At 37.5% G+C, this 124,335-nt stretch overlaps 12 protein-coding genes across 22 annotated transcripts; 8 read left to right on the top strand and 4 right to left on the bottom strand.

Annotated features, from left to right (window-relative positions):
• Window positions 1-6,434: 6,434 nt before the first annotated feature.
• On the top strand, window positions 6,435-22,954 carry rev1 (REV1 DNA directed polymerase). Of its 5 annotated transcripts, none has more exons than XM_047815189.1 (22): window positions 6,435-6,456; window positions 10,122-10,188; window positions 11,209-11,341; window positions 12,210-12,378; window positions 15,914-16,165; window positions 16,262-16,881; window positions 17,604-17,711; window positions 17,835-17,951; window positions 18,229-18,355; window positions 18,466-18,594; window positions 18,704-18,858; window positions 18,979-19,098; window positions 19,182-19,402; window positions 19,565-19,737; window positions 19,872-20,104; window positions 20,205-20,380; window positions 20,479-20,688; window positions 20,789-20,879; window positions 20,961-21,169; window positions 21,262-21,412; window positions 21,547-21,649; window positions 21,784-22,954. In XM_047815189.1, the coding sequence occupies exons 2-22, from the start codon at window positions 10,132-10,134 to the stop codon at window positions 21,893-21,895; spliced, it is 3,666 nt and encodes a 1,221-aa protein (XP_047671145.1). In that variant the 5' UTR covers window positions 6,435-6,456; window positions 10,122-10,131; the 3' UTR covers window positions 21,896-22,954. The 5 variants fall into 5 exon arrangements, with proteins under 5 accessions (XP_047671145.1, XP_027020499.1, XP_047671146.1 ...); XM_027164698.2 differs by lacking the exon at window positions 6,435-6,456 and adding an exon at window positions 7,865-8,160; XM_047815188.1 differs by lacking the exons at window positions 6,435-6,456; window positions 10,122-10,188 and adding an exon at window positions 10,258-11,056 and having other exon boundaries at window positions 20,964-21,169.
• A 931-nt stretch (window positions 22,955-23,885) lies between these two features.
• txndc9 (thioredoxin domain containing 9) lies at window positions 23,886-27,602 on the top strand. Its single transcript, XM_027164630.2, has 5 exons — window positions 23,886-24,005; window positions 25,924-26,127; window positions 26,388-26,506; window positions 26,608-26,862; window positions 26,960-27,602. Exons 1-5 carry the CDS (start codon window positions 23,949-23,951, stop codon window positions 27,078-27,080), a joined length of 756 nt encoding a protein of 251 aa, XP_027020431.1. The 5' UTR covers window positions 23,886-23,948; the 3' UTR covers window positions 27,081-27,602.
• An 87-nt stretch (window positions 27,603-27,689) lies between these two features.
• On the bottom strand, window positions 27,690-30,401 carry mrpl30 (mitochondrial ribosomal protein L30). The gene is made up of 5 exons (XM_027164632.2): window positions 30,120-30,401; window positions 29,955-30,032; window positions 28,889-29,035; window positions 28,502-28,575; window positions 27,690-28,014 (listed from the first exon to the last, which is right to left on the bottom strand). Exons 1-5 carry the CDS (start codon window positions 30,165-30,167, stop codon window positions 27,885-27,887), a joined length of 477 nt encoding a protein of 158 aa, XP_027020433.1. The 5' UTR covers window positions 30,168-30,401; the 3' UTR covers window positions 27,690-27,884.
• Window positions 30,402-30,588: 187 nt separating this feature from the next.
• Window positions 30,589-33,661, top strand: mitd1 (MIT, microtubule interacting and transport, domain containing 1). The gene is made up of 7 exons (XM_027164631.2): window positions 30,589-31,110; window positions 31,897-31,998; window positions 32,149-32,285; window positions 32,407-32,493; window positions 32,586-32,698; window positions 32,850-32,910; window positions 33,033-33,661. Exons 1-7 carry the CDS (start codon window positions 30,966-30,968, stop codon window positions 33,126-33,128), a joined length of 741 nt encoding a protein of 246 aa, XP_027020432.2. The 5' UTR covers window positions 30,589-30,965; the 3' UTR covers window positions 33,129-33,661.
• Window positions 33,662-34,454: 793 nt separating this feature from the next.
• On the top strand, window positions 34,455-44,494 carry cracdla (cracd like a). The gene is made up of 9 exons (XM_027164230.2): window positions 34,455-34,560; window positions 38,069-38,195; window positions 38,335-38,470; window positions 38,556-38,678; window positions 39,406-39,612; window positions 39,747-41,163; window positions 42,233-43,149; window positions 43,239-43,326; window positions 43,427-44,494. The coding sequence occupies exons 2-9, from the start codon at window positions 38,104-38,106 to the stop codon at window positions 43,606-43,608; spliced, it is 3,162 nt and encodes a 1,053-aa protein (XP_027020031.1). The 5' UTR covers window positions 34,455-34,560; window positions 38,069-38,103; the 3' UTR covers window positions 43,609-44,494.
• A 239-nt stretch (window positions 44,495-44,733) lies between these two features.
• Window positions 44,734-70,386, top strand: mgat4a (alpha-1,3-mannosyl-glycoprotein 4-beta-N-acetylglucosaminyltransferase A). The gene is made up of 16 exons (XM_027164766.2): window positions 44,734-44,891; window positions 45,405-45,688; window positions 52,994-53,161; window positions 54,378-54,518; window positions 58,311-58,444; window positions 58,941-58,987; window positions 61,032-61,145; window positions 61,918-61,993; window positions 63,058-63,172; window positions 63,277-63,407; window positions 63,970-64,077; window positions 64,434-64,627; window positions 66,926-67,004; window positions 67,408-67,468; window positions 67,573-67,685; window positions 67,915-70,386. Exons 2-16 carry the CDS (start codon window positions 45,595-45,597, stop codon window positions 67,939-67,941), a joined length of 1,602 nt encoding a protein of 533 aa, XP_027020567.1. The 5' UTR covers window positions 44,734-44,891; window positions 45,405-45,594; the 3' UTR covers window positions 67,942-70,386.
• Window positions 70,387-71,903: 1,517 nt separating this feature from the next.
• LOC113654619 (cytochrome c oxidase assembly factor 5) lies at window positions 71,904-73,195 on the top strand. The gene is made up of 3 exons (XM_027164870.2): window positions 71,904-72,182; window positions 72,628-72,711; window positions 72,888-73,195. Exons 1-3 carry the CDS (start codon window positions 72,081-72,083, stop codon window positions 72,927-72,929), a joined length of 228 nt encoding a protein of 75 aa, XP_027020671.1. The 5' UTR covers window positions 71,904-72,080; the 3' UTR covers window positions 72,930-73,195.
• A 201-nt stretch (window positions 73,196-73,396) lies between these two features.
• Window positions 73,397-76,850, bottom strand: si:dkey-4e7.3 (uncharacterized protein LOC402865 homolog). 2 transcript variants are annotated; one of them, XM_027164867.2, is made up of 6 exons: window positions 76,748-76,850; window positions 75,796-75,983; window positions 75,336-75,515; window positions 75,090-75,201; window positions 74,809-74,945; window positions 73,397-73,919 (listed from the first exon to the last, which is right to left on the bottom strand). In XM_027164867.2, the coding sequence occupies exons 2-6, from the start codon at window positions 75,973-75,975 to the stop codon at window positions 73,575-73,577; spliced, it is 954 nt and encodes a 317-aa protein (XP_027020668.1). In that variant the 5' UTR covers window positions 75,976-75,983; window positions 76,748-76,850; the 3' UTR covers window positions 73,397-73,574. The 2 variants fall into 2 exon arrangements, with proteins under 2 accessions (XP_027020668.1, XP_027020669.1); XM_027164868.2 differs by lacking the exon at window positions 76,748-76,850 and adding an exon at window positions 76,391-76,732.
• A 1,276-nt stretch (window positions 76,851-78,126) lies between these two features.
• Window positions 78,127-97,129, bottom strand: inpp4aa (inositol polyphosphate-4-phosphatase type I Aa). Of its 5 annotated transcripts, none has more exons than XM_027164820.2 (25): window positions 96,989-97,129; window positions 94,233-94,360; window positions 91,003-91,259; window positions 90,810-90,854; window positions 89,750-89,868; window positions 89,522-89,638; window positions 89,332-89,411; window positions 89,073-89,181; window positions 88,749-88,839; window positions 88,097-88,244; window positions 87,863-87,993; window positions 87,537-87,641; window positions 87,045-87,153; window positions 86,575-86,592; window positions 85,766-85,952; window positions 83,707-83,925; window positions 83,274-83,583; window positions 82,415-82,447; window positions 82,147-82,319; window positions 81,195-81,318; window positions 80,480-80,747; window positions 80,279-80,376; window positions 80,086-80,198; window positions 79,771-79,925; window positions 78,127-79,603 (listed from the first exon to the last, which is right to left on the bottom strand). In XM_027164820.2, exons 3-25 carry the CDS (start codon window positions 91,100-91,102, stop codon window positions 79,471-79,473), a joined length of 2,985 nt encoding a protein of 994 aa, XP_027020621.1. In that variant the 5' UTR covers window positions 91,103-91,259; window positions 94,233-94,360; window positions 96,989-97,129; the 3' UTR covers window positions 78,127-79,470. The 5 variants fall into 5 exon arrangements, with proteins under 5 accessions (XP_027020621.1, XP_047671252.1, XP_027020622.1 ...); XM_047815296.1 differs by lacking the exon at window positions 96,989-97,129 and adding an exon at window positions 96,454-96,471; XM_027164821.2 differs by lacking the exon at window positions 94,233-94,360.
• Window positions 97,130-97,995: 866 nt separating this feature from the next.
• On the top strand, window positions 97,996-103,274 carry slc9a2 (solute carrier family 9 member 2). Its single transcript, XM_027164814.2, has 7 exons — window positions 97,996-98,530; window positions 99,210-99,673; window positions 100,656-100,906; window positions 101,030-101,247; window positions 102,032-102,231; window positions 102,498-102,587; window positions 102,764-103,274. Exons 1-7 carry the CDS (start codon window positions 98,272-98,274, stop codon window positions 102,842-102,844), a joined length of 1,563 nt encoding a protein of 520 aa, XP_027020615.1. The 5' UTR covers window positions 97,996-98,271; the 3' UTR covers window positions 102,845-103,274.
• Window positions 103,275-104,376: 1,102 nt separating this feature from the next.
• On the bottom strand, window positions 104,377-112,603 carry mfsd9 (major facilitator superfamily domain containing 9). Its single transcript, XM_027164815.2, has 7 exons — window positions 112,449-112,603; window positions 110,433-110,520; window positions 109,413-109,456; window positions 108,286-108,415; window positions 107,441-107,650; window positions 106,445-107,219; window positions 104,377-104,786 (listed from the first exon to the last, which is right to left on the bottom strand). The coding sequence occupies exons 1-7, from the start codon at window positions 112,530-112,532 to the stop codon at window positions 104,582-104,584; spliced, it is 1,536 nt and encodes a 511-aa protein (XP_027020616.1). The 5' UTR covers window positions 112,533-112,603; the 3' UTR covers window positions 104,377-104,581.
• A 3,667-nt stretch (window positions 112,604-116,270) lies between these two features.
• tmem182a (transmembrane protein 182a) lies at window positions 116,271-120,558 on the top strand. Of its 2 annotated transcripts, none has more exons than XM_027164788.2 (5): window positions 116,271-116,593; window positions 117,568-117,694; window positions 118,605-118,703; window positions 118,867-119,004; window positions 119,183-120,552. In XM_027164788.2, the coding sequence occupies exons 1-5, from the start codon at window positions 116,459-116,461 to the stop codon at window positions 119,404-119,406; spliced, it is 723 nt and encodes a 240-aa protein (XP_027020589.1). In that variant the 5' UTR covers window positions 116,271-116,458; the 3' UTR covers window positions 119,407-120,552. The 2 variants fall into 2 exon arrangements, with proteins under 2 accessions (XP_027020589.1, XP_047670488.1); XM_047814532.1 differs by lacking the exon at window positions 116,271-116,593 and adding an exon at window positions 116,954-117,102 and having other exon boundaries at window positions 119,183-120,558.
• Window positions 120,559-124,335: the final 3,777 nt, after the last annotated feature.

Genomic DNA, 124,335 nt, shown 5'->3' with positions numbered 1-124,335 from the left:
CATCCCATCAGAAGATTCTGTTATTGGCTCCACATCAGTCAAGTATTGACATATATCCGAGTGGTTTTTACTTCTAAATTTCTTCCACCTTAGACTGCTAAGTGTATTGGATGTTCTACTTGCATGGAGGCACCCATCAGGTCAACAGGTACATTGAAACCATCCCAGCTGATGTTCCAATCTGATCCAGAAAAAGAGATGATCACACCTGATCATCTATTTAAATCTAAGATGCACTGATTAAATAGGTAGAATCAGATATATTTCCTGCTTGATGGGATGAAACAAATAGCTTCCAGCTGCTAAGTGGGTTTGTCCAGTAGACTTTGCTTTTTGCAGAGTAGGCAGGCTTTGTATGCAATTGTCAGCTTGTGTTATATGGTGATGTAGCACTCCTATTCAAACCTGTATGATAAGAGTGTTCTGGGTTCACTAACTAGATCCAAAACAACTTAACTTAAGGCCCTTGCGCGTCACAAATCACAGTCTCCAATATAAATTTAAACAAAGGAAATTAGCAGTGTAACCACAATAGTATTTAGTAAATAAAGTAATGACAAACTAAAGAAAAAAACAATAATTACAATAATTCTATACCAAACTACTTTGAATACATGAACCTCATTAATACCTACATGAAAGAAGTTTGTGTTCATGAACAAGTTAGGAAACAAAGAGAAAAAAAAGTAGTAGGCCTGGACGATACTTGTGAGCTTTGTGGCGATAAACTACTTCGCCCCTTCTCCAATAATGACCAATAAAAAAACATTTCTAGTGAATTGTTGGCCTTCTGGAAAGTATGTTCATTTACTGTATACAGTATGTACTCAATACTTGGTAGGGGCTCCTTTTGCTTCTACTGCCTCAATTTGCATTGGCATGGAGGCGATCAATCTGTGGCACTGCTGAGGTCTTATGGAAGCCCAGGTTTCTTTGACAGTGGCCATCAGCTCTTGTTTCTCATTTTCCTCTTGACAATACTGAGTTCAGGTTCAACTTTTGGTGCTTTTTGTCAGGACTTTGGCCACGTGCTTTTGTTTATGTTTTCTGTCACGTGTCTGCCCCACCCTTGTCTCTTCCTCCCTGACTCTGCACACCTGTTCCTCATGTGTTAATTGTTGTCAGTATTTAGTTGAGGAATCTTCTGTTGTCGTTGTCCTAGTCGTGTCTGCTGTTGTTTTTTTCCTGTTCTGTGTTTTTTAGTTAATAAACCCTGTTTATTTTAGCTATCCTGCATTTGGGTCTGTTTTATCCCCGTATCCCTGACACTTTTGGCAATGTGGGCAGGTGCCAAATACTGCTGGAAAATAAAATCGGCATCTTTAAAAAGAAGGAAGCATAAAGTGCTCTAAAATTTCTTGGTAAATGGGTGCAGTGACTTTGGTTTATAAAAAACACAGTGGACCAACATTAGCAGAAGACAAAACACCCCAAATCATCACAGACTGTGGAAACTTAAAGGTAGGGTCTCCGAAGTTTGAAAGACAATGTTGACATTTGAAATTTGAAATCACCAAAACAAACACGCCCCTAACCCAAATGGGTCCGGCCCCGGTTTTGATAGCTCAGCCAATACACACATACGTAACCCAGGCAACTAATGGAAAGAACTGTGTCTATCATAGCTGAAGGGAAGAACAATACGATTGCAGATAAACAAACAAGCAAAAATGACACACAAGCATAATCATGCAAAGGACGGCATATATTAGTTCTGTGAAACAAAGCAAAAAAAAAGGTTACTCACTTATTGAGAAGGAAAAAAGCAACCTCTGTGACTTAAGTAAAGTTGGCTGCATATTCACAGATTCAAGTTTCCCAAGTCAATAACTCCTGAGCAAAACGCTGTTACTAGCAAAACACAGTTGTAGCTGCCTCTCTACATTACTACAATAGAAAAGAGGTGTTATTTGTGTAGTAACAGTGTTTAGCTCAGGAGTTATTGACTCGGGAATTTCGAATCTGTGAATATGCGGCCAACTTCCCGCTCCTTCAGTTCTCTCCAGCACTGGAAAGCTGATCCTATATTAACACGGGTCCTTATTCTTGCCTTTCTTCGCTTTCTTTCTTTCTTTGTTTTTATCCTCCATGTCAATGTTAAAACCACTTTCTGCTATTGTCATACATGCGCACTGAACACTCTCTGCCCATATTGACAAGACCCAGCCCTTTCTGCTCATTGGCTACATGTTTGTTTTGATTTTTGTTTTGTTTGTCATCCCGACTCAGTTTTCTGAAGCATTTCTCAAACATCGGAGACCCTACCTTTAATACTGGACTGTAAGCAACTTGAGCTATGAGCTTCTCCACCCCTCAAGGACTCTAGGACTTTGATTTCCAAATGAAATACAAAACTTGCTTTCATCTGAAAAGAGGTCTTTGGACCACTGGGCAACAGTCCAGTTCTTTTTCTCCATAACCCAGCTAAGATGCCTCTGAGGTGGTTGTCTGTGTTCCAGGAGTGGTTTAACAAGAGGAAAACGACACCTGTAGCCAAATTCCTTGACACGTCTGTGTGTGGTGGCTCTTGATGCGTTGACCCCAGCCTCAGTCCATTCCTTGTGAAGTTCATCCAAATTCTTGAATCGATTTTGCTTGACAAGCCTCTCAAGGCTGTGGTTCTCTCGGTTGGTTGTCTTTTTCTTCCAGACTTTTCCCTTCTACTCGGTTTTCTGTTAACATGCTTGGATACAGCTTCTTTAGCAATTAATTTTTGTGGTTCCTCCTTGTGAAGGGTGTCAATTGTTGTCTTCTGGACAACTGTCAGATCAGCAGTCTTCCACATGATTGTGTATAATAGTGAACCAAATTGAGAGACCATTTTGATGGCTCAGGAAACCTTTGCAGGTGTTTTGAGTTGATTAGCTGATTGGCATGTCTCCATATTAAAAATTTTTTAATTGGTGGGTTTTTGTTAAATGTGAGACAAAATCATCACAATTAAAAGTACCAAAGACTTAAACTACTTCAGTCTGTGTGTACTGAATTTATATAATACATGAGTTTCACTATTTGAGTTGAATTACTGAGATGCACCTGTATGTCCAAATCCCTCTTCCCTTGTCTTCAATTACACCTCCTCCTGTGACAAAGACCCACCCCTATCCAATCACACATATCAAAATGAACCGGCCAGGCCTGAACCAATGGGCTAAAGACGTCAGTTAATCTCTATATAAGGATAGGGTGAAACTTACATGACCATAACAATACATAAATTCTTCAGTGTAAAATATATATATATATATATATATATATATATATATATATATATATATATATATATATAAACAATGTTGTCCTATAACCCATAACATCCAAGGGCTACATTGAGATTAGACAACTCTCTGGATGGCAGGGTACAATATGGGTTAAAACTTTCCAAATGGTAGAATTAGAAGTGGATTGTGGAGGGTAATTGCTCAGTATTTAGTCTCCAAACAGGGACCTCAACAAGGACTTATCATGCTGATGGAGGTGAACCTGATGGAACATTTGCTTAATGTCTCCACATTGTGACACCTGACTAATTAAACTTACTCAAATCAATTAAGGCAAAAGCTTGCCTTCAACCTTTCAACATTGTTTTGAGTACAGACACCTTTAATTACCTAAAATTAACTTGACTTTCTTACTAAAATCCAGTAAGTGCTTTATCCTAGATGCAGCTAATCTTAGCCAATCTAACAACTGCTGCACCACCATTCCACAAAAATAAAACAGAATCCAGCCAAAAACAGAACGCTCCATTTCGGTCAGCCAAGAACAGAAAGGTGAGGCTGCGGTGGGTACAGGCTTAAATAAAACTGAACAGCCGAAGATTGGTGATTCTGGTTCATCTTGTTTTTGCTGAGGTACATTGGTGGTAGGGTGAACAGATCGGAGACAATATATGAATCCATGGATTCTCATGTCAATAGTCCAGGCTGATATGGAGATGATGGATGGAGGTTATCATGCAGGGAAAGTTTTCTTGGCTCACTTTGGACCCATTAATGCCAATCAATCAATTGAATGTGACATTATTTAAACCATACTGGTTTCATGAACATGACAAAAGGAAAAAATATTTTTCTTTATTGTTATCAACATCGTATATTAAAACTGAAGACACTGAGATAATGACAGAACAAAATATAGAGTTATGTACTTAACAAAAAAAAAAAAAAGTTTATTTTTTTTCAATTCTTAAAAGTAGCCAACTTTTCACAGTCAGACTCATCAGGTCATCACCTGGAATGGTTTTCCAACAATCTTGAAGGAGATCCCTTATTGGCTGCTTTTCCTCCACTCTCTAGGCCAACTCCTCAAACCCTCTCAATTAGATTTAGATTGGGTGATTGTGGAGTCCAGGTCTTCTGATGCAGCACTCCATCACTCTCATTCTTGGACAAATACACACTTGGACAATTGTTGGTACCCTTTGGTCAATGAAAGAAAAACTCACAACGGTCACAGAAAAACCTTTAAATCTGACAAAAGTAATAAAACAAACAAAAAAAAAATTCTATGAATGTTAACCAATGAAAGTCAGACATTGCTTTTCAACCATGCTTCAACGGAATTATTTAAAAAAATTAACTCATGGAACAGGCCTAGACAAATGATGGTACCCATAACTTAATATTTTGTTACACAACCTTTTGAGTCAATCACTGCAATCAGACGATTCCTGTAACTGTCAAGGAGACTTCTGCACCTCTCAGCAGGTATTTTGGCCCACTCCTCATGAGCAAACTGCTCCAGTTGTTTCCGGATTGAAAGGTGTCTTCTCCAGACGGCATGTTTCAGCTCCTTCCAAAAGATGTTCAATAGGGTTGAGGTCAGGGCTCATAGAAGGCCACTTTAGAATAGTCCGATGTTTTCTTCTTAGCCATTCTTGGGTGTTTTTAGCTGTGTGTTTTGGGTCATTGTCCTGTTGCAAGACTCATGACATGCGACTGAGACCAATCTTTCTGACACTGGCCAGCACATTTCTCTCTAGAATCCTTTGATAGTCTTCAGATTTCATTGCACCCTGCACAGATTCAAGACACCCTGTGCCAGATGCAGCAAAGCAGCCCCAGAACATAACAGTAGTTACGTATTTGGCATATTCCATTCTAGCTTTTTTATGATTTGTGTCCTCCTTGGTCGTCTCCCATGTAGTCCACTTTCGCTCAAACAATGACCGATGGTGCGATCAGACATGTTCCTTGAGCATGAAGTTCACCTTGGATCTCTTTAGACGTCTTTCTGGGCTCTTTTGTTACCATTTGGATTATCCGTCTCTTTGATTTTTCATCAATTTTCCTCCTGCGACCACATCCAGGGAGGTTGGCTACAGTCCCATGGATCTTAAATTTCTGAATAATATGTGCAACTGTAGTCACAGGAACATCTAGCTGCTTGGAGATGGTCTTATAGCCTTTTCCTTTATCATGCTTGTCTATAATTTTCTTTCTAATCTCCTGATACCGCTTTCCTTCGCTTCCTCTGGTCCATGTTGAGTGTGGTACACAACATGTCACCAGACAACATAGTGACTACCTGGAGCCCTACTATATAGGCCCACTGACTAATTACAAGATTGTAGACACCTTTGATGCTAATTAGTTGGCAAACGGCGCTGCCAGTATAGCCAGGTTATGGTCACGGTTGGTACGACGTTGCTGTTGGGTACAGGCTGTGCTTCACACAGCTTGTGTGTGCTCTAGATCGCCTGCATATATTTGCAGTTCACCATAAAGCTGTGAGTAACTGAACCCGTGTGTTTTAGTGATCTACTTCTGGGTATGTACTGTATATCTAGTCCTTTGAGCATTATTGGGGTGGTTATTTGACTGATTTTATTAACTTTTGTCCATTTTTAGTGCATCTGCACGTGGGCACTTCGTTATTGTGGACTGCAGGGCAAGTGCTCCTTAGACAGCGTTAAGACTGCACTGTTCGTTCTGCTGCTATTTTTACGACTGTGACAGTTTGTATATGATTTTTATTACTTTTTTGGCTTTGTTTGTTTGTTTTTCACGCTCATGCTGGTGGTTTAGGTGAAGGGTGGCTAGTCCGAGCCGTCACATTTTTGTTCTTTTGTTAACTTTTTTTAAAATTTGAAGCCTGCTGTCTTCACTTGTATTTTGTTTTATTTCCTCTTTCTGGTTTTGTTCTCCTCTTTAACCTCTTGCTGCTCCATGGCATGTCGAGGTTCATGTCTGACCCCTGTGGCCAGTAAATTGTCCATTGTTCCCCTTCATGGTTTGAACTTATTCGAATGCGAGTTGCACTAATTGTGTTTTGTTACTTTCTCTTTTTTTTTCTTGTTTATTTCAGGAGCTGAAGGCCCCAGTGAGGGAAGCTAGCTGTCTTGGCCTGGTGGTGGTGGTGGTGGTGTTTTTGCCATTGATATCTGCATCTCCCTCACTTAGAGTGGTGTAAGTGTGTCTTAGCATACTCACTGTTCAGCTAGCTGCCCTACTGGTAAGCCTCAGCCAGAAAGTTTCTTGTTTTTCTTTACTACTTTGTTTGGTCAACAGTTTTCTACATTTTAACTAATTATTGTGAAATAAAAATATTTTTGTATTTATATCCACGTCTCTTGTGTTCAGTGGTAACGAACCTGTGTGCTATATTTTGGGTATAAATTTCCTGCTCTTAGTGTCAATTCTTGCCCTCCACCGCCCCACAATACATGGTTGAAAAGCAATGTTTGACTTTCATCGGTTAACATTCATAGTTTTTATTTATTGCTTTTGTCAGATTAAAGTTTTCTGTGACCATTTGAGTTTTTTCTTTCGTTGACCAAAGGGTACCAACAATTGTCCGTGTGTAGCTCTTACATAACCCAGAGTTGTGTTTGGGGTCATTGTCCTGCTGGGGAAAAAATGATGGCCTCAGTAAGTGTAAACCAGATTTGATGGCATGTCGCTGCAAAATGCTTTGGTATCCATGCTGGTTAAGTGTCGCCATCAAAGCACACCATCACACCTCCTTATGTTTCACAGTGGAAACCATACATTTACAAACCCTCTATACGTCTTACAAAGAGACAGCGGTTAGAACCGAACATTACTCATTAGACCAAAGAATAGTTTTCAACTGATCTAATGTCCATTTTCTGTGTTTCTTAGCCCAAGCAACTCTCTTCCTGTTGTTTTTGAGAAGTAACTTTTTTTTTTTTGTCGCAATTTGACCATGAGGCCCAGTCTCTGAACAATGAATGTTGAGATATATCTACCACTTGAACTTCGTGAAGCATTTATGCGGAATAATCTGTCGTGCTGTAAAAAGTTCTGAGCCTGGTAATTCTAGTAACCTGTCCTCCGCAGCAGCAGTAACTCTTGGTCTACCTTTCCTGCGACGGTCCTTGTGAGAGCCAGTTTCATTGTAGTGTCTGGTGGTTTTGGCAACTGCACCCGGGGATACAAGTTCTTGAGATTTTTCAGACCTTAATTTCTGAAATAAATTATTAACCTTTCAATTTACCCAACTAAGTGTTTCATGCTATAACATGCATTTGTACAGTATTAGCAAATGGACTCTACACATCCTTCCTTTGCATAAAACTGATTTAGAAGTCAAGAAATGTCACAAATTCACCCTTGATCTACGTGTGAATAAAAAACTATTGCAGGTGCCTATAATAAAAATAACACTGTGTCTGAACTTTTGATTTGTATAGTATGTATGGAAAAAAATAGGATTGGCAAACTCTAAAAATTAATTTTGGCACAAAATAGTAATTACGTGGGGGTGTTTTTAGTAACTTCTACTGTTCATACACTAGGGATTTCGAATACTGAAAAAAAAAAATAAACAGCTTGCCACTACGCATGCGCAGTTCAAAGCAACCAAAGGGAGGTACAGACGCATGCGTGAAAATGGTGCGCATGCGTCGTGTGCAGCGGGTAAGAGACGCAGCCCGGGTGGTGACAGACGCGGGGAAAGAGCTAACAGTGAGCCGCGGACGGGCGACTGGCAATGGAGGCAGGGGAAGGGACAGATAGAGGGATCATTTTGGAGCCACGAGAGCATGTCGGTGATGCAGAAAGACGCCGTTTGTACGACTGTTCCTTTAGTGATCTTTTAACTCACGTAGATTAAGTGGACGTCGCCGCTGCTGCTGCTGTTTTTTGGAAACACCGTCGGTTTGGACACATTAACATTAGTAAAAAAAAATTATAGGTGAGCAGTCATTTTGTCTTACAAAGCTTCCAGAGCGAAGATTAAAAAACAGCTAGCCTACTGTAGAGCGCACATAAATACACTTTCTTGTGTGTCAATGTTTATTTAGATTGGAACCATTTAGAACTGGGGTTTTTGTTCTCTTTGTATGTCTGTAAGTCGTGTTTACTGCAGTGCTGATTGGAGCTTAGTTTGGTCATGGCACAGTGTTCTGACCAAACTAACCTAACCCGACTAATCTGTGCTGTTTGCTTGCTTTATTATTTCAACTTCTTGCTGCTTTATTATCCAGGAAACGTACACAAAAACATGCCCAGACTCATGTCATGTCACACTCATATCAGGAGGTAAACTCTGGTGGTTTATTATTTATGTGTCCAGCTTGGGTTTAGTAGTAAAGTAAGTGCTCCTAAATCATGGGGCCAGGTGGCATTTTGTTTATGAGAGCGAACTAGAATGACCTCAGTGACCCAGAAAGTATGTGACAGTGCTGAGAAGTGTAAGTGTGTGTGTGTGTGTGTGTGTGTGTGTGTGTGTGTGTGTGTGTGTGTGTGTGTGAGAGAGAGAGCTGCAGAGGAGTGCTGTATCAACACACTGATTTATTATGGTGATCTTATTGTCCACAAGTATATGTATAGAGAGCCTGGGGTTATTTAGCAGTTATTAAACTCTGTCTCAGGTCGTGCTAGTTCAACTTTCACTTGTTTACACTTCATCAAATGCATTAAACGTGGAACACTAGGAGGTCTGAGTTATGATCGTGCATTTTTCAACACAGTCTAGAATCTTCATGGCGTAGTCCACGCTTTGTCGTTTGTTCGAGATGATTATTCAAGAAACTGTAATTCGCAATAATGCCAAGCACTAGATTTTGTTTTTTCGGTTTTTATAATTCTGTGTACTCTTTTCCCGGTTAAGCGTTTCGCTCTGTATCAGCCTTTTTTCACTGAAATGCTCTTGAGGAATACACGGTAATAACAATGGGACTGGAGCAGGTTGAAAGAAAGATGAAAGAGTCAGGGGTTTCGTTGCAATTCACGTTCACCTTGTGGACGACTTGGAGCTCGCAAAATTACAAATTGCTCTTAAGGTTGAGTGAGTCTGATCTTTGCCTTCTGAAAGCCTTATTCGGTTGATTAGCAATGCAAATTGGTCGGTGAGAAACTCTTGACAGATAGCCATCTTTGACCAGCACTTTGTACATTGTTTCCACCTGCCTGAGTGCTTTATCTTCTGCAGAAAGCACAATGAGTGTGTTGGTGGGAGAGAGCAGATTGATGGAGAGGCAGACTCTTTGTCAGGGTGGGATGTACTATCTTACTGAAAAGAGGGGTTGTGTTTCCTAAGTGATACTCACGAGAGGTGTAATGTCTCTTCTTTGTGTGCAACATAGTCACTGAGGTTTTCTGCTGAGAATCAGGTTGTTTGTGCACAGGATTTTTTTTTTTCTGTGTGTCCGGGACAATGTTTTTAGTAAAGTATATGGACTAATGGAATGAGAGTGATTTTCCTTCTAGCATAACCTCATCCCGTGTCTGTGTTAATAAGCTTCAGGGATCAATGTGTTAAACCCCCTTACAAACAGATGGAACAATCTTAATGTAGAGGTATTTATAAGAGAACAAACTGAAAGAATGAGATGCTGCTCATTCACAAGGATCTTTGTTTTAGTATTAGGAAGCACAAATTATAATATTTTAATGGTGCGCAGTAATTCGTTATTCCTGTCTTTTAGAGAAAGTTGGAACAACTGACATGTCATAATTGAGTGTGCATGCTGTTAATGCTGTTCTGGCTTAGCAGTGACTTGTACAAGGTAGCATGTTATAATAATGGTAAAGGCTGTGTTGTGAAAAAAGGTGTGCGCACAGGTACACACACACAAGCCATGTTTGGATTCTTAGAGTTAATGCTGATGCAAGATCACTTCCTAACACTCTGTCCTTCATTTTTCCTGTCAGGTCCCTCAGTATGAGTCGAGATGGATGGAGGAAGAAAGCCAGTGAAGATGATGGTTGGGGAGGAATGGTAAGAGGGTATTGTAGATTGAAAGGACGTGTTGCTTATTGTGGATTGATTGCAAGTTGATCGGCATGTTTAAACCTCACTGCAAGAAACAATTAATGTTTATAAAAATGACTTTCATATAAGATGCTCAAATCAGATTTTTGGCACGTTCAATGAAACGTTCTGCAGACTGCACAGCAAAACAGCACAATGACTTTTCCAATCTCACCCAATTCAATTTACTTCTCTATGTGGTTTTAAGTCGGTAATACATATCCATGCACCGGATTTGATCTCATGGATTAAAATCAGCATGAAGGCAGGTTGCGTACCTGTGCCTAGAGCAATAACCAGATTTTTCTTTCTTTCTTTGCACTCATTATTTTGTCACTGTTTTCTGTGTCGAATACATTCAGAATCATTACCTTTTTAAAATCTAATGCAAAGCTCCATATTGGTGCAAAAACAAATGATCGGCATTTAAATAGTTAAAAAATATTGTGTTCTAAAATACACTTAAAAAGACTAATAATAGAAAGCGGGTATCGTGTATATTAACCATGTATTTACTGAAAATGCATTTTTAAGTTCATTTTGAGACTGCAGTGTCCTTAGGTGCTCCGTGTCCTCAAATGATGGCTTCGTTAAACATTCACATGAATTGGCAGATATTTGGCATGGTGCTGCAGGCAGAGGTTGCCTCTGTATGTTGGGCTTTTCCCTCTTTTGTCTGTTTATTGCTTCAGACTCAACTCCCGAATCCCTGAGTTCTTACCGTTGCCATGGCAACATGGAGCCGCCGTGCCAGCGGGCTCGTGCCTCCAAGCTCGTTGAATGTGTGAGGCGTAATCAGACGCTCGTCAGCCAGACACTGCCCAGTTTGTTCATTGTATGCATTTCTGTCTGATTCTGCCAGATCACATGAATGTTTCTCGCTTTATCCAAGAAACAGTCTTGGTTAATGTGTGCTAGCAAGTGCTTTTATTGTAGCTGATACTGTTTAGTGAATGAATGTGTGTGTGTTTGGGCGTGCACGTGCAGGGGGGCTACATGGCTGCTAAGGTCAGTAAGCTGGAGGAGCAGTTTATGAGGGATGCTCCAAGGGAAAAGCAAAAACTGGGGACCTCATCCAGCATCTTCAACGGAGTGGCTATCCATGTTAATGGCTACACAGGTCAGAAAAAACACTGCTCACTTTTTGGATTCCTGTAAAGATGACTGGAACATAAAGCATAAGAGGGATATTATTTTTTATAAGAAGAATTGTGCTTTTTATTTTGTCAAATATTTTCAAAATAATACTCCTGCATTGAGAACATTGTTCAACATCTCTTGCCAACATGGAACATAGTCTTCTCAAGTATTGCTTGATGGTACGGGAGAATACAGAGGGAGAAATCTGAGAACAGTCCTCAGTACACAATCTTTCCAGGGCCCTGTCATCTTTTGTGGACATTCTTCCGTAACTAATCCCACAAAAACCTGGTTACAGTCAAGGTTCCAGTAGCATGTAGGAAATTTCTGTCACTTATGTTTGTGGTTAGGTTTTTAAATAAAACATTACCTGGCTACACTGTTAACTAGTACAATTAGCTAATAGTTTCCAAAGCACTAAAGCATGTTTTTCTTTTGAAAAAAAAAAACAGTTAATCAGTTTGGGTGAGTCTACCAAATTGGCATCTTGATTTGGCAATTTAATTCCACTTCTAAAAATGCTCCATATCTGTATCTGTAAATTACAAGAGATTATTTTGTGCAAAGCCGTCTAAGTTATCTTGCATGCTTTTGATTTAGATAGTCAAGGATGTCCGGATATGTCCTGTAGAGACTATGGCAAGTTCTAAAAGAAACCTGAAACAAGCTAGAAGCCAATTTCATTAAAATCCTGTATGACATTGTATCAGAGAATTTATGTTGTTGTAAATTCAAAGACGAATCATGATTTGATTTACTATTAACGATTTATTGCTTAAAATAGTTACTCCTATAAGACTTTGCATATTCCTGTTTGAAATATGAATTTGGATTTCTTTGTTGTGCAGATCCCAGTGCAGATGAGTTGCGCAGACTAATGATGTTACATGGAGGACAGTTTCATGTGTATTACTCTCATACCAAAACTACACACATCATTGCCACCAACCTGCCTAATTTCAAAATACAGGAACTGAGAGGGGAGAAAGTAGTACGGCCAGAATGGATCACTGACAGGTGTGTGTCTGTGTGTGTCTCTGTGTCTCTGTGTCTGTCTGTGTGTGTGTCTGTCTCTGTCTGTCTGTGTCTCTGTCTGTCTGTGTCTCTGTCTGTCTGTGTCTCTGTCTGTCTGTGTCTCTGTCTGTCTGTGTGTATGTCTGTCTGTCTGTGTGTCTGTGTCTGTCTGTCTGTCTGTCTGTCTGTCTGTCTGTCTGTCTGTCTTTGTGTGTATAGGAGTGTTTATACAGTAGTGGGACAAAATAATGTGAACACAGGTGAAAGTTGTGAAAGGTGAAAGATCTCTTTATTTATAAGGAATAGATTCCTAAAACTCCTGAATATATTGTAGTTGCTTTAGAGAGGTTGGATCAAATCAAGAAGCTTTTATTGTCATTTGAACAATATATAGCTGAGGCAGTACATAGTGAAAAGAGAGAATGTTTCTCCAGGACCATGGTGCTATATAGAACAGCACAGAGCTAAGGACTTAAACCAAGTTGTCCTAGACTCATAAAGCATATTGTATATTGGACATATCTACACTTATGTAATAGCAGCAGTTTGGTGAGGTATTGAAATATAGTGTGCAAAACAGCAATTGACTGAATGTGCGGTATAGCACGTGCAAGATAGAAAAAACTGTGTGCAAAACTGCATGTAAAAAGTTTGATATGCGTGGTGCTGTAAACTTGTATGTGTATTGGAAGAGTGTGTATTTATTGCACACAGTTGAGTGTGTGTGGTTGGTACAGTTCAGTTCAGTTGTTGAGGAGTCTGATGCCCTATGGAAAAAACTGTTTCACAGTCTGGTTGTAAGAGCCTGAATGTTTATGTACATTTTTCCAGATAGCAGGAGGGTGAAGAGTGTGTGTTAAGGGTGTGTGGTGTCATCCACAATGCTGTTGGTTTTGCAGATGCAGCATGTGGTTTAAGTGGTTGTGATAGAGGGAAGAGAGACTCAATAATCTTCTCAGCTTTCCTCACTATCTGCTGCAGGGTCTTGCGATCGAGGTGGTGTAGTTCCCAAACCAGACAGTGATGTAACTGCTCAGGATGTTATCGATGGTTCCTCTGTAACATGTGGTAAGGACGGGTGAGGGAAGATGTGCTTTCCTCAGCCTTTATAGGACGTAGAGACGCTGCTGGGCTTTCTTGGTGATGGAGCGGGTTAAGTTCTCTGCCAGAAGAACATGAAGGAATTTGGTGCTCTTGACCCTCTCTATGGAGGACCCATCAATAGTCAGGGGAGAGTGGTCGCTCTGTGGTCTTCTGAAGTCAACAACCATCTCTATTGTTTTATCAATGTTCAGAGATCGTTTTCAGGTTCTTGGCTGTACACTAGGTAGTTAGTTGTTGCACCATCTCTCTGTATGCTGACTCGTCGTTCTTGCTGATGAGATCCACCACAGTTTTGTCATCTGTGATCTTGATGATGTGATTCAATCTACACAGTCATGAGTCAGCAGTGGGCTGAACACAGTCCTGAGGGTCTTCAATGCTCAATATGGTAGTGCTGGAGATGCCACTGTTCCCGATCCGGACTGATTGAGGTCTCTCATTCAGGAAGTCCAGGATCCAGTTGCAGAAGGGAGGTGTTTAGGCTCAGCAGGCTCAACTTCTCAATCAGGTGCAGAGGGATGATTGTGTTGCATGCTGAACTGAAGTCTATAAACAGAATACACTGTAGATTTCTTTGGCACAGGGACAATGGTGTTTGTCTTGAGACACCGGAACAATGGTTCTGGTCAGGGAAATGGTGAAGATGTCAGTGAAGACATCCGCTAGCTGTTCTGCACATTCTTTGAGCACTCTGTCAGGAATGTTGTCTGGTCCAGCATTTTTACATGGGTTATCTCCACTTAGAGTTCTCCTCACATTGGCTTGGTTATTAGGGGAGGGATGGTCTTTCTTGCCGCTATATCGTTCTGCACCTCAAACCGAGCATAAGTCATTCAGCACATCTGCGTAGGAGGCGTCACTGTCACAGAGAGCTGAAGTTGTTTTGTAGTTTGCAAAACCCTGAATGCCCTGCCACATGCCAGGTGTCTCTGCTGCATCTCTGATGGCTCAGGACAGTTTGGCCCTTGCTGTTCTTAAGGCCATCCTATCCCCTGCTCTGAAGGAGAAGTCTCTAGACTTCAGGAGCAAATTCATCTTAGCAGTCATCCATGGCATCAATGCACTTGCCAATGAAGCTGGTCACTGATACCGTGTACTCCTCCAATGCATGATTGAAATCTCTGATGATGATAAATTCCGCTTTGGAAGTCTCCTATTTCGACAATATCTTGAACTAACCGCTGCTGAGCACAACTTGTTTTATACTTACAACCTATACAGTATATAGCAATGGAAAATAAATAAATTATAGTTATTTTTTAAACTTTTCTTTTTGCACAATATTAACTCCTACTACAATGGGTTACACATGGGTTCACATTATTTTGTCACACCACCCTGTGTGTGTGTGTGTATAAATACACAGTCATATGCAAAAGTTTAGGAACCCGTGACAATTTATGTAATTTTCATTTATAAATATATGGGTGTTTGGATCAGCAATTTCATTTTGATCTATAAAATAACTGAAGGACACAGTAATATTTCAGTAGTTAAACGAGGTTTATTGGAGTAACAGAAAATGCGCAATATGCATCAAAACAAAATTAGACCGGTGCATATTTTTGGGCACCCCAACAGGAAAAATCACATCAATATTTTACATGGCCTGGGACTTCTTGCCTTAACAAGAACTGTGCCTGTGGTCTTCCATTTCCTCACTATGTTCCTCACAGTGGACACTGACAGCTTATATCTCTGCAATAACTTTTTGTAGCCTTCCCCTAAACCAAAATGTTGAACAATCTTTGTTTTCAGGTCATTTGAGAGTTGTTTTCAGGCCTCCATGTTGCCACTCTTCAAAGGAAAGACAAAGAGAACAACAACTTGCAATTGGCCGCCTTAAATACCTTTTCTCATGATCGGATGCACCTGTCTATGGAGATCAAGGCTTAATGAGCCACCAAACCAATTGTGTGTTCCAGTTAATCAGTGCTAAGTAGTTACAGGTATCCAAAGCAACAAAATGGCAAGGGTGCCCAAATTTATGCACCTGTCTAATATGATGCATATTGCACATTTTTGTTAATCCAATAAACCTCATTTCACTGCTGAAATATTACTGTGTCCTTCAGTTATTTGTTAGATCAAAATGAAATTGCTAATCCAAACACCCAAATATTTATAAATTGAAATTGTCAGGGTTAACTTCATACGAATGTGTGTATGTCAAATCAAATTTTATTTTATTTGTCACATACACATACAGGGTACGATATGCAGTGTGTGTGTAAGTGTGTGTGTAATACACATGTATTATGTATGTATGTTTAAAACCTTCCGGCTTTCACAGCTACACACAGATATATATATATATATATATATAATGTTTTTTTTTTATTTGCATTGAAAATGTATGAACATTCTTTGTGTTTAAACCCTGCTGTTTAGTTTGTCCGTGTTCAAGCATTTTATTCAACTGCTTCCCTTGTAGCATAAAGGCAGGGCGGCAACTCTCATATCTGCAATATCAGCTATATGCAAAGCAGAAAGGCCTAAACTTTACTAGTGTGTGTCCTCGGAAAGTACAGGAGCAATCTGGGTTGGGTCAAGGGCCATCCCAGTTCAATTTCAACCTACCACAACCAAGTGACCTCCATAATTTCACAAACCCAGCTTTCACAGTTCCTCAAACAGTGCCATCAAAACCTTCTGAGAAAACCGTTCAGCAGATGGTAAACAGACTGTAAGTAAAAGCTTCGTATGTGCATTTATTGAGAATGTGTTGTCATGTCTTATTCTTCATATTTCATCCCTTCCTGGCCTTTTTATTTTGCTACAGGAATGGCTCCCCTATAAGTGTCTCTAAGGAGGAAGGCCCCAAACTTAATGGGGTTCACGATCGGCACACATGTAAAGTATCAAAGGGCCATCTGCAAAAAAATGGTTATTTTTATCCTCTGAATGGTGCCTTAAAAAAAGACAATGTTTCTTGTTCAAAATCTATACACCAAGAAGCAGATTTCAGGTGCCCTCAACCAAAAGGCTGTTCTTCTTCTAGTGGTCTTGCATCCGATTTTACAGCATCCATAGCCAGCACCTCATTACTAGCCAGCCCATCAAGGGCTAGTCATCATGAGCTGCCCTCAGCAACAGTTGCAGCTCTTCAAGAAGAGCAAATAGATTCAGATTGGTCGCTTGGCCAGAGTAGCCGAGTCAGACTGAACGGGAGTCATCATAACACATCTAACATCACCCTAACAGCCAAACAGTCAGCACAGGGCACGGAGACTGGGATTATCTCAGAGTTCTTCTCTCACTCACGGTTGCATCATATATCTACATGGCGGAATGAGTTCTCAGAGTATGTGAATACACTTCAGAGCAGGCGACGGGCTGCTGGGGGTGTCGTGTTTTCTGGAAAAGAAAAGCTAAAGAAGCTTAGAACCGACCACTGTGCAGGTAATGTCATTAATTGTTCTTAGACATATTGTTTATCATTGAGTGGTACCTGTGTGTCAGGGTTCTTTTGCAGTGCCTGTCTTATGCCTATTATCCTTTTTGCTTTATCAACCTATCCTTGGTTTGTTATGGTGTCACGGTTTCACAATTATTCATGGCAAATGACTGAACTATTTAAGAATACTGGTTCAACAGCATTTCTCTCAACCTATTCTAACTCCAGTGGTTCACATGCTTTTTGTGTCCAGCTGCAGCTCAAACGTAGGTTGGATGTGACAGCCCCCCCCCCCCTTGTCTGGGCTGCCCCAAAGTCATGCAACACAACCACAACAACAGAAAATACTTTACATTGATACCTCTGCTGGCAAATCTAGCTTCTTTTCCGATTGATTATGTAAGGGCTGTCAAATGCACAGAACAACATGGCATTGCTGGCCTACACCAGACAATGAACAAAATTAATCATATCATACCAAATCTATCATCGCAGATTCTGTGGTTTTGTCAAATTAAGAATTAAAATCGTAGTGTGTGGAAATTTGAGGTTAAGACCCCTAATTCTCAGTGCCTTTATGTTCTTGTGCATGTGTTATTATGATTCTTTGCTGTACTCTTGTAGTCTCTTGTTTGCTGTTGTGTGATGTTTGCACTGTAAGTAGAAGGCACAGTCTGGTGTATATTTGGCCTGTCTGAGTAAATTATTTCATTTTTTTCCCCCCTAGGTACTTCTTTTATGCCTGCTCCTCAGGTATATAAGTCCTGTATTCTGCATGTCGACATGGACTGCTTCTTTGCGTCAGTGGGGATTAGACATCGACCTGAACTTGGAGGTGATGACCACATACCAAGGAGCAGAGCATATTATACTGCACATGAAATAATCATGTGGTGAAATTGCTGATCATACCGTTCCTTTTTTGGATTCAGTGCATATTTCATGTCTCTTACTCCAGGGAAACCAGTGGCTGTGACGAGTAATCGTGGGCGAGGGCTTGTTCCTCAGCGCCCTGGTGCCAACCCACAACTGGAGTTCCAGTACTATCAGAAGAAGCGAAACCAGCACCGAGCAGGTAATTTGCATATTTGTACAAGTACGTTTCGAGAAATCTACTTTGCATTTGCCTGTGAATGTATTCTCTCATATATATATCTTTAGAACAACCTTAATATCGGCTGTTAGCTGATTCAGCTTGTTTGACTGAAAGGAGCCTGTTAGTTGCTCTAAAATAAAGGGAGGAGGCTGGTACTCGGTAGTAAAGAGGAGATGGGGATTAATGTTGAAATGATATGAATGCTTTTTCCGTTTGTAGGATATGCTCATGTTTGTTTTGCTGATTAATCTCTTAGGAACAACAGGTGATGACATTGAGCTGACCCCTTCTCCAGAGACTGAGGAAACTGTCTGTAATGGAGTAGAGCATGACAAGGCTACTCTCTCTATGGCAGAAATTGCTTCCTGTAGCTATGAGGCCAGGTAATCTAATACACTAATTTGTGTGTTAACTGGCTTTATAAGGATCACAACTAAACAATTTACTCTGTTTATTATTGAATGTACATAAAGAAGGATGTGTGTGATTGCAGGCAAGCTGGTGTGAGGAATGGCATGTTTTTTGGTCAGGCTAAACAGCTGTGTCCTGAGCTGCAGTCTGTTCCCTATGATTTCCATGCATACAAAGAGGTGGCACTGGCAATGTATGAAACTCTGGCCAGGTATACTGTGTGACCTAGCTCCTGTTAATCTCTGGCATGCTGACAATAGTTCAACAGTTCTTCATAATAAATGCTCATTCTTTTTTTTTTTTTTCTTTTTTTTTTGTAGTTATACATTTAATATTGAGGCTCTAAGTTGCGATGAGGCCTTAGTGGATGCCACATCCCTCCTGGCAGAGCTGGGCATCACGCCAGATGAGCTGGCCACTGCCATCCGCTCAGATGTGAGGGAGAAGACTGGCTGTTGTGCCTCCATTGGCATGAGTGAGCAAGTTGTTTTTAACTATTGAGAATGAAAACACTTGTTTCTGATTTGCCTTATTTTTTAAAACCCTATTAATAATAGTAATAATAATTAAAACGATGCTGCATGTCTCTTATCAGGCTCCAACATCCTCTTGGCTAGGATGGCAACCCGAAAGGCAAAACCAAATGGCCAATATTTTCTCAGATCGGAGGAAGTGGATGACTTTATCAGAGATCAGCCTGTCACTAGCCTGCCTGGTAAATGCACTGTGGACATGGAAAGTCTCTTTGCACACATTATGTCAATTTATTATTCACAATCATTTAATGTTTGTGTGTAGGGGTGGGACGCTCTATGAGCAGTAAGCTAGCCTCCCTTGGTGTCAATACTTGTGGGGACCTGCAGCAGTTGTCCATAGTGCGCCTGCAAAAGGAGTTTGGCCCACGGACAGGACAGACTCTCTTCCGCTTCTGCAGAGGGCTGGATGACCGGCTTGTACGCAATGAAAAAGAAAGGAAGTCTGTATCTGCCGAGATGAACTACAACATTCGCTTTACAACCGTGAGATCACACAAGTCAATCTAACTTCAAAATTTGTTTGTATCATTTTTGCTTGCTGTGTCATGTTTTCTATCCAGGGCTTTATTTTTATACATCTCAGTCCCCATAATGTAGACAACTTTGTACATATAGTAATTCTGCTCTTTATGTTGATCCATTTAGGTAGAGGAGGCAGAAACATTTCTGACTAACCTGTCCATGGAGGTTCAGAAGAGATTGCAGGGGGCAGGACTTAGAGGTCGCAGAGTTACCATGAAAGTTATGATGCGCAAAGCAGGTGCTCCTGTGGAGCCTGCCAAGTATGGAGGCCATGGCATCTGTGACAACCTGGCAAGGTTGCCAAAATCATCTTATTTGATAAATATATTTAGATATATAGAGATATATATATATTTTCTATGCAGTTTTTTCCCTGTAGTTCATTTGGTTTAGGGTGTTGTCTGAGAGTATTACTGCTTTGTTTGCGCAGGTCTGTGTTGCTACCTCATCCCACGGACTGCGGGCAGCTCATAGCAGCTGAGGTCATTAAGCTCTTTCGTGCCATGAAGCTTGCTGTTATAGACATGAGAGGAGTGGGACTGCAGATGCACCTGCTGGAGAGCTCTCACTCAGACGCTGGCCCATCTCGATTCCGCACTATCAGAGAATTGCTCACAAGTAGACGGCCCACGTTCAACCATAGCAAAGATGTTCAAAAAACAGGTCTGGTGTTGTGTGCATGCTTAAGATTTATGCCTTTTTAAAGTTCTTTAAAGCCTGAACTTAAATACTAAATACTTTTTTCTTTCTTATTTTTTTCCAGATGATTTGTCTAGAATGTCTTCCAATCAAAAGGAGATTTTCTCTCCTACCACAAACTGCTGTACTTTTTCAGATTCTATGCCTGGGACAAGTAAAGGGGGACCTTCTGTTGCACACTCACCCAGCCACTCTCGAGCAGACCTCAACCTCAGCATAGAAGTGCCGTCTCCCTCTCAGGTTTGAATGTCCTTTTCTGCTTGTAGATCGTTATGTTAATGGAGCGCTACACATCCAATTTCATAAGAACTCCCGATACTCTGTTTTGCTTTCTTCAGGTGGATCAGTCTGTGCTGGATGCTTTACCTCCAGAGTTGCGAGAACAGGTAGAGCAAGCATGGAACCACAAGCAGGTACCAGATACCTCATTTCACCCAGTCACATCACAGCAATCCTTTACAGAAGCACCCTCTGTGCTGCTTGTCCCTGACCAGCCTGGGCAAACAGTCAGCACAGGCATCATCCTGGAACTTCCTGACTTCTCTCAGGTATCTTTTAGCTGACTTGTTTTTTATCTTTAAATCAGATGCACGTTGTGGGTAGTTTTATGTGTGCTACATTTTTATACCTGACCTTTTGCTTTAACAGGTCGATCCAGACGTTTTTGCAGCACTACCCAAGGAATTACAGGAGGAGCTATACTCTGCTTACAGGCGCAGACAAAATACTCAGGCTCAAGGTATTTTGTGCGTTAGTAAAGAGGGTTGAATATTATACGAGTTTACATGACCTCCTACTCATTACTCAATAATTCTGTTAGTAGTGGAACAAAGGAACCCGCTCCTTTACCTGAAGCAGTCTGCAGTTAACAAGACGAAGCGCCGCTATAAGAGGAAAAATGCCAGTCCTGCCAAGAAAGGCACAAGTCCGTTGAAGAGACTTATCCCTGGAAACAGTCCTGCAAAATCCAGTCCCTCCAAAACCATCCCACTCTTGCTAAAAGGCAAAGAAGCCCTCGCTGGCTTCAAGGTAGAATTACACTTGAATTACACATTTATGCATAGAATTTATAACAGGTTTCCAATAGTTTTTGTTGTATCAATCTGAATTTCTGTTATTAGATGGAAAATGGACCACCTTCATCTACTCTGAGCCACCAGGTGCCTGAAGAGCTACCCAAATGCACGACTCGCCCTGTCCCCACCTTAGCCGGAGCTTTTGAACTCAGCGATGTTAGAGCCCTAATGCGAGAGTGGGTTACTACCATTTCAGGTAAAGCAATGGTTTATGCATCCCCATTTTCCTGGCTGTTGATCAGACCAATTGTTGTTTAACCGTCTGAATTGAGTAGCTAACATAAAAGATAACAGATAGATTTGGATAACACAGATGGTTTAACCCTGTAGAGCCTATGGAGGAAGACATTCTGCAGGTGGTGAAGTATTGTACAGAGCTAATAGAAGACAAAGACCTGGAGAAACTTGACCTGGTCATCAAATACATGAAGAGGTAAAACAGTTGTTTTCTCTGGCTTTTCATAAACCACTGCTTTTGTTTTTCCCTGTCTCTGAGTTTGAGCTTGCAATTGTAATTAACCTTTGGATCTCCTTTTTTCTTTTTACTTTTTATTTGCTCTTTGTCAGGTTAATGCAGCAGTCGGTGGAGTCTGTATGGAGTATGGCCTTTGACTTTATACTGGACAATGTGCAGGTGGTGGTACAACAGACCTATGGCAGCACCCTGAAAATCACATAGAAGCATTTGTGAGGTATGCTCTTGCTTCTGACACTGTGACAGCTCGAACCTGCCCTCTCACCAGGAGATTATAGAGGCAATATTCAACACTGGTGGCTGCTTCCATGTATCTCCCAGTTGCTTTTGAATGAGCGCACTTTCTTTGGATCAAGCCTTTCTCCAAGGACACAAAGAAGTTTAAACAACTACATTTTCAACAGCAATTTGTATTGTTAAGGCAACAGATTATTTTTGTAGCAACAAGAGACACGGTTGTAAGACGAGTTTATCAGCAGCAGTTTGAGACTTATGTTTGAGTACAGGATGACACCATCTGTTAGCCTGGTTGTAACATGAAACTCTTTAAAAACTATCCTGATGTCAACATGCCACTTCAGAGGAACTCTCTTTGTTTTTTTGCCCTTTGTTGCTCTGATCTATTTCACGAGTGCTATACCAACACCAGAATTATATGGCAAACATGGTAGCATGGTATGGGGCGATTGAGGATTTTTCCTCTAAAACAGGTCAAGCCTAAGGTTTGACACAAAAAAAAAAAAAACTAGCATTTTGTAACTCTCAAGTGCCAGATTTTGTAAGAATATTATGTAGATAACTACATGTATGTAGATGACAATATTTCTAAATATTCTTTTATTTGTATGTGTGTATATAATGTTTACAGCATTTTGTCATGTGTAAGAGAAAAATGAGAAATGAAGAATAATATAATTGTAATTAATCATTTGCCAAAGTCCTTTTTCAGATTTTCAGACCATTTCATCATGTGTGTATGATCATTTTGGGTGGCCCGTAGAGGTTTTCATCAACTCCAGAACACTTCGTAATTAAGCAGTTTTGAAAATAATTGTAATCTTCTCATAGTGCACCTGTTGTATTTTCATATTTTATTCTGCCACAAGTATACATAAGGGAAGGCCTGGAAATCTATTTGGTCAGCAAAATCTGTCTCAAATTACTGACCTGTGCCTGAAGACCTGAAGCTGTGAGACCATTTGTATGTTGTTGTTTTTTTTTTTTTAAATTTGTTAATAAACTTGGATATCTGCTCTTCATGCACATTTCTTTCTTATTTATGGTTATTTAATACTTTTTGGACCATAAGTCTGTAAATATGTCATCCCATGGATGTGTACATTTTTATCATGGACCAGTAGTGATAGAATTACTCTAATGCAAAAGAATGACTATTGTATCTACAGTTGTTCAAAACTTTATTCAGTTGGAATGGTTTGCTCTTTTGCATCAGGGGTTTTCAAACTTTTGAGAAAGGGTAACTAATTGTAAAATACATGCCTTCAGCATACGTTTATTTTATGCACATACATCTACTCACACTCAAAGCTTATTTAAATGTGTAAATTAATCTGTTTATTTATATATTACAGCTTTCTATTTAAGAAATTTATTATTTATAGAGCTAATTGTTTTTGGGTTGTTATTATTATTATTTTTTTTGCTTAAAGTGACTAGTTAAACCAGCTAAGAACTATAAGATCTTCATGGTAAATATGACTTCCACAGCTGCTTTAATAAAACAAAAGCTGCCTACGTTCAAAACCATTCTTTTACAGATTCAGAATCCTATCTAAGAAGCATGTTTTTATTGAGTAACCGGATGTCGGTGTGGCTGATCCCAAACGTTCAGCAGAAGACGACACCTTAAAAACACTAGTGAAATGCAGAGCTGGTATTTTTGCCAGATGTAACAGCACCGAAAAGTTACTGCTGCTGTTAGAAACCTTGTTTTGTTTACAAAGCTAGTGCTTGTAAAAACCTGTCATGGCAAAACCATGTGGGTTGTGTGGCATCCTAGTGGTTAAGGTGTTAGGCTACTAATCAGAAGGTTGTGAGTTTGAATCCCAGGTCCATCAAGCTGAGCAAGGCCCTTAACCCTCAATTACTCAGTTATATAAAACACGAGATAATGTAAATGGCTCTGGATGAGAGCGTCTGCTTAATGCTTGAAATGTAAATGTAAACCAATACATGACACGCCTTGTGACGTGTGAAGCCCCCCCCCCCTTCAAGTAAATATCTCGCGCGGTGCATTATGGGATTTGTCAAACTCACTGCGTCACTGCCGCCTTCACCCAAACCCCGCGCGCCGGTAAGTTAGCTAACCGACTCGTTAATAAGGATTTATTTTTCTTCGGTGTGCTTTAATACTCTGAGAGAACATACCTTCCTGTATTATACACCGACTATGCTAAAATGAACATAAAAATGTTTCACCAGCGTTTATTTTCTGTGTAAACCGTTTAGCAAGCTAGCTTGGCATCACTGCTTTGGTTCTAATTTGCCGGTTCATAGATAATTTTAACTCAAGTTGAGTTCAGGAAAAAATAATATCATCTTTAATGAAGATCGTTAGACGTTGGTTTCGACTTAACACTTAGGATAGTTTACGTTTTTCTTTGACCTAGCCTCTGTTCGTTATAAGGCGTTATAAGGTTAGCCGCTGCGCATACAAAGCCGTAGTACCTCCCTGTGATGTATCCCACCTGCTAATTTGTCCACTGAATGAGTTTAGCTGTCGACAGATTAATGTTCCTTCATAATGAATCAGATTAGGTCAGTTTGACGCACTGTAACCATAGCAACAGCTGCGCAGGTAGCGGGCTAATGTGCTAGCACAACACAACGGAGCTAGAATTAGCATTAGCATTAAAAGAACTGAATATAGATGGTTGGTTTCTATGGATACGACCTGTAATACTCATAAGTGCAATATTTATAAAGCTAAAAAACAGAGGAGCAACTGTTTAGAAACAGATATGTTGCTAAACAGATTTTTTGCATATATGTATGTGTGTGTGTGTGTGTATGTATATATGTATATGTATATATACAATGTATATGTAAGTTTTTGTACACTGATTTTTTATTTTTAAGTAACAGCATAGAATAAAATACATATTTTGTCTAACAAAAAGCCTCAAAAATAGCCACCTTTTGCAGATGTGACTGTCGAACAAATTCTAGGAATTCTATCAAGGATTTTATCAAGGAGTCTAAATATTGTTCTGAAAGTTCACTCTAGAACTCTCTGAGTGTCCACAGATGATCAGCATTGATTTGGTTGTCTGGCCTTAACCTTTCTGTCAAGTTTGTCCCACACTAATTCAAAAGAGTTAAGGTTGAGTGACTGTGGAGGCCGTGTCATGTCATCAATTTCAGCTTTCCTTGTTCTTTTTTTCTACAAGTAGTTTCAGATCATTGTCCTGTTGTATGAAAGATTGTCTAATTGTCTTTTCTCAGAATACTATGCTAACCCTCTTTGTTGAGAATTTCGGTCACCACCCCATACTATAACACTTCCATGCCTCCATGCTTGACATTTGGTACTTCACAGTCAGGTATCATCTTCTCACCAGTTCTGCGACGTACGTAAATGCTTCATTTAGATCCAAAAATATCAAACTTTGATTCATCAGACCACAAGACATTTCTCCAGTCAGCAACAATCCAATTTTTATGTTCCTTTGCCCAAAGAAGCCTTTTGACCTTGTTCTGCGCTCTCAGTAGGGGTTTCTTGGCAGCTAAACACCCCACCAAGCCAGCTTCCAGAATTCTCCTCTGCACTGTCATTGTTGACATTGGCATAGCTTTAGTTGCATTAAGCTGTGCTGTGATTTCTTGTGCACTTAGCTTTCTGTTACATTGGCTGGAGACTCTTATAAACCTGAACAAGTTCTTTCAGTTCTTGTCTGGTCAGCATTCTTCCCTGTTTGTGCATGCCTCTTAATTTTGTATGCTACAGTAATCGCTGCTATGAGTTTCTGGGCAATTTATTGTGCAGGAAATGCCTTCATTCATCATGACATCTGTTCATTTAATTTGTGATCTGCCTACATGTGAAACATCAGGGGCAGGATGGCGCCTGGCTTTGGAAATTCACATACATTCGTGACATAAAACACATTAACGAATTTGAAAAGATAGCAAATACGTCTGACACCCAACCAAATACTCAGAATTCATACGTTCCTGTCTTGTGTAACTTTTTAATACATCTTCTCTATCAGTCATTAGATAAAGGAGAAATGGCAAATCAGTCAATGGATATTGTAGCAAAGGCCCTGGAGCAGCAAATGCTGCAATCAGCACGGATCGTCGAGGAGCAGCTAGACGCTGAGCTGGAAAAGCTAGAACGTATGGATGAGGATGAACTCGAGATTCTTAAGGAAAGGAGGTTGGAGGCTCTTAAGAAAGCCCAGAAAGAGAAGCAGGTGGGCATTCTGAGATGCATTTATGTCCATATGAAAGGCCATTTAAATTATTTTATAAAAATTTTGAAAGGTTATTTTAACATGTATGTGTCTAACACAGCTTTTAAATTGTATGGCATCAGTCTATATAAAAAGGATCCTTTTTTAAATTTAGTGCATGTTTTTTTATAATGTATATTTAATTTATAATGGTTTTGCTAAATAAAGATGACTAGTCAGCAATAAAGATATGTTAACAATAGTTTTTTTATACTCCTTAGGAATGGATCTCTAAAGGCCATGGTGAATATAGAGAGATCCCAAGTGAGAGAGATTTCTTTGCTGAAGTTAAAGAAAGCAAGAATGTGGTTTGCCATTTCTACAGGGATTCCACTTTCAGGTACATTTACAATCGATAGGTCAGATTTGTTTTGGCATTGTCTCTTAAAATAATGCTTTCTAAGACAGAGAACTCAATCTCTTGTGTGTGTCTTGTTTAAGATGTAAAATCATGGACAAACACTTGGGTATCATGGCGAAGAAGCATTTAGAGACAAAGTTCATCAAACTAAATGCAGAGAAGGCTCCCTTCTTAACAGAAAGGCTTAGGATTAAAGTTATTCCTACACTAGCACTGGTGAAAGACGGGAAGACTAAGGACTATATAGTAGGCTTCACTGATCTAGGCAACACAGATGAGTTCTCAACCGAAATGCTGGAGTGGAGACTGGGCTGTTCAGATATCATCACCTATAGGTAGGCAAAACATGTTCTAAATGCATTTGGATAATTCATCTGATGTATTGGTAGATATTGTGGCAGAAGTCTCAGAACCTTTATTTCTTTACTTTAGTGGAAATCGCTTTGAGCCTCCTACACTTGCTCAGAAACCAGGGACAAAGTTCACCAAGCTGGAGAAAAAGACGATCAGAGGGAAAGGAAATGACACGGACTCTGGATCTGATGATGATTAGAAACCGTTTATCAGGCCTTCATACAGTCTTTGTAACTAACTCACTAACTAACTTTGTTTTTCTCTTCTTTGTATATTTCTTTTCCATTTTTCATGTTAAACCATGATACATGTGTTCTGAAAAAAATGCATTCTGGACAGAATGATAAAAAAAAGACTAGTACAGATCAGAAACAATCAGCACAGATTTATGAATTTGTAAAGCAGATGTTTCTGGTGTTGTGGCAGTAGCAATGCTCTGCTTATTTCAAAGTGACTTTATATAAACAAAAATTGGGTATTAAGAATAAAATACATGAGTTCATATTTATGATTAATCCCATTTGGATCCTAGGTTGGTGTAGTTAATTTATTACTTTTATGGGAAGAAAATCACGTTTTAAGTTCAGCTTCAAGAACATCACACGTGCCAAGGATGCTACCATCATTATCATTTGATTCAAGTGAACAGAAACTTAACCTTTGATTTATTTATTTTTTTATAGCACAAATGAACACTCATTAAAAGACTCACTTCACCAGTGTCGGTGTATAACTTGTTTTACTTTCCTGTCAGTATGAGTGCGGATTAACTCGTAAACACACTTTCAATAAATTCAGTGAGACATTCTCTTTAAAAACTATTTAATACAGATGCTTGTCTCAGAAGTGTTAAGTATATTCGCTCCCAAACCTGCTTACATGGTATAACCCATTATATTCATTAAACCTTCACAATTACAGATCTAAAGACAATATTTTCAAAGAAAAGCATAGAATTACAGTTTTATTAATGTTTAATAAACAGCAAAGACAGAGGAGTCTATTACGCCACAGTTTTCTGTGCTGCAGACGTCGGAAGTTGTTTTATTACCAGCTCTCCTTTACTGTTCAGATATGAACCTCCCATTTCTTCTTCTGAAGGTAGTCCATTCGGAAGTTTTAAGGGTTGGATCCTACATAAAGTAAAAAATAAACTCAGTACTCAGCAATCAGTAACAAGTCTCTATCCACCTGGAGACCTGAAGCATCTTTTGAGTTCTTTGGAAGCGATTCATTTCTCATACATAATGGCTTTGTTTTAATGGTTTATGTGCTCAGTCCTATACCAAAAACTGCTGAGCCGACAAATTATTTCTTAAGTAGTTCTGGAGCAGAATCTTTGTTGAAGCACAAAAAAAAAAATTATTTTAGTGCATTTTGCCAACCAGTCAGTGCAACCTGGCAAATAACACAAGATCCAGCATTTTTCTATTTCACACTAGGAGAAGTGAAGGGAAAATACTACATTTTTTATATTTTTATATACTACAATTTATTTTTTGTATGGTGATGTAGATGCTGTATGTAACAATGATTAGACATTATAGACAGATTATTGCATTAAACCCTTCAATTCTAAACTGAAAAATGCTTTAAAAAGTGTAAGCAAGGAGAACTCACCTAACCAGGTGCTTAATGATTTTCAGTTGGTTATTCACTGAGGGCATGTTCTTGTGTACTCTGGGTTCATGAGACTGCCAAAAAGAAAAACAATAAGTGAGTGGGTCATTAAGTCTTTCTTACCTTTGAAGTCACCCCTGTGATAATACAAATCCATATAAATATAATCCTGGGAAAGGGTTATCTTTCTATTCTAATCTGTTTCCTGGAATGAAAACCACATGAAAGTTACTAGTGCTTTGTTTATCTCGTGTTTTATGTGGTAATCGAAACGGAAGCTTGATTGCAGAAAAATAAAACACTGTGCAAACACCATGTTTGAACAAATGATAAAACTATCCAGCATCAACTGCATGTGTTTTTGTAGTAGTACTAAATATTGCTCACCTTCAATAGCCCCAAACTCTTCACCACCTTTTTTTCCCAGTAAGGACGTCCCTTTGTACTCTTGACTCGCGTCACTACGTGAAGTTTATGTGGCTGCTCTGGATCACCACCGTACATTTCATGTTCCTTAGAACACTCTTCAAACACCTAGACATTGCAGAGGGACATTTAGTATACTGAGAGTACAACAAAAGAATTAACACTTGTGTGGCAGCAGCATAATGCATAAAATCATGCAGATGCAGCTCAAGAGCTTCAGTTATTGTTCAGATCAAACCATCAGGATGAAAAGAAAGTGTGTGATTTCTGTGACTTTTATTTCCCCATAAATCATAAGCACAGGCTTAGAGAAACCAAACAGCTGGAAAAACTGGAAAGTGAAGGACTGAAAGACTGGAAAAAGACCAGGTGATTTTTCCCCCTTCATATTCAGCTTTACATTTTAAGTGATTCAGTGCCCGTGATAGAGTCAGATTGTTTTTGGCTGACAGGAGTGGAACCTGCTGTTGTCACCCATCCACCTCAAAGTTTGATGTTTTCGGGATGCTGAGACGCTTTTTCCTTCAAGATCCTCCACACATGTTTTATTATTATTTTTTTATTTATTTCACAGACATCACAAAGGTGGTTGATGTGAACATTATCTGAAGCTTCTGGTGCATATCTTCATGATTTTATATGCTGCACCGCTGCCACATGATTGTGTGACTATATAACTGCATGAATGAATAAATAGGTCTGCAGGTGTTCCTATGTGCTCTGAGTGTACATTTTCCCTAATACAAATGAGATGATCAGAATCAGGTTAATTGGCCAAATGTGTTGACACACACAAGGAAGGTTTGTGACTCTCAAAAGTACAGACATAAATAACACTATAGTATACATTTAGCATGGACTAGACAAGACAAAACAGACTATACAAGACAATATAAACAGTAGGAGTATATAAATACACATTTATATACATTATATATAAAAAATCATTGCACTTAACCCCCATTTTTGTTTCCTTCCAAACCTAATGACATTATGTGCACAAATAAATCATTTTGAATTGATGTACCTGTGGAGGAATACGAGACCTTGTAAATTTGCTCCTACAAACCATGTACACTGGCCTTGATGTAGCTTCTATCTGATTCTGCAACAGCAAGTTGACACAAATCATTTATTACACTGAGTACATGATAAGAATTCATCTGAAAAATAAACTTAAAGCCATTTATACCTTTGCCAAAGCAGAGACAGACATGAGGATTCGACCCAATCCTGCCATTTCTTCTGTTTAGATGATAACAAGCATCACATGTGTACCAAGGTTATTGTTGTGCTAACATGTGCTAGGCTAACACGAAACCGTTCCCTCCACTTAAACGTGTCGTTAGAGCTTTAACGTCACTCTAATCTGCGACCGAACATTAATAATGCTCAGAATTAACACATAAAGGGACTTAATACAGTTTTCAAGTGCACTATTGACCCAAATCAGCTAATAAGACCGGAAACGGAAGTCGGTCCCTTCACATAAAATGTATCGGAAGTACGAGTTGAGTATTTAAGTCCCTATGTTTACAACTTAAATCTCTTTATTTATACTCTTTAACTATAGATATAGATATAGATATAGATATAGATATAGAATTGATCTAAATTAAATTTGAAGGTAGATACACACAATTATTTTACATCACTGCAAACCCCTAATCAGACAGTAGAAAAATAGATATTGAGAATTTTAAAGTAAATCACAAAGGATTAACACAGCAGTCATTATATATTTTAAGATATACAGGTTTAGTGCATAAATAAAAGGATATATTGATGAAATCTTCAGCCCTGTAGTGACCCAGTAGGTGGCAGTAATGCACAATATAGTTTGGCTGTCAATTCAATGAAGAAGCAAAACAAACATCAGGAAGTGCTTCATTCACTCTTGATTTTAAATACATGAAGCTCCTCTAAAAATGTATAACGTGACCTGATAAGTTATTGTTATTTACCTGGTTATTAGGAGAAAAGGTTTTAACCTGGGAAACTTACATTTACTGACAAGACCTGAGTAAGATAAACAGCCATGTCACAGAACTGGCTTCCTGGGATGGAAACATCAGCTGTGTCTGTACTTAAGAGAGCTGTAGAGCTTGATCACAGTTCACGCTTTCAGGAATCTCTTGTGTGCTACCAGGAAGGCATTCAGCTACTTATAGACGTGCTGAAAGGTAAATAAAACCCCTTTTAAAACCAAAAACCTTGTCGAAAGTTTGGTGACATTGTTTTTTTTATAGGATTCAATTCAATCCAAGTTTATTTCTATAGCACTTTTTTTTTTCACAAGTGACATCGTCTCAAAGTAGCTTTACAGAACATAAACATAGAACAAAAGGTTATTATAAAGAATAATATAAAGATTAATATCATACAAAATTCAAGATATTAGATAGATTTGAATGTGCTTATATTTATCACCAATAAATATGTATTTATTTGGGTGTATTTATCACCAATGAGTAAGTCTGAGGTGACGCAGGTGACTGTGGGGAGGAAAAAACTCCCTTGAATGGTGAAGGAAGAAACCTTGAGAGGAACCAAAGGACTCAAAAGGGAACCTCATCCTCATATGGGTGACACTGGGGGTGTGATTATAAATATACAGTCTGATAAATGTTGTATTTATGTGTATGTGTTTATTTCATTTAAAATGTAATAAATAAAATAGAAAGCCAATTTTATTACAGTTGTTTTTTGCTGCTGTATTTCTTATATTGGCTCTTGATTGATCTAGCCTGATCTTTACAACAAAAATAAACAAACAATGAAGTTTCCCAAGAAACTTTAGAAAGTTAATGAAAATGTTTATGTTGTTTGGGTGGAATGAATTTCTGTTATCTTTAAGTAGCGATGCAAGAGTATGTTAAGTGAAGAAAACTATGTTCATCTGATGGGTTTTTCTGGAATATGTCAGTTATTTGAGACTCAAGTTTTTGTCCTAATCTGTCTTTTTCCAGCGATAAAAGATGAATCCAAAAAAGTTCACTACAGAGAAAAAATCAAGGGTTACATGGATCGAGCTGAGCAGATAAAAGTGCACCTAAACAAAGTAAAAGAAGGTAAAATACAGATGTATGCAGTGTCACATTGTAAATCACTGTATTTCAGACCAGTACATGGAACTCATCTTCATTTAGCATCACTTCTGAAATCATTGTTTTCTAGCCCCTTCTCACACTGTCTTTGTATATTCTTTTCTATATTATCAGAAGGGAAATACCATGAGCAAATTAAAATCACTGACAGCGCCACAGGTTTCAGCTATGAGACCCTTTTCAAGCCATACATTAGAGAAGGACTCACTGAAGTCTGGGTTGAGGACCCTTATATCCGTCACGTGCACCAGGTAACAATGGAAAAAAGTCTATAGTCTACTTTAATGAACCTTTGTTGGAAAACTTTTTTTATTTATTTGTGTTTTTTTTTTCTCCAAAAAATCGAATCATATCATGGTCTGTCTTTTTCAGCTATATAACTTCCTGCGTTTCTGTGAAATGCTGCTAAAAGCCAAGTGTAACGTAAAGAAGATTAATCTCCTGACCTCACAAGATGAAGTGAGTTTTGCCTGGTTGGTTTATCTTTATGGGATACAGAATATTGTGATTGTGCTTTAAATCCAATGTTAAATCCAATGTTATTTATGTAGGATGGCTCCTCCCAGCAACAGAGTGCACTAGCAGAAATCTGCCAGTCTTTGCAGAGTCAAGATGTTTGTCTGGACATTAAATATTCCTCCACTATTCATGACAGGGAGATCAGGTAATGCAGATCATATGTTATACTGTAATATAAAATAGAAAAAAACATTTTAAATATAGTTGAATCGATAAATAAGTATATAGATAAACCAGGATCAGTGAAATATTCTCATTTTTGTAAAGTATAAACAAACAGTGGTTTATTTGCTTAGATTCGATAATGGTTGGATTATCAAGATTGGCAGAGGACTTGATTATTTCAAGAAACCTAAGGTGAGACTTTTGTATGAAATCACAACTCTTATTAGATACGATTTTTTCTTTTAACAAATTGTAGTAGAAGGTTATATAATTCACAGCTAGATGCTACTGTATTTTCTATGTTTTATTTACAGGGCCGTTTCTTCATTGGCTACTGTGATTATGACTTGAGAGAATGTCATGAGACCACAGTGGACGTTTTCCATACAAAGCACACCAAGAAGACATGACAAAAATATTTGTATTTGTGTATTTACTTTATCCTACTATACACTGCTTGGACTAGTGGGTTTTTTTCTGGTTTACTGTTTTTAACTCTGTTAAGGGTTTACTGTTTATAAATGAATCTCAGAGCTGTGCACTAAGTGCCTAATATATTAACATGCATGTTGCTGATTGTGCTATGCAAATAAGAAATATCCTTATCTCTATTTTAAACAGTGTTACTGCTAGTGTACTAGTGTAAAGGCCACATTGATTATCGTGAGAAGGGGACGTATGTGGTCTTGCTGCAGTCTGGTGTAAAGACGGCCTTAAAAAGAGCTCAGAATGATGTCTGCTGATCTGTAAATAATAAATAACCAGACTGGTATACAAACTGGTTATAGCCTAGAACTATCTTTTTAGAACCTATCTATTTATGTTAATCATCAAGATGTCTGAAAGCACATGTTGATTGTCTATGTTTGTATGAATTTAAAGTGGACATTTTTTATGAGGTTTGTTGCAATTTGATTCCATTTGTAATAAAATACTAAATCAGTGTGCAGTGTTTAATTCGTAAAACATAATACACCAGAACACCAACACAGAGAGGACAGGGAGAAAAAAGGTCATTGTAGCCAACAGCAGGAGAAGAATGAGGGTGCAGACAACATAGTGGCTTAGTGGGTAGCATGTTTTCTTCACATCTCCACCCTACATGCAGAAAACTTAAAAGTTCTCCTGGTGCATTGTGGGGTTTTTTCCTGCTTACTCTGATTTCCACCCCTAGTACAAAGACATAACTAGTAGGCTGATTGGCATTTCTAAATAGTCCTTAGTGTTTGAATGTGTGCGAATGTAATCAGAGGATATCTTGCACCTTGTGCCCAGTGTCGACTGGGATAGGTTCTGTTCTCCCTGTGATCCTGTGAAGGATAAACATTAGAGAAAATGATGTTGCTGTGGTACGAGTGATGGTGTATGCAAAGTACGCACTCGGAACATTAGGGGTTATAAATGTACAGTGTCTCCTTTAAACTTACATGTTTTTTTTTTGCTTAGAGAGTCATGAAATAAACTTTCTTCCAGGTGTCATGATTTGATTAAAATTGTAGTTTTATTAAAATAAAAAATCTGATCAGTTTAAATAAATGAAACACAAGCACTCACTGAAAATCTGCTACATGAACCTGCTTTAAAGAGCCTGGGATTAGTGTAACATTATAAAATTGTGCGCCCCCCTGCACTATCGCCATCTAGTGGTTATTATGGTAAACAACATTTCATTCCGAAGTGCGTGTTGTGGGCGGGGTCACATAGCAGTGGCTCGCTCTGATTGGCTACCTCTCAGAAACAGCTGGCAAGGCGCAAATCCACAGATACAGCTGTGGTGAAGCTCTTTGAAGCACAGAGCCAGACTACAGACTTTGGATAGTAGTTCGGTTGAAGTGGTCGTACGTGAGTAGCCTTAACATTTAAATCTATTTAGCAATTTAGTATATCGACAAATGTGCTCGTTTTCAATGTACCAATGTGTGTAGTACAATCTGGGTTAATATAACTGATGAAATTCAGAGCCACCAGGGTTTCTATGTAACTTCTTTCTATAGACTAAAAGTCATTTTTATTTACAATTTGTAAAACCTACAATTTCCATGTCTGTGAAATAGAGCTTGGTGTATGTCTTTAAAATCATGAGTGTCTCAGTCATTTCACTATTCTGTCATAACTCGTCATTATTCTCTTGTAATAGAAAATGTTTTAGTGAAATAACCCTGGAAGAGGATTAAAATCTGTGTATAATCGCCCTTAATCTCTGCAAGTCCTCATCATCTCAGATTTTCTAATATAGTGGTTCTCTAAATGATCTATCATCCAAGGGCACTGAAGAGCCCAAGTGCTGCAGGCATTTAGAAAAGAGGAAAACAAACAAACAAACAAACAAACAAACAAAACCCCCACAAGACATCGGAGTGTCTGGATCTGAATCTATTACTACTGAACATAACTGCTAAGTTTTTGTTCTCAATATGAGAACTATGATATCTTTTATAAAATAAAAAAGTGGATGTTCTGCTTTTTGTATTCAGTGACATAAAGGCGGCGAGATTGTCAGACTGAGTGAGTCTGAACTCCCAGAAGGTTAGCCTACTTAAAGAGAAGTGTGTCATTTTAATGAAGAATATGGTGCCTTATTAACTGGACCGTCGGTATGAGATGTAATAAAATGGCAGCTTTTAATGTAGGGTGGCTGAAAGTCACCCAGATGTCATGCTGACTTTATGTCCATAGGAGGAGGAATCGAGGAGGATTTGCAGACTCCCGATCTGTGGCACAGATTTGTGGTCTGTATCTGGGGCAAAGCCGCTCTGTGCTTTGTGCTGTGCCCGATATGAAATGTTCCATCCAGAGGACAGAGATGAATGTCTTTTCTTTTTTTTTTGGAGAGGGTTAGCACATGCTTATGCTTTGGTGGATTATCTATTGGCTTGCTTTGTATATATGTATTTTACAATGAGGAACATGAGCTCTTGGAACAGGTTGCATGTCCAAAAAGCTGTGTGTAATATGTAGTAATTGCTCACTAGTAGTATGCTTGACACGGGTATACACTGAAATCCTCTGTCATCTTTATTTGTATTATACTTTTTTATTGTTCAGTTTATAACTGCACATATTAGTAATCTAAGGTTTAATAAAGAAATGTTTACATAATTACTTTTTAAAATTGTGTATTGAAATTAACCAAGTACATATTGTTATCCATTACAATGTAGTCATTATTTCAAACTAAATATTCATAATTATTATTTTAAATAAAGTTACACGATTACTGTACTAAATTTATTAAGATATAAACTTTATTTAGAATATAAAATATAAACTTATATTTAGAGATTCTTCGGCAAAAAGAGAAAAATTATTCGAGATTCTTTGACAAAATCAAAATAATCACAACCACATGAAAAATTAGACAGTTATATCCATAGAAATTGAAACTAAATTAAAAACTTACAGCACATAATCTTTCAATCTTCAGCGGAATGAACCTCTGTTGGTCGGTATATAAATTACACAAAACGTTTGAATGTGGATGCAATTTCTTTTCTCTCATAATATTATTTTTGAAACTGTCCTTACATTCAGGTATCAGTTGTCAGTAAAATATCTATTGAGATAAAAACCTGAGTCTTTGTGGAACAACAGAAATAATAATTCCCAACATCCCTGTTTTTGTCGATTAAGAAATGCCTTTTCTTGCACCAAAATAAAGCAGTTCTCATCTAGGTATGTGTTTTTGCTTTTAGACATGCTGCAAAAAAAAGAAGACCAAGGCTCTGTATGTTTAAATTCAGTTTCAGTTTAAAAAAACTCGCTTTACAACAAAATCACTGATTGCAGCTTTAAGTAAGTTTGATTATGTTGGGAAATTTAGACAAGCCTACTCTTACATGTTGAAGTTCATCATATATGGCTTTATGTAGACATCTAATGCCTGATTCATGAACTTTTTTATTTTTATTTTTTTTTACATGCATTCATATCATGCAAGCTATAGAATTATTTAAATTTACATGCAGCTCTTCAAGGAGTATGTAGTCAGTCCAGTCTTCACAACAGATGCACAGTGCACATAAATACACAAGCACAAATGTCCAGGTACACAAATATATGGTCACATTGCAGTGTGTTGCTTCTGGAGTGCTGACCCACTTTATGTTATCTGAGCTAGGAGATTTGTCAGGTCAATTATCAAACAACCATGTAGAACATGTTGAACATTTAGTTAAGTTGTACGAAGATCTGGCTTCCAGGGTCACCAAAATCTGTCAGCAAACAAAGCTGAAATGAAGTTGAGTGTTCAAACACAAACGTGCAACCAACCAACCAAAAACGTTATGAATGCCATACCATTAACAACCATGTGTACACATAATTCCTACAGACATACAGTCTAAAGTATAAATGACTTGAGCTGCAATTCACCTTGGAAATCTACTTAATTGTCCTTCTGGAGCTTACTAGTGCATCATGAGTAGAGAAAAGTGTGCAAATGCAGAATTGACTTATGAACTCAATTTAGTCAGAACATTTTCTTAGATTGAAATAAGAGAGAAAATGAATTGTCTATTTTTTTAGTATGACATTGTTTTATCAGGGAGCTTCCATTTGAGTGAGTAGTATTTAACATAGCTGCAGGAAGACATATAAGTTTATAAATCTCTTATCCTACATAACATGTCTACATGTCTTTGTATCACACCCTGTCTTACATATCTCTCTAATTTTGTCCTTTCTTAATTTTGATAGCTATGAAGAAAATGATATGTAGGCCACATGGGATCAGGAGGGAAGGAACAATGAAAATTTAAGAGGACAGTATGTCCCCAGAATGTTTCTTCATTATTTTAGTGTTAAATCTATTTAAACCTAATATGTTTGTATTTTATATCAAATGTAGGGTCTCTAGCATAAGCTAGTATCTGACATGTATTCTCAAGTTTATTAACTCAATATTTTATAGATTAACAGAACTGGAGATCATTATTTCAGTAATTTTAGTACAATAATGTTCCACATACCGCTAAAAGTAGTTAAATCATATAGCAGGTACTAGCCACATACAAAAGCTAAATTAAAAATGGCCTACTTAAACATCTAATACTTTCTAATTATGTGTAATTATAATCAAGACAATTTTCTAATGCTAAACTCATCATTTAAACTGAATTCTAACCAACACCGTGCAAGAGAATTAATAGGACTCTGTGGAACACAGTTTTTTCTTGTTCAGGAATTAACCATCATGCATGTATGCTGAGATGTTATTAGATTTAAATGCTATAATATCACAAATGTGTCTTGAATTCTAGCTTTATAGAATATTTTATATATTACATATCACAAAATGTTTCCCCATAGTGAAGTGTACATCTTGTTTAACTGATGGCTTTCTCTGCATCAAGGAAGAAGATACCAAAGTTAACTTTGTTTGGAAAAATGAAGAAAAAGGAAAATGTAGGCATGATGAAGCAGAGTAAATCAGCTAGTGACATTGCGCAAGGAATTCTGGACCGAAAGGATGATTTTCGGTGAGAAATTTTAATTAATGTTTTGTTTTAGTAATTAAAGAAATGTAGTGGATGTATAGTGGACGTTGTTGTGATTTCTGTAAATAAATTAAGAATCTGTCTTTGACATTCTAATAAAATCTGTAAATCCTTCTCTCAGCTGTATCCAGAGCAGGCTGCGAACCAGGTCATTGTCACATGACAGTATCTTTCTATCTGAACAGCATCAATCAGAGCCTGAGCCACCATGGGTTCTTACCCAGGAGAATGTCCATGGAAAAATCCAAGCACTGCAAGTGAGTGTGTTACAGTTACACAGTGAGATTTACAGTCCGAATTATAAGCACTTACACTATCTGCTCTTTGGTGTGTTTTGGTTAGATAAAACTACTGATGCAAAAGATGCATCTAGGCCCACCACCTCAGGTGCTGCCTACTAAACAAACTGAAAACCATGAACACGCCAGTGAAGTCCTGACCTTGTCCCAAATACTGCCACCCAAGGTACCCAACTTTATGCACAGCCTGCCCAAATACCCATAACTAATGCATTCTCTAACAACATATTTATTATAACTTTTCTCTAACTTATTGCTAACATGTCTCAAGTAATTCTTAAAAACTCAAGATAATGTCCTGTATTATGTTTTGCAATACTGCGACCTTTGCTTTGCTGTGACCATCTTTTATGCTTTTACACTGATTTTTTTGTTTCTGAAACTTTTCTGTTTTCTCAGGAACCACAGATGTTTAAATTTAGCCATATGTTAAGTGGAACTGGGACTATTATTTTTGGCTCAGCATTCACGTTACTCTTTTTATCTTAAACGATATGGACATGTTCCTCAAATAATTGGCACAAACTTATAGCTTAAAAAAAGCTCAAATTTCATCAAGACTGAGCTTATTATAAACTGGGGTGTAGCCATGGACAGTTAGAGCAGTTAGAGGTTCAGGCTTGAACTGTTGTTTGTACCCGATACATACAGTATGAAATGAATCTACAACTCCTTTAATCATAAAAGAAAAAATAAATAAACAGCTATTTCTTGATTATGTTATAGTCATCCATCAGATATATTTTTCAGTTTTCCCCAAGTTTTTGCATTTACCAAATAAGCTGGTGGAAGGTAGGTTTATCAGACTCTGTCTCACAGCAGTAGCTGAAAAAAAAAGATTTTATCATATATACTTGATAGGTTTTTATTTATCATTCTTAATTTATTCTCAGCTGAAGTCATCATCACAGGGAATTTTTCCCCAACCAATCAGCCTCACAAAGCCACCATTTTATTCCTCTGCACCCTCACCTGGGGTAGATTTCAGTGCCCTTCCCCAGTCTATCCCCTGCCTGGATAACTCTGCTGCTCGTCATCGGATGTCCATTAAGCCTCGGAATCAGAGGGCCAGCACTAAGAGCAGAAGAATGCCCACCTCAGTGAGTCTGACTCACGCAATCTAATAACTTTGATTTGAATTAAATTACAACATTTATGTAGTAACATTTAGTCATTTAGAGTGCTAATCAATGCTACTTGCCTAAACGCCTCTTATACCCTTCTCCCCGGACAGGATGAAAGCAGACCTCGCTCAGAGAGTATGATCATCCTGGAAAGACCTCTCACTGAACATGAAGAAGACAACAGGATAGCTGTCACCAAGGAAATGACCCGTGTTCGCTCCTACAACTCGCAAATAATTAGGCCAGGGAAAGGTCTTATCGTACCTGCAACTGAAAGCTCATGTCCTGCTTCACCATTAAAATTACTGGTGGGAGCTGATGATGATTCTCTCCAATGTGCTATAAGTCAATGTAATTTAAAGAAAGAGTCTGCTGCGAGCAAAACCACAGATGTAGGCACTAAGCAGATACTGAATTTGGTAGAAGGAATGGTTGTTAAACATTCTAGCTCAGCTAGGCCCACCAGTCATAAAGGAAGTGGAGACCTTAAGGCGAGTCTGTATAGCTCCAAACCTAACTGCTTTGAAAGCAGTGTGGTGTCTACTGCAAGTCATGTATATGCTCCATGTCCCATTTCGTTAGACACTGAGCAGCCTCCGCTGAAAACTGACAAGGAATTGAATTCGGTGACGACTCATTTTAAGGGAAATGCATTGGACAGGAACAGAGTCCAATTTACAATGCAGGAAAGTTATTTTAAAGACCAGCCACTGAAATCCCTTTCACTGCACAAAAATACATCAAATTTATACAAAAAAACTGAGGTAACAAATATACAGCAAATCTCCTTAATGCCATTTTCCAGTGAGGAAGGCTGCCTACAGGATTCCACAACCCAACAACGGTCTCTAAGATTTTCTGTCACCTCAGATGAAAGTCATGAGAGGCAGAGAACTAGAAGCTTTACTGGACAAATGGAGCAAGCAGGAGGAAAGCAAGAACTTGTGTTCCCACTCATAAAACCTTCATCAAACAACAAAACACAGGATGCAGACATAAATGCACAAGTAAAGCCAACAGGGAATGATCCATCACAGGCAAAAGCTTCCAGCACTCCAGTAGTTTCAACCAAACCTAGAGATCTGACAATAACTCTGTGGTCTGTTGGTCAAGAAAGAAAGGACAGTCCAGCAAATAAAACCCGAGACATGGCAGTGGAGACTCACGACAGAGTTGAAGAGGTAAATAAGACAAATAAAGATCTGAAAATGAACAAGGACAGTAAGGAGCAGAAAGAGGAAAGGAAAGCTTCTGAAGTGAAGCTACACACCACATCTCCATCAGAGGTCACAGACAAACAGCACAATACTGAGGTCAGGTATATGCCTTGGTTGCCAGAATCGACTATTGCTATAGCTGTAGACCAGAATGACAGCAAGGTAGGGCCTGTAAAAGAAACAGCCCTCAGAAGTCCTCCACTCTATAACACTGAGCTCTTTATCTCTGCTGAGTCTCCAGAATTCTTCAGTAAACGACCTCAGAGTGCCAGAGGAGACCAAGACAGACCTGGACTTAATAGATTTACTGGTAAGTCTCTTTGTTTCATAAACCGCTTTCAGACATATCTAAAGTTGAAAAATCCCTCAGCTGGAAGCAGTGACTAAAGAGGTCAAACAAAATACTGTAAAACATGGAAAGCTATGACGCCAAGATTATATTTTCCTTTCCTAGTAACACCAGAAAGTGATATATGCTGCTCTCTATGGCTTTTTCACACTTGTACACATTTTTCTCTATGGAGCTGAGTTTGTCTGCAGTGAGAGATTATTTTGAACATGAGTGTGATCTATTGAACTGTTTTAAGTTTCAGATCAACAAGGTAAAAGTATTCATGCTCTATGTATGAAAGAGAATTTATTTTGAATATAGAGTCTTTACAGTACTCAAATACAAGTATATACAAACTTAAAACTCATTTATATTAAGAAGCCATTGAAAACAGCTATTTTGACTAAAAGTAAATGCACCCTGGGTTGCCAGACCACTGCACTTATTCACTCATTAGACCATTTAAAGTAGTCCTCCTATCAACAGGTTTGCGCGAGGAAATGCAAAACTAAACAGACTTGATCTCAGGATAAAGCCAGGGACAGCTGTGAGTTGGCACAACTGTATCACAGATTAAGAAACAATTATTTTAATAAGTCACTAAATAATCACTAATATAAACTATAAATGAATAAAATTTTTTTGTAAAAGCAGCATGCACCGCAGACTTGAGTATTCAGGCCAAATGTGAAAATGTCCCTAATGTAAGCCATGGTTCATTCAATCAGTGGTCAGATTTGTGTCCTTCAGTTCACATTAAATGTCCTCACTTTATTGTTTACAGTACCTATATTAGTTCTTAATCGACTATACAAACACTGCAGATAGCAGAGAATTTTATTTGAAGTGAACTTCCTGTACTTTACTGTTTGAGAACAATAAATCACATGGCCTCAGTCTTTACAAAGAATCCCGGGTTTCCATAAAAAAAACCTATAAGTTCAGCTACATTCCTATAGTTAATCATTTTAATTATGTTTTATTGTCATATTCATTGTTGTAGAAAATGCCATTGAGCAAATAAAATCTACTATATATTCTTTTACAGATTTGCAGGCATCAGCTTATTTGCCAGATTCATCTTTTAACATCACTATGAGTACACCAACATGTGTTCGCGAGAAGGGCTCTCTACTAACAGGTGCAAAAGAAGCTTCCACTGAGCTATCCTGGATGACTATGGCGCGAGAAAAGACCCGAAGCCTTCAGCAACTATTTACATGCACACTGAATGACCTTGCTGGCCTGCAGACAGCCCCACGGCCAGCTGCATCTCCAATGACCCAGATATCTTCACAGCCCAGTGCAGGAACTATAAGGCCCAAACATCAAGTGCCTGCACAGCCCATTGTCATTCCACCAGAGACCCAACTACCACTTGTGCATGCCTTCGTAAGAGCAGCACATCCAGCCCAATCTCCACCTCTGAAAACTTCCATCAGCCTGGCACAGCCATCCATTGATCAGTCAGGAGGAGTAGAATTCTCCTTAAAGCAAACTCTTTCAACGACAAATCAAATTCCACTAACTTATCTCAGTGGCAGACAAGGACAAATGTCTACCAACTCAGCTAAAAAAATAGTGCAATCAACAGGAATGTATATGCCATCTACCCAAACAATGCAAGAAGCACAACAGCAATTATCAGAGTCAATACATCATGCCCATCCAATCCAGCAAACTCAGGCACAAAGTGTGACAAAACCTCAAGCATCACAATCTTTTCGTCTATCACTGAGCCCAAAGCTGACACCCCATCAGCCTGCTAATCAGTCACCATCACCACTTTCACAGTACAGGCCTCTTGTGGAAAACATATCTTCTTTGCCTTTTGGGAAAGTGGACTGGACTTCTGTGTCCGAGGGAAAAAGCCGAACAGAGAGCCAGGCTCAGTATGCAGGAGGCCTTGGGAGAAAAGCTTTACTTATAGAGCAACAGCACCACCAAAAACCTGATGCAGTCAAGGTGAGACTCTTGGATTTTTGACTTATTCACAGTGGATCACAATTTAAATCAAAGTTTATGTTCTTTTTTATCTTCTGCATTATTGATAGGTAGTAGACCAGAAATCTACGCCAGTCTCCCAAACTTATCAGTCTTTGGATGAATTGCTAACCATTTCCAGTCATAAGAAGTTCACAGGTAATGGTCTGATGCATAGGTGTGTGTGTGTATGCATGAAAATGAATATGACATTAATTCTGTTTCTATCTAAATATACCTGACTTTATACCTACCTCAGAATTAGCAGTTTCCCCTCGTCCTATGAGGCTAGACCGAGAGGTCAGATGGCAGAAGAAAACAGAACCACCACCATCACCTCCTTCATCATGTCTTCAGCCAAACAGTGATAGAAGACAGCCTTTCTGGATGGAGCTGGCAAAGAGGAAATCTATGGCATGGAGTGATAAGACTATGGACTGAATTAGATATGAGCACATAATAAATTTGAAAATATTGAGAAGGACTAAGAAGAAAGAGTATCTGATTTATCAAGTTTGTGATAAATCACCATAAAACACACATTTACACTTTTCCCCTATATCTTTATTTATGTTGTTCTCAGGATTATCACAGTGTTATAATATTTTTATTAAAGTCTTATAATATAATATATAAAATACATTTTTATCTATTTATGACATCATTTTTGCTTGAATAAATTGTGACCAATTTAAATTATAAGTTAATATATTGAATTACAGAATTAAGTCCCTCTTAGAAGAGGTAAAACGATGATAAGTTTGTCGTTGAAACTTTAAGGAATATGAATAAAATATTACAGGTGTACTAGACAATTATGTACAATTAAACTTAATTTTGATAAGGATTTTGCAATGAACTTGTTTTATTGGTTTGAGGGAAACAATTTGACTTATGTATCATAATGATTATTTCTCAGTATACTGGATTTCTAAAAACTTCAGTAAATAAGTTTGAATAACTATTTGGATTTTAATATGAATGGAGACCAGTGTTTTTCCACAATTTACTGAAATTCAGCACAATTATTTAAGAATGCAATATTTAAACAAAAGTGTTATAAATTGGAATCTGGTAAAGGGCTCATCATTGTTGATTTTTTTTTTATATATATTTTTTAACACAAAGTCCCATGACCAAGTCATTATATTTACTATTGAGTTCTTATAGTTATTAGCATATCTGACTGGTAAATTTTTAGGATGGATTTAAAAACTCTCAACTCTTCAATGAGGCCTTTAAACAATGTTAATTTGGATTTAATGTCGCCTGACGGTGTAAAAGACTGAAATAAAAACCTATAACCCATTTTTAAAGCGTTCATTCGAGTCTGCCCTCTAGCGCCTAACACACACACACACACACACACACACACACACACACACACACACACACACACACACACACACACACACACACACACACACACACACACACACACACACACACACACACACACACACACACACACACACACACACACACACACACACACACACACACACACACACACACACACACACACACACACACACAGTGGGCGGGGTTAAAGGCGGTTGCCGGTGGGCGGGGCTATGGTGAAGGTTGATTGAGAGCTCACCGTTAGTACATGTACTCTGATTTTACACACCAGCAAGAAAATACGTTTTCAGAAGAACCCGAATAACCTCTGGAAATTTGCTACAACCGAACGAGAGTATATGAACCCTCCGCTGGATATAAGTGTAAGTATAAAAACTTGTGTTTTACGGATATGTGAGCCAACACGCCTGTTGTGTCTGACACATTTTGGCTTTTTCCGACAGGTAGCTAGTGACACAGGAGGGCTGAGTTAACGAGTGCACCCTCTATTCATTCTACAGGATTTATATAAAGGCACTTTTTAGATTATAAAACGGCACATAATGTATCTCTGTATCAGTATACAGCCCGGTGTTAGCTTTAGCCAACTGCCCTTATTATTGTTTGTAACACAAGTGATATATTCGAACGTCCCACAGCTGGCTAAGTAGAGATGCGGCTAGCTCTGTTAGCTAACATTAGCTCATTGGCTAAACAGCGCCGCTATCTGTCTGTCTGTCTGCTGCTAGAACCGGTAAATTAACTTGGTCGCTTTTCTTTATTCAGTTTTTAAAGCTGAATTTCTGATCCACTGTAATGATCGCTAGGTTTGTCAGTAATGACCGGATGATATATCGACTTTGAGGTCACGATTTTATGTTTCTTTTTTGTTGCAGAAGTTAAGGAGGAAGCTGCCGTCTCGACTCATGTCCTGTTTATTGTAGTAGATTAGCTTCGACTTTACGCAATCGTGGTGATCATGGCTCGGTTCGGTCGAGGCGGGTTTTTGAGACGCTGAAGCTCGGGAAGGCGCTGGAGGAGGAGGCGAGAGGAGCCACGGCCGCCGCGGACAGCCGCTGAAATGAGATGAGGCTCAGAAATGGAACTGTTGCCACTGCCCTCATCTTTTTCACCTCTTTCCTCAGTCTTTCATGGTACACCGCCTGGCAGAACGGAAAGGGTGAGTGATAAAGCAGTTTAACTACAAAATATTATCGCGTGCATGTACAATGTTAAAGGAAAACTGCGCCCTAAAGCGCAATGATATAATTTACATAGAAATATTTCCAGCTTGTTATGGATCAGGTGTCTGCCTCAGGTGTTTGTTTACATTTCCAGCACTTAGCAGACGCCTTTATCCAGAGCGACTTATATATTTATAATATAAGGGCTTTGCTCAGGGGGCCAACAGTGGCAGCTTGGTAGACACGGGAATCAAACTCACAACCTTCCTATTGATAGTCCAGCACCTTAAACAGTAGGCTAACACATCCCCACATCCAGTCCTAAGTCAGGCTTTGCGGGCTGATTGACATTTCTAAATTGTCTTTCACCCCTCCGTGGTGTCGCCTCGCCTCGTGTCGTGTCCCCCTGATAGATTTCAGGCTCTCTGCAAAGGTTAAGAGACAAAGGATAAGGGGTGTCTGATTTACTTTGTTCCTACTTTATTAGTTGGTGCTATATTCATGTAATTCCTCAAAGAAGTAAGTGGCAATGCACTTCTGTTTGATGAACTATGGCTTGTTTTCTCACTGCTGATTTCACAGTAACCTGAATCAGAATCTGATAGGTCTTTATTGCCAAGTATGTTTTCACATACGAGGAATTTGTTCTAGTACAGTAGCTCCACAGTGTAAACAGAATGGCAATGATGATAAATGAACACGTATATAATAGGCAGTTGTGCAAAACGTGTAAATTGAAATGTAAATGTGCAAATTGAAATATAAATAAGTAATGTTCTATTAATAACAAAGATCAAGAATGTAATGCAGCTACATGATGCAGAAGGGTTGAGTTATGACAGACAAACGTTTAGCGATCTTTGATGAGTGCTATGGCTTTAATTGCTGTATTAGAATGAAAATTAAAAAGTGTACAGACGAGGAGGTGAGAGAGAGAGACAGACATACAGGAGGACTAAAGTGTTGCTGCACTAGTTCCCTAAGATACTGCAGAAATTTGATCTACCTCCAACTACCATTATCAGCAGGTAATAAAACAGCATTGTGGGTAAGATTGAAAGCTATTAATCGGAGTGAACATGGACAACATTTAGAAAAAGACGTTTAGGCAGAAAAAGCCAGCTCAGATTTTAATTACAAAATATATAATGGACACCACTGAATACTGAATATAATATATGGTAGTTATTAAGATTAATCACAAATTCGATTAAGGTGTATTTGTCCTTTAATTATAGTGCCGTGTTTCTTAAGCAACTGTCTCAATGATCTCTGACTTCTGGGCTGTTGTTTGTTGGAAAGTCTGTGATTTGTAAGATGACACTTGCTATTCTAGTTGGAGATCAATCAGCAGTGTGAACTTTCTGACACTTTATTGATCAGCTTTAGCTTCTCTATAAATTAAATGTATTTTCTCTATGGCTTCCTGTTGAAATTCTTCATCTTGGTGTAATTGAGCTTATGCAGGCTTTTTATTTTGTCTGGGTATTTTTGCTCTTTTAAATAATAAAATCCATGCTGTGCCCAGGTAGTTGCTTTCAAAGTGAAGGGAGCAGGTCTGAATTTGTCCTGTCTTCAGATGTACTAGTGGGCTACTTTCCCACATGCACATAGTACTCTTGCTAGCATTCACCTTTACAGTACATTACTGCCCACCCTACATTCAAGTTTAGGATGTGCTGTTTGAATCCTACACTAGATTTACTAGTTAGATTGTATGTAGTGCTTAACTATTGATTACATACGAAGTATAATCTTGTATATAAAATATTACTTCGTGAAATCTATAAAGAGAGAATTATTTAAACAGAACCACCATCCAAGTTCAAGTTGCTAATATTTGGTAGTTTTCCTCCCATTTAATATGTATTGTATAATTTTGAAGAGTACGAGCTGTGTGTATAGTATATTCAGTATTCACAGGAGCAGTGTAACATCCTCTATACATGACTGGAGGTGGTCTGTCACTTCTGCACCATGAGGATTTCAGTATAATGTAGAATTCTTGGTTGTAACAAAGACATTATCAGATGAAACCGTTTTACTAAGTGTATGCCATAAAACCGTCCTTACCAGTTCTTGTGATTGTAACAGATGTGCTTCCTGCTGAAATTCTCTGAGGTTTCCTGGAACAGCTTGGGCCACTTGTTCAGATCATATATTCGTACCAAAGCATGTCAGAGGTTTTAAGGTCAGGTGACTGGGACAGCAGTTCCAAAGCAGATAGTTCTGCTTGCACTCCAGATATATTTGGAAGAGTGTTCAGGACACTAAAAACCTAGAAAGTCATAAAGGGCACAATGTTCTTAAATCTTAGCAGGCAGTGTAATTAAAATTACGATTGCAGTTTTTTTTCTGCTATTTGCCCTTATCTAGAGTGACTTACAGATGTTCTTTGAAGGCTCAATAAGTTTACCCTGATACTATTTCACTGGTTCAGAAAACTCTGTTAGGGAGGTAATATATATGTACCCAAAAGTCTTCATACGTAAGGGAAATGAACACTTGAGCAAAATGTAGCTTTATTTATAAAACTTCATCTACTTGGTTGCCATTTTATTGTAAACGCATACAGAGGTGTCTTTCTTAACATTGTCTCTGAGTGTGTTTCCTGTTAGGCTGTTGCAGCCTTGGGGGAGTTTCCTTTCTAGCCATGAGAACAACTTCGATAGGTTCTTTTTTGACAAAGGCGTTCTTAAAGGCTGAAAACTTTTTGAGAGGTATTTTGCTGAACAGTGTTATTTACCTCCAATGAACGACACCATGTCAACATATCTCTCTCCTATATATTCTACCCACACACGTGTATATTGAGAGTACTTTTATGAAGATTTGGGTCTTTTGAGGTTGTTTGAAGACAACCATTTACTCACTATTTGGACATGTAGGTGCAGTTTATACAACTTCAAATTCATGGGAGCAAGCTTCAGTGTTTTAAATCGGATATGGGCAGCTACAAGCAGACAGTAAATGGAGCTGCTGTAGTTAAACCTAGGAAGTTTGAAAACAAGTCAAGTAGCATTTTGCAGTAGTCCTGTCTTGAAATGTGAACGGACTGAAAGCACCTGAGTGGATAGAAATATGAACTAGAAAGATCCTAACATCATAATTTGTTCGGTGTACATAGCACTTGTTAACACTGTAAACAAATAGCCTTGCCATGTGTGGCATGGGACACTGAGGAAATGGGTATTTATGTGGTACCTCACTAGCAAGCAAGTATCTCTACAGTAGCAAGGTAAACATAAGTAGGGAAATGGAGTTGCTAACTTTAGGAGCCTTTATAAATTTCGACTGAAGTACTAGGTGCATTAAGTGTTTGTTTAGTTTGGTTATAGCATGTACAACATCAGAGCATTTTTCTGTTGTTAGCTTTCTACCTCATTTGCAGCCAAATGCCCTTAGTCTAGCATTAGGACTTGGTATCAAAGCTACTTCTCTCTCTAGCCAGTACAACTTAGTTTGAGTGCCGAGCGATGCTACAAAAATAGGGTTTAGCATATCATCTGGAGATCACACTGCTTTGCTTTTTTTTTTTGAAAATTGGAGTGTAAAAGTTTGAAGGAAAATTGGAGTGTATAAGTTTGGAGAAAAATTAAAGAGTGTTAAAGCGATGATGTAATGTGCTCAGTGTGAGTTGTGTTGAGTTTCCTAAGATTACTGTGAATAGGTAGAATCAGAAGAAAGGATGGATAGGGGATAGTTTTCCCCAGACATTCTTGTAAGTTTTAATAACTTAATAATCTTATTATTATTATTATTATTATTATTATTATTATTATTATTATTATTATTAGGGGTCAAGCCACGAAAGGGCGTAGACACCTATTGTTATCGTTAGTTTTCTTATTATTATTATTTTTCTTCTTCCTCTTCTGCCATTGAAGTCAGTGGCAGCCCATAGAACCGTACGTAGAAAAGTTATGTAATTTGGCACACATGTAGAGGCCAGTCTTACTATAGCAACTTTGGTGTGTCTAGGTCAAACTCTCTAGCTCCACCAACAGTCTAAATGTATTATGTTCATCGTGAGGCTGTATCTTCAATATAGCTGCAAGTATTGGGTGCTAATATCCGAATCAGAATCAGCACCACAGTGACACAGACACGCACACAGACACGCACACAGACACGCACACAGACACGCACACAGACACGCACACAGACACGCACACAGACACGCACACAACACACACTTACGAATGCAATGCCATATCGCTACGAAACTTGGTATGGTTCATCAGCAACATATTCTGACTGCATCTGATCGGCTTGACCCCGGTATCGCTGCTTGCAGCTATATTTATTATTATTATTATCATTAAGCTTTAATAGCCAAAATTTACTTCTTCCTACTTCAACACGCATGCAGGATATTTGTGTAGGTGAATTTTCTAGTTGATATTCGGGAAGTACTTTTAGATGAACATGATATGATGTGTTTTATGTGTGATGCTTCATGCCTACAGTATACACACTCACTCACATCCTGTTTTCTGTGATTGAGGCATACAATAGAACAGCAAGTCACAAATCACGTTTGTGATGAGTCATGAATCCGAACACCACTTCTGCATCTGAGCATTTGCTAAATATTAACCTTCTCATAAAGTAAACTGTTAAACAACTCTAAAAGTTTTGGACTGTTGTTTATGACTAATATTATTAAAGGTTAATAATCTCAATAATTTTTCCTTTTCTCCTTTTAAATGGAAAGCTTTTAACCCATGCTGATTGCCATGAACATCAAAGAAGCTCAGTAAAAAAATAGAGATTTTTTTATAATTGGTTCAAGCACCTGTTGAAACCTTCGATGCAGCTTGAAGCCTATATTTAATTACTCCAGCATCCCGTAACAGCCTTCTGAGTTCTGGAATAAGCATTATTAAGGTGAACGGAGCGTCCTTGCAGAGGCGTCTTTGGTGGATACATTTGCTGTATGAAATCAGTTTCTGTGCTGTTACCTGATCCCACTCTCATGTTCTTATAACTAACAGTATATAAGAACCCCTGCTTCCTCTGTGGATGGATTTCTTCTGCACTTAGCATTCCTCTGGGTGACTAGTGCACACAATGGGCCTAAAATAGCAGGCTGATGAAAGGCACCATTATCTTACCAATAGAAAACAGATAAGAAGCATGCCTTTGGACAGCAGGGAAGTAAGGGGCAGTGTATAGCCTACGGTGAGTTTAACTTAGTTCACTGGTCTTATATGGTCACTGGATTACACCGGGACATGAGACCCAATGCATTTCAGTCTTGCTTGAGATTATTTGTAAGAAGAAAACGTACAGTACCATAATGCTTAACGGTCAAGGGATGCAAGCAGAGCCATACAATACATAACCAATACAAATGTGTTAATTTCACTCCTCTGGCTCCTAGTCTACTTATCGTCTAAGTCCCTCTTGTTGTGCTGCTTTGCGCATACAGATAGTTCTCTCCCGTCTTACATTATCTGCCCAATTCAGCTAGGTTTAGAGAGGAGGAGCAGTAGCAGAAGGATGTAGAAAGGGTTTTTACATGTTGTTTCTTGTAAGATCACAGGAGGGATAGACTTGTCTGTTTCATGGGTTGCTCATTAAGTTATAACCTTGTTAAACAAGGATCTTCTCTTTGTTGAATGGTTTACACCAATGGCTTAATTTCCTTTCTCCCCCTGTGCTCTTGTTCCAGAAAAAAGAGGCTCTTTATCTTTCCAAAATGCTTTAATTGAGCGAGATTGCTCACAGCAGCACTCCGTGCCACTCTCAAATTCTTCCTCCATATTAGGCCTGAGAACTGGACTATCATCAGGGAGGCTTTGTTTGTCTCATCTCTGCTCCTGACGCTCACTCTAAGCACTTTATTTAGTATCAACTTCCACTTCAATTATTATGGATATTATTATAACTATCTTTCTTACTAAATGTGTCAGATTAGACATTTCACGATTGTTCAGACTGACAGCGATCTTAAATATTGAACTATAAATATCTGCTTTTTACAACAGTTCTGCGAAATGAGAGTTTTTAAGAACAGCACAAATCTAAGGTGGATTATTTTACAGTAACAAAGTTATAGTTACAGTTTGTTTGTGTCTGTTTATTTGTTTAATTTTCAGTGTTGCGAATATACTGTATGAAAGTGAACAGTCACTGAACATTATTAGTTCTATAGAAGATATCCTTCTGATCCTTGTTTCGTTATCTCGATCGTCATGGCAAAAGGAAGCGTATGTAAATCTTGCTTATTGTGATGATGATGAGTATTGATCAGTTTTGACTTTTGTAACCAAATAGTTTATTAATGCAAACTCTGGACACTGTCAGCTGTCTGCTTGGTGTATGGACCTAACCTGGGATATTCCCCAGGTCCCTGGAACATCACAGGCAGTAATGGAGAAGCTGAGATTAATAACGATTATGAAGATGAACAGAAACTAGCTGTTTGTATAGGCTACAGGCTATTTAGATATTAAAAACATCTTTTTTAAAACACACACACTGGCATAATGGTCAGGGTAAGAGGTGCTGGCTTTGCTGCTGGCCATGACATGTTTCTTCAGGTTTTATAACTGTCAGTAGAGTAGAGAGAATTCATAGCATTTGTCCCTGATGGGAAATGTGTGTCCTCCTTCATGCATGACTGGCTTTACATCCTACACTGTCCTTGTAAGGTTGCAAAACAAACAAAAAAAGGCTGCAAGATCAGACATATTTTCATGTGTGTTCTTACAAAGTATTTGGGAATAACCCTATAATATGTCCCTATTTCTGGTATTTAAAGACAAACTGCTTTCAGTGATGAGTTTGTGTGTGCATTCATATATAATAGGTAAGGAGACAGAGAGAATCAAAACACCCCCTTCTCTTGTGGTTAGAGGTATAAGGACCTCTAGGGAGCGAGCAGCTGTTGTAAACACTCAATTTCTTTTCCATCATTTACCATTAACAAGTAGTCTGCCTTGGGCCTGCAGTAATCTGCTTTGTCTTCACCGTGTACTGTGTATGACTTGAAATGTATAATGCCATATTCATAACCAATCACCACATTTCCAGGCATGTCCTCTCTTTTGTGTCAGTGGACTTGATATAAACTTCCCTTTATACAGGAGACAGCTGTGCCTCTTCAATGTCAAACCTAAATTCAGAATTGGTTTGGGGTGGAGTGAGACAGAGGCATTCTGTTAATGCTGCCTATTGTAAAAGCATCGTTATCAATGTATTTATCAAATTCGATGTGCTGCCGGTGTCTTTTCTGCATCAGACACTTACTGCAGGAAAATGTAATTTTATTCTCTCTCATTCTTGCTGTGTAGAGAAGTTGGTAGCATATCAACGGGAGTTTCATGCTCTGCGTGAGCGTCTGCGTGCAGCTGAGCACCGAACCCTGCAGCGCTCCTCCGAGCTGAACACCGTCCTGGAACAGTTCCGGCGTGCCATTGCAGAGACCAATGGCAGCAAAGATGCCCTCACCAACTTCTCAGGTAAATGTGTACATTCATATTTAGTCATTTTGCAGAGCACTACCTAATGTGTTTCCAAACTGTTTACCTCTAGTAGAAGGCAAGTATTCATAACTTAAAAGACAAGGCTCCATTGGAAAACCTTAGGTCACAGCAGTACTGTATAAGAAGAATATTTAAATGTATAAAAAACATTTTAATAAATTAAGAAAATAGTAGGTTTATAAACATAATGTGAGTGTATTTGCATAACCACGAGACACCTGACCATCATACTCCTATGTTCTTCTTGAACATATTATTCCAAAACCATAGGAATTAAAAGCAATTCCCCTGTTGCTGTTCTACTGACCTCCACTTTTCTGGGACGACTTGTCACTAGATTTTGGAGCGTGACTGTGAAGATTTGCGTTCATTCAGCTTCAAGAGCCTTAGTGAGGTCAATTAATGATGTCTTATGAAGAGGTCTGGTCTGCAATTGGTGTTTCAGTTCATCCTACAGGGGTTCAGTGGAATTGAGGTCAGGGCCATTTGTGCAGGACCATGTCTTGAGACAATTGTTTGATTCTAACTTTGTGGCAACAGTTTGGGGATGAACCACATTTATGTGTAATGGTCCGGTGAGATCTTTTGACCATAAAACCTACAGTGTATATATACACAGGGACTCAAATCAGAGTTGTACATGGTCCAGGCTGATCACAGAAGAAACTAATGTACATGTTGCTCGATTTTTAGACTTTTATGAAGCCTCATTCTAGTACTAAGAAAAATGAAAAACAAAATGTTTGTAGACTCTCGGGTTAATTCACTGCATATTTTATTCCACACAGTATCCTTTATAGCCACCTGGGCACAGTCAATATGACTGATTTACACTAATGTGAATATAAAGCAATAAGACCTTCTTGCTTCCTCTCAGAGTAAATGAGATGGGGCTAGCATTTACATTTAAGTATTGTTTCAGGAGGATGTCTTAATTTTCTTAAATGGGTGATGTTTCTATAAACGTATATGTACTGTATAACCGATAATGAAACTGATGGAGAAAAGACTGCAATACTCAGTTTGCTGTTGATGTTTGGGGGGGGGAGCAACAATTAAAGCCTGGTCAGGGACTTGGTATCAGTTGGTGTTACTTTTGATTTTAAAGAAAAGTTTTTGTTTCTTCTCATGAATGTGGCTGTTCTTCAATTTAAATATAGATTTTCATAGAATTCTTTTTCCACCCATTCAGATGAGACCCAGAAACTACTGAAAGACCTGGCACAAAGGAAACCCCTTCAAGTGCCAAATATCTTCCACCACTTGCCTCACCTGCTAAACAATGAGGGTGGTCTTCACCCTGCAGTGCAAGTGGGCCAGGGGCGCACAGGAGGTAAGCACTCCATTACCATAATATTGCACTTAATATATATAATAATATATGGCTACACAATAATGACCAAAACATTAATCAAGATTATTTAACTCACTTTTCAAATCCTATTTCTTGGCAGATTTTATTAGGCAGTTTAAGGACAAAACTAATTTTACTTAAAGGAGGGGTGCACGATGTTTGAAAATGCTTCAGAAAACTGAGTCTGCCAACAAACAAAACAAACGTGTAGCCAGTTAGCAGAAAGGGTTATAAAAGTGGTTAGACATTGTTTTTACACTGTAGCTTTACTTAGCGTTCAGCCAGTGACATATGTTAATTATTTGAAGAGGCCAGGAATCATGAATTAGGATAATGCACCTCATTATGCAGCCCTAATTGGACCAAGCAAGGGTTCAATATTTACATTTTCAAGACAATGACAACAATAGAATCATTCATTCCTTTGCAAATCTCTCGTATATATATTCTGCACAATTGAGTATTGAATGTTCTTACTCAGTTTGCACAAGGCCAAAGAAGCTGTTGTTGACAAAGTGTTTCTGGACAGAAATCTGAATACTGTTTTACTTTGATATTATTTTTAACAGTTCCTCTGTTTTCTTTCACAATATTAAGTGTTGAAAACATGGTTGCATAACTGTAGGTACACACAGGCCAGCAGTGGGGAATTCTTTTTCAAGGATCATGTTTCAAATATTTAGAACCACTGATTGGAGTATGTGGTGGGATTTTTTTTCCCCCCTGACCACCATGTTGACCTTTGGGGCACAACGGGAACACTGCATTAGTGAGTATTAGGCACTGCTCTGTTACCACATGGTACAACATGATCCCAATAAAAATGAATGACGATAGTGTTTGCTTCAACTGGTGAGCATGATGTTGTTTCACATTTTCATGATGGTAAATATACCATGTTTTTCTGTTAGTACTACAGTAAAATGGTATTCTGTTTCTAGCTCTTGACATATCTGTCTATGCTTTAGGCACAGCATCTTGTGAATGCTTCCAAGAGTCTTCATGTTGTCTTCAGGATTTCAAGCACTCTTTAATCCACCTGCAGCTATCTAAACTTTACTTTGGTTTGGTTTAGCTCTCTACAACTGTGATTAGCCCTAACAGCACACTATTGTTTTGCTGTAGCATGTGATAAGGCTGTGTTGATGTTTCCCTGCCCAAACCCAGTCATTCCAGTATTTGAATAGCAGAGGAGTTGTCAGTATATAGCTAGTGCAAGTTACTTTGTTCTGGTTAGGGCAATGCTGTCTATTTCACCCTCTCTCTCACCTGCCAGGTCAACACTTACAAGCCAGACTGTGAAATCGCTTAAAGAGACTGAACCACATTAGCGTTTCCCTCAGCCCATAATCAGGGTTTATATCCTAATTATAGCACCATTTAATAATCATTTTGGCTTTCTTAGTCTTACCAAGCATTCCTCCTGTTGTGAAGTAATCTGTAATGCCATGCCATAACATGCCTTGCCAGGTTGCTATAACAAATTAGAATCTGAACATGAGGTATAGTGAATCTAATATATTATATATTACACTGACTGAATACATTCACTGGGCTGTTTAATTGAAACGCCTGCTCAATTATGCGCTTACTCAATTGACCAATCAGGTGGCAGCAGCGTAATGCATACAACCTTCCCTTTTTTTCCAGTCTTCACCAACAATCATCTCACAGTCATTGAGATAACATTTTCCCTATCATGATATTTAATGTGAACATTAACTGCAACTATTGACCTGTATCGAACATTATTTTATCCATTGTACCGCTGACAAATGATTGGCTGATTGAGTAATTGCTAAACCATACCCTAAAATGCACGGAATACATAAATATTAACGTGATTTATGTTTAAATGACATTACTGACAATGCTTCATGGTATCAGAGAACCTTCTAAAAGACAATAAGTATGTAAGTCACATGACCATGACCAGGTCTCTGGAGAAATCAAGGGGAAAATCTATTTCCAGAAAAATCAGATAATTGAACTGTGCGTTCTTGTCACTGTTCCTGGTTGTTTAGTTGCTCTTGATTCTTTTGCTGTTTTTTTGTAATTGGGTTAATTGTTCTCACAACTGCCTTGCTGTAATATAAAGTATTTTATGTAGGCTGTGATCATCACAAGAGAAGTCTTAAAACTGGCTTGAACTGAAGTTAATGTGGTTTTCTAACTAAGACTGGTTTTCTCTCCTGTATGAGAACGGTTAAGGAAATAGATTTTCGAAAGCAATTCCACACTAATGAGCTCTTATTTCCTTCATTCTCTTGAGAAAATAAAGAACTTGATGAAAATCTCTGCTTTCTTAAATGCATATGGTTTCTCCTCGGCGTACCATCGTGTACTGTCTTTGTTCTCACCCACAGCCAGTGTTTACTTCCCACCTTCCTCATTGCTGTACTAGATCCTAGCTGTGGAGGAGCTAAATTTAGTTATGTAAATTAGGACATCACTTGTCCACCCCCAGGAACACCTTTTCCCCGGGTGGAGGACGAGTGAGAGAGTGGCATGGAGAATCGCTGTTCTCAGCAAGGCAGTCACTAATGCTTCCAGAGACCACATGCACATCAGCAGCTTATTCCCCAAACAAAAATTTTCTATCACTGTGCTGATGATATGGCACCTGCTCCTTCTTCTAACTTGCATACACGTTCTGATCCTTTCATCTTCGACCTACTTACGTTTTCTCTGTCTGGTGTCTTCCTCTGCAGTAGAAAATGATCTGAAATGAGGGCATATTTTTGTTTACCTGTGTTCATGCTGAGGAAGTGTGATGATATTTCTGTCAGCCTTTCACTCTTCAGGCGTGCGCGCACACACACATACACACACCACACACACACACACACGGGCACAGCGATTCTGTACAAGTTCACAATATACTGGATGTCTTTTTTTTGTCTGGAAGTTTTCAATGACAATATATTTTAGATCATAGAAATGATTGACCGTTTGGAAAGGCCTATGACACTAAGTGGAAAAGGACAAAGTGCTGTGTTTATCCTCACATGGAGGTGTGTGTGATTCAGCTAGGTCACAAGTCCAAGGCTCTGAAAGGCTGTAGGAGAAATTAACCTTTTTATGTTGAGTGCTTCATGTGATTAGTTCCATGTATTCCACCACAATTCTGTCTTGGGTTTTCTCAGCCCAAGAGCTAACACAAGCATTTCTCAGTGGTTCTTCTGTTCACATCTTCTTTCCTCTCTTCCATCAGAGAACTAATGTATAATAGAGTTAGTGTAACACATTTGCCTCAGGGGCTTGTCTCCCTAATAACACTCTCTTGTTTATTAGTCTGGAGTAGGAAAGAAACAGTGAAGTTAAAGGGTACATCCTCCATCAGCTTGTACTGTGTGCTGCCAGTTTATTTGAGAAAAGCACATTAGGGGGTGGATCATGGGTATGAGTGTGTAGGCAGTATGTGATGAATGTACAGGAAGGGAGTATAATAAATAAAATGTGGATTAGACAACTGGCAGTGGGCTGTAGAGAGAGCACAAACCATAATGTTAAAAATATTTATAGACATGCAGGTTATTTTTTTTGTGGACGTGCATCTATCACTTGATTTTAAAAACTGTATCAAGCTCGTACCTCAGTTGTGTTTACACTCTTTATCTTCATATTTAATATCCATTTCTTTTGCCCCATTTGTTACAAATTAGACTAACTGGTAACTCCTGATTGAATGTCATTTCATTTATGGTGTTCAAATTTATAGGGGTTAATTTTTTTTCTGAAGAGAACTTGTTCACATCTTATGTTCTGCAGTTTCTGTGGTAATGGGGATCCCTACCGTCAAGCGGCAGGTGAAGTCGTACTTGGCGGAGACTTTACATTCACTCATTGACAAACTCACGCCTGAAGAGAAGCTTGACTGTGTGATCATAGTCTTCATAGGGGAGGTGAGTGTGCATTTCAGAAAATATCAAAGAGAATAAAAAGTGTGTGCTTTTTAAGATTTCCCTGTGCTGGAAAGGTGCAAAGTAAGTTTGTATTTAAGTTACTTAACAGTAGTCCATAGTTTCACCTTAATTAAAAAAAAAAGGCATCCTTTTTAAAAAAAAAATAAAAAATCTATTTTGTTTTCAAATTAACACAGTGTTTATTAATGGAGCGAAATCATAAAAACGTTTATTGTTTTATTATTTTTTTTAATTGCCTGAGATAATCTGAAGTAGATCTTGGTATCCGTCATCGTGCTTTCTCAAGCACAATCACAGTATAATAAAAATTAATCCTGCTTTGGAATTTTGTTTTGTAGATGGCAAGAATATGGCCATTGTTTATTGTTCATTAATGACGTCTGTTAGTAATAACCTTTTATATTTTTATATTTATACTACTCTCTTTATAGAGAGTTAAAAGTAAATACAATTTGTTATTTTTTCCCTTCTTTAGACGGACATGAATCATGTGCATCATGTTGTCTCAGGCCTTGAGAAAGAGTAAGTGATAATATTAGTTCTCATTGATGTACTTCCTGGCTGCTTAAAAAACAATGATCCTGCTGTATTATTCAATGTTTCCTACATCCACAAATGAGGGTCAGGGTGTACAGTAGGTCCTATTGCAAAGCTACCGAGACTCTGTAAGCCATATTTTGCATATCCATTTTAATGCTTGAAATTTAAAAACAGATTGTTGGATTTTGGCTTTGATTATATATGTTCCATCCATACTAACTTTAGCTGGTATTAGGGCTGGGCGATAAAACGATAACGATATATGTATCGCGATAGACACATGATCGATAGTGATAAAAAATGTGCTCGATAAGACGTTCGATATTTTTTATTCTTCGTCGGAAGAAAACAGAAGTTGCGAAGCAAGTTTGGTTGCATTAACAAAAGCGCGCACTCTCTGGTAACCTAGCAACTTGGGGAGTAACACTAATCATGTAACAATATCATGTTTTGTTGCGCGATATCATTGTTCGCGTGCTGGTGCTGGATTCCTCTTCAGTAATCGGCGACTGATAAGCAGACAATGAGCCGCAGCGAGCGAGGAAATTGTAAATAAAAAAGGAAAAGTCAGCGCGCCAGTATGGCAGTTTGGTTATTATAACTAGGGCTGAAAACGATTCCACGAGTAACTCGAAATTCCTCTGCTCGAGGCCTCTTTTAATTCATTTTAAAGCTCACGTCACGTTCTTGTGCAATTATTTCGTGTGTGCGCGCCCGCGCGCGCGTGTGTGTGTGACAACGCGCTTATGTAATAGCGAAAGGAGAAGTGAGGAGTTAGCGGTCTTTTGATTTGAGGGCGCGTGCAGGATGCAAAATGGAAGGGCGCGATAACAATGTCAATGAACAAAGAGAAGAAACAAACAGGAGAAAACGACAGAACATGTCCAAGTTTTGGGACACTATCAGAGCGTCTGTTTTCAGCAGCAGGAAACATTCAAAGCGCAGGGCAAGCCTCAATTCTGAGCATGTTGATACCTTTTTTCGTTGCAATCACATGCTTCTTTAAAGACTTTAAAGCCCACACGTTGAGAGACTTTTATATTCTGATTAATATATATATTTGCTTAAAGCACTCTGTGTGAAACCATGCATGGCCTCTAGGTCCAAGTTCCTGTCCATGATTTTTGCCTCTTAAATATGGTACCACAAAGCATTCCAAATTAGACAGTAAATGTTTATTATGGCGGAGCTGTAGATTTTAAATCTTTTAGTTCTGAAAGTTAAGTTGCATGACTTAAAGGCAGTATTTTTGTATTATTATTATTATTTATTTTAATGTATGCTATGTTTGTTTTTGCATCTCAGAAAAGGGTTCATTTAAAGCCCAGAATGTTTGGCACTTAAATGTACTTAATTCTTTTCAGTCAACTTTGTCATTGTTCACAGTACAAGTACAAATAGAGAAACAATGGGTATCCAAATGTTTATTTTGGATAGAAAATATTGTTGTATGCATTGCATACTATGCATTTAAAAAACAAAAGTTCATTTTTCTAAAAAGGAAACCAATTAGTTGCTCATTTTAAGAGACCCCTCTTATTTTCTCTTGTATATTTAATATTGCTCTTTAATTAAGCAAAAACACATTTTATCAGATTACTCGATTAATTGATGACATTTTTTCAGAGGAAGGCTAAGTTAAAATAAAAAAGTTTAAATGTAATATATTTTTCTCCTGGTCCTTATTTTGAAGGGGTCATAAAGAAGTTCAATAATTATCGATATCAGCCGATATGAAACACTGGTATCGTGATTCAGTTTTCGGCCATATCGCCCAGCCCTAGCGGGTATGCCTAAACAATGTCTGACTACTAAGCAGCTTCAGAGTGCTTGATTGCCTTTTATTCAAGCAATAGGAACATTTTAAATGCTCATAATTTTTATAGTTCATATAGTTTTGTGCATACAGTATTTATATTTCATGTAGTTTGTGTTTGTGTGTTTGTGTGTTTGTGTGTGTGTGTGTGTGTGTATATATATATATATATATATATATATATATATAATACATTTATTTTTTAATCAGATTTTCTACAGAGCTAAATTCAGGGCTGTTGGAGGTCATCTCCCCTCCTGCCAGTTACTATCCAGACCTCAACAACCTCAAAGAGACATTTGGGGACTCCAAAGAGAGAGTGAAGTGAGTGCCCCACACTTTCACCATCACCATTTTCTGTACTTCTCCTACCAGTTATCATAATTTCCATAATTACATCGTTGGCTCAGGAGTTGTTATTGTGGTTGCTGTTATTGTTCTTGCTCTTTTCTGTGTGTACAAGGGGAATGTTCATATAGCCGTGTTAAATAGGGGCTCAAAAAAGACTAAGTAAAGTACTGACCCAGGCAACAATATGCTCCAGACTCTGAAAAATATTAGCGAGGTGATGGAGATGTGAAGAGCAAGAAGATGGTGAAAATCAGTAACTCTGTGCAACAGTTGCTTATACAGGCATACCAAGGTTGTTGCTTGTTTGTTTCATTCCAAGATTTTTTTTTTTCAGTTTTGTTTCTACATACAGGATATTTTGGTGTATGAGTGCATCCGGTTTCACCAACTCTGCATTTTAGTCTCTACCTCTTTGAGTTGCATAAACCTCTGCAGCCTACAGTGCTTGGTTTTACTCAGGAGTTTGCATCACTTTTTTGTGTTTGCTTATTACGGTTAGAATTTAGAAACACAAAGAAGATACCTTTATTTATACCAGCTAAAATGCTTCAACCTGTATAGGCTATACAGGGAACTCGCTTTGTCTTAAATTGCTGTTTAACTAAAAATATTATTGTTCCATTATATTTTGACTATATGATATTCACCTAATCATATTGGTTATCAGGAATTTTAGCTACTTCAAATAATCACTGACAATATCAGCTCAACCATTGATTTAACAGTTGTTCTGCACTTTCTACAGGTGGAGAACAAAGCAGAACTTGGACTATTCATTCCTCATGATGTATGCTGTCAGCAGAGGAGTTTATTATGTCCAGGTAACGACAGCAAAGAATGATGAGCATAAAAACATTAAGTATAGTTTTGTAACTTCGCTCCAGAAACATTCCTTTCTTTTTACCAAGAATAATTTGTTTTCTTGCGATAATATATTTCGGGGAGAAAAAAAAAACGGTGTGAAAATAATAAAATTACATTTCTTAAACATTTCTTGTGCAGAATTACATAAACTGCAGCGTTCATGCTGTGATGTCCTTCAAAGAAAAGAAAAAAACTGTCTTTGCCTTAAGGTTGCTGTGGTAACCTGTTCTCACTGGAAAAGTACATTCAAATAGAGGGAGTCAAATTCTCCCATCAGTGTGGCAGCTCTTGTTTAGTCCCTAAAACGATCCTCACACACTTCTCATTTTCTCTTTTCACTTTCCATATCCTCCTTCACATTTCTATGATCACTATCTTCCAAGTTTTCCAAACATGAATTATTTTAATTGTGTATCTTATTTGTCAAAGTAGTTAATCTGTTTAGTGTCTCCATTTCTCTGTCCTCTCCTCCCATGCCATGCTGTCTTACGAGTGGGGAAAGGTATCACTTTCATGCCTTGTCTATACTCTGTCATGTTGGGCTCTATGTAGTTTATAGACACCTTTTTAATTTCAGATTAAACTGGATTAGCTGGATTTACTTTTTTAGCTGGATTAGTTTATCTGGTGAGGTTCTGTACTATTACGAGTGATCTAACTGGCAGATACATACAGGATAAGGAACATTTTGTAACAAAATTTACTGAAGATGTTCCAGATGTAAACGTACGCCAAGGCATATGACAACACAGCCATCGCGGCAGTGAAAAAGAAAAAGAAAATGTCAGTTCAAGCAGGGCAACTATTGTTTGAAAAAACATACAAAACATACCAATTCACTCAAAATTGAATGTGTTTGGTTTTTTTTTACGAAGTCCAGACACTGTGGATTTATAGGGAACTAAAATCATAAATGTAGTAGTTGTTTAAATTTATAGAACTTCCCCAGATACAATTAGTCCAGCTGGAATAAATGCTTTTTAACTTGCATGTCACCGTCACTTGTCTTTTTCTCTCACAGTTAGAAGATGATATTGTCGCAAAGCCCAACTACTTTGCCACTATGAAAAACTTTGCCATGCAGCTGGCCTCTGAAGACTGGATGATCCTGGAGTTTTCCCAGCTAGGTTTCATTGGTATGACCATGATTTTAACTATGCTACAGTCAATGAATTTCAGAGTTTTTGTATTGATTGCCAAAGCTTTTAATTGATTGTTACATGTACACACTTTCTCATAGGTAAGATGTTCCAGGCTCCTGACCTGAATCTCATAGTAGAGTTCATATTTATGTTCTACAAGGAGAAGCCCATTGATTGGCTGTTGGACCACATTCTATGGGTGAAAGTTTGCAACCCTGAGAAAGATGCCGTAAGTCTCTTTTGACGATATTTTCGATTTTTTTTTTTTTTTTATCCAAATCATCGTCTTTTATGTAATAAAGGCCACCAGCAAAGGGTTTTCACACAGGAGAGTATGTGAGAGCGGCACTCTGATCTTTACCTCCCATTATGATTTCCCTTATAGCAAAACTATTTGTGACTAAGAGTTCAAGAGGTTGAAGTTGGGCTTGTTATCTAGATGTAAGGGATGGCATTACTGCCTCCCTTGAGCCAATATGAATTTTTATGTTTGGCAACAGTGAGTGATATATACTTTTATATACATTTTATAACATTATATACATTTTACTTATTTTTGCATGATGCAAAGATTTCCAGTCCAGAAAGTTTGCAAGCACCGCTGAGTTTGCGGAGCTAAGACAGAAAGCTGTGGTAGTTAGTAGTCCAGATGTTAGTCTCTCATCACCTGCATCACCCTGAGAGTAAGTGTAGTGAATGCAGCAGTCTTAGTCTTCTCTCTAATATTCGTTATGTTGGAGAGATTCTGCAAATGTATTTATTTCATTCATTCATTCATTTATTTATTGTAGAAACACTGTGAGAGACAGAAGTCCAGTCTGCGGATTCGCTTTAGACCATCTTTATTCCAGCATGTGGGCCTGCACTCTTCGCTTGCAGGGAAAATCCAGAAGCTGACGGTAAAACGCACATATATAATAGAACAGTGTGAATTAAAAAGTCAGAATTGAATTATATATATATATATATATATATATATATATATATATATATATATATATATATATATATATATATATATATATATATATATAATGGTGTCATTAGACACTAAGAAAATAAATGATTCTCTGCTTTGTTGACAGAGTATTGACAGACTTCAAAATCTGTATCTGTAGTGGGCTTTAATAATCAGAGTTTTGGGAATACTTCATCTCCCCTTTTATGAGGTTTAGCCACATAATGGTGGTGCAGCTGCTACAATGTGTGTGCAGTGTGCTACAACAATGGCAATCTCTCGGTCATTCTGTTTCAGGATAAAGACTTCCTGAAGCCTCTGCTGCATAAGATCCATGTTAATCCACCAGCAGAAGTGTCCACCTCTCTAAAGGTGTATCAGGGCCACACTCTGGAGAAGACCTACATGGGCGAGGATTTCTTCTGGGCCATTACCCCCATGGCAGGAGACTATGTTCTCTTTAAGTTTGACCGTCCAGTCAGCATAGAACGGTAACTGGTGTCTTGCTCTGCACTGTTTTCCTTCTCTCTGTCTATCTTTAAAGAAGGATCTTTGCCAGCAGCCCCACATGCAGCTCTGACATGGAGCTGGTTTCATTTGCTCTGTTTACTCCGAGTCAGAGAATACACTCATGCAGTTTCAGCATATGCTTCTTACAGGCTTTCACACTTGCTATAAGAAAGCTAGTAAAGACTGCTAGTGCACACAGAGACATACACCCTGTCCTCATTTTGATAATTTAATAATTTTCTAAAATAAGAACCTTCCTCCCACAGCAATGAAACACTAACAAGGAGACAGACATTCAGAAAGTGCATGCAAAAAGGTCTGAGTAACGTTTAGAGGAAGTGAAGTGTGGCTAAGAGTTGAGAGATGCGAGATGCGGAGAGATTGAGATACAGGGAGAAGATGAAGAACATGAAATTATGTAAATTATTGTTGCATGTACCTCAGAGAGACACAGACACAGCTACGGTCTAAATGATAGGAATTGCATTTTGTTTAAAAATTTAAAAATTACATTTGATAGTGTAATAAATCTGGAAATCAAATGACAGCAGCTTTTGTCATCCGCTGAAGGATATAAACATCTGAGTCACAAAGATATCACAGCAGAGGCAAACGATCTGTCATAGGCATTGAAGTTCATAGAGATTTTTTTCACAACAGGCCCCCCTCCATTTATTTATTTATTTTCTTTCTTTCTTTCTTTCTTTCTCTCAAGCATTGGAATGTGTGAAAACTGACAGATTTGAATCAAATTGTCATCTCAAAGAATTTGAATATTATTCTGCTGTATAGCTGGACACTCGGGAATATCTGGTAGTAAGCAAATAGATGGTGTTGCCAGAACCAGTAAAATCCTTACACCTTTCACCCATCTGAGACCGACATTAAACCCATACATCAAAGATAAATGGCATAGGAATGGGGATCAGTGTCTCAACAACAAATTATGGGGATGAAATTTTAGTGGTGGAAAGAGTAGTGAAAATTTGCACTCGAGTGCAAGTACTGTTACATTGCTGAAATAATACTTAATTATAATCAAAGTACCGGTGTTAAAAAGTACTTAAGTAAAAGTACAAATTACACTTCATAAAAACTACTAGTTACTATTTTGCCTGAGATTTATTGAATTATCAGTAAACCCTGAATCAGACAAGATCCAGACAACAAAACACATTTTATAAAAGACATTTAAAGATACTAAAAACACTTTTGAACTCACTATTAAACTAGTCGCGCTATTCGCACAAATCAAACTGTCTGGCGTGGTTTATATACGAATCACAGAACAACACATAAACCTAAACATATAAATAAAACCTCACAGACACAGAGTTGTTAATCTTCTTACCATAATTTGTTTCTTTAAATTAGAGGCTGATCTTATAAGCCGAAACCTCAGCAGATTGCAAACAGTGTTTAAACTGCTTCAGCACACGGTCACCTTTCCTCCCTCTGTAGGTGATCAGCTCCTCCAGGTGTGGCCATGGGCACTCGTACTCCGCTATGTCGTCGTCATTTCTGCACTCTTTAGATTAATCATCGTTGCTGTCTTGAATCTCCATTTGTCCCAAACCTTCATTCAATTACCTCTTCACTGTACGATCACGGTCCGCTCACGTAAATGTATGGTGGCGGGAGTTTTGTTTTTGCTTCAAATGCCAGGCTTTTCATTGGTCTGTTAGGCATACTCAGCAACGAATTGTGATTTTAAAAATAACAAAGTAAATTACTTAGCTTAATTTGTACTTAAGTACAAGTAAAATTACAGACGTAAAAATTTGCTCAGTACAATTACCTAAAAAATGTACTTAATTACAGTAACGGGAGTAGTTGTAATCCGTTACCTCCACCACTGTAAATTTTGATGTTGGAACTAAATATATATATATAATTCCCTTATCCCTTCTATTCCATGCTCACTGGGACCAAGTCATTTAAGCATGATGCCAGATGGGGGGACAAATTTTTATCATCAGAAGAAATTTCCCCCATCTTGCTCATCTTGTCAGATTCCACTGTCCGTTAAACATAGTTTGCTAGCTCGTACTACTTCTGCCCTTTTGAGGAACTTTTTTTTTTCTGTTCATACATGTTATTAAACCAGTAAATCCGAATTTAGACTTAAGGTATTTTAGGAAAATTGAATCTTAAACATTTTATTTGGTTTTATTTTGAATCTCTAAACCCTGGCATGGTGTTAAAGGGGGGGGGGGGGCGTGCACATTATCCATGGCTTTGTGTCTCTAAATATTCAGCAATTAATGTTTGATTGACAGGTTCCTGTTCCGCAGTGGAAATCAAGAGCACCCAGGGGATAAAATCGAGAACACCACAGTGGAGATTATGCCGTTCCCGGTGAGACACTTCTTAAATTGCGGAAAAAAGCTTTTTGACTATGTCATTGTCATGATGTTCTGTCACTCCTGACTTGCAGTTTGAGCCCCGTCAGTAGTTCCAAATTCGCACATGAGCCATAGTTCTCTCTGTCCCCTCGGCAGGCACTAGTTTGCTAATTTTAGCTAGCAGCAAGTTGTGCTGCTCTGTTAATGAGGCTGGAACCCACAGGCCTGCTGGGACTCGGGGCTTAGTGAGCCTTTGAAGCTTTAGCTTCATGTATACAAGAGTTGTAATAATATGAAGCAGATTATAAGCATGTTGATATTCATGCTTTTAACTGTAAAGAATACTAATATATAAGCTTTTTAATCTTTATTTGTTGACCGTTTCATGGATTCTAAGTGCTTGAGTTTCCTTTCAGGACTCAGAAATGAAGACCAAAGAGAAGTACAAACACACCGATGACAATTTTTACAAAATCGGTAGGTTGCTGTTTAAAAGTTTTAATTTTTAAGCTTTGGATTTCCTAATATATATTTGATTTCCTGATATTTCCCAATATCCTTCAATCCTATTGAATCTCTAGGTGAGTTCGAGAATGGAGTGGCTGAGGGCAAAGTGGACCTTGCCCTTAACCCTGTGGCTGCTTTGCGTCTCATGGTCATGAAGGACTCTGCGGTGTGGGCAATTATCAGTGAGGTTAGCCACAAAAGCTCTTTCTGGGCCTTACTCCCTTTCTTACCTCTCAGCACCTGTTCTTATTCTCACAATTTATAAAGCCCTACTCAGACACAAATTTTGCTTTTACATAAACATTCTAACTTTGCTTTTACATATTTGCACATGCATTTACATTTAAATTTAAATTTGCTGACAAATATGTTGTTTTTGATGGCTGTATATCGTATTTGGATTTTCTCCCCTTCAGATTCACATAAAGAGACTTGCTGGATAGTTGTGTGTAGGTCTTCACCATTCCTGCTCCCATGAGGCCAAGCTGTACTGTAAAGGCCCTTGCAGGGATTTTAATGCAGTGACATCATCGAAGTGCATGGACGCTACCAGTCAGAGTGTCACTTTATGGATTGCTGGCTTAATCTCTTTTCATCCCTTTATATTTCTCTTCAAATTTCTCCAAATTTTTTTTTTTTTTTTTTTTTTTTTTTTTTTTTAAGGATTTGATGTTCATAAAGACAATTTCCTTCATGTTTTTTGGGCATCAGTGTGAATACTACTGTATAAAAGATGCTTTCTGAAGGAACTAAACCAGACACTGAAGCTTGAGCCTTGACTAATTGTGTTTATCTAATAGAAAGTTGGTGTTTGTCGGACTGTTGGCTGTCATTCTTCTTCCCCTGAAGGAGAAATATTATATGTACTGACTCCTCGTGGACATGCCATTCATGATCAGTGAAACAAGGCAAACATATTTTGGTGTATTTTGTTTTACTTTAATTCTTTTTAAATGTTTGTGTATATTTTACAAAAGTTTATCAGGATTTTTTTTGTTTTGTTTTTTGATTAAAAAGTGGATAAAGATGTTGCTTACTTGAGTTTTAACAGTACAGGGATATGGCACTCAGTTTTAACTCATTCCATTATGTTCAAGAAACAATGACTACTTTTGCCAAAATGCTTTTGAAAGGAATTTGTATAAAAAAAAAAATAAAAAAAAACACAAAACCCACAGTGCAGGACTCCTGTACAACAGGATGCTCTCCCTGCCCTTTTCCCCCCTAACAATGTCAAAAGATATAAAACCAATCAACATTTGCCTTTCATAGGAAGGGACACACTTATTTTGACGATCTATAAAGGTGATTTAACTTATTTGAAATAAATGTTTAATTTGTACAAGAGAGTTTTTTTTTAATTATTATTATATTTTATGCTGTGAAAAGTTTATGATTCAGATGACGTAAATAATTTTGGTAAATATTTGAAGTGTGTGTGTGTGTATAAAGAAATTATATACATTATATATATATATATATATATATATATATATATATATATATATATATATATATATATATATATATATATAATGCTTTAAAATTGAGTGAAGGTGAGGAATTGGGGTCATGGCAGTTTTTCCTCTATATAGTTGCAAAGGGTGCAGGTCCCCGCCCCACGTTGTGCCTTATTGTGTAGAATGGGAAGGCTCTCTGTCAGATACGTACCCTGTTTTATACAAGAGTAACTCTGGCAAGAGGCTCCAAATACCATCCTTGAAAATCCTCTATTTTTATTATTATCATTATTATTATTATTATTATTATTATTATTATTATTATTATTCTGCACCTAGTCCATGTTATGATGGCTGCTTATCTGTCAGATTTTTGGAGAACTGCAATAGAACAAAGTGTAGATTTACTAAGGATAAAAAGGACTAGAATCTGAGGTTTTCTTACCCACTCTTCTGTGCTTAGCACATCGTTCTGTACATAGTCCATATGCTACAATGACTATCAAATATTTATCATTTTCTTGTCCATGTTGGTTCACTGCCATCTTGTCTGTTTTAAGAAGGGAAATACAAAAACCATAGAATTATGATGGATGGAACATTCATTGGTGTTTGCCCACTGTTGTGTATGAACTCTGGCACACTGAGGATTTAATGTAGAGAGAGTAGTAGCAATTTATGTGCAGTATTTATGTGCAGTAAATTGTCACTGAAAAATGGTTCCGTCTGTTGAGTTCTATGGCTTTTGACTTTTTGCTGAAAATGTGCTCTCATCTCATTTGATTGTATATATCTTTTAGAGTTGTTGTTTGAATATGATTTGACCTGGAGAAATCCTGTCATTTACTGTTTTGCACCAATGAAATCATGTAACCTGTAAGTGTGTCAAACATATCACCTTCACTTACAAAAGCATATCATCTGCTTGGGATAGACCGAACAAGTGAAATGTGCTGGAAATGTGTCTGTATGTATATATTTGTTTACATGTTTGTTTTTTTAAACATGTGATCTTGCTTGGCTCTGGAAACATAAACTCCTAAATGAGCACATGCAACAGTCTACTCAGAGAATGTGTTGTTTGAAATACTGCCCAGTTTGTGTTGTTTGAGAACAAACTAGACTAAAGGTTCAATAGCATGCCATAGCAATGACATCTGACCAGACAGTTTAGGGTTACTGCTGTTTTGTCTTAATTAATGTCAGAATTCTTGTACATAGTTGCTTTTGTATAGAATGATGATTCAATTCTCAGGAGGCTGAATAAAATCCGCCACTTAGTCTAAAGTTTAAACGTACCCACACTGGGTAGAAGGAAAAAAAATCCCCTTGTCTGGTGCATCCCAGCTTTTCATGTGCCTTCATGTGTGCATCGTTTCAAGATTTAAATGGAGATTACAGAAATAAATTAAACCTGACATAATTTAACCTTTCTCTTGTACCTTCTGTACCTCTCTGGATTAGTCTTAAGGAATTTTACTCATGCATGCCCATTTCAGTCCAATTTAAACTACTGAGATAACTCAATGAATCACATCCTGTTTATTTTCCTCATTATTACATTTAAAAGTATTACATTTCCCAACATACATGACATTTACAATAGAATCTAGTTGTGGTGAATTTGAACCCTCTTGTGGTCAGAAGTTCAATGCAATTGCAAGTTGGCTTCTGATGCACCATCTTAGGTCAATTTGTCATCAATTATTGCATTAATAAAAAAAACACCACCCATTATGCGTTTTATTCGGTTTTATTTATTTATTTACATAAATCGCCCATCCATCCATTTTCTGTATCACTTTCAATTCAAGTTTATTTCTATAGCACTTTTTACAAGTGACATCGTCTCAGAGCAGCTTTACAGAACATAAACATAGAACAAAAGGTTATTATAAAGAATAATATAAAGATAAATACATACAAAGTTCAAGATTAATATTAGATATATTTAAATGTGGTTAACTTGAGGTTAATATGAGACAAAAAATGTTGCTTGTTCTGCCAAGAAACCGCAAAACAAATTCCATCCTTCCCCCATAACAGTCAGGTCAGTGGATGAGGATGACAACAGCGCATGCGCAGTGGCTCAGTGTGGGATGACTGTTTATATACTCTACGGTGTGGGCAGTAAATTAATACCACAGTACATTTGGATACACATATACAAAGAAGATCTACTAAAAACATCTACTACACAATTGTCAACAACTGTAGTTACAAAAGAGTCGCTACAGAGTGACGGATTTATTTGTTGTCTATGTGCCAAGGACCAATCAGGACCGGTGTGACACCGAAATCTGTGACCTATCGTATGTTGTGACCTTAGAGGGCGCTGTTGCTAAAATGCAGCTTAAAATAGGTCGTCTAGAGACGTTCGCTACGTAAACAGAGTAAATGCAAAATCTTGCGTAAATCTTGTTGCGAGAACGCGCCAAGCGCCGTGAACGTTACATTCAACGCGCGTGCCGTCGTGCTGCAAAGAAACAGTTGCATGCGCATTGAACTAAAGACTCATTTAATGCCTTATCATATTTTGTGACCGTGCTGTAAGTTTGTTTAATTCAAATTTGTAATAATAATAATAATAATAATAATAATAATAATAATAATAATAATAAGCATCAACATCTGACTACATTTTTTTTTAGCCTTAATTAATAAATGACTTTCAGGGTAGTTAAAAAAAAGCAATCATGAAAATAGAGAATGCAAAAGCATTTGAATAGCTTTGTTTTTTTAAGTACTGTAAATGAGTCTTTAGTTCAATGCGCATGCAACTGTTTCTTTGCAGCACGACGGCACGCGCGTTGAATGTAACGTTCACGGCGCTTGGCGCGTTCTCGCAACAAGATTTACGCAAGATTTTGCATTTACTCTGTTTACGTAGCGAACGTCTCTAGACGACCTATATTAAGCTGCATTTTAGCAACAGCGCCCTCTAAGGTCACAACATACGATAGGTCACAGATTTCGGTGTCACACCGGAAGTAAGTGACTGTCGCTCCTGCCCCGAGTGCTGCTGGGAAAATATGGCAGCGTCCATAACAGATTCGTTAAGTTTATATTGACAGAACAACACAATTGAATGTTTAAATAAGAGTGAATGCAAAGTGAACACAATGCCCCAGTACTACGAAGATAAAGAGGAGGATGTTCGAGCTTGTGCCGGAATCAGAGAAGATTTTAAGGCCTGTCTCCTTCAGCACGACTGCGTTGTAAAGGTTGTTTAGCTTATGATAGCTCACTGCTAAAAACTTCAATCAGATAGATAGCTGGGATTAAAACCTAATTCTAACAGTATTCCAGGGTTAAAGCACTGCATATTATGCATTTTGTTCTTGTTGTACGTAAATGAATGTAGAGATAGTTTTGTTGATATTTGACATTATTGAGACAGTAATGTGTTTGTTATTATATTCAATCCTGATCTTGGACTCTGTCTCACACAGTTAAGTTACATCATTTTTACTTTAGTTTGTCACCTTTTTAGAAAAATGTTTTGGTTAAAGGACTGCTGATTGTTTTTTGTGTGTTTAAATAAGCTAGAACATAAATTGAGCACATGTCCACAGCAATATGTTTTGCTTTTATATTTAAAAAAAAAAAAAAAGCCCACAGGAAGTGCATAACTGTTTTTAACGCCTTATTTATTTATTTTTGCTTTAGGAAGGTAAAAAGCCCAGTGAATGTCTGAAGGAGGGACACTGCAAAGGCCTGCAGGTTTCTTTCTTTGAATGTAAACGCTCAATGGTTAGTAGACTGATGTTGCTTTGGTCTTAATTATTGTTGTTCTCAAATAACTAATTTCATATGTTTTTGCCATTGTAGTTTTTTTTTACTAGTAGTAACAAAGATTGTTTTGTTTGTAACATGCATATTGTTGAAAACTAAGTTGACGTTACTCTTTTTTTCTTTCATTTTTGTAGCTGGACACAAGATCTCGGTTTAGAGGCAGAAAAGGCTACTAATGGACCCTTTTTTTTTTTTGACACTGATTAAATCATTGGGCTACATTTCCATTTCCAGCACTACCAAGTTACCACTTCGGGTCTTTGAGCAACAGGTTGTTTCCCTTTTCAGTTGTAAGACATTTTGTATAAAATCATCAGCCAAACGAGATAAATGTATGTGTGTTGATATTCCTTGTAGTGACTTAAAGTAGCATTTACATGTTCTCACACAGATGTTGTGAAACACAATGGCTTGTTTGAAATAAACATTTTATTTGTATGCACATGCTACAAAAAAGATTGGTCTTTTAAAAGAGTGGCTTACAAAACTGTTTGTAAACACTAACATTAACAGAGTGAATCACTTAAACAATACATTCTAGAAAATGTGAAATTCATTTAGTTTTATTAACAGCACCAATATAATTACAGATGCAGATTTTTCATTGCTGTGGAGAGAACAGGCAGAATCTATATATTTAAAAAAAAAAAAACACTTTTTTTAAACAATGGTATTTGTTAGATTATATTAAATACTGCTGTCAGCCATAATCAGTACAAAAGAACATTAATTACAAGTTCCGCAATTAAAATACAAAAACAAGATCTGATTCAGCTGGTTTCAGCTACACTAATTTGCTGTTATGAGCCCAATTAAAATTATCATTTCAAAGCATTTATTAGAAGCGTTTTAAACTCTTCTAAATCCATCTTCTTCATAATGTAAGCTTTATGAGTCTTCTTCAGTTCATCAATGTGATCTACCACCATCATTCCCCTGGTATGTTTACCAGTGAGCTCTACAGTTACGGCCTTATGGTCACTCTCGATGATCTTGTCATTGATGGCAGCTGCCATGGCAAACGAATCACAAGAAATAAATCCTGGTTCAGCTACTTGCTCTTTGCAGAGCCTCTCATTGTTACACATGTCCATGCTGTGCTGGAAGATCTTCTTCATGAACCGAGCTTTTGCGGTATCCTGAGCTAGCCAAGTATCACAGAACTCCTGTAAAGGCAGTCAGTACAGTGTAAAGTACATGTTCTAAATTCTTGAATGTGTCTTCATGGGAGCTTAAAGCAGTGTTGTGTTGCTCTTCAAAAAGGGCTTCACAGTGTGAGGAAGAGTTCTACACAGAACCTTTAAAGGGTTCCCTCAGAAGGGCAAATTTATAACCCCTTAAGGTTTCAAGGCTTATTTTGTGTGAAATGTGAGTAAAGGGTGCAAAAAACTTCTACAATAACTATACAATACTTTGACAAGTAAAATGCACAATGTCATTATAAACGCTTGTATAGAGAGCAGTGAAAGAGGTCTCATTAAAATATTTTTCAAGCTTTTCTGAGATCAGGGGTCTGGTCCACAATGCGCAAAACACAATGTGTCAGGAAATTAACTGAAGTCAGAACTGACTCAAGTCTTAGAGAATCTTGATTGCAAATTTTTAAATATATTTAACAAAATTAATAAATGTTATGTTGAATGGGACATCTGGCAAATAAGTTCTCTTTACATAACATTACTTACTGCCTAAATACTGACTGCAGGATAAATAAGCAATCTGACGAGAGAGAGAAGTGTGTGTTACACTGCTGAAAAGTAAAAATAAAAGCATGCTTTCTGATTTCACAAACCTGTGTCACTAATTCTACTATGTATTTCCAGGAGACTTAGTGATGTATTCAGACTGGATGATCAATAGGGATTCACACAGATTGAAATCAGTATTTGCACATTACCTGTTAATCTAGAATGCTCCCAGTAATTAAGTTTAATTTTGAGTTCAACATGTGTGCAGAACTGAGGTACTATGTGGAGAAGCTCTTCAACTTGTCCTGAATCCTACATGGCTTGTTATTTTTTTTTTATTAAATGTATTTTATAATGTAATATTTACCCAGGGCAAGCTGTGGCGGCAAGTGAACTCCCAGCAGGCGATGTAAGTTGGGCACAGGTATTCATTCAATACAATATACGCTGCTTCAGGGTCTGCTGTAAAGTTGAATTCTCCACATACAGTAGTGTTCCCCCTCGCTAAAGACACATGGTTATAATGGTTAATGTTTACAGTGAAAACTGTTAGCCATCAACCAACACAATAGAAGACACGAAGCAGAAAATGGTAATGATTCAAGTGAGTCAAGTTAACAGTGTCTTTTCACAGGACAAAGTACGCACAATCTGTGTTGCCTCCCATGACGTACAGGCCTTTCAGCTTCTCGGGCAACATAGGCTCCAACCTTACTGCTAGTGCTAGGTTTGTCAAAGGACCTGTAGCCACTAAAGATACCTGAAAGATCACACAATTATTTCACAAGCATAGCAGCCCTGAGCAAGTATAAGGCAGATCTCATTGCAGACCAAATTTTAAAATCATCTGGAATAATTCTGCTCAGACTTCATAATGTGTAGTGACAAGTACACCTCTCCTGGATGCTCGTTAACGATGCGGATGATGGCTGAAACGGCTCCCTCCTTTTGTACTAGTTCCAGACCAGGAGCATTTGGGTCTGGAGCATCACCAAGCCCATCATGTCCATGAAACAGAGAAGCATTTATAGAATCCCCAAGAAGTGGCTTTGATGCCCCTCTGAATACAGGAATCTAAAACATATATAAGAACCATGAACTAAAGCTAAAAATGTAATAACCTGCCACACGACTATGCTCAAATTCAGGATATTAATCATATTTCTCAGCTAACAAATCATATAAATTTGTATAAATTAAGCTTTCAGAAAACTGGAAACAGCATAAAGTCATGGGATCTTAACAAGAATATATAGTTTTTGTTTTATTTTATACAGTGCATATGTCAGATCATAATGCCTAATAAAACTCAAAAATATGCAGTGCACAAGATTCAAACAACTCCACATCTTACCTCCATCCGGTCACAAGCTTGTAGGACTCGCAGGACGTTTTTGCACACATTCTCTATGGAGGAGTTGCCATGAACGCAGGTGAAACCCAGGATCTGCACATCCGGCACAGCCAGAGCCATCATGATAGCCTGAGCATCGTCCACTCCACAGTCTACATCTATAAGCAATTTCTTTTCCATGGTGCTTCCTGATTGTTGACATGAACCATTAACAGCCAAGTCAACATCAATAAACAAAGAATAGAAGTTGCAATTTTGCAATCACACTAAACAGCATACACTTTTGATAAGATAACGATGCTCCACGACAGCTTTGTTAACCACATTATTATTTACATTTATCACTTTTAGGCCTACAGTTGTACCTACACTTTAAGATATAATCGAGATATAAATTGTGTGGTAGCAGCACAATACAGATCAGTATGCAGATAAAGGCAGCCAGCAGCTTCGCTTAACGTTCACATCAACCATAATTAAGGGAAAACTGTGATTTCAGTGATCAATTGCTGGTCTCCAGGAATCGTTCTAGACAGGACCTCCTTCCTTCCTTTCAGAATAAATAAAAAGCACTTGAACATATAGAATTTCTAACCTTTTTATATTTATTCAAAACCTTTATATCTTCAGTACTTTATATTAGACTTCAAATAAAGTCAACACTGATTTTTTTTTTAATTAAAGGTCATCTGGAATAGTTCCTCTTCTTCTTCCTCCTCTTCTTCTTATTCCTGACTGTCGCTCTCAATGCGTGACACTTGCACTGCACTTCTCTCTGTAGCTGCTACATTCATACATTGTGAGAAAGTGTACAGTTTAAATCAGCACCAAACCATTCACATGAACTATTAGTTTAATTGTCCAGCGCCTCCAATTATTAGTTCGGTCTTATTACCAAACCATTTAATCATTTAATAGAGTTATTTGCGACAGAATATAAAACACTACTCACTCAATGTACTCCAAGCTCTAATCCCACCTATGTTGAACCTCTTTGGTAACTTCCGGTATCATTTCCATATGATGAAGACATTTCCGGTAAAGATATTTGCACACCACCGTTAACGACACAATGACCTTATAATTTATTATATATTAATTATAATCGAAATATGTGCAACTATTTGTGTGACGATGTGTATGTTTGCACCGTGCTGCTTTTTTAAATTGTTATAAAAAATGTAGTTTGAGTATTTAAAAACACATTAAGATTAAACAAATTATAATTCATTCATTTTATTTCATTTAGTTCGAATAAAAGGACAAAGCAGATGTTTTTAGATTTTTATAGAATTTTCTTTCTTTCTTTCTTTCTATCTATCTATCTATCTATCTATCTATCTATCTATCTATCTATCTATCTATCTATCTATCTATCTATCTATTTATTTAGTGACAATTTAATTATGGTGTTAATATCATCATATTACCAAGCCCTATATATAATAATGGTTATATTAGTGGTTAGTACATTTGTCTCACATCTCCAGGGTTGGGAGGTTTGGGGTTTGATGTGTGACCTGTATGCACAAATAGGACATGTTTCCCAGGGGTCCTCCTGATTCCTCCCCAGACATGCATTTTCTTTAAAAATAGTACACTGATTGATTGGTATCTCTAAATTGTCTGTACTGTGTGAATGAGTGTGTAACTTTGTGTAACTTTACCGTGTGGTGAGTTGGCACCCCATTCAAAGTGTTCCCCAAGTTCACTGTGAATGGCCTCCGGCTCCCTGTGACACTGTGTAGGAAAAGCATTTAACAAATGATGGGATGAAAGACTCTTTTCTGTTCTGGGACCAAGGTGGTGGAATGATCTTCCCCTAGATGTCCAGACAGCTGAGTCACTGGCTATCTTCAAATGATGGTTGAAGACCTACTTATTCATGAAACACTTCAACTAGCACTTCCTTCCTTGTTTGTTGCATATATGTTTATATAAAAAAAAAATAAAAAACTTTGAACAGTGACTTAGACTCATGGTATCGTAACCTAGCGAACCAGAGTTAATGTATCCAATAATAGAGACTTAAGCGCTTCTGTATGTCGTTCTGGATAAGGGTGTCTGCCAAATGCTGTAAATGTAAATATATGAATGTTGTAATTCTTATTGTATTACTATAGTTCTTTTATGCAAGACTTACAAAAATACTTTCATCTTTCTAATGACATCAGTCCATATCTAAATAAATCATCAGTCCATATCTAAATAAATAAATAAACTATTTAAATAAACTTAATAAAGACCCCAATAATAAATCTCCAATAATGTTGAACAGCTTATTACTGAGCAATTCTATCTGTTTGTAAATCAGAAACATAACACTCAGTAAAACGTGTATAATTTGTTTTAATAGCTACATGTTTAGATGAAGAGTTCTGCATTATCTTCTGCTAATCCAGTATTTGTGTGGGCATAAATGGAGAACTGAATGACAAAAGTTACATGAGTATTTTTATACTGCTAAGCATAGCCATCAAATAAAAAACAAACAATAATTCACATAATGTCTTTACATAGTTAAAGTTACGTATGTTCATCATATTGAGTTTTTTTGTTTTAAACTCTAAACTGAGTTTTCCATGCTATAAGCATAACAAAGGACTTAAGAAGTACATTAAAGTCTATAGAGATTCTTTTTTTTTATATGGAAAATTAATTTATCCTGTAAAAAATAATAACAGAATAATTTATAACTAAGTCATGAGAATAAATTAGTATGATTATAATCTGATGCACTTTAAACCGGAATAACAATAATGACGATATCAGCAGAACCCCAAAGAGATTTACATAACACATGTACAAACAATTAACAACCAACGATTGAATAGTGTCTTAATTATCTTACACAACTTAGCTAAAATTATGTTATCTATTCACAACATTTCACTGTATTAACTGTACAAACATTACCTGTGCTTAGCAACAGCATAAGAAAGGCCCTTTACTTGGAAATCTACAACCCGTAAAATACACACTGTTGCTCTTTATAAGGTAAAGGGCTGATTTAAAGCATTATTTGTACAGCCTTGTGATAAAATAAGACGTCATAAGACTCACACCTATAAATTACTGATGCTAAATGTCAGTTACAGCATAATATGCACATTTAATGAATAGAAAAATTAACAATGCTCATTTATTTATCCTATTGCATCTGGTGGAGTACAAGCAGATTTGCATAAATAATATTGTAAATTTAGTCTATCAACATGTAGACACCTCCAAGATCTGTTTAAGAACATGCACAATCTGTTAAAGATCTGGTGAGAAATAGTAAAAACAATTCATTTCATTTTGTGATTTCATTTATTTATTTGTTTGTTTGTTTTTTATGTCAAAGACCGTGTCAGTGGTTAAGTGGGGATGTGAAACTGAGGTTCTGTGCAGACTAAACACAAAATGTAAGAATGGTGAGAACTGCATGGGTTATTTTTGTAGTAGTTGCTGAGTGTTTGTTGCTTGAATGGAGTCCCTTTCTTCCATTCACATGATTCCTGATCAAATATTCCTGATGATCAACTTTGATATAATACTCAGAATCAGACGAGAGAAGTGTCTTATGCAATCTTGTGAACTATGTGTATCAGTGGCAAAAAAAATAAAGAGGATGATGGGGAGAGCAGCCTGGTTAAGAACAGAAGGAGTTGGGGACATAGGTGAGTGTCCCAATCAAGTCTCCACCTTTCCATAAGTGCCTTCTGGAGGTCTATACTGTTTGGGGAAGGCCTTTAGCTGAAGGGAATTGAAGGCATACTTTCTGCTGCCCACATTCTTCATGGTATTCTCTCTCCTGCAGCCCTCACTGCAGATAATGCAAAGTACATAGATTACACAATAGTTACGTTTACACCTGCTGAAAACAAAGATAACTGAATTATCTTTGTTCATAAAAGTAAAGTGATCTATTAACGGCTTGTTCAAGGAAACTTTGTACAGTGAACATATCATGAGCAAGCGAGTGACCTTCACCTGCGCATGCAGTCCAGGGCCTGGCTTAAGACCTGTGGGGCCATGCAATGCTCCATCTGCAGGATCAGACACTGCTCCAAAGTTACAGACATGGCTGTGCGGTCCTTTGCACTCTTACAGCAGGTTGCCCGCACACCATTGAGACGCCGGCACACCTTCCAAAACAGAGGAGCACACAATAAACAAATCAGTCAGATACATTGTTGTCAATGAATTTATTATTAATTGCAGTACTTTTCTTTTGTACATCTGACAAGGATGGGTTTAGGTACAAACTGAAGCAAAACCACAAGCCGTCACTGTAAATTGCTGTACCTCTGCTGCCTGCCAAAGGATGTCCACATTCTTATTCTTCCTGGAGCTCATGTTCTGAGCCAGGAATTTTAGTAGCTCTGGGATGCAGTACTGACTGTGGGAACGAGGCAGACCTGGGGAGCAGAGATTCGGTGAAACAACTACAAAGACATCACAAAACCTAATAAAACATTTCAACTAGTTTAAAACTCACAGTCTTCAGGAAGCACTTCCTTGAACTGATCATAGTAGGAGTTGAGTCGTGTCAGACTCTCTGTATTGACTATTTCCTGTAGTGAGGTGTCACCAAACCTTTTGAAAAAGTAAGCATCATTGTAAAGTCCAGTATACAGATGAGTGATATTCATGCTTATGAATTATGATTTAACAATGAATCAGATATACAGAATCGTACTTCTCTGCGAGTGTCTGTTGCTCGTTAATTCCTATGTTGAACAGGACTGGCTGAACACGTAGCAGCATCCCATTTTGGATTTCCCGAGGCAAAACGTCAAACATAGCCCCAGGCAGTGGTACTCTCACATTAAACCCATCTCGGTTCCCCGTGATAACAGGTAGCATGTCAGGGCCGAAGCTGGAGGTTGCCTGAGTGACCTTAAAGGTGACGTTCCTAAGGTCCATTACACCTATGCTCATGTCCTCAAGCATAGCCAGCTCCTCCCCTTTAATGTAACATACAGAGGGGTCCAAATTTCTTTTTAATTTTTAAAACCTAAGCAAGTATATTTTCTATATCTTGAATAATTAATAGTTAAGATTCTGCAGCATTTCTAAGTACTATTAATCGTATTTAAATGTAAGCAAATGTTTATAGTGAACATGATGTCTGATTTGTACAATAGGTCAAATTTAACTTGCGCTTAATCTCTTATGACAGCCTGATGGATGTGATCTAAAATGGATCATAAGGTTTTACACAAAGTCATAAAGCAACTGGAGTGCACAGTATCATTAAAAAAGGGGATGAACCAAATACTAAGTAATTAATTTAATCGTTTCAAACATTTTACATTTCACTCCATTTGTTGTCGATAATATACTGAAATTTGTTTGTTTCATCATGGTAACACATAGCAAGAAAATGCAAATACAAATACACACACACATACCATAAGTGCTAAGTAGACCCTCAAACTGGACCAGTAAGCCGATGGTATGGAGTTGTCTAAGGAAGCCGTGATCACACAAACAATTCCTCAGCTTTGCTACGAAACCACAGATCACAGCTGCTAGCTGTGGAGAGAGCCATGTTCATACATTAAATAACTAAAAGTTTTCCCGCCCAGAAGACTTGACATTCTAGAGTGTTTAAAAAAGTTGTTACAGAAACTTCAATATACTGCATAGACAAGTTTCTGCCAACATGTTTATTTGATTACTGTGACTACGGACACACTATGCAGATTAGTAATGTTATATTTTTGAATTTGTTTAACATATACACACTTTATAATTAGCATTTCATGTTGAAATGTGCATTAAGCTTTTTGCAGAAAAAAAAACTTGAGCTCAAGGGTCAAGACAATAGTTGCAAAAGTGCAATAAAAATGATAACGAGGTTTTATAACACTCAGAGCATGGAACATCTTAGATTAGATCAAATTTGGGGTTACTAAACATGCTGTGCTAGATTACGTGACGGCAAACACATTAAACTGTAAATTCATTGCAAAAAAAAAAAATCATAATTTGTTAATATAGTTTTGGGTTGAAGTTTATACATATAGAATGTTCACATATTCCTTAAATGGCTATTAATGGTATTATTAAAACAAAACCACAAGTAATGTTAATCTAAATGAAAAGCTACAAACCACCTACAGAAAATGAATAGCTGCTTAAACTGATGGTAAAATATTCAACCAAACCTATATTTGTTGTTTATTTTCAATATGAGAATCAGTACTGTCTGTAGCTGTAGTTCTGTAACAGAGGGCCAGTGGTGTGTTTCTGCAGTAGAGCAGATGCAGCAATTTGCTGTTTCTCATTAGTGCTTAATGTGCATGTAGTTATCAAGGTGTGTGTTTGTGTGTGTGTGTGTGTGTGTGTGAATGCTCTCACAGTCTGACAGAAGACCACGTCTCTGCGGTACTGTAACGCCAGGCTCATAGCGATGGTGGGAGCACAGTCCTGCATCAGCACGAACACCATAGACTTCTTTGCCATGTCACTCATCATGGCTACACACTCATTCAGTGTAGTCAATAGAGGATACAGGGCATCACTCCATTCACCTGCAGTAGCACACAGATAACAGTGCTGATGTACTGCAAAGATACAATGGAGAAAAAACTATTCTGAACACGCAAAATCCACACACATGGCTCACCTGGAGAGCAGCCATCGACATTATGGCTTCCATCTGCAGGATAGAACATATTTTATTATAGATATTCTATGACTAAATCCAACAAAATGTGGAAGTTTGTCTATGAACATTCTTAGAATATGTAATAAGGGGTGGTTTGTATTAAAGGTACAAATCTTTAAACACTTTAGAGGAATTAAGGTAAAAAGACATCGATGTAAGGTTTCATTTTTGGCATCCGCAACAAAAAAGTTTTTTTTTTTATAGGGAAAGAGGTTGGAGAGCAGACTCTCTGTGACAATCACGCCACTGAGCTTCAGATGATTACACAGATTGAAACAAACCCTAGATTAGATTTCCGGGTTGGAGGAGAAACCAAAAGTAGATATATAAAGCACACAAAAAGTACATATTATACTAAATACTAAAAAATACAAATAAAAACTATTTTGTTTTTTAACTATTTTTGTTTTTTGTTTTTAACGATTTTTGGTTTTGTAGGAAAGGGTTACAGATTCTCTGTTTGCCATGCTTGGTAGTTGGAGGAAACATGACATAAACCAAGTAGGGCATTAAGGACATGAAAGACGTTAAGTGTGTGTGTGTGTGTGTGTGTGTGTGTGTGTGTGTGTTTGTGTAATACTTGTCCCACATCATTTGATTATACCATCAGTGAGGCCTCATGATATAATACACTGCTCAATCCTGTTGATTTCATTGTTTCATTACAGTATATGGGCGGACTAAAATCTAATATCACAACTAGCTTTTCACATGGCATGTAATACCGGAAATTAAGTGACAAGAAAAAAGGGATATAAAAGTGAAAGTATTTGAAAGAACAGTGCGGTTTAAGAAGACTAAATATACATGGACATACAGGTTGATCTGTGAGAACTGGTTACACATGCAGGAGTCATAGATGATGAAGAGGATGATAATGATGAATGGGAATCAGGAAGAAGATGTGATGAAGACAAGGTGGTGCACAACGAGGATGATGAGGATGGGTTACTGGGGTTGATCCAGAAGGCATTGCCATGGCTACCTCTCTTGCTAGTGTTGGGCTGCTGGTCAGAGAGGAAGACGTCCTCACTACTGTCGCTCTGAAGCCGATCCCTCATTAACAGCCTGTTCACACAGTGGATTACACAGTCCATACTTTTGTCCACATTCAACCACACCTTCTCCTACAGTAGAGATAGAGTGAGAAGAAAAATGAGAGTCTGTTGTGGAGTAAATGGTTTCCTACTGCACATCTGAATCACTGTTCGATCTTTTTAATAATTTTTCTGTCAGTTGCGGCCCCTTACCCACTCCTCCTCATGCCAGTCCACATTCATAGACGCTCTGTTCCCTTTACCGCTCCACTTGGCTTGTACAGAGCTTTGGTCATTACGCAAAACCACACGTTCAGTGTCCGGCCCAGAGGGAGAGGTTTTAGAGGCAATGAACTCTGGTCGTGCTGCACTCAGAGCCTGGATGGCTGTGGCTAACAGCCTGTTGTCACACACTGTCACCAGCTGCCTTGTCTGAGGACAGTGAGAAACACTTCCAGTTAATCTGTGAATACTTTTTTAAAGAGAAGAGACTGTTACTGAAGAATGTTGAATGTGGTTAAGCAATGCACAGTACACAATACACAAACATATTCAAACAAAGGAGAATTGTGTCTATGACAGATTTGAAAAAGTAGTATGTGATACCCTTGCTGGTACCTGTTTCAGTTGCCAGTTCCAGATAATTCATTTGGTAAATTAAGCTGATTTTCTACTATATTACATATAGTGTATTAAAAAAATAGAATTTAAAAATAAATAATTGTCATCACTTTCGTGGAATTAACACTCTGAAGTACCCTGGGAAAGCTTTAATTCAAAGTGGACCACACCATCTCCTTCTCTTTTCTTGTTCTAGTTCTCTACAACTTTCTGATCATTGCTTCCTTATTTACGTCCTGTCCTGTGCATACTCTTTTTGTAGTCTTGTGAAGTATTTTGGTCTGCGTTACCAAGCTGGGGTTTTACTTCTTTTGTCTTTGTTCCTCATGTGTTGCTGTCATTGCTTAAGACGCTGGCTTTTTTCGCCTGCTTTTGTGTGTTGTGTAGTATGTTTATGCCAGCCTGTGTTTTGACCCCTGCTTAGTATTCTATGATTACTGAAAAATGCAAATAAGCATGTATTTGAATATGCATGTATGTCCTGCATGTCATCCAAGTTATGATAAAAAAGAAAAGGAACATGATTTAAAATAAAAGTTAAAGTGTGAATAATGAATGACATAAAGAATGTATTATGAAAGTATAATAAATGCTAGATACCAAGAGACATGGCCTTGCTCAATCCTAGCAAAACTGAACTGCTGTTCATCCCAGGTGATTCATCCCCAGGTCATGATCTTGCTATATCCTTGCACAACGATATGATCTCCCCTTCAGCCACAGCTCACAACCTTGGGGTAACCATGGACAATCAAATGTCCTTTTCCTCTCATGTTGCAAATGTGACTCGCTCATGTCGGTTTCTTCTCTACAACATTAGAAGGATTCGGCCATTTTTGTCCACACAGACTGCCCAGGTACTTGTTCAGTCTCTTGTCATTTCTAGACTGGATTACTGCAATGCGCTGCTGGCAGGTCTACCTATGAACGCAATCCGTCCTCTGCAAATGATCCAAAATGCAGCTGCCCGGCTTGTTTTCAACCTGCCAAAGTTCTCGCATACCACCCCGCTGCTGCGATCCCTCCACTGGCTTCCGGTAGCTGCACGCATCCGATTCAAAACACTGATGCTGGCCTACAAAGCCAAAAATGGACCAGCTCCCTTTTACCTCAAAGCTCTCATCATTCCTCGCACTGCACCCCGCAACCTCCGATCTACCAGCACTGCTCGACTGGTCCCACCATCTCTCAGGGTAAGAGGCAAGTATACTACAAGACTCTTCTCTGTACTGGCACCAAGATGGTGGAATGAACTTCCCCTAGAGGTCCAGACAGCTGAGTCACTGGCTATTTTCAAGCGGCGGTTGAAGACCTACTTATTCAGGAAGCACTTCAACTAGCACTTCTTTCCTTATCCTTTGCATTTAAAAAAAAAAAAAAAAAAAAAAAAAAAAAACCCCAAACCCTTTGACACTTTTTTTTTCATTGTAACTTTGAACAAATGTTTTAAACTCATGGTATCTTAAGTATGTAACCTAGTGAGCCAGCATTAATGTATTCAGTGTTAGAGATTTAAGCACTTATGTACGTCGCTCTGGATAAGGGCGTCTGCCAAATGCTGTAAATGTAAATGTAAATGTAAATGCTTCAGGTGAAAACTCATTAAGCAATGTAAAGGGAATAAAGAGGTTTGATTAGCAGGCAGACTGACCTTCTCTGTGAGGATGCCGAGGGTTCTCTCCAGTGCGTTAGCGGACCGCTCTTTGGCAGCCCGTGACAAGCGCTCTGTGTAGTAGCTAACTTGAGTCTTCAGGGTGTTAATGTGGGAAATGATCTCTTTTGCTCTTATCACATCCTGTGGCTGGTACACTCCTGAATGCGGATGGGACTCTCCAGTACTGTGAAGAGAGGGAACAGAGTAGAGAGGAATTGGGAGAGTTAGTCTCAATGTTCTTGTGTTTAAGCTGTCTCTCCTTGTATCTGCTTATTATTCCCATCCAGATCTAGTTCAGTGACGTGTGTGTGAAACACAGACAACCACAAAAATGGTCAAAAGTATATGGACACCTTCACATAACTGTTGCCATAAAGCGGCTTTCGTAAAGACATGGGAACTTAAATGGCCTGAGCCTTGACCTCAACTCCACCTAATACCTCTATGAGGAAATGGAATGCTGACTGCACCCCAGCCCTTCTCACCCAAAAATAGGCATGTGATCTCACTGATGCGCTTGTGGCCGAACGAACACAAATCCACAAAGACACAATCCAAAATCCAAAGAGAGACTAAATCTGGATTGTGATTTTCAAGAAGCACACATGATCAGGTTAGGTGTCCATAACTGTTGGTCATCTAGTGTACAATCACAAGTGAGTGCAACACACATGAGCATTCAATGGTGAAAAACAAACCCAAATAAAATCAGTACTCAATTACTCAATTTAAAAGTGGCTAAACACTGAGCAAACATACAACACAATGGGACTAATAACATAAACTTCTGCTTCACCAAAACTCACCCTTCATCCTCATATGCACTGATTAGAAAACAAAAATAGAAGTGTAAAAATCATTACTACTGAAAATAAATTCATTAATAAACAAACAAAAAAAAAACGCCCCAAACAAATAAATAAACTAATAAAAAAACAGCAATACGAAGCAAATTTTCCAAGGAAAGCAATGGCAATGACAATGAAGCCTCCAGCCACTCAATATAGGTTATGTAATCCCATTCAATTGACTACCATGTAACGTGAAAACGAATCTAAAAATAAATGAAGAAATGAAATCTTTCACAATATATTGCACAGTTTATAGCTGTGAGCTGTGATTTATCAATGATTTGCTAATGCTGTATTGTACAGTGGTTTCAGTCTAAGTGTAAATTTACTTCAGAGATAAAACCATACCATATTTTTTGAGATTATGTTATCAAAAAATCTGTATTTATTTAAGAGTTTATCATTAAGATCAGATTTAGACTTACTGTTTCTTGGACTCCTCAAACTTCTGAATTAGTTTCCTCAATCCACTGCCCTTAAAACCTTGATGATGTGCTGCAGGGGCTCCAGTTGTGACCACGTCATAGGTTCGTTCTGTAGGGAGATAAGTTACATCAGCTGGAGCTTGTGTTCATTAAAACTAAAAACTTGGCTAGCTATTTTTGTAGTGATATTGATTAGTCATTGGTTATTCAGTCAGTCAGGCTTTCTGGTATCAGGTGAAGGTATCTAAAAGGACAACATTGTTAATAAAATGAATGCTTGTTTTACAAAAGCAGTCAGAAATGTATTCTTATCAGGCACAACAATTTCACTGCAATTTTCACTGACTTGAGACATAGACACAAGTCACCATCAAAAAGAACATGAATTACTAACACTAAAATATTAATCGATTTTAGAACATATGACATCCTGATGAAAATGATTTCATTGTTCTATGCTGAATCAAAAAGATTCAATATCTGCATATGTACCATATCCTGACTCGCCCTGTACCCTCATCCTTTGAATGTGGAGATTAGTCGGCACAAACTCCAACCTCTTCTCTGCTTTCAGAATGCTGGATTTAAAAGAGGGACCTGATGAGAAGAGATAAAAAGTATATGATATAAAGGTAAGTAACCTTAAAGCTGGTAAAATGACAGTTCTTCTTTTAATATCATTAGTTACATTATGTATATGGAATCAGACGTGTAGCAGCATAAAATTTTGGTAGCAGCAAACACTGTGGTAGGTTTAAGCTACGATTTATGTTATTTCATGTTATATTGTAAGTCTATAAGGAGATGGAAGTCTCTACCCTTGTACTCATGAAGGTCACTAAGTGTTTCCTGATAGGTGAGGATGATGGTCTGATATTGAGTGATGATCTGCCTCCTTAGATTCTCCCAACATGGAGACAACTCCCCCAACTCCTCCAGCTCACACACCCTTCACACCAAGTATATAACATGTTAATATATCAATGATATGTACAAACATAAAAATGACACTACATGGATTAAGAGATACATTTATATACTACGGGAAATACCTGGCTGCATCTTCCTCCAGTAGGAGTTTTACAAACTGTCTGGGTATGTGAAGTGACAGCACGCTCTCTGCCATCTGTTCCAGGACACGCAGATGGTTCCCATCCGTGGTGGGCAAGCGGTACATCCGTGATATAGTACCTCCAAATACTACAACAATTATTCAAAGAATATTTTCATTAATATCAGATTTTGATGGAAAGAAATGTGTACAATATCAATATCTTAATATTTTATTAAGCATTTAGTTAAGCTCTTTTCTGAATAGGAAACTTTCCACTATCATGGGATAAATACAGTCTATCCAGAAGGACCAATTAAAAAGCGTAAATATATAGTGTAAATGTTTTAACAAACATAACGTTTGTGAGTCATGGAAACAAGTCACATTAAATGCTTAAAAATATACATAAACCTAATGTTTATGGCTCTAATAATACAAACCATTCTGTAGAAAAACTTTAGGCTTAGTCAGAATATCAATCACCGACCTCATCTCACTAAGTTCGAATAATAATTTGAGATTTCTTTTTCCAAATACCTACTAAAAACAAGCACTAAGAAGACTAAAATGTGAGAAATATCAGTAGGAAAATTATGATTTCATGCCAGACCAACAAATAGCCAATAGTGAGAAAATGTTTAGATTCGTACCTGCTCTCAGGAGTGTGTCTTTGCACAGTGAAGCAGATTTTGATTTCATTCCCATGGATTCAGTCAGGCTCTCATCAACAGGCAGCACCATCTGTAATACCCAGAGAAAATAATACATGGAAAAGTACAATGTGATGTGTAGTTACATTCATCTAATTATCAGTGTCTTTACTTTACTTTAGGTTATCATGAATATAGTTTATCCACCTTGGAATAGTTTATTATTGCAGTCAGTTTCTTTACAGCCAGTTTAATAAATTTTGTGGTTTTATTTTCAAGATGCATAATGTGTTTCTGTGACTGTACAGTATAAACTCCACCCACCCTGCCATTAATTGTGTCTGAGCGAGCCAGTGAGGCTCTCTGGTCTTTCTTCTCCTCCATCTGCCAGGCGATAATAGTGATGTTGCCCATCTTCTCATTCTCTGCTGATCTGAATCATTAAATATGAAAAATCTCACCATTGACGAGTTCTCTAGCAAATTTCTGTTTGATTTACTAAGCCTTATATATACAGTACATCATAACAAAGCACTATTAAAGATTTATGTTTCTGTTAGTGTGTCCTGTGAGTTCACACTACCTCAATGTCAGGTGTAGTCTATGATATTTGTCCTGAAGTAGCTCTTTCACTGTGAACATGGCAGAACCAAGAAGGTACATCTGAGGAAACAGAGTTTTTTGTTAAATAGTTAGAATGTTAAGACACTTCTTGTGAATGTATTATTATATTCTGTATAAACAATGATTGGTATCATTGATGATCTTCTCACCGTGCCCTGTGAACGGTCTTTGACATCGTAGACAGAAAGTTTCATTTGAGTCTGCTGGGTAATCAGGGAGTCTTGAAAAAAAGCAATGCTACTGAGGAAGATTGGGTTGCTTGTACCCTTAAATGAGAAACAAACCACATTCATTTTAAAGTTTCAGGTTTCCATTTCAGTTATTTTCAGTTATAAATACCCAGGGGTAAAAGCATTACTAAGTAGAACCTCTCTCACCTCTATGATCTCAGTCTGAGCATGCTTCGTCCAGAACGCTTGAGGAGGTGTAGTGCAGCTCACTGCCACAAAGCTACTAGGTTTACGCTCCAACGTTGGAGTCAGTAACTCACTACAAGCTGGGAACAAAAGACTAAATCATTCATTCATTCATACATTCACAGTCACTCTGTCCAACCCCAGAAGCCCTAGATGCACACCATCAAACACACACTCATTAATACCTAAGAGCAATATCAAGTAGCCAAGCTACCTATCAGCTTTATTTAAACAAGTAAACATTGTGTTCACATTGTACATTACCTTAAAGGCATGTTGTCTTGTGTTAATGCAAATTTAACATGGATGGGCAAAAAAATTATTCATTCATTCATTCATTCATTCATTCATTCATTCATTCATTCCCAGTTTAATGCACAACACATGCAAGTGAACTGCCTTTAGCTTTAAAAACTGGTGGTGTTAAAAAATTTAAAAATAATGAAATTAAATGTTTTTACATAAACAAATAATATAGAGAGTCTCTCTGATAGTGCTTTTATTCACACTTTTTTGACAGAAGACTGATCTGTTAACTAAAACCTTTTAATGAGAAAAAAAATCCAAAATGCATTTTAATAACCACAAAACCATTTGGCCATAAATAAATTAAATTAATATATAAAAAATTTCCTGTTCCCTTTTTGAAATCATGTCTATAATCTGGTCTTTTTACACTTATATTCAATGGGAAATTTGATAAAATGTGTTTCTTACTACTGAATCTTTAATTAAGGTTGTGGAAAATACTTGAATTTTTAATTGAATGATAAGATAATGTGATAGTTTCCAAATATTTTTCTTAGCAAAATTATATATAACACAGAAAAAAACATCCCCAAGCAGTCTGTTCCTCATTCACCCAAAGAAAAAAAAAGTGTTTAGTAGTTGATCATCCATAAAAATAACACAGAAAAGGTGACACCTCATAGATGACACTTTTTTAGTTCAAATACACTTTTGGTGATTACAGTGGTACTATCTAATTATAATATAAATATAATTTCTATCTGTTACTTACCCAGACTGAACTCCAACACCGGCTCATCAGGATCTTGACTGTTTCCTGAACACAGATTTTTCTAATACAATGACTCTGAATGCTTGCAAATGAGTAATTATTATAATTTACAGAGTTAGTCATAAACAATAAAATAAATAAATAATGCAGTTTTCAGCAACCAAATAAGAATAGTACTCTGTCTATTTCTTACCTGTCAACGTGAGTCCTATCATTTCTGAAGCAAGATCGAATGTGTTTGCACGGTACACAGACCAGGGCCGGTGACGAGGACTGCGCTCTTTCCCCGCCATTGTTGAAGCAATTAAAACAAAAACAGGGATTTTGGAGCCTTAAGTGGAAGAGGAGTGTTGATAGTATGGATGGGGACAAGAGCCCTCACACCTGTGAGGCTGTAAAGGTGAGGAGTGTAGGCCTACTTTACTCCATACACTGGACTTCTAAGGAAACCTGGACAGAGAAGAAGAGGGTGAACAGAAATATGAATAAATATCAAACAGCCGTTAACATTTGCCAAGACAAATTAGGCACAAAGCATTAGATATACTTAATGAGGGACAGTAGAAGATTTAAAGCAGGTAAACATGCCTGTCTGTTATTCATTCGTGCTCAAGGGAAATTTCCTAAGAATTGAGGCTTTTAATCATGAAATTCTAAATCTAGAAATATTTTACAGCTCATGAATAAGCTCTTAAAAGATGTTTGGATTGAGAGCAGTTGGAAATGCTAGATCCCTTCACAATTATACAAAGAAATTCAAGGATACAAAGATCATGCTTAAGATGTATGGTCACTGTTTAGAAGAAAGAAAATGCACATTACTGTATGTCTGAAAACCTGTGTATTTTCTGGAACTGATCAAATTGTTCTATTCTAAGTTATTCTATGAATATAACCTTCACCAGGTTACTTTACAACCTCCAATTTGCACTTCCCCTATTCTAAAGGTTACATATTCAATAATAGATAGCAGTTATGTACAGTATTTTTTGTGTCTTCTTTGTGGGTATCACATCTGAGAGCTTCAGAAATATCTTCACATCAAATTTCTGTCATTCACATCTCAGCACCATCATGAGCTCCTTTTTTTAAAAGCTGATGTGGTTCAAAGAGGTGTGAGAACAAGGGAAGTTGACATTCATTTAAGCGAAGCAAAAAAAAAAAGTGAGACTGGCAGAACCAATGATGAGACAGGTTTGCAGATTACATATCCCTGCAGTGTTGGCAGATGAAGCTGGGTACACTTGCTGAAATGCTTCCTTAGTCTCATCATACTGTAGCATTAAAACCCAAATCATTCACAGAACAAGGCCTTTACAAAATTCTTTGTTTTTTTATACTAAAAACGTGTAAAATGTACAATATTCAGTGCAGTATCTACATTAAATAAACAAAATACTTTAAGAACAAATGAAAAGGCTATGTGCGTATATATAAAAATGGACAGATTTTAGCCTTGACAGAAGGCAGTGGGCTCTCCTCTGGTATCGGATGGTATGCATTAAATTCACCCAACAACCCACAGACATCCATCTGACTATATTGTGCTGCCCACAATGCTACTAATATCACAATCAGGGTTTTAATAATAACTGCACTGTCATGATTCACCCACAGTGAACATGGCAGTATTGGCAGCATCCTCACAAAGACCGCTGATATGAGAAAAAACAAAAAATAAACATCACAACTCTAATCAGATCTTCTATATTTAAATATCCTGCCGGCTATCTCTCATCACTTGTACAGGCTCAAAGCTCATTTTAAATTTATTATTTAAATTTTGCCTCAACATATGCATTAGCGAAGGAAAAATAATGATCAAGAAACGTTACGTTTTTCAAAAAGCAGTTATTTTCTACTAATCAAGATGGATGTAGAACGAACACTACTGACTATTCCCAAATTCATTTTAAAAATAGAATTCAATTTGGAGAAATGTTAATGGAATATTTCATGGATCCATTGTGCTGTATCCTGCAGTGCTCTTTCCTGAAGTGTGACTCATGGTCATGAATCAGACTTTTCCATCTTTTTTCAGTTCCCACACAGCACAGAGGCTGCTCATACTTTAGCACTTGTAAATCTGTCTCTCTTCATATGGAAATGGAACACAAAGGACAAAAAAATTATCCTATTTGATTCAGAAATAAATGCACACAGCATAAATATCAATAATAAATATTATACTGAATATCACAACAGCTGTGATTTGTCATGCAACACACTGACTGCTAAGAGTAGTACCTGCTTCAGTTTATCATTTATCAATTCTTTTGGACTATTGCTAGAATTTTATGTATTGACCATGAACAAGTTTATTGATGTTTATTGACCAATTAGTCTGTATCAAGATCCAGTTCATTTGATAATTGCAAACAAGAGACACAGACTACAGACCAATTTCACTAATATAGCAATACTAGCATTAAGCCACTGTTACAGCAGTGTTTAAAATAATTCGTTTCATATGTGAATAGCAGTGAAAGAACTCAGCCATCCATCCAAACAATGGACATTTCTGTGTTCCAGTCAGGGAAGTGTTTCCACTCCCTGAAGACCATCAAAAGAGTATGAGGAGGAACTGTTTCCCACAATTCTGGTCTACAAGCAGGACAATGCTGTATATAGACTTTTATTGACTCGTCTGTACAACACTCACTACCTCAGTTGGATTTTGCACAGCACATATACTAACACAGCAGCTACATTCCCCGTTCCTCTTCTCTTGACAGAAAAGATTGGCCTTCCGTGGCAGTGTGACGTTGTGAATGCAAGACAAGGAGTTCCTCAAGCCAGCTGCATCTTTCGTCTTCACGATACACTCATGTCTTACAACCACATCCTGAAATTTGTGCTTAATAAGGAAGTTTAAGAGAACTTTCTTCTCTTTATTTGTGCTTGAGATTCTCTGTTACTGTCTTTCAATGCACTTTCTGAGTGATGTCTATACATTTAGAGGAAGGGCCAGATATAAATGTATAGTAGATATGGAAACTACCGGAGTGAGTTGATTAAAATGATCAGGAATGTAGGTCTGAGGGACTGTATGAACTAAACCTTCTCATCTAAATTATCTTTAACTAAAATATTCCTCATGGCATGTTTGGTTAATAATCTAATCCATATTTAATGTTTAACTATGTGGTGAAATCATAACACGTATCCTACACTTGCATGCATACTTAAAGAGACCACTTGTTCCAAAGACTCATTCTCTGAACGATAAAAGAAGATAAGTGATGAAGATGATCCTCTGTAAAGTGTATGAAGTGATGATGCTCGGTAAACACTGTTTGTGCCTCACACCTTATTTTACCAGGCAATTTGTTATCAATTATTATTATTCTGGTTTTTCTTTGCTCACTCGGGCCACTACTGTGTTTTGACCTTGTTTGTGTGTGACATTTTGTATTTGCCTACCTTTGCATGTATTAATAGAGTTGAACTGCATTTGTATCCGTCTTCACTCTCCCACAATTGTGACGATCAGATGTCCACATACTTCTGGCCATTTTAGTCTAGTGATAGTCTACCACAAATAATATTTCCTACACAGAAAAAAAACAATGGCTTATAGACCATCTGAAATATAAGGCCAGAAAAGTAGCATCAAGCCAAAGTAAACCAAGTCAGGCATCATTTATCATTTTTTTCCCTTCACGTAACAGCACTGTTCTTTATTCATCTACTCTATCTATTAACCTGTAGTTGTTTTTGTCATTTGAGAAATTACTGTAACCAAGAAGCAAAATGTTGAACTGGGCTGAACTCAGTCAAGCAATTTTAAAGCCAATAAACAGCAGATGGCATACTGAAGGAATTTTATGAAACAACTCAGCATTATAACTGAAATAGATACCCAACACTTCAGTTCGGTAAACAAGCTGAGTCAGATAATATGAGAGCAGCGTGACCACAGACCACCTTCTTGCCTAGCTCCTGTGATCAAACATGGCATTCTTCAATTCCTTCATGTCTGCTGAAATCTAGTCATTAACCAGAACCTGAAATACCTCTTTGATATGACTCGATCAGGACCAGGGGGAATAAGTTCTTAATTAGATCCCTGAGGAACTCAAACATGCAGTAACAAACAAGACACATCAAATTACAAGGATCCTGCAAATCTTATGACAAAAAGTAAGCTATGAATATTAGCTTACAGTAATTTTATATGGATGATAAAATGATAAGTGATCATGCTCATGTTTCACGATAAAAATGAAGTACAGAAAACTGTAAAATGTTGCAAAAAAATGCTGCATTGGGATATTTATTGTCCTAAAAGCAATGTCAATTATTAAGTGGCAATTATAAAGGCCCTTCTATACTTCGACTTGCTATACCATAGGTCTCAGTCTTGTGATGCATCTTGGTGTTTAATCATCCTTTTCATTCATTTGTATGTGTATGTATGCTGGCCAGTGTTATTTAAAATAATGCATAATGACTTAATATCAGCATACAGACCCTGAATCTAAGCCACACCACAAATTCTCATAAAAATACCTCACAAAATATGCCTGAAATGACTGTAAACTCACGACTGTCAAAAGCAACTCACTAAATTGTGAACAAATGAAAAAATAAATGTAAAACAGTATACTCCATGCTTTGTTAATCTGCCACACAATGAATTACAGCACAATTGTGTTTATGAATATGGACATTTGCTGTTGCATATCTATAACAGACCTTGTTAATAATCACTGCTGTCTTACAGCAAAGGTTGAAGTGGACTCCCTGCTAGGACAAATCGGGCCCGACTGACCCAGTTAAACAGCATCCCTCCCCTCTCTAGAGATACTGTCAGAACCGTCTGCACTGCAGATTCTTATTCCATCCAGCTTTTCTCACAAATAACTATTCTGTGATCAGACTAACTCTACCTCACAATGTTGGAAGGTTCTATAGACTATCTGTGGCATTTTCTTATCTTCTTACCAATCCAAATTTGAGTACATACAGTCTATTTATTTGAGTGCATACATCCCACTTTTCATAGCTTTCAAAAACTAGTTAGTAACTGTCACAACATATCTGTGCAAACTGTCTCTAGATGTCTAACTAGAATAGTACAAAAAATAAATACATGTACAAGAATGTTTACCCCATGTGTTTCTTCTCATGCATACATAATGCTCTTACATATACAGACCTGTTTTCCTGTTTCTTCCAGAAGTAACAGCACTGTTTCTTTTGCTGTAACAGCACTATGTCTAAGACTCATTCATTTCCACAACACCATTTTCTCCTTGCCTAAAACTCTTGCCTTGTTGATTGATTTCCTGTTGTGCTGCAGTTTAAACCTAGCACTTTTTAACAAAGGATTTAGTGAGCAACAAAACATCAAGATTTTCATCTATGAACTTCATGGCTTTATGAGAACTGACGCCTAGATTTTTAACAACATTTCACATTATGTTCAATATTATTTTCTGATATTGTGCATAATGAAATTAGATTTAAACCACGGTAGTAGTAACAAAATGTGCTGGTTAATAACAGATCCATGCAGCAAGGGTTAGACACAATTCTATGTATTAAAGCTACAAGAAACCACAAAGGAGGAAATGGTCATAACAGTGAAGCAGTTGTGTTTACAACAGTGCTACTTTGTGTCTAATCATAACATACTCACTTGTTTTAATGGTGTTATCAGACAGTAATTAGAACTTCTAACAACACAGAGTCTGGAACAAGCATCGCTTGTCTAAATACAGACTGCAGCAAACGGAATCCAAAAAACAAAAAGCATTCTGTGAAACAGGAAATTCATCAGACAGGCCTTAAACGCAGCGAACAGTCATCTTAAATCGATCCGACAGTATCAAAAGAGCTGATTTGTATTTTCTGTTTCTGAAGTACAGCGACGTAGCAACGATGCAGCAGCATCCTTAAACCCCTAAGCACCGACATCACCATGGAGATGAGGAGAGAGGACAGAAAAGAGACAGGAGGATTCTGGCACAATGATGCTCACTGCATTAAATATCAAACACTATGTCGCCATGAACACTCAGTTCACACCCGATATGCCTTCAACAATCACCCACTGTTCACACTTTCGAGTAAGACTGATGAAAATATTTGCTCGTTTGTTTACAGCTTACATCCAAACCGACACGATGCAAGAATGCCCATCTTTCATCAGAAACACAGATAAATGTACTTACGTTTCAGTCACCACCACGCTCCATTGTGGCAGTGTACGCGCATCTATTCTTTTCTGTTTACTTTTCACAGATTATACGAGCAAAAGATCCGCTTTCTCTGCAGTGTAAAACCCAGACTCGCCCTTTCACTACGTCATTCAGTGTGACGTAATAACTCTGTCGCGATAGGCTCCGCCCCCTCCACATTCGCAACATTACGCTGACGTCATGTGACGTTACAGCAAACCAGTCTCTAGTACATGCTGTATATAATAACAAAATAGACCTCATGGCAGGCTTAAAGTAAACACATCTGTATATGCATGCCTGCAAATATGTTAACACCTGTAACACCTGCTAATAATGAAATGAAAAATTCATGCAAAAGCTATAATTGTATGGGCTGTAAATAAAGATAATATCTGCAAATATGCATGCAAAAGGTGTTCAGTATTTACAAAGTGCTGTCCCATCGTCACCCACCATAATATTTTATAATATTCATAATATTCATTTCCTAAATACAACCCTTACCCAAAAGAATACATAAAAAGTGCTTTGTTAAAAGGATTAACAATTAAATATGATATGTGATCACAATAGGGATGTGTGTTGTAGGGAGGAAGTCATTGTGCATTTGATAAACGTGCTATGCAAACAAAACTGAACTGAATAGAAGTGTTCAGACGAGTGCAGGTGACGCTTCTACACGACAAACCTAAGGGAAATGGCTCCATCTAGAGGTTATCATGGGGTACTACATGGAGTACTTTTCCTCACTGTGGTTTTTATTCATCTTGCCTTACAGACCCCTCCAATGATTTTCCTGCTCGTGATATATACCTGCTTCTGCTCATGTATAGTTTGTGGAGATCATCTGGTTCAATTAAAGAAGAAGAGGAAGAGGAAGAAGAGGAAGAATGGCACCTTCATTTAAGAGGCCAGTGCTTCTTAAAAGCAAAGCCGCGCACCAATCAGCATCCAGTCCGCACTGCAGCAGGTGTGTATAAACAGGTAAAACCCGACAGGTGAGTTACAGGCTTTCGCACAGACACAGAGAAACCTACAGACATGGAAAGTTTTGTGGAGGAACCAGTCATAGACCTTGACAACACAGGCTTGTGATGGAATTCTATTTCATTTCTGAATATTTTTAATTATTTTATTTTTAATGATGTTTTTCATTTTTGCTTATTTTCTTACTTCCACTGATCATCTGGACTCAGACATCAACTGTTAGAGAAGATTATAATCTATACATTTAGATTTTCTTTCTTTATTTTTTTTTCATCCAGAGTGAAAAAATGTCTTTTTTCCTTAACCAGAAAACAATGTTTATATTTTTAATATCATGGTCACTGCTAGAATTGCTGAGCGCTGTCGAGGTTTCTTTAATAACAACAACAACGAGTAAAGCTCCATCTCAGCGTCCACCTCACAATCCTGCGTCGGTTCCCGAACCAGAGAAAACTACCTTACCCATGTTTGTTGTAAATTACCCTCGTATTCAGATTCCGTTCGAGATTACATTATGGGTGTTACTTGCTTCATTTGCGAAAATAGGTAAGCAAACACACGTGTCCTCCACAGAGTCCTTAAAAACTAATCACAGCTGATAAAGAGTTAGTCACAGGCAGGTATACTATAATACTGTACCTCTGTATACTAAACTGTACTCTACATTGAGTCTAGGGTTATGACTCTCACTGTATATAAATGAAAAAGGTTTATTGGTGTGTTTGTTAGACACATTGATACATGGTCACTATTATTAATTAGTAATATCATACATCATAAGATATATACATACAGTGTCTCTCTCTCTCTCTCTCTCTCTCTCTCTCTCTCTCTCTCTCTCTCTCTCTTTCTATATATATCTATATGTACAGCTTCAGTAATCACTATTTTTTTTCTCGGTCTTGTTGTGGCTAATTACAAAATTCAGCATGTAAGTGGTCTAAAATAACTGCTATGGTTTGTGTATATTATTGTGTATATGGTATTGTGCATTATTTGCTCTCACTATGTCTTTGAAACCTTCTTCTTACTTCCCCAAAACATGCAGATAGGAAGCCTATTATAAATTGTCCATAGCTGTGAATTTGTGTGCATAGTGTCCTGTGATGGACTGGTGTCTCATCCACAATGTGTTCCTATCTCATCTCATTCTTTGGTTATAGTCCAGTACAATATCTGCAACCCTGACCAGGATGAAGCTCTCACTCTTCTCTTTTTAAAACAGGTTTCCATGTGTATCATAAAATCACCATATGGATACCAGAGACCTGTTTGCTGATTGCTGTTGGGCTTATAGTGGGAGGTATCATGCACTCTGTACACGAGGAGCCCCCAGCTGTCCTCACCTCCAGTGTCTTCTTCCTCTACATGTTGCCACCTATCGTTTTGGATTCGGCTTATTTCATGCCCACTCGCGCCTTTTTTGAGAATATGGGGACGGTGATGTGGTTTTCTGTTGTGGGGACCTTGTGGAACTCCATTGGCATCGGCATCTCTCTTTTCGGTATATGCCAGATTCAGGCCTTTGGAGTTCAGGATATCACCCTGCAAGAAAACCTGCTGTTTGCCTCCATCATTGCAGCTGTGGACCCTGTGGCAGTGCTTACTGTGTTTGAGGATGTCAACATCCATGAGCAGCTTTACATTGTAGCGTTTGGCGAATCCTTATTTAATGATGCTGTCACTGTGGTAAGTGAGACGATTCATAGATGTATAAAATGTGAGAGCCTCTGATAATAGAACAGTCTGTGTTTAGATTTCTTATTGGTTTGGTTCTATAACGTATTTTGCGAATGACATCTCGGCTTCAACTGCCCTGTCAGGAACTTATTATTAGCTTTGTGAAAAAAATACACCCCTTACTGAGCTTACATTTTTCTGTACAGGTTTTAGTTTAAGTATGGAAATTTCCTGTTGGCTAATGCATAGACGTTGTTGTATTAGCTTATCGTAATCTGATATAGTAAGTTATCTCACAAAAACCTCTGCTAATGTTTATTTATTTATCTATCTATCTATTTATTTATTTATTTTATATCAGCTTAACCTTTCTAACCTTCTAACCTTTCTAAATAACCTTTCTAGATAAAATATATTTATTTTTTTTTTTAGGTTTTTTTAAGTTTTTTAAAAATTGTGCAGCAAAACTATGAAACTAAAAATTAAATTGTGGTTTGTTCAATAGCCAAACATGGCCCAGTATCTGTTAGCAAATCTTTTGTTTTCTGTAGAGCTCCAGACAAAAAGTGCAAACATTTGATCATGTAAGAGCAGGTGTGGCCAGTCCCTGGGAACAGAGAAACAAAGGCAAAAGGAAGGAGAGTAAAACTTCCTGCTATCAGGCCAGAAAAAAATGCCTTTTGATACAGACAACTTAGAACTTTTAAACTTATTAACCAAAACCTATTTGCTAACTTTGTTTAAATTAATAATTGTACTTGGTGTATGCTCTTTAACAATTGTTGTACAGTATCCAAGATAGGACAGTAGAGCTAGCAGCATGTTATTATACGGAATATTATTGGTTTGCCACTCCATAGTACATCAACTATATTTTAGCCTTGCCGTGTTGTCGTTATCAGAGTACTGAATATGTTTTTGTATAAAAGTGGATTGCCAGTATGTGATGATGTCTGCTATATAAATGACCCTTGCAATGCTTGTGTTTCAGGTACTATATAATCTCTTTAATCATGTAGCGATTTTGCCAGTGCTGGATGTGGCAGATGTGTTTCTGGCTGTGGCACGTTTTTTTGTGGTAGGCCTTGGAGGAATTCTCTTTGGCTTGTTTTTTGGCTTTGTGGCCTCTTTTACTACACGCTTTACATGGAAGGTCAGAGAGATTGAGCCTCTCTTCATTTTCATGTATAGCTACCTCTCCTACCTGCTGGCTGAGCTGTTATCCATCTCCAGCATAATGGCGTGAGTAATCTCCTGTGCAAATAAAAACTCAAATACAAGAACTGAAATGAAACATTTTCCCAGTGACAGTACAACGTATAGAGTGTATCCTTTTACCAGAACCTAATGGATGTACTGTTACAGCATTGTGACCTGTGCCTTGACCATGAAGTACTATGTGGAAGAAAATGTGTCCCAGCGCTCCTGCACCACTATTAGGCACACCATCAAAATGCTTGGCACAGTGACAGAGACACTTATCTTCTTCTTCCTGGGTGTTGTTACCGTAACTACAGACCACGAGTGGAACTGGGGTTATGTCCTATTTACTCTGTTCTTTGCCCAACTCTGGAGGACTCTAGGTGAGAGATAACATTTCTGTTTATGTGTGACATGATTTATTAACACACTGAACAGGAGTAGATTCATTTACAGGATAAGACTGATACCAAATGGTATAAATATATACGTGTCCAAACTTTTGTCAACATATGCTTAAGGATCACTTTATTAGGAACACCCGTACACCCACTTATTTGTGCAATCATGTGACAGCAGTGCAATGCATAAAAGCATTCTCTAGCATTCACACAGAAAAAACATCTAGTGAGCTTGTGGTTCATCAGAGAGAAACACCGAACTGTTGACAGAGGTCACAGGAGAGCGTCCAGGCTGCTTTGAGTGGAGAATAACATAAAATAACTACTCTTTACAGTTGTGGTGAGCAGAAAAGCATCTTATAATGCCTATCACACCAAGCCTCAAGGGACACAGACCACACTGGTTTCCATTCTTGTCAGTCAAGAACTAAGATCTGAGGCTATAATCTGTCCAAAACTGTCCAAAACCAGACAAAGATTTTTTTAAACATTCACTTTTTGCACCTGTAGAGTATGTGAATGTTTACCAATCCGATAACTACAAGAATGATGAACAGTGAGTGCATATTTTTAAGACATTTTTACACCCGGAACAAGCCATTCTAATACCATTGTACAAAACAAACATGCCAACTTTCCCCAAAGCATGTTAGTGTAGTACATTATATTACAGTACGTAAGTTTGATTACATTTGTTGTAGAAAAATCAGATAAATGATCAGTCAGTACAATCTGATTAGCTGATTAAATACCTCTTGTCTTCTAGGTATCCTGGTATTGACACAGATAATTAACCCCTTTCGCACCATCCCCTTCAACTTCAAAGACCAGTTTGGTCTGGCTTATAGTGGCCTTAGAGGAGCTATAACATTTGCCTTAGTTTTCACCCTACCAGATACTATTCTTCGTAAAAAGCTTTTCATCACCACCAGCATTACCATCATTATCTTCACAGTCTTTGTCCAGGTAATACTGGAATTAGTTATAATTGATTAACAATGAGCAATGGTTCTTTATTTATCAGAATAAATGTTAATGTAAGTATTACGTAATACTAATGTAAATATTACTATAACACTTATTACTACATGCAGTTTTGAATGCTTTAGTGTTAGAAAACTGTGTGTAATGTTCTATTAAAATATATCAATGAAGAATACTATATTGTAATGCAAGAATATGCTTCAACTTTATTTTAAGCTTTTGTTTGAATTACATGCTTTTTCTCCTAGGGTATCAGTATAAGGCCAATTATTGAACTGATGAATGTCAGAAAAACAAACCGGGATCTCTGCACCATTAATGTTGAGATTCACAAAAGGGTGTGTAATCAGATATGAACATTCTGGTCCATTTTCTTGGTGTGGAATTAAATGATTTTGACACTCGAACATGATGTAGTCCAAAGATTCATTATACAATACAATACTAATTAATACATACATGTGCATCTAAGAAATAAAGATAATAGTCATAATCACGCTACTCTTTCTTTCAGCTGATGGAACACACCACTGCAGGGATAGAGGATCTCTGTGGACACTGGAATCATCACACATTAAAAGACAGGTATACATGAGACACCTGACTGAGAGATGACGTTGTATTACAAGAAATACATGCTAAAGCATGGGTCGCAAATAACTGTATGACTGTATAAGTCTGTAAGGCTTGGACTGAAGCAGTTTCTTAATGATGCTTATTTGATTTTCATTGAATTACAGTATGGTTAGGGATAGTACATATGTTTTTGTTAGTACATATGCTTTTGTGACACTCTTTATTGTCTCTGTTACTTACATTTGTTTAGTTTTTCCAATATATCTATTCATTTTTAGATAAGAGTCAGATATAGTTTGTATGACATTTATTTTCTTATGTAAAAGAGCATCATATATTTTTGCTTAGCTTCCAATGATGTTCTCTCAAAATGTAAGTACATGGATTTAATGATATTTTGCATGCGAGTTCTTACTCATGACCAACTTAAGGTGAAATATAGCTTGTTTTTCTGTTAGGTTTATGAGGTTTAATAACCGCTTCCTTCGTAAGATTTTGATCCGTGATGACCGGGCTGAGTCGAGCATCGTGGCCCTTTATAAAAAACTGGAGCTACAAAATGCTATGGAGATATTGGACACGGTATCTGGTGGCATCAACGCAGAACAAATCGTATTATTAGAGTATGTCAGCTTCTTTATTATTATTAAAAGTTAACCACTTTGCATAGTGATGCCTCATATGAGCATAATTTTGACTTTAAATTTCATACGCCAAGGCTGAAGTACAGCTGTATAGCTACAGTAATGTTTTACCTCTGGTATGTTTTGTAGTAAGGAGGACAAGTTCGCTAAACCGAAAAATACATTGTTAACGACAGACCTGACCGGCATGCATGATATTCTGTCAAAGAACATGTATAAGATCAGAGAACGGGTGAGTTTAACATGTGGAACTTAGCCACTGTGGAGTGGTGAAAGGATTGACATTCTTTTAAGTTTCAGGTATTGCGGTGACTTTTGTCATCTTGCGATTGTTTTACTCTTTCAGACGGTGTCCTACACCAATAAACATGCCCTCCCTAATGAAAGTAGAGACAGAGAGATACTAATGAGGCGACACGCCAGCATCCGACGCAGTCTTCGACATAGAAGACGCCAAAGCGTGGTAACAAATATTGATTTAATTCAGTTACACAACATATTCTTACTGCTCCTGTACGGTCGTATTGCGCTTATTAGTTATTTCCTTCAGAAGTACCCACATTTTCTCCCTCTCTGCTCTTCTAGGAGGCTCCAAAATATTTTTCTCTTCCTGTTGGTCAGAGTCTCAACTCTCAATTTGCTACAGAAAGGCTAAACAGAAATGGTGAGTACTGTACAATCTCTCTCTCTCGTCTTTTTTCTGTTAGTCTCTCTGTCTGCCTCTCTCTGTATATAAACATATACATACATACAGTACATACATATTATATATACACACTATTTGTGTGTGTATTTTTACTGTATCCAGTTTTTGAACTCTTGTGTCAAACTTAGTTTCATTGTAACATTAATAGTATCTTAATCATTCTTGTCAAGCCTTTGTTGTGTAGTCAACTATAGCTATACCTGTATTTTTCCAGGTGATGCTGACATTGTGATAAAACCTAGCTACCCTTCAGCCAGGCCCAGATCTAGACAGCCTTTCCGTACCCCCTCCATGCCAGCGACATCTCTGAGGAGGCTGGAGCCCTTTAAGGAGGCCACAGTAGATGAGGTAAATGAAGAGCAGAAGGGGTATGGCTTATCAACCCTGAGCTCCGGCTCCGCTTCTTTCAGGCACTCAGCTCCACAGCGGCACTCTCAAAACAGGACCAGAGACTCTGAGCACGAGGGAGAAGGACAGCAAATCGTATCTTCCCCGGCGATATGGAGCCCAGAGCCTCCGGAGCAAGGCAGCGGTGAGGCAAGAAACCCTCTGCTACGGAGACCTCAGTTGAAGCCACAGGATCGACAAGGTCGGCCAAAGTGAAAGCCACGCTGGAGGAAATAGTTAACAAAGCACAAAATCTGTCTTTTGGAATAACCATTTCTATCTGAGATCTGAACTGAAGACTGAAGTTCAAATGCACAATCCTAACAGTAGAACATAGCTTAAAATGTTCTGCATGAAGGAGTGGATCAAAATCCCTTTACATGTGATTTCAGCCTTGTTAAAAACATTACAGGACTTGATTCAGTGTTGTTATTCACTTCAGGGTCGGCAGCATCAATATTCATTTTTAATATGTTAAAAGTTTTAAAGCCACTGTATTGTAAAAACATTGCACTTTTTTTAAATAAAGCAGTCAAAATCAGATAGAAAACTTTTAATTATTAACAATATTGCTATTTTCTTACTACTTACCAGTACTAGTGCACTCAGCAGGCTACTTAGTAGAAATAATGATAAGGTTGCTAAAATGCTCAAATTTTACATGTACTTTGACATGACAGTTTAATCCATGATTTACAATCAAATTGCAATCAATAATTTAAAATCAAAGTGACCATGCACTTTAATGAATGAAGCCACGGACTATAATTATTCGATACCAATCTAAACAATATAATACATTTTGATTGATTGTCCATATTAACAGATCATTTTAGTGTGTTTTTAAATGTGACAAGTTGTTTTTTTTTTTTAAACATTTTCCTGTATGGTACAGTATGATGTGGAACATCCTAATAAAAATTAGACCACTGACTAAGTCAGTGCACCAACCGCTGCATCAGTGATTCATTATCATTCATCATCTTTCTTTACATCATTAGTTTCTTTTCCTTTTGCCTGGTGTTTAATAACTAAACATGCACAGGGTAAGTTATTTATATGGTATCTGCAGTATGGTTCTGCAAATATTTCTATAAATAGCAAAACCGTAAAAAAAGGGTGCATGATCCTAAATTATTCAGCTTAACTTATGATTAGGTACTACTTTAAACATTGTAATACTCTGTATTGTACTCTGACGATGTTCATTCATCTATTAATCTTCAGTAACTGAATAATCCTTGTCAGATTCATGCTGGATCTGGACACTGGAATACACCCTGGATGGGATGCCAGTTTATCGTCTGGTAAAATGCACAAGCATGTTTTTAGAGGTAGGAGGATCCAAGAGGGAATCAACATGACATTTGGAGATGGTGTGGAATTTCACAAAGATTATAACCTGAGCTCAAGAAAAAACCAGGGACCCTGGGGGGGTGCTAGGAGGCAGCAACACTAGCTGATGCACCACAATACTATTTCTGGATAATACATATATTAACACAACAATTTTCTGCTAGTAAAAATCAACTTTTGTCTTTTACATGACCAGCCCTCAAAATAAACCCTAAAAACAAATTCTGTAAATACTTTTATCAGACATGAATCAGTCTCAGTGTCTCCATTTGCTTTGGCAGGCCCTCCTAGTTTATGTACTGTATGGTGGCACAAGTGACTATTGCCAGTCATATCTGTTGCAACTACACTAACAGCAAACCAGTTTGACTTAGATCACAACTTCCAGAAACCTATTGATTCCATAGTCAGATAAATGCCAACTTCAACAGCTGCCAGCAAAATCTACCTTATTCTCTTAAATCTTTGTATGTTTGAACCTCTGTTCAATCACTCTTTGGCTTTCTTGCACTTCATCTTAGCCCACCTTGGGGTCCTGACAAGCACTAGCACCAGAGCTGAGAGAGCCAGCAGCACCCCGAGACTTGGTGGACCACATGGGCTTATTTCCTGAGTCAGACCGGAGAGCAGCGGTGCCAAAATGCGCCCCACTGCCGTCACTGACTGGCCCGCACCGATTAAGGTTCCACTGGCCTTCACACTGCCTCCATGCTGCAGCTCCAGGTCTGTAATGCAGGTGCGGCCCACGCTGGTAGAGACGGCAAAGAACGTGGAGGAGAGCAGCACGTTCCAGACGCTGCCTGCTGAGGCATACAGGAAGATCAATGTGCATGTGAAGGCTGTGGAGTGCAGCAGCAGAGCAGACATATTGCCTCTGTACAGACGAGTCATGGGGCCCACCAGGCACCCAGCCAGTGCACCCAGCATGCTACTGTAGCTGATCATGTACCCTGTCACTTTGGGTTTCAAATCAAAGCGCTCTTCCATGGCCAGAGAGAAGTTACTGTGATAAAGCATGATTGCCAGCGCCATTAGTAGGCGCACCAGGAACACATCCCACAGGTCAGAAGAGGCCACAATGCGGATTTGTGCTCCTACTGAAGTCAGCTGGAGTAGAGCCATATTACCCCAGTCCTTGCACAGAGATCCAGCAGAACTATGGGTTTTCGAAGACACGGAACAACCATGATGGTTTGCATCGCAGTTTCCCAGCCGGTCATACGTCTGTCTGTTTTTACCGTTACTGTTAGCAGTTAAATGTTGATTTTGAATCTCAGTCCATGGTAACATCCAAACCAAACCTGAGAATGACAACAAAACAGTCTAAATAAGTCCCACACAGTCGAAAACCCTTTCAACCAGAAATTAAGTGCATGTATACACAAATAACAACACATACATTTAGTACTTTGTCTGGTTGCATTTGTGATAAATGAGCTTTACATTTAAATTTCAATACAAGTAGATTTGGTAGACTGACATTTATTTTTACTTTTGTTTTACATAATAAAATCTAGTGCACCTGCATTAAGGAGGAAGATAACAGCACAGACAAAGGAGGACATATAAAATCCTCCCTCGTGTTCAGTAAGGTAGCCTCCTACCACTGGGCCCAGGATGAATCCCACACTGGAAGCTGCATTGAAATGACCCATCACCAGAGGGCGCTCAGTCTCTGACACGATATCTGACAGGAGAGCTCGGCAAATGGACAAGGAGTGTTTAAAAAGCCCTGTGGAGACAATTAAATACATATCACTGATAAATACATATTGGAAGTGAGCCTGCATGATTGGTTTGTAATACATAAAGTCAACTAAATTCAGATAACAAGTTCAGTTTGAAAAGGAATTTATAGAATGAAAAATTGAAGAAAACCTGGTCCATCAAGCATTTCACAGGGTTTTAATACTCGTCATATTCAAGGAGGAAAATAACTATTTCTTTAAGCGTATAAAAGTGACTGTGAAAATGTAAACAAATAGGCAAGCAAATACTAAACAAAACAAACAAACAAACAAAAAACAAACAAATAAATAAGTAAGCCACGATTTTGCAGATTCAGTTCTTATAAGAGTTTCTACAGGTCCCAAACAAACTTAATGCCTTTTATCTGAAAAGTTCAATTAATTAATATGCTGTTATCTTTAATAATACACAAAATGGAATTAAATTGATGTGAAAGCTTGCAAATCTAAAATGCACCTTTTTTTTTTTTTTTTTTTTACAGACATTAAATAAATATACAAACCGTATAATAAACAAATAAAGAAGACAACTGTTATGCCCAGTCCTGTATGTACTACATCAAATAAGAAATTACTTCTCATCTCAGATTTATAAATGCAACAAATCTCAATAACATACCCACAGGAATTCGGGCCAGCACAAACAGGGCAATAGAGGTGGACATCCCCAGAAGGCCGTATCCGAATGCACTGAGCAGAAGGCACGTAAGTAAAGAAGAGCGCCTCCCCACTACATCACTCCAGCTACCCTGCCATTACAAGCAACAAAGAACATAAGAAAATGTGACAATATATCTTTTAAATCTTTTTACCAGTACCTTCAGTATGAACAAATCTATTATTTTATTGGCATAAGTCTGATATAAAACGAGTCAGGACACTATTGGCTTTCAGAGTGAAATGTTTCTTCCTCCTTAGTGCTTTTAGATGCTTATGTACGAGCGTTTGTGTTGTCTGAGAGAGCAAAATTCGGTTTGATATCACTATTGACTTTGAAAATATAAACATTTGTGTGGGGAAAAAACTTATTTAAATATATTGTCGTTATTTTACCATTTGCCATTGTGGCATGACAAAGAAATTTAATGCTGAACATACAGTAGGTGTCCCAAAACAGAAGGTAATTAAGAAGAGTTAATCAGGAGATGCATTGTTTTAATGCCTGATATTCTTTGTTTAATCCAGACCACGATTAATGCAAGCTGGAGTTCAAGCCGGGAGTCAATGAAGCGGTCAAATTTTTTTCAGCTTGAGACATTTCACAGCTCAGTTTTCAGACTAGTGCTATTAACACATACAATACAGGACCCAAGCATACACAACATGCCAAACTAAATGCAATTACAGGCCAAATAAATTAGGGAAGAACAGAGCTTTGGTTGTTCCACTCTATGCTTAGCATCCAAAAAAAAAAAAAAAAACTAAACAAGCACCTCCTTCTCATCCTAATTTTTGTCTCATGACCCTGCAGTTTTAAACCAATTTAAAGTAGGGACAAGATAATGAACGCTTGTGTTACATTAACATGCTCTTTGCTTGTTAGCAATTTCTGTTTCTTGAGGATCCGTGTTATGATAATAACAACACTATTCTATATTTTTTATATACTCCATAACCGTGAAGAAGGTGACTCATTAACATGTATAATGAGTGTACAGTAAAACTTTTCCTAGTGTTTTGTACATGAAAGTTTACGATAGAGCAGGAAGAATAATATTTTGTTAGAGAATAAGATTCTTTACTTACTACTAAAGTGCTGGAGAAAAGCTGTAAAACACCATATGTGGATCCTGCAATACAAACAGGAGAGAATGGCTTGGTTAACTCTGAAACCTAACATTTATTTCAACTTTGTCTACTGTATCATTACAACTTGGTCATAGCTGGTTCATACACTTTATGGCCATAAGTTTGTGGACACAATCCCATCTCACCTAGATGTGATTTTTTTTTAAACATTCTATTCCAGATTTAGTCCCCCTTTACTCCTGTTTGAAGGAGTGAAACGTGGCCGTGATTATCGTGTGTGCTTCACACCTCCAGGGTTGAGGGTTTGATTCCTGTCTTCACTCTGTGTGTGTGTGGAGTTTGTACATTTTCCCTGTGCTTTGGGGGTTTCTTCCAGATACTCCGGTTTCCTCCCCCAGACCAAAGACTCACCTGGCATCTATAAATTGTTTGTAGTGTGTGAACATGTGTGTGCAATTGTGCCCTGTGATGGGTTGTCCCTGAGTCCCCTGGAATAGATTCCAGGTTCCCCATGACCCTGTGTATTATAAGTAGTGTACAGAAAGTGGACGAATGAACGGATGTGCCAAGCCAAGTAAACATTTGCATGTGTATTTGAAATGGTTAAATAACGTACAGTAGTGAATATTAGGTTTTAACACCAAGATCGATGGATATCAGTGACACTGAAGAGCAGCAACACTTGACAGTGAAAAAGTTATTTTGTTTTACAATTTCTGTCTGGGCCAATTTAGATATTTATACCAGACTCTAGTCATATGATTACCAGTTAACTGTCTGCTTGTTGTCTCTAATGTGCTCACAAGACTGCACAGAATCACATGTGACCATGAATTTATATATTTACCGTATTGATGTTACGTAGGATTGGACTGATATAAGAGCTGGAAATCTTGTGGTTATAATAAATGTCCATACTATTTCAGTTGGCAATGTGTCCCTAAGAACTGCTTCCCAGCAGAATGTTAAATGTTTAAATGTATAAATCTTACTGTCTACGAAGCCATAGAAGCTTACCCACTACTCCAGAGACTATCGGGCTTGCTCCTAATGCCTTCACGTGATGACTCAGTAGAGGGATGATCATACTGACCCCAAAGAGGTCCTGCAAGAAAATTAAAAAAAAAAACAGTGTTGAGTGTGCATGTACGGAAATACACCAATAACAATGACAGTTGCAATCCTTATTCCGCCGTGTATTTTTATACCATGTTTCATTATTCCTTCACTATTCCATTATTCGTTATAGACACAATAACATGTTTCATTATGGGATCCAAAGATAGTAAAGAAGGACACAATGCAACTTCACACACTCTGTCAAAATTTCAACAACTAGCTCACAATAAAAATTGGGCTAACAAGAACTCAAATGAAGTCACACCACACATTTAGTCATTTTCATTAAAGATCTTAATTTACATTTATGGCATTTAGCAGACACCCTTATCCAGAGTGACACTTCTTTTAATTTATACAACTGAGCGATTGAGGTATAAGGGCCTTGCTCAGGGGCCCAGCAGTGGCAGCTTGATGAACCATTTGAACTCATGACCTTCTGATTAGTAATCCAACGTCTTAACCACTAAGCTACCACGCCTAGGTTAATTTAGAGCAAATACTGTTGTTTCTGCTTTAAACTGTATAAGTGAGCGTGAGAACACATCACACCGCAGATTAGAGGCAGGAATGTAGAAAATCCAGATGGATCACCTTCATCACAGGTACTCACAGGTAGTTCACAGATACTGACTGGAAGCTTCTATGGAAGTTTTATTTACAGCATATAGCAGACGATCTTATCCAGAGCAACTTACATTTTTATTTCATTTTATACAACTGAGCAATTGAGGGTTAAGGGCCTTGCTCAGGGGCCCAGCAGTGGCAATCTGGTGGATGTGGGAATCAAACTCACAACCTTCTGATTGGTAGCCCAACACTAGGCTACCACATCCCTCAAATCCCAACAATGTTGGATCCCACAACTCTTGACCTATCAGCAGTACGCCATCACACAGGACCTGTCTTGGTCCTGTCACATCAACACCGTGGTGAAGAAGGCCCGGCAGCGCCTGTACCACCTGAGACGCTTAAGGGACTTCAAACTACCCTCTCAGGTGCTAAGGCTAAGACTTCCTACACCTGCACCACCAGGGTGGTGCGTCAGCTGAACGTACCATCCACACCGAGCTCCCTGACCTGCAGGACATCTACAGCACATAGTGCTGGACCAGGGCCAGGAAGATTGTAAAGGATCTCAGCCATCCCAACAATGGACTCTTTTCTTTGTTGTGTTCAGGGAAATGCTTCCACTCCTTGAAAGCAAACACAGAGAGAATGAGGAGAAGCTTCTTCCCGCAGGCCATTCAGAGTTTAAACCAGGAAACACCCAGGATCTAGTACTGGAACTCTCCTGCCATCTTAAATTTTTTTTTCTGCACAACCTTTTATTGCACTATGACACTTTAACTCTGTACAGCACAGTGGCACTTTATAAGCACCATACTGCACATGGACACTGTAAGGACAATCACAAAATCATTTTAATTTTTCATTTTAATTTATGTATATACATATATGTTCATATTTTATATAGTTTATCCTTTTTTTTTATATTTATTTACCTTTTGGTTTTATTTTTAATCCTTAATTCTATGCCTTTTTATGCTTGAATACCGGACAGACATAAAAAGCATTTGACTGCATGTTGTACTCTGTATGTATGTGTATGTGACAAATAAAATACAATTTTAGATTTTTATCTCATTTTATTCACCGGAGCAATTGAGAGTTCAGGGCCTTGCTCAGGGGCCCAACAGTGGCAGTCCAATGAACCTGGGATTCGAACTCACAACCTTCTGATTGATAGTCCAGCACTGATTGGTAGCCCAACACCTTAACCACTAAGCTACCACATGTTAGACCCCACAACTATCGACCTATCAGTATTATGCCGCCCTTGACCAGTGATCTCCACGTATAAACATCTCCACCAATATAAAGCTTTCACTTAAATAAACAAAGCTTACTCACCATAAACCCAACCATGTATATGCATTTTATAATCCACGCAGGTCTCTTAGATTCGTGAAAATGATTACATTCAGAGTGTTTCATTCTTCCACTCACAGCCCACTGCAGTTCACACGGAAGCTGCAGCAGCGTTTCTGTCTTTACAAAAACACGTGTAGCGTCACAACCAGGATCAGACCAAGCTTCCGGGGGGAGGGGGAGATATACACAAATACAATCGCTCTTCATGTTAATCGTTTTTTTCATTAATTATCACTGTTTGTATTATGTGTAATTAATAGCTATGAATATATATACGTATCTGATAGTATATATTTTATCGTTCAATTAAGCCGGCGAGACCTCTGAGGAAATATTAGTAGGAAGACGGTCCATCCTCATCATGGTACAGTCCACGCATTGCGTCATCATTTACACGCGCCACATTTAAATTCCTTGTTTTAGTTATAGATATATACATAGATGTATAGATATCTATGGTTGTAATGTTGGACAGAAAAACTATCTCATAAATAAATTTCTCTCAAAGTGATTAATAATAATAATAATAATAATAATAATAATAATAATAATAATAATAATAATAATAAATACTACAACAATTATGATAATAGGCAGATTTAATCGTGATCCTGTTATTTATTGTACATTTTGTAAATTGCATATCATTTGTCATTAATATTATTAGAGTCTTAATTGTCTTTACCTGTTTGTTTTAGGTTCTGTTTCTGCTCGTTTATTAAACATCACTTACTATCTAGCTTTCAACTTTGTTTTGAATATTTTCTATTTTGCTTCTAATTAATATATCTTCTTACATTTATTCTTATCTTTCGCACTTCATTTCTTTGCTTCCTAAACGCACCCTTTATTATTATTATTATTATTATTATTATTATTATTATTATTATTATTATTATTATTATTATTATTATTATTTATTTTTTCTACAATAAAAACAATTAGAAAAAAGAAATAAAAAGAATTCATTAATCGAGTCAGACTTTATTTATTGCTGATGGTTTTGGTTTATTTGATTTTCCGTATATACATTTTTTTGTGTCTTTTTTGTGATTTTTCGTTAATAAAATGCACCCACTATAATAAGACTTGAGCTGTTTAGCAGATGAGAATGTGTTATTAACGCTGTGAATTTTAGCTTTAATATTGTGGATGCTTTGTGACACAATATTTTTTTTAAATTATACTGTTAATCCTGTACAGTACTATAATTACAGTACTATAAATACTGTAAATACTGTAAATAAATACTATTTACTCTACAGTACTGCGTCAGTTTTATAACCCAATCACTAGGTGGCGGTAATGTATATCATATCTGCGCGCCACCTGTCATGAACAAGAGAAGAAAATGCCGGAGACGACTGATTTGTGAAAAATGTAATAATAACAAAAACAAAAACAAAAACAACAACAACAACAACAACAACAATAATAATAACAATAACAACAACAAAAACAACAGCAACAGCAAATAATAATAATAATAATAATAATAATAATAATAATAATAATAATAATAATAATAATGTATGGTTATGTAACACTATTAATTATGCATTTATATGTATTTAAATGTTTCAGCTTGAGCAAATTTGAATTAAAATGAAATGCATTATTAAAACATTTATACGCAAGTATGTCTGATTTACTTGGAAGTTGTAATATGTTGTCTTGATTTTTTTTGGTCTTGGATTTGCATGCATCACTAATATGAATCAGTAAATTAAGAAACTTTTATCCTTTTAAATCTATTATTTACCCGCTAATTAATTTGTTGTAGAAAGTTTTATTAGTATTGCTTTCAACTGCAAATATTTGTATATAAATATAAAATGTTTACGTAAAACAGCTTAAAATAAAACCTTTAAATGTATTATCTAAAGTAAAATTAATATTATAGTAAAAAAGGAAACAATTAATAAAATACTGCAATTTCAGTTGCTGTAGAAGGAAAAATAAGACGGGATGTAGTGTTTTTTGGGGTAAAATAACCAGGGACCGTAATGGAAATTCTAAGTGCAAAAAGTTGCTCCTAATGACGTCATTGTAGAAATGTGGGCGTTTCCCCTTAATATTAAAGAAAGATCCTAGTAAATATAAAAGCTATTCATAAAATGTCTTAAAAATTTAAAAAGCTCATAAGGTCAAAAAGTGTTGAAAAAAGTAGTGACGTGGACTTTTAAGAGGACTTTTTTTTTTATCACTAATAGAAACTTTACAATAAGATTTTTTATGAATACTGACCCTGATGCTCATTCACCTTAAGCTTTGATATGCATTGTGAGATGTCATGTAGACATGGATATATAATAATTATTCATACATCATAAAACAAGCATTAGTTTTTACAGATTATTGGCTAAAATGCATCTTCCTATTTTCCACATATTGTCTTTTTTTTTGTAAAATGACTTACTTTGCATTAACATAGTTTTTATTGAAATCCCATATGTTGATATTCAAGACTAAACTGCTCTCTCTCTTTATACATTGTGCTGGTTGTCCTCTCTCTCTCTCTCTCTCTCTCTCTCTCTCTCTCTCTCTCTCTCTCTCTCTCTCTCTCTCTCTCTCTCTCTCTCTCTGTGTGTGTGTGTGTGTGTGTGTGTGTGTGTGTGTGTGAGAGAGAGAGAGAGAGAGAGAGAGAGAGAGAGAGAGAGAGAGAGAGAGAGAGAGAGAGAGAGAGAGAGAGAGAAAGATCTTAGCAGGTATATTTCACTTAAGAGTAAAAATATAAAAAAGGTATACTATACTGCATGAACATTTGGAGAGCCAGATGATCAAATAAGACCCTTATGGTAAGAAAATATATAAGAGATCTTCAGGGTTTCATTAAAAGTCTCCAAACTAATGCCAGTGGTAGGACATCAGGACATCTATCCATGGCCAGAGGTTTAAGAGCTCAGATCACTTGGTTTTCCTTGAATGAAAGGCTACATTTAATGCTTTTAATCTTTTTGCTTTGTGTTTGGTGAATATATTTGAGTTCACATAAACCAGTCTCAAGGATCCATACATAACTTTAAAGTGTTAACCCATCTTTATTCATTGTGGTAATTTAGTGGTGTGGTGTGTTGATCAATTGTAGACTGGATTTAAAACATGATGAATCAAAAAAAATTCTCAGTACTGTAAAATTACTGATGCCACCAATATAGTGCATTATATGGTAAATAAGGAAGTTCACACATATAAGTGTCTTGCATCTGTCTGTGTACTTGAAGCAGAAGAAGTATTAAAATGTGTTTATAAGGACAACACTGCGTCTCTGATCTCCACTCACAGCACAGTGCTAATTGATAGCTGGTTTCTCTGCTCTCTGTTAAATGCCCCACTCTACAGAAAATGGACTTTTTAGAGACCAATTAAAGTTGAAACCAGGCATTTTAAGACAGAAGATACTGCAAGACAAAATTTGTAGAAAAATTATTAAATGAAATTGCCTGAACAAATGTTTTAATGAATACTGTAGGTCCATGCACCTCTAACAGCTTCTCGTAATGCAGTTGCGAGCCTACAGTAGGACCGGAATATGTGGACATATTTAATTTTCACAACTATGCACCTACTGTTCTGTAAGGAGTGGTGATGACAACAAGAAGATAGCAGGAATGCCAAGCTCTGGTGTCTTTATTCTCACTCATCTCACTACTAACTATCTTGTCTTAAGAAGCGGTCTTCAGTTTGCAGGAGATATTTTGGGCCATGCCAACTCCCTCCCCAATATATTTCCCATAGCCAGACCACACCTCTGAGAGAGACAGCAGGCATCTTCAATCAGCAGTTCAAAAATAGTACAAGGGGATGGTCCACATGAAAATTTCTATACTTCTGGATCCCTCTCCATTTTTTCTTTGCTCCCTATTCTCACGCCAAACACTCTTGTTTGCCGGCACTTCCTAAAGAACAAATCCAAGGAGCTCCATTTACACCAGTTCCAGAAGACTAACATATATTTACTAAGAGGGAGAAAAGAAAGGGATTTAACCATGAAGTGGAGTGTAGCACTGTTTTTTGCTGGACTATTTGGTGCCTTGGGGACAGTCTTCATCCTCCTGTCATTTGGTACAGATTATTGGCTCTTGGCTTTGGAGACTTGCAAACCAAATTCGGATATTTCAGAGGTTGGTGGAAGGATGAGTTGGTGTTTTAATGATATTTATATTTAAAGAGGTATTACAACAATCAAATAAAACATGTATATTTCTAACAACTCAGTGCAATTTGGGTTTTTAATGACATTAAGGCTAGTTTGTTTGCTATTTATATTGTTTATTACATAGACACACTCTACAAGGTGTAGTAATTAGAACCTCAAGTCTAAACTATACCTCACTGACCTTTAAATTACTTTATGAAGATTAATCAACAATTCAGTATTTCCTTTTTTTAGTAAGTTCTAGATTGCATCATTGTATATTTCAATTTAGAGCTGGGTATGGTTACATATCAGATCACTATTTACAGTGGTTAAATAGCGGATAAGGATCCCAACAAGGATAGAATATCACATGCTAGAGCATTATACCAGACTTAATGATGGGCAATGAAACTGGAATCTCACTGCAATGTCTACACTCTTATGTCAAATCTATTCATGGAAGTCACACACATGGGCAGTCATTTCCAAATGGTGAGTACTGTTCTACACTGACCAGAGCCTTCTGTAAATTTCCCAGTGTAAGTTATGATATTTTAGTCATGGCTATACTCCTTTAATTACAATCAACTGGTGGTCTTCCTTAGATATCTGTTAGATTTTTATGGAAAATCACTTTTACTATGTGACTTCAGTAGGTTTAAATAACAGTTCTGGTGTCGGTTGAACATTATTATGATATGCAATTATTTTATTGTATATTTCATATTGATACACAATGAACATGTCTTAATGTCTACTACTTGAGTTCATTAAAGGTATCCTTTAATGGTGATTTCAGTAATACTAGTGGATATGCTTTTAGCATAAAATTGTAGCATGCCAGCTGTTTTGTAATCATATAACGTCCAAACAAACACACACTCACATTCATACATGCATCAAAATGCATAGCAAACTTGCCCTTTGACCTTAGACCTCCGTTCTGTGCTTCCACAGCATGGGCATTCGATGGTGAACCCAACTGCAGACGAAGGAAACTCCACCTTTCACCATGAGGGCTTTTTCTGGCGCTGCTCATTTAAAGGAAGAGGGGATGAGGACATCATTTTGAAGTTCTGGTTCAGTAAGCTAAACTTTCTAGGCTGAAAGTTAATCAAGCTTTTAGTAATCATAATGTAGGTGTGAGGTTATATGTAATAGTTAACCAGTTTTGCTGTTAATATCGGTGTCACTTTTCGAGCATATACTCTGCATAGGTTGCTTAATAAACAGTGTGTTTCCATTGCACATGCCAAAACATAACAGTGGGAATTATAGTGATCATTTATTTTCTAGTTTTATTTTTTCTACTGACATCAGTTCTGATCACTGTGATAGAATAAAATTTGGCTGCTTCTTTATTATAGCCAGCACTAGTAGTATTTTTATAATTTTACATTGATGCAGTATCTGTATTAAATGTATTACTGATTAATTGCTTAATTAATTCTTAATTGTTGTCTGCTCATTTGGTTAACATGGTTATATTGTCAGCAGAGAAATTAGTAAATGACCTTCGCTACAGGGTTATAATATGTGTCAATAACAACAATGAGACAAAATAATCTACAGTTAGGAAATTAAATTATTTTTTCTTTTACTGTGCTGAAACATTTTGCTGCTACAATGTTCATTTAAAAAAAAAAGTATGGTTACGCAGAGAAAAAAAAGGAATGGTAATGCAGACTGCATTATACGTAAAACAATCTACAAGAGTTAGCAAGAAAACAGTGAGTGAAGAAAGCTGATTACTGATTTTATGTTTAAAGCCTGTTAATCTGAATGATACACACATGAGTAGTTCATGACTGACTATAGCATTGTATATAGAGAGGTTCAATAAAGTGAAAGATTGTTAAGACAGTATATTTGTTATTCTTCATTTATACTATAGAATTGTGAAGAAATGTGTCAAATAAAATGCCATTTTGAGTCATTTACAGCACACTGACCATGAAAACTAATTGTACATGTTTTTGTGCCTTTTCCCAAAGCAAACCAGCCACACTCCAAGGAGTGCATGCAATCCTACCTGTTTCCCTTCCCTGTCTCTGAACAGACCCACAATGCAACCACTTACGAGTCTGCCATCAGTAAGTAACGTTAAGGACAGTGAATTGTACTGATCACATTTATTTTGATAAATGTGACACAAGTGATTGCTAGAAATACTAATGTAGTTTTTCTTTATTATCTTATGCATATGCAGTTATGTGCAAGTATATTTCAGTAGCAACTAGTTGGTGTGTTGTGTAGTCTACAGAGGCTTCTGGAGTGTTTTCATGCTGTTGGGTGTGGTCGCAGTCATCTTGGGTGGCTTCATCATAATCTGTGCTGCACCATTCACCAATTCCTGCCTGTATAAAGCAGGTGGTAGCCTCTACCTCATAGCTGGTGAGCTAAGTATTGTACTACCATAGTACATTTTTGTATACCGTTTTATGCATCTGTTCTCAAAAAGAAAAACCTCCATATTTTTTATTTCATTATAGAAATGGCGATAAATCTCTAAAAATTCCCCCATTGCGTCCTGCAATTTGCCTGACTCTGCTATTCCGCCTCATCCTCTTAGGTGTCTTCATCCTTCTTGCCACTGTGCTGTCTGTCATCTGGTTGGAGGTGATGGATATGGTGGGTTTGTATGTAGAGTACCAAAAAAGTCACGGTTGTCCAAGCCTTCAGCTGAATATTACATATGGCCTTTCCTTTATGTTCGCCCCAGTGGGCGTGTTCTTCTCCATACTCTCTGGCCTGCTCTTTCTCCTGATTGGACGGGCACTGAAGAAGCATTATTAATAAGCATCTTAATGTCTAGAAGACAGGCATTTGTTTGTGTCCTAGATTATAACTATATTGCAGTGAGTGTATAGAATTAATACTTGTTAACATCTTTGTATTCTTTGCTAGAGGGGGAGGTTCTCTATCCTGACAGTGCGGGATTCAGAGAAATTTATTCATATGCATGTTTTCATTGGAGGAAAATGGCAGATATGGGCAATAGGTTTGGGAAAATTACTTTACCAGTAGGCTTTTTTTTTCTTGCCAGACTATCTCCAACATTGTTATAAATTGAGTACTGTAACCCTGTTATATTGTGCTACTAGATTAGGGATGATATGGGATCACTTGATGTGTGTGGGTGTGGGGCCATCCTTCCACATGTATAGGATGATCTTACAGTTTTCTTTAAAATTCTCTGCTACTTTTATGATTTACACTACTGGTCAAAGGGTGGGACACATATAGAGAGCTCATAGATAGTTATTCTTCATTTGTACTATTTTCTAAGTACAATCAAGAAGATATTAGCATTGCGAAATAATATATGGAGGTAGATAGAGTCCATAAATTCTTAAAAGCATTCACACACCCTTGACGGATCATGAGCAAGCTTCACTTCTTTTGAACCCTTGAAGTAGTCAGAGCACTTGTTAAATTAGAAATGAAAATTATTTGTCTGAGGAAACAAACTGAGTAATTTAAAAACTACTTGTCTAGATATAAACAAATATCACTTTTTGATTCAGCCAGTTACAGACAAGTGAGCATGTCAACTAGTTCACTTTTTAGTTTGGTCATATATATTAGTTTCTATCAGGCTTTACTAAATGTCCCAAAGACAATTAAATATATACTCAATCATCCTTTTGACTGGTATTGTGGATTATAAAAAAACTATGTAGAAATTTCTGTACATTTCCTAGAATATGTATCTCCATGCTAATTATGAAGACGTTAGTTGGTTTCAAACATTTATTAGGAATATTTTCGTGTCTTGCATGTGTGTAATTTTTTGTTTTCATTTTAAAGCTTATTTTTCTACTAGCCCTAAAGGTTATGACACTTATTATACGACTAAGATGTTTAATGTTCTTAGTTTTTTCATGATTTCCAGATGAGTGGAACCTTTTCATCTCAAGCTTAATTTAAGCTTAAGCTTAAATTTGTTCTTTGTAAATAATATTTAATATTGCTGTAAGATCATATTTCAAAAAGTGTTATTTTAAATGAATGAATAAAACTGAAGCTAAAATGACAATAAACTGCCTGTTAAAATACTTTCATGGAAGATTTTAGGATCAGTTTCGAATGCAGACTTCATGGGTCACAGTCAATCATCATCAGTGAGTCAAATCATGGATGTTCTCTCATCCTTTTCCACAAACTATCATCTGATATATATTACTGTGTCCATTGTCTATGCAGACATTAAGGAAAGATTTTGTAACTAATACAGATTACGTAAAATCGTCTGTCTCTGAAGAGGTGAGAGGCAGAATGGGAACAGTGCTCAGAGGAACTCTGATTAATATACGGACTGCTGTCAGAGAGATATTGTCAGGAGACAAGACCTGGCAGATCATTCTGTTTAACACATGCAGCTTTTGGAAATATGACTCAACTGCATGCCAGGTGACAGCTGTGTGTGCGTGTGTGTGTGTGTGTGTGTGTGTGTGTGTGTGTGTGTGTGTGTGCGTGTGTGTGTATGTGTGTGTGTAGCATGGTGGTGCAGTAGGTCGCGTTGTTGCCTCACAGCTCCAGAGTCTCATGTTACTGTGTTTGCATGCTGTCCACATCAGATTCCTCTGTGGTACACTAGTGTGCTTGTCAGGGTTTTAAGTGCATTAGTTACAGTAAATTGCGCCTAGTTGTAAACTCTAGAGACTATTGTTTATGATAATCCCAGATCAAAATTTTCAAGTCACAGAGATCACAGTTTTTCCTCATTCTGAAGTTTTATTAGAATAGAAATAGTTAGCTCTTGGCCTGTATATTTTCAGGATTTCATGCAAAGTACTGCTGCCATGTGATTGATTGAATGAATAGATACATGTAAATGTGTAAGAGTATTTCTATTAAAATGTACATTGAGTGTATATTCAGTATACAGTAGTATGTCCAAACATTCTACTTAATGCATTAATGTTTCTGAATGTTTGTGTATACAGTTTTCAAGATTAATGTGCATTTGTCTGTATTGTCAGGACGTTTCTGTAGTGCTCTTCATCTGTTTTGGGTTCTCTGTAAAAGCTGTCCAGTGATGATTTTAAAGAATCAGCAAAAATAGCTATATTTAATACACACATTACTGACTACTGTGTATCTATTTCTGAAAGGAGCACAATCATAGGTAGATGTAATTCTAAGCTTGGATACAGCAGCCACAAGATGTCAGTAATGCATCATGAAAATCCTCCATGTGTGCATGAGAGCATGTGTGTAAGGGTGGCTGTATATACTAGGAGAAACCTCATAGAAAGTCATGCCAGGTGCTCTGTATGATTACAAGTAGTGAGAGTGAGAAAGTGAAAGTGTTTTGTATGGCAGTGCTGTTGCATGTTCTGATCTTCACAAGGATATCATTAGATTCTGAGACCCAGGTGATTGTTGTGCAGTTCCACATGATTAAGCCAGATAATTGTGTGTTGATAGCACAAATGTTCACAGGGCTTTGTGGAATACAGTACATTTTTTCATAGCAGTCTTTCCTTAGACGCCAAGAGGCCTCAACAGAATGACAAGACTAAAGGGTCTGAAACCGACGGTTCAGTTTGGTACCGATGGTTGAAGAGTCATATTATGGACTTCTTATAAGTTCGCGTTCTCAATAGAAGGCGTAAATTCATTCACTTACAGTATATTTTGTCTATTGTGAACATACTGTGGCAGCTTTACAGAACATAAACATAAAACAAAAAGTTAATATAAAAATCAATATACAGTATACAAAAAATCAATGATTACTATTAGATATATTTACATGTGATTGTATTTATCCCTAATGAGCAAGCCTGGGGTGACTAAGGTGAATGTGGCAAGGAAAAACACTCTTAGATAGCTAAAGGAAGAAACCTTCAAAGCATCCAGACTCAAACGAAACCCATCCTCATTTGGGTGACACTGGAGGTGTGATTATAAATATGCAGTCTGACAATTGTGTATTGATGAGGAGGTTGTTGTCCTCAAAGACCACATTTAGTTGGCATCTCCTCTTAGAATGTCCGAATATTTCATGAAGCCGAGTTCAACTGGAGCTGGTAAATCTCTAGATGCCTCAGGATCCTCAAAGGATTAGCCTCATCTCAGTGAAGGTCCAAAATTTCCATGACACAGAAACCAGTCGGAGCTGGTACAAATTTTGGATGCCTCAGGATGGGTAGAAAGAGAGAAGCAGTGGAGAGGAATTAGTATAACTGCTGTTCATAATATTAGCATTATTTATTCAGCTAAAATAATGGTAGTCATTGTATATATTACTTCTAAAATTAATGGAATAAACTGTACGCTAATAATGCAAAGGATGGATAGCCTTTTATGTTTTAGGTATGTACACTCACTTGTGGTGCCGATGTGCTTCTTTCTTTCAGGCTTTATATTTCATAACGTGCCTATTAACATCTCACACTTATCACATTTATCACACTCCACATTTCACCATGCATACTCCCATCCTCCAGTACTGCTTGACCTGTCCCTCCATCTCTCAGGAGACAAGCAAGGCATCCATCAAGACTCTTCTCTGTTCTGGCAGCTAGATGGAGGAATTAACTTTCCCTACATGTCTGAACAGCTGAGTCACTGATAGTCTTCAAACAACATGTAAAGACCTACCTCTTCTTAAGGTACTTATACTAGCTCCTAAAAACCTTTTATAAAAAAAAACCAAAAAAAAAAAAAACAAAAAAGGTTAACTCATTTCTTGCTACTGTATATTACCTCCCAACAGACATTTTAGACTCATGGTATTTTTAATCCATGACCTAGTGAACCAGTATCAGGATGTACTTATTGATAAAAATTTCAAAGCAAAGCTGTATTATCGTGCTGGATAAGGGTATCTGCCAAATATAATCATTGTAAATGTACATTTATACACTATTAATTTGAGGTTATATGTGACAGGATAAGCTCTAACCAGTGTCACAAATGCAGGGAGGAATAAAGCCTTGAATGGGTAAGTGAAGAAATTCTGGACTACACACTCCTTTTTTTTCTAGTCTGCCAAATTTGCATAGAATTGAGTAAATCTCAATTCAAATGTTGCTTGTCACGCTGGCACTTTGTTGCTTGTCTATGGAAACATGGCTCCTTGCCACACGCACACACATAGAAAATGAATGGTGGAATGTCACATTGTCGCTTGATAGTGTAAGCTTTGTTTAAGACTCTGATAAAGATAGTAACAAAATTTGATTATAGTAGTATTAAAAAAACAAATGCTCCAAAATTGAGGTTCTACATCTCTGTACCCCATGGAAGCAAAGTCTAAGAAGTAACAAAATAAATACCTGTACTCAAAAGGGAATATTTCAAGCATTGCTAGATTTGGACCATATTCTGCCCCTTTGTCATATAGGTCTATTCTTATGTGCACACTTATCCTGTGGTGCCTCTGGAAACGGAGTATAAACGTCAAAACACTTATCCACTTATCTCAGGAGAATTTGCTCAAGGCCAAGCAGCGGTATCAGTGGCTCTATAATAGGTTGAATCAATTTGCATCAGGATTTAAAGTGCACATGAAGACTCTTAAAATTATTCACAACCTGAAATAAAAACAAAAGTTTTATTCTGCTTTGAATTGAGTAATTAGGGACAAAGGGTTAGGGTTAGAAAGAAAATATAATGTAGCAGAGAAGAGGCTTGTCTCATATGATAAAATGGGGCTATGGATAGGAGCTTAAACATCCTATAAGTGCATTTTCTTATATGTTGCTTTGCATT

This window comes from Tachysurus fulvidraco, chromosome 6 (assembly GCF_022655615.1).
Source record: "Tachysurus fulvidraco isolate hzauxx_2018 chromosome 6, HZAU_PFXX_2.0, whole genome shotgun sequence".
NCBI classification, from domain to species: Eukaryota; Metazoa; Chordata; class Actinopteri; order Siluriformes; family Bagridae; genus Tachysurus; species Tachysurus fulvidraco.
The sequence above is the reverse complement of the archived record's forward strand: the minus strand, read 5'-3'. Positions and strand labels throughout refer to the sequence as shown.

Bases quoted from the DNA above. Each gene is read 5' to 3' on its own strand.
- tmem182a (XM_027164788.2), top strand. From the start codon at position 116,459: ATGAAGTGGAGTGTAGCACTGTTTTTTGCTGGACTATTTGGTGCCTTG. The intron at 116,594-117,567 runs GTTGGTGGAAGG...GTGCTTCCACAG, and splicing joins CAAATTCGGATATTTCAGAG to CATGGGCATTCGATGGTGAA. The intron at 119,005-119,182 runs GTGAGCTAAGTA...TCATCCTCTTAG, and splicing joins TAGCCTCTACCTCATAGCTG to GTGTCTTCATCCTTCTTGCC.
- mitd1 (XM_027164631.2), top strand. From the start codon at position 30,966: ATGTCACAGAACTGGCTTCCTGGGATGGAAACATCAGCTGTGTCTGTA. The intron at 32,286-32,406 runs GTAACAATGGAA...TGTCTTTTTCAG, and splicing joins ATATCCGTCACGTGCACCAG to CTATATAACTTCCTGCGTTT. The intron at 32,699-32,849 runs GTAATGCAGATC...TTATTTGCTTAG, and splicing joins ATTCATGACAGGGAGATCAG to ATTCGATAATGGTTGGATTA.
- mgat4a (XM_027164766.2), top strand. From the start codon at position 45,595: ATGAGGCTCAGAAATGGAACTGTTGCCACTGCCCTCATCTTTTTCACC. The intron at 58,445-58,940 runs GTGAGTGTGCAT...TCCCTTCTTTAG, and splicing joins TCATAGTCTTCATAGGGGAG to ACGGACATGAATCATGTGCA. The intron at 67,005-67,407 runs GTGAGACACTTC...GTTTCCTTTCAG, and splicing joins TGGAGATTATGCCGTTCCCG to GACTCAGAAATGAAGACCAA.
- cracdla (XM_027164230.2), top strand. From the start codon at position 38,104: ATGAAGAAAAAGGAAAATGTAGGCATGATGAAGCAGAGTAAATCAGCT. The intron at 41,164-42,232 runs GTAAGTCTCTTT...ATTCTTTTACAG, and splicing joins TGGACTTAATAGATTTACTG to ATTTGCAGGCATCAGCTTAT. The intron at 43,327-43,426 runs GTAATGGTCTGA...TACCTACCTCAG, and splicing joins CAGTCATAAGAAGTTCACAG to AATTAGCAGTTTCCCCTCGT.
- si:dkey-4e7.3 (XM_027164867.2), bottom strand. From the start codon at position 75,975: ATGGAAAAGAAATTGCTTATAGATGTAGACTGTGGAGTGGACGATGCT. The intron at 75,202-75,335 runs GTGTACTTGTCA...GTGATCTTTCAG, and splicing joins TTAACGAGCATCCAGGAGAG to GTATCTTTAGTGGCTACAGG. The intron at 73,920-74,808 runs GTAAATATTACA...CTGCCTTTACAG, and splicing joins GCCGCCACAGCTTGCCCTGG to GAGTTCTGTGATACTTGGCT.
- txndc9 (XM_027164630.2), top strand. From the start codon at position 23,949: ATGGGATTTGTCAAACTCACTGCGTCACTGCCGCCTTCACCCAAACCC. The intron at 24,006-25,923 runs GTAAGTTAGCTA...CTTCTCTATCAG, and splicing joins CACCCAAACCCCGCGCGCCG to TCATTAGATAAAGGAGAAAT. The intron at 26,863-26,959 runs GTAGGCAAAACA...TCTTTACTTTAG, and splicing joins TCAGATATCATCACCTATAG to TGGAAATCGCTTTGAGCCTC.
- LOC113654619 (XM_027164870.2), top strand. From the start codon at position 72,081: ATGCCCCAGTACTACGAAGATAAAGAGGAGGATGTTCGAGCTTGTGCC. The intron at 72,183-72,627 runs GTTGTTTAGCTT...TTTTTGCTTTAG, and splicing joins AGCACGACTGCGTTGTAAAG to GAAGGTAAAAAGCCCAGTGA. The intron at 72,712-72,887 runs GTTAGTAGACTG...TCATTTTTGTAG, and splicing joins TTGAATGTAAACGCTCAATG to CTGGACACAAGATCTCGGTT.
- inpp4aa (XM_027164820.2), bottom strand. From the start codon at position 91,102: ATGGCGGGGAAAGAGCGCAGTCCTCGTCACCGGCCCTGGTCTGTGTAC. The intron at 88,840-89,072 runs GTGGGTGGAGTT...TGGGTATTACAG, and splicing joins CAGACACAATTAATGGCAGG to ATGGTGCTGCCTGTTGATGA. The intron at 80,377-80,479 runs GTACGATTCTGT...CTTTTTCAAAAG, and splicing joins CAACAGACACTCGCAGAGAA to GTTTGGTGACACCTCACTAC.
- rev1 (XM_047815187.1), top strand. From the start codon at position 10,874: ATGTTGGGCTTTTCCCTCTTTTGTCTGTTTATTGCTTCAGACTCAACT. The intron at 12,379-15,913 runs GTGTGTGTCTGT...CTTCCCTTGTAG, and splicing joins CCAGAATGGATCACTGACAG to CATAAAGGCAGGGCGGCAAC. The intron at 20,381-20,478 runs GTTTGAATGTCC...TGCTTTCTTCAG, and splicing joins AAGTGCCGTCTCCCTCTCAG to GTGGATCAGTCTGTGCTGGA.
- mrpl30 (XM_027164632.2), bottom strand. From the start codon at position 30,167: ATGGCAGGATTGGGTCGAATCCTCATGTCTGTCTCTGCTTTGGCAAAG. The intron at 30,033-30,119 runs GTATAAATGGCT...TTGCTGTTGCAG, and splicing joins CTGTCTCTGCTTTGGCAAAG to AATCAGATAGAAGCTACATC. The intron at 29,036-29,954 runs GTACATCAATTC...TGCAATGTCTAG, and splicing joins GGTCTCGTATTCCTCCACAG to GTGTTTGAAGAGTGTTCTAA.
- slc9a2 (XM_027164814.2), top strand. From the start codon at position 98,272: ATGTCTTTTTTCCTTAACCAGAAAACAATGTTTATATTTTTAATATCA. The intron at 98,531-99,209 runs GTAAGCAAACAC...TTTTTAAAACAG, and splicing joins TGCTTCATTTGCGAAAATAG to GTTTCCATGTGTATCATAAA. The intron at 100,907-101,029 runs GTGAGTAATCTC...GTACTGTTACAG, and splicing joins TCCATCTCCAGCATAATGGC to CATTGTGACCTGTGCCTTGA.
- mfsd9 (XM_027164815.2), bottom strand. From the start codon at position 112,532: ATGAAACACTCTGAATGTAATCATTTTCACGAATCTAAGAGACCTGCG. The intron at 108,416-109,412 runs GTAAGTAAAGAA...TTGTAATGGCAG, and splicing joins TTTTCTCCAGCACTTTAGTA to GGTAGCTGGAGTGATGTAGT. The intron at 104,787-106,444 runs GTGGGCTAAGAT...TATTTCCTCCAG, and splicing joins GTGCTTGTCAGGACCCCAAG to CGTGGCTTTCACTTTGGCCG.